The sequence below is a fragment of the Neofelis nebulosa genome, chromosome 14 (assembly GCF_028018385.1).
Source record: "Neofelis nebulosa isolate mNeoNeb1 chromosome 14, mNeoNeb1.pri, whole genome shotgun sequence".
Lineage (NCBI taxonomy): Eukaryota > Metazoa > Chordata > Mammalia > Carnivora > Felidae > Neofelis > Neofelis nebulosa.
In genome coordinates this window covers 80,977,778-81,115,767 of record NC_080795.1, presented here as the reverse complement: position 1 = coordinate 81,115,767, position 137,990 = coordinate 80,977,778, and the positions used below count along the sequence as shown (strand labels likewise).

The following is a 137,990-nucleotide window of genomic DNA, read 5'->3' as shown; positions in this document are numbered from 1 at the left end:
GGCCACCCCGTGAGGGCCTGGGCGTGACTCCCCTCAGGAAGCCGTGCCGGTGCCCCGGTCCCCCCGGCGCATCCCGGGAAGGGGGCCGCTGCATCCGTCCTGCATCCCGCTTCCTCCAGGGTGGCTACAGCCGAGTGCCGGGAGGACGTGGAGAGACACGGAACTGCCGCGTGGCCCAGCAGCGCCACCGCTCGTGTGCACCGAGACCCAAAGGCACAGGTGTCTCAGCGCTCCTGGCAGGCCCAGCCCCTCGGGGGCAGAGTCCGTCAACTGCCCCACGCGAGGAAAACCCCGGTGGTGCATCCAGGGGCCCGGGGGTTGCTTGACCGTGAGGAACGCAGCCCTGGCACCGGCTGCAGAGAGGTGAGCCTGGGAAGCATCACGCCGAGCGGCACAGACCGGCCACAAAAGGCCACGTTCGCACGAAACGTCCCCAACGGGCCGTCGTTACGGAGGCAGTCAGCCGACTCGGGGTTGCAAAGCGGGTGGGGGCCAGGAACGGCACGAGGGGGTGAGGCTCAGGGAACGGAGCTCCTTTTTGGGGTGATGAAAACGTTCTCCAGTTGCCAAGGCGAGGGCTGCACGGCCCCGGAAATGTACTAAGATCCCCTCCACCGCACCCTCTAAATGGGTGGACCGTCTGGTGTCCGTGAAGCGTATCTCAATAAAGCTATTTTTAAAAATGTTAAACAGCTTTCTTCAGACAAATTTAAGCTGTTTTCTTCGAAGTTAAGCAGCCTGACTCCGAGGGGCCTGCCGAGTGAGCCCTCGCACACGTGAGCACGCCAGCTTTCTCCAGAGCCTGTGCCCGCGCCCCTGTGGACGCGCCTCGGGTTCCACACCGGGGAGGCCTCTAGGGACGTGCGCTGGGGGCTGGGGGGCCCTCACGTTCGGTGTCCAGTGGAACCAGCGTGACAGGAAACAGAAGAACGGGTGCCACCGTTTAATTAAGACCACGTAGGACTGGGATGCCAGGGGGCTGCGCCTCTGGGTGTGGGGCGGTGAGAACCGCGGGCTCGCCAGAGGTGGGCGGGGGCCTCCCAAGGGTGAAGGACGGCGTCCTTGTCGCCTGGGGCAGCAGGCAGAGCGGCAGGTGGGGCGCAGAGAGGAAGGGCCGAGGGGGGACGTTTCCTCTTCATTTGTCCCCTTTCATGGCTGATTTCCGCCTCAATTTGGGTAATTACTTGCCACTCAGCATCATTTCTTTCCCTCATTCAAGGAGGGGAAAAAACACCCCAGAATCTCTGTGGGGGGAGGAAATTCTTTGAGACTCTGCAGCTGTTCTCCGCAAGGGGGGCCGGGCTTCTTCAAAGTTACTCCGACTTTCGTCCCCTGAGAGCAGCCTCGTCCTTCCTCACCCCGTGGGGCGCTCTGGAAGCGGGGCCTCAGGGCACACGGCGAACTTCGGTCCCAGACACCCGAGAGGTGAAAAGGGGTGAAAAGACCGTCAGGGAGGGGGCACTCGGCAGGGACCTCAGCCTGCACCGATCACCCCGCCTCAAGGCACACAGGACGAGGGCGCCTCCTCCGCGTCACAGGTGTGGAAACCGAGGCCCAGAAGGCGGGAGGCCTCCGCGAAGCCTGGTGCCCAGTGCTGGGCAGAGCGGGCCAGCACCTCGGAGAGCTCCACTTCTGCACCTGCTGGGCCGTGCGGCAGGCCACACCCCTGTGCCACGGGGGACAGACTGGGACGCGGCGGGAGGCGGCAGGGAAGACGGCAGTTGGAAATCACAGCGTGGGCACCGGAGGCCAGAGCAGAGCCCCGGGGATACGCAAGGAGAACCCCCCCGCTCACCAGGCCCCTTGCTCGGGGAAGCTTCTCGGAGAAGGTGCATCGGGCCGGCGTCAGCTGGGCTCAGATCACAGTAAGGGGTTCAGTCCTGGGCGGCCAGCTGGAAGGTGTGGCCGAGGAAAAGGTGTGGGGCTGGGAAGGAGTAGGACGGGATTCAGGGCCACACGGGGCAGAGCGCGTCTGCCTGGGGCCCAGTCTCCCTCTTCCGGGAAGCCCTCCCTGACCCTTGGGCTAGGCCGGGCACCCTGAGCTCTGCCCAGGAGGCTCCTCACTTGCGCGTCCGTGCTGTCTCCGTCACCAGGCCTTGCGGTGGTTGCCTGGGGCGGCCTTACGAGGCAGAAACTGGTTCTCTCACAGGTCTGGAGGCTGAAGTCTGAAATCCAGGTGCCAGAAAGGCAGCTCCGTCCAGACACTCTTGCCTCTGGCAGCTTCCGGTGCTGCCGTTCCCGGGCTGTGGACGCTTCCTTCCAGGCTCGGCCTCTGTCCCCACGAGGTGTTCTCCCTGGGTCCCTGTGACTTCACTGGCACCCCCCGCCCCCTGTGTGAGTCCAAATTTGTCTCTTCTTACGAGGACACCAGTCACCCTGATGGGTGTGACCCACTCAGCTCGCTTCTATCTGCAATGACTATTTCCAAATAAGGTCACATTCACACGTACTGGGGCTAGTGCTGGACGCAGGTTTGGGGAGGGGCATGGTTCAAACCACGACGGTCAGGGAGCCGGTGCACGTGACTCGGTGGTGCCCACCGGGGCCCATGGAGCACTGTCCCCCCAGTGTTTGGTGACTGACTAATAGACCAGCTCTACTGATCTCAGCCCAGGGACACAACTCCTGTGCACTCTTGAGGCAAGACCTCCACCAGCAACTGGCAGTTTGTTTGAACAGCTGAGTCTCCAGGCAGAGAGGGATCCCCACCCACAGCCCTGCGGGGAGGAGACCTCGGCTGTCACTTGTTCTCCCAGGAGGCTCCCTGGCACGGACCCTCCAGGGAAGCCACCATCTCCAAACACAATCGAGCCTCCCCGAACCCGTGCCGAATGCCAGAGCGGTTGATGTGATTTATGAATCTGCCAGGAACTTGTCAAGATTTTAATGTGGTATTTAGAGTCTATTTAACAGGGTAACAAAACCCCCAGCACCAGAAACCGTAAATAATCATCACACACATCGGGCCTCTCGTGTGTGGACGCGGTGTCCCCTCCAAGCTGTGCCGCGGCAATTCACCGCTCCCCCCTGCCTTTGGAACAAGCTCCCCGTTCATCAAAGAAGGTGCCAACCCGGGGCTTCAGGAAGCGCCAAAGAGGGACCCCTGCAAGCCTGTGATTAGAATACAAGAGGGAGGATCAAGGTAATTAATTTTCTTTAACTTAAAAAAACTGTGTTCCGTTTCTCCATCAGCTCCCGCAAAGCCGTGTGAATTATATCTGCTTATGTAAATAAAGCTAACGGGCGATTACATTAATTAGCAGCATAAAACTTTTGCTCATCTGGCTGGAGATAGCAGGTAGTTGGGGGAGAGGATTAATTCCTATTTTAATTAGAAATTCACATTTTCGGCAGCTTGGCCTCCAGCAGTAAACAATGTCAGTGCCCAGCAACGGATGCCGGTTCTTTCCAAGAGTGTTGGCTTCCGAAAGGGCACTGGGGGGCATGTGCGCCCCAAACGGACTCCCCGTTCAGCACCCCAGACCACACAGAGCTGGCTGATTAAAAACCTAGTGGCAGGGTGACAAACGTCCAGCGTGAGGCTGGTTCCCTCCGGGCCTGCCCACCCACCTGCTGCCTCTAGCAGACAGGAGCCCACTGGGGTCTGAGCTGTCACGGGAGGGACAGGAGGACAAAGGTGAAGCCCTCAGGGAAGAGGCAGCAGCTGTGGGCCACCTGAGGCAGCCCCCCTCCCAGCGCCCCTCCCCCACTTGTGTCCAAAAACCCCACCGGGAAAAAGGAAGCAAGGTGACACCCTCTGCTCACTGACATGCACCCGCGGGCCAGCCAGGTGAGCCAGACTCGGGTCTCTGCCATCTCAGGGGACGCGTGTGGTCTGTCTGTCCACGCGTGTGTTCTGGGCATGTGTGACAGGCAAAGTGCACATTCTGAATGAGGTGTGCGTGTGTGTGTGTGTGGTGCCTGTGCCACGAGGGATGTGAGTGCGCACGTTGTGCTGGGAATGCGCAGTAGATGTGGAGTTGGCCTGTACGTGCGTGTGCCCGTGTTCGTGTGTGTGAGGAGTGTGGGCGTGTGCGTGGTCGGTGTTAATTTCGCACACGTGTGTCAGCATGTGCGAGGCTGTGAGTGCACATCCGTGTGTGTGTCCACGTGTGTTTGTGGGCCTGTGTGTGTAAGGGGCATAAGCTCAGGGCCCGGCCACCGTGGGTTCACGTTCCCTCTGTCCTTCACGCACAGCTGGGTGACCTTGGGTGGACATCACAGCCCCCAGCCCTCTATCTCTTCACCCAGAAGGTGGATGGATGCAAGGGCACCTGTCTCACCAGACTGTCGCCAAGGAACCGAGATGCGGACCGTGAGCTCCTGACACGTGGGAGGAGGTCCCCAGCCCCTGCTCAGCTCACACACACACTGCTCCCCCAGACAAGGGGACGGTCCCCTCCAGCGGCCTCTGCCCTCTAAGCCTCAGTTTCCCCATCTGACACACAGCCCCACAGCTGGTCAGCCCACTGAATGCTGGCCCCATCCCTGCCCCTGCCCGGAGCACGCAGGCCTGGGGCCCGGTGATTTCTGGGACCTTTCTGGCCTAACGCGCTGGGGACGTCACCCAAGTTCCCCACGGCTTGACCTCCTATGTGGAAATCATGTTTCTAGATGGCTTCTGAGGTCCTAGAAGACCAGTCTGGGGCTGCTTGGGCGAAGGAGGTGTTCTGGTGCCTCCGAGCTCCTCACCCCGTGAGTCAGGACCCGGGCCACCACACCCCCCAGGGTAAAGGTGGGAGGTTTCGCGGGTGTTAGGGGGTGACAGGCTGCGAAGACACTGAGGGTGTTCCTTCAGAGTCCCTGCTGCCACAAGCCTCCTCTGACGGGAGCAACAGATGACACCACTCTCCGCCACCCTCCTAACCCCACTCTGGATGAGGAGGCCACAGAGGGGCCCCCTCTCATGGAGAGCCTTGCCTCCCTCCCTGTGATGTGGCTTCTGGCTTCTCATTAGCAGCTCAGGCCGCAGGGGCCCCCGGAAGAGCCTTTGAAAGGAGGCCCCAGAACGTGCCCCACCCTCCCCAACTCGTAATGAGCTTCCGGAGAGGAGGCAGCAGGTAGAACCTGGGATAGACAGACGGACGGACTTCCCATACCTCCAGGGGTGTTGCAGAGTCGGGGGGACCCCGACTCCAGGGGTGTTGCAGAGTCGGAACACCGGGGGAGCCCCAGCCCGGAGCAGCCCCCCAGCCCTGCCCAGGATTCACCAACACAAACTCCCATTTCTAAATGCTGAGCCCTGCAGGCAGCCTGGGCCAGATGGAGCAGGGTTGGCCCGAGCCGGGTGCCCCTCTGTGGGGCTGCCCACCTGGCCTCCACTCACTAACCACACTGCACGGCTGAAGTCCCCCAGCTTGTCAGGCTCCTAGCTGGACCTGAAATCCCGAAGGTGGGGCGTAATGAGGGTCACTCACCTCTGAATCCCTGGACCCCAGAACTGGGCCCAGCCCTCACTGGGTGCCCAGGAGATGCTGGATGTTAATAACAACAGCCAACATGTGGGCACCGGTGTGAACCAGTTTGCCGTGAGGATGTCAGGTCCATGGGCTCACTGAATCTTCCCAACATCTGCTAAGGTGGGAACTCCCCATTTCACAGACAGGTAAAATGAGGCACGGAGAGATCAATGAACGGAGCCAGAAGGCAAGTCGAGCAGCTTGGCTCCAAGGCCAGCCATGAACCTCTGTGCTAGGAAGACGGAGGGAGGGGTGGAGGAAAAACCTCATTGGCGGGCACTCCAGAGCCCCCCCCCCCCCCCCCCACCAAGGTGAAAGCACACCCTGCAGTTAGAGCGAGCAGAAGCCTGACCGGGGACTGATGGAGAGAAAGGCAGGCAGGGCAGGAGGAGAGAAATGGGCTGAGCCAGGCCACAGGGCTCTGGATCTAAGCTAAGGAGCTGGACCGCCCCCTGTGTAGGGGGCAGGGCACGTGCGGTGACTTTCACTCTCTGCGCCTGAGTGTGCAGAATTCTGCCGGGCTCTGGTGAGTTGCCTGTTGACTTCAACCTCTTCCATTTCATGGATGGGGAAGTTGAGGCCCAGAAAGCCCCCTGGCAGGGCCTAGGGTACACAGTAAGCCAGGCCCATTTGAGGTGAGAATTCAGCTTCTAGGCCAGTGATGGATGGATGGATGGATGGATGGTGGGTGGATTGGTGACGGATGAACAGAGGGGTGATAGGTTGATGATGGATGGGTGGGGGGTGGATGGATGGATGGATGGGTTGTGGATGGATAGATGGATGAGTAGTGGGTATGTGGATGGATGGATGGATGGGTGGATGGATAGATGGATGAATGGTGGGTGGGTTGGTGATGGATGGACAGAGGGGTGATAGGTTGATGATGGATGGGTGGGGGGTGGATGGATGGATGGATGGGTTGTGGATGGATAGATGGATGAGTAGTGGGTATGTGGATGGATGGATGGATGGATGGGTGGATGGATAGATGGATGAATGGTGGGTGGGTTGGTGATGGGTGGACAGAGGGGTGATAAGTAGATGATGGATGGGTGGGGGATGGATGGATGGATGGATGGATAGGTTGTGGATGGATAGATGGATGAGTAGTGGGTAGGTGGATGGATGGATGGATGGATAGATGGGTGGGTGATAGTTGGACAGATGGGTGGTGGGTGGGTGGGTAGGTGAATGAGTGAGCCTGTCTCACCCATGCCAACAGCACACCATCCTCCTTGGGGTCAGGTGGACCAGCCCACCTCTGCCCCTTCCTCTTTGTGACCCAGCAGTACTTGGCCTCCCTCCACTAAGTTTCCCTGCCTGGGGGAGAGGACAACAGCACCTGCCTGGCAGGTCCTTGGGAAGTGACTCACAGCATACGGCAGCATCTGGCACACAGTAGGTGCCTCATAAGCACCAGCTCCTGTCTGCCATCCCCACGTCAGTGCCAGCAACACAGACGCCCTCCCCCCGAGCTTCAAGGCCTCCAGCTCTGAGCCCGTCAACGGGCCTCGGTCCCTCCCGCCACCCCCCCTAGAGGCAGCATATGTTCATTGCCTCCAGGCTGCTATTTTTGTTCAGTCTGTTTCTTCTGAAAGAGAATCTTCCAGCAGCTCTGGCGCCGAGGGATGAGCCAGCCCTGCCCCATCATGGCCGGAAGGAGGGGCAGTTGGACCTCAGGCCCCACAAATGTCCTGAAACCCCAGGAGACAAGGCTGGAAGGGCTGTTCTCTTGCCCTTCACTGGCAGGTTCCCACCTGCTAGGCAGCGAGGGTTCGTGGTCACTCCCAAGGTCACCAGCAGAGCCGACACAGGACCTCTCCCCACACAGGCCGCCTTCCGGACCATGTCCTGAGCCAGTGGCCTCAACTCCACGGCAACGCACAGCCATACACGTGCTGGGTCCAGAGGCAGGAGGGAGAGGAGCCCCATCCCCCAGCGATTCTAGGGCCAGACCCGCTGACTGGCCAACCAACCACCGTGGAGAGCTGGCCGGCCCCCTGTTTTGGTCAAAGGTGCCTGGGGCTCAGAAGGAGCTGGAAATGTCTCCCAAGGGGTTGGGCGGAGGGGCAGGGGAACACCCCTGGGACTTGATGGGGAATCTGGGATCCAGGGCTTCCCCCAGGGGTAACAGGTGCATTTCCCACCTACGGCCCCGCCATGCCCGGTGGGAAGCCCGCCCAGAGGACTGTCCCTTTTCCTCCAGCACCCCCCTCTCATCAACCGTCTGTCTGTGCGAGGGTTCTGACACCTTGGATTGGTATCCTGAATCCATCCTGTCCCTGGTCTGTCCATTCCAGCGGCCCCCGCCTGGTTCCAGGCCACCTTCAGGGCTACTGGGAGAGACCTCCATGACATGGTTGTAGGGAGCCCCCCACTGTTGTTACCGCCCTGGCCGTCCCACGCACTCTGCCGCCTTCCCTCTCCGCAGAGCCTCACCCCAGGCCGGGGCTCCCTGCCCCACTCCTGCTCTCACCCTGCCCTGTGCCCATACCTAGCAGCCAGGTGACCCTTTAGAAACGTCCATCCAGAGCTCCCCATGGCCAACGAGGCCTCCCACAGCCTGGCCCCTCAGCGCCTGTGCACGGGACTGCTCACTGTCCCCTGAGTTCATGCCCACGTCCGCACAGGCTGTCCCTCGTGGGCTTTGTCCTATGGCCACCTGTCCTACAGCTCCCATCTCAGTGGCCTCGGCTCCTGGCTCCCTGACCCACACAAGCCTCCCCACCACATGGGCTCACGTCCCAGCCGCCTGCCCTATGTGGCCTGGCCCAGAGCCTGCCGATCGCATAGATCTTGGGTAGCTGCCACCGAGTGGCCCCGCTGTCCTCACCCTACCTCCATCCGTGTCCAGCCTATGTGATCCCCATGGGGGTAGGGGGGCAGTAATTGGCGGGTGACCTTTGGGGGTTCCCGGACCCCCGGCTGAAATCACACAGCACCGTGACGACCCAGATGTCCCACGCCAACTGCTCATCCCAGCCACTCCCCCTGAGGTCAGCCTGCGCGGCTCCTTACTCCTGGCATGATGACGGGAACGTGCCCCCGAGAGCCTGTCCCTGCCTGTCCCTGACACAGAGACCACTGGCCCCTCCCGGCCCACCCGGAAGCCGCCCCCCTCCCGGCCCCTCAGCCCTGCTCATTCAGCCCGTCTTCCGTCTTCCCTCTGCCGGTCCGACCCAGCCTCCGTCAGCAGCCCGAGCGAGCGAGCGTGTGGGGATGAGAAAGCGGTTCCTATGGCAACGGCCGGGGAGCCAGCACTGAGGGGGAGTCACCGGAGAGAGACAGTTCTGCGGAGGCCTGAGCCGCCGACAGGAGTGGGGTGGGGGGGACCCCACTGAAGACAGCCGGCAGGGAGGGTCACCAGGCACCCTTCAGAAAGGGGTCACAGGCCTGGGCATCGGGCGGGCCTGGCCACAATCCTCATTCCCCGCGGGGCCCTGGGCAGGACAGCTGGCCACTCTGAGCCTCAATTTCTCGAAAACAGACACCAGGGCCTGTTCCATAAGGTTCACAGGAAGGTGTCATTCCCAGTGCAATCGGGGCCATTGTTAGAGCCCCTACGAATGCCGGGTGGAAGGTGGAGTTACCCCATGTTCCAGACACAGAGAGGGGCCCCGGGAAGAGCCCGCCAGGGCCACTGGACTGCTGGCGGTCGGTCTCAGTGCAGGTCCCTTTGATGGCGGGCTTGTCCCCGGCGCCCTCCCGTTGCCCGCCGGCCTGCCTTCCGTGGCCCCTGGACCCAGGCCACAGAGTCAGGGCTGACGACCTGGTTGCCAAGGCCACACCGCACAGCCAGCAGGGCACGGTTTGTCCGGAGGGAGAAAGGCCACTCAGCGGCCGGGACCCCACCCAGAGCCTCACCCAGGACGCTTACACACACGGGCGCTCAGGACCCAGACTCTTGCACTGGCACAGGCAATCTGAAGCAAAGGGACTCCGGTTTGGGGCTGTGCGTGGGTGTGCACGTCTGGGAACGTGGCGTCTGTGAGCCAAGCTTGGTTCCAGGGCTTTGACCTGTGCCCCTGCGTCAGTTCACATCACCGGCCACTCTCTGCACAAATGTCAACTCAAAAGAGGCCAACGTCTCCACGTGAAGCGGGTTCTGACCCCGTGTGTGCCCTGAAAGCATCTTGGGGACCTGCTCGGGGTTCCACAGGCCATACTTTGAGAACCGAAGGATTAAGGGATGCTCCGGGAGGGCAGGGATCTTTGTTCTGGTCCCTCCTGGCACGGCGCCTGGCATGCAGAAGGGGCTGGCTGAGTGAGTCATCACCCCCGCTCACACGTGTGGAATCCAAGCCCAGAGCCTGGCGATGTGGGGCCCAGAGCCACACACCAGCCTGGACCCAGGCCTCCGGGCTCCCCTCGGGCATTCGCCCCGCTCTTCCTGTGCCCGGATGCTGGGTCCCCAGTGCCTCCTTCTGCCCACTGAGGCTCAGCTGCAAGGTGACATCATCAGGTACCCCCTGCAGCCTCCATCCATCCTCCCGGCCATCACCACGGCCCAGGAGCATCGGCAGAGGCGGGTACTGGGGGGGGGGGGGGAATGTGGCATGTAGGGGCTGCATTGCATCCACGGTATGTCACCAGGACCTAAAGCGTGCCAGCTCACAGTAGGTGCTCAGAAAATGCCCACGGAAAGACCGAGTCCACCGTCGCGAAGAACTGAGCCTGAGGGCCCCGGGTGGCTGGTCCTGGGCAGACGCACCCAACACCCTGTTCTAAATTCACCTGCGGTCACTGCTGACCGCACGGAGCACTGCCCGCGTGAGCATGTGGGGACGGAGGACCGGGAAGGGGGGAAGACAGGACGCACCTGTTCCTTCTTGGGGACCCACTGCGTGCCTGACTCTGCTGCAGGAACCAGGGGCAAAACTCCCAGGAACTGCTGCCCTCAAGGAGCCCTGCCAGGTAGATGCTCACAGTAGATGTCGGAGGAAAGGCCTGGGAAGGTATGAAAAAGGTATGAACCATTTTGAAATTCCGCCAACCCCTCAATTCTCCCTAACAAGCCCACCCTCAGGAGAAGCCATTTTACCAGAAGGGAAATACCCACCTGCAGCCCCCTGCAGCCTTTCTGTCACACTTGGGGGCCTGGGGACACTAAGAAGCGTGCATGCGCTCCCAGCCCAGGACACAGGCTCGCCAAGGGTCTGAACCCCTGCAGGGCCGGGCTCTGTTTACGGGTCACCTGTGTGCTTTCCCTGTCACTTACAACCGCCACATGAGGGAGGGGCGTGGTTGTTAACCCTCAAACAGAGGAAACCTTGGCACAGAGAGGTTCTGTAGCCTCCCCAAGCTCACACGGCCAGCAAGAGGAAACATGCGGAAGCCTCTCTACCCAAAGCCCACTATCTTAGAACACACAGGCAGTGTTGGAACAGAGCCCGAGGCCCCTGCCCCCGGCCGCACACTCAGCAGAACTCCCCCAGGAACATGGGGGTGGGGAAGCTTGGTGGCCGTGGGACTGTCCCTGTCTCACCCAGGGACCCTCCCTGCGTCAACTCCTCATCCCTGCCCAGCTCCGTCCCAAGACTGACCGGCCTGGCCTCCTGGGAGCCCCTCGCCTTGGGGCCCCATCTTGGAAGGACCCTGTGCAGGCCTCGGTGAAGTTGAGGGTGGCCGTGCTGACCAGGAGCTCACCTCCCAGAGCTACTGTCTCATCATCTGTGAAAGGAGGGAGGATAATCCCTTGGGGGGGTGGGGGTGGGGGCGGGGAGGTTGGAGGAATCAGCCACGCACTCCCGCACGGGTCAACTAAACACACACACCACAACAGTGACAGTGCTGTCTGCCCCCAGCGATGAGACCGCAGGTTCCTTTCGGGGAAGCAGGAGGGAGTGTCACGGGCAGAGTGTGGGGAGACATTCTGGTGTCTGGAAAGCCAGGGGTCACGTCAGCCATCAGCAAAGGAGCCCATCCCAGCACACCTTCCCGGAGGCCTAGATCACCTCCCTGGGCCCACAGGACTTCCCTGCGTGCTCTGACCCACCACACTTACCTACCCTGGGAGCTGAGGTCAGCAGTGCACGAGGAAGGGCTTAGTCTATGAACATGATCAAGGCTCAGTCCACAGCTGGGATCATAGATCAGAACATGGCCAGGAACAGGGCAGAGTGTGTAACTGTGGTCAAGGCTCAATTAGTCCCCACGGTCAGGGCTCAGTCTATGACCTCGGTCAGAGTTCAGTGTTTGACTGGGACCAGGGCTCAGTACATGACCAGGATTAGACTCAGTGTTCAACCAGGGATCAGGGTGCCTCCTCCATCCAGGAGCAGGGTTCAGCATGTGAGCCAGGTCAGGCCTCAGAGTGTGACTGGGGTCAGAGGTCAGCGTGTCGCCGGGGTCGGGGCTCGGGCCTTACTGAGAACGGGAATGAGCTCAGTGGAGCCATGCCAAATCCCTGCCAGGCTCGGTGTCTATGTGGCCATCCATGGAATGTCTATAAAGGGGAGAACTCGAGAAACTGGCTGTCGCTTCTGACAGAAAACCACACTTGTTTTGCCTGATTTTTTTCTCCCTTCCCCTACCCCCGGCCCAGCCAGGCAGCAGGGGAAGGTGTAATTAAAAATCAGGTTTGTTAACACGAGCACGACGTACATAATATTTAAAACATCCAAGCGCCTTTAACTCGCTCCCGACGTGCGTTTGCTCATTAAGCAGGAATTTTTTTACGGCAGCAACACTGCAAATAGCTCTTATTAAAATGCTCAAAACGCCATCTGGTCCTTCGCTGAGACTCTGAGGCGTCGCGGAGGTGGCCCAGCCTGCCTGGGGACTCGGAGATTCCCGGCAGAGCGGCAGGTCTGGGGTCCCCACCCGGGCCCCCGAGTCCTCTGGGGGTCCTGTCTGCACCCGGGCTTTGTGTAATCCCATCGCACAGATGAGGAGACAGAGGCCGGGGCAGGGAGACACGTGCCCGGATCGGCACGGCTAATAAGAGAAGACGCCTGGCTGTGAGCCTGCGTCTTCCTGCCGCAGAGGCCCAGGCTCTGTCCTGGGAGGACGGGGTTCGATGAGAGGCAAGGATCCAGGGCAGCCTCCCCGACCAACGGGGCTGCAACGGAGGACAGGGGATGGGATGGAAGAAGCTTGGCCGGCACTGTCCGGATGCAGGGGCCCGGCTCTGTGGATGGGGCGGGAGTCTGCTCTCTCTCACCAGGTCACGGCCACGGGGATGTATGGAAAAGGTTCTACAAACTGTCCCCTAGGATGAGGAAGGGCTGCCAGGCCTCCCGAGATGCCCCTGGGGGCTGGGCCGTGTCCAGGGGGCCGGGGCCGAGCGTCTGGACGGGAGGTCCTCTGCTCCTGCCCAAACTGCGGGCACTCAGGCTCCATAACTGCTGGGGGTGTGTCTCCCGCCCCGGAGGAGCGGGGAGCCAGGCTAAACCCGCCCCATGAAGGCCCAGGGGATACACCAGTACCTCCTCGAACGCAGGCCAGTCCTCCACTGTTCCTCCAGCCCCTCCATTCACTGGGCAAGCTCCGCCCCCCTGCCCCTGCTTTGGGACGGACACGCAGAGAGGACTGCCCACCCGGCCCTCAGGGGGTTTACGGGCCCGCACCCACGGCAGACATCTCCAGGGCGCAGGTCCCCTGCACGGACAGGTGGCATCCCGGCCCTTCTCCGCACTTCACTGAATCCCCAGCCAGCATCGGTCACAGTGGGAACCTGTCTGCCATCCCCCAGTGACGTGGAGGGCAGGAAATGGGGCTCCTACCCCAGCCTGGGGTTCTGGAAGGCGGCTTCCCCCCCAACACACGGGCCCGCAGAGCATTTGCTTCTGTGCACTCGCACACAGCCTCAGCCCTGCCAGCAGGAGACGGCACGTGACAGAGTGACAGTCACTCAGAGTGGGAATGTCCCTGGAGAGTGAGCCTTGGGGGATCCCAACCTGGGGTGTGGGAGGACCCAGGGAGGTGGTCTAGAGGAGGTGCGATCGGGACACTACGGCAGCAGGGGGGTGCCCAGGGTATGGGGGTGCGGTGGAGCCAGAGACTCCCCACGTCCACGAGGAGACGGGCCCCCGCGGGGAAGCGGGTCCAGGGAGGACAGCCACCACACCTCGCTTTTGGGCCACGTGTGGGGCTTGCAGCTGTACGCCCAGCATCACAGCCCCGGGGGCTGAGGCAGGGGGCGGAGGGGGGGGGGGAGGCGGCCTCGACAAGGCTCGAAGCCAGGGCAGAGCTGGTGGCACGGGTGTGCCACAGGGAGGGAGAGACACAGGGAGGCACGAGGGGCCCGAGCACACTGTGATGGCTCTGCCCACGCACCCACCCCTCTGCCACTTCTGCCCCTTCCTGTGGCCTTGCAGACACAGCTGTCCCCGAGGAGGCCGTTCCCCGTCAGGAGCCCCAGGCAAGTCTCCCTGAATCCCTCTCGGCCTCAGTTTCCTCATCAGTAAGAGGGTCCTCAAATCACAGAGCAGCAACAGAAAGGGGCTGAGGGGGCGGGGCTTCCAGAATTGCGAAGTGTGTTTGCATACAAAACACACGGCCGGCACAGGTGCCCCGACACACACACACACACACACACACACACATATGCACACACATGCACGCCTGTGTGCCCATACAGACACACGCATCCACCCTAGCAAGCCCACCAGCATTCACAGGCAGGTGCACCGACACAAGCGAGCTCTTGCACACGGCACTCGGAGCGTTACACACTCATCTTTCTCACGCCCCAGTCTCCGCAGGTGTGGCCTCCATCAGGATTAACAGACGTGACACACACACCCCGATGATAAGAAGATAGCGACCCGGTGCTGCACTTAACTGATGGAGGACAGGCTCCAAGAAAAACAAGGCACATGCAGAAACTCCTCTCCACTGTCCCTTTGATGTGTCCTCTGGATTCTGGTGGGTGAGCCTGCCCTGGAGCCCAGCCCGCACCTGCCCGGGACTCGCTCCGCCACCAGCCCTCCGGCACGGGCCTCCAGAAAAGCCAGGGGAGACCCGACCCTGGTGTGCGAGCTCAGATCTGGGCCTGGGGCTTGGCAAGCACCCGCCTCCCCTGCCCCATTCCCAAGCAGTTAAGTGGCAGTTTTTAGAAAGTGTCAACTTATTCCCAGCTGTTGTTGCCAAAAAAAGGAAAAAAAAAAAAAAAAAAGAAAGAAAGAAAGAAAAAACCCTCCTTGGTTTCAAGGAAACTCACAACAACTTCAGAAAAACGCGTGAACATGATGAATGTGCTCATTTCCCTGAAGATTCGGCAAAGGCCAGAGGCCCCACGTTTGTCACATGCGGTTGGAGCCCCTGGCAGGGGGCCGGGGCCGGGCCTTGTCCGGGTCTGGCATTGCTCCTTCCCGGGCAACGCCGAGCTTCCTGAAAGGAGCCATCCTTTATTCCCCTTTATTCCCAGGAATAAGGCTCTTGACATAAACGACTCCCGCTAGCAATTAGCCGTGATTAATGTAGAGCTTCACTGCAGAAGTGGAGGAAGTTCACAGTTCCCGGGAGGAGGTGGGCGACAATCGCATATTCATGGATCTGGAACAAATGTACGTTCAAGGGGAGTGGGGGAGGCTCCTTGGGACTTTTTCCCGCCCTAGCTCGGCCTGGGAACCAGCTGAGACGCGGGCGTGGCCCTGACGACCGACCGGACCGGGGTCAGCGGACTGCGGCTCGCCCGTCCGCACGGGGCACTCCCCGTCGTCGTCGGACACAGCTGCCCAGAGCCCTGTGGCCAAGACCCGGACGAACCAGACCTGGGCTGAGCATGGACACACACCCACGCCTTCGGCCCCCACGGCGGCTCAATACGGCACCATCCCCCAGCTTCACAGCCGAGGACGCCAGAGCTCAGAAGGTCGGCGGGCTTGGCCACCGCGCAGGGCCGGCACCGGGAGCCAGGAACCCGCTGGGTCTCTGTCCTCCCGGTCACCGTGGCATTCCTCAGTTTCCCCAACAGAGCGATGGGGGAACAATGGGGCCCCACCGGTCTGGTGCAGGATGCTCTCCGGCCCCCCTGGCCCCCATCTGTCCCCGAGATTCCTGCCAAGTCTCCCGTGTTGGGGAAAGAAGGGATGCTGGGGCCGGAAGCTCCTCTTCTTAACGTCATTTCGGGGCTCAGTGGTGCTTGGTAATTAAAGGGCCACACAAGAACTCGCCACTCCGGCAACGGCCCAGCCCCGGGGACTGAAACAGACCTCAGCGGGTCCGCCAGGGACAGTCCCCACCCTGCAGAGAAGAACCGGGCTCCGGGACAGGTGTCAGGGGGCCCATTTCTCAGACGAGAAGCCTGAGGGCCCCCCAACCCGAAGGGCTCCACGCACCCCTCTCCAGGGTCGTTGAGCCACTCAGCCTGCCTGTTAGCCTGGAGGCCTTCACCGTGCAGAGAACACCTCTTCAGCGGGCTCCCACCTGGGCTCGTGGAATTCCATGCCTCCCCCCGCCCCAGCCCAAACTTGGACGTCCCGGACTGCTCTCCTCCTCCGCTTCCCGTCCAACCTTCAGGAAACCCTGCGCCCACCCACTCCGCTCCAATCTCCAGCCGGTTCACCCGGATTCTCCTGGCAGCTCGGCCTCCGCTTGTGCCCGCCCCCAAATCTATTTCAACTCACAGCAGACAAACAATCTTTCTAAGCCTTCCAGACCTTTCTTCCCAACCTTTCCTGCATTGTGAGTCCACACACCCAAGGGGCCCTTTCAGACACTTTCCTGATTTGCCGCAAGAAATTTTCACCCACAGATGACGCATGCACCTGTCTGTCCTGTGTGCACGTCTGTGCTGCACACACGAGGAGGAAGCCTCCTTCGTCCCCAAGAGGCAGACTGGCGCCGCCCCCACGAGAAGGCATGTTCTGGGGCTCTTGAGTGGTCCCTCTGCTCCAAACCCACCAGGGGACAAGCCGCTGGGGCCTTGGGACGGTGGGGGAGGCCACCATCCCCAGGACCACCAGTCCCCAGGGCAGAGGGACTCACACTGCCAGGAAACGCTCGAGCCCGGAGGGGATGGATGTCATGGCACCGGGACTCAGGAGCCAGCAACAGTCACCCCGCCATGCGGGGGGGGGGGGGGGGGGGCGGGGGCGGAGGGGACCGGGCCCACCCTGGGGAGTTCTGGAAGGCAGGAACCGGAAGCCTTTGGTGAACTATGTGAGCAACCACAGGGAGTTGCTCTGGCCGGCCCACACCCAATACCCCGGCGCCTTGACCTTGACGGTAAGCCCTTCATCCAGGCAGCTGCCTCCAGCCCCCACCAGCCCAGGGCTCATTGTCATTCCAGGCCAGCGCCTTTCCTGAGGCCGAACAGGGGCGTTATCTAACGGGGGAGGGACACAAGTGGGTCCTCACGGCGACTCAATTAATCCTCCATCGGAAATTCTAACACAATCAATTTGGGGAGCCGGCCGACATCATAACACAGTAATTAGGAACAACTTTCAACTCTCGGCTTCCTTTGAAGATTGTAATTGCAATTAATTAAACATCTTCGCTGCTCCTCAGAGACTGTTCCAGAGGAAACTAGACCAGAGGCGGGGGGTGGGGTGCCCCGACCCCTGTTCTCAGCAGCCCAGGAATCAAGCGGGGAGCTGCCTCCCTTAAATATCAAAGGGTGTGACGCCCCTGTTTCCCTGGGGAAGCCCGAGGTGACTCTGAGGCAGAAGACCCAGCCTGGGGGCTCTGAGCCCCACCTTCCCCCGCAGGCCCCACCTGCACCCAGAACGGGAGGGGGGACCCCGGCCCTCTGCTCAGCAAGGCCGTATTCACACGTTCGGAGGTTACCAGTTGGGCACCCGTTATTGCCAACAGGGCCCCAGAAGCAGGGGCTTCCCCGGTGAACCTGACAGGTCACATCCCTGCCCTCCAGGGGCTGTCACCCCAAAGATGATGCTCACCAACCACAAGGCTGCTGGAAGTCACCCCGAGCAAGGCAGTGGGAGGAAGGTGTGTCCCCGGGGAGGAAGAGCCAGCCATCTCAGCCCCAAGGGCATCAGCAGGACCCTGGACAGAGGAAGGGTGACCACGCTGGGTTAAGACAGGGCACGAGTGACTGTCCACTCTCCCAGTGGACACAGCTGTCCTCTCTCTGTCGGGCTCCCACTGGGCCAGGCGGAGCCCAGGGACCCGACCGAGGAGATCCACACCCCCCCACAGCCCACAAGGAGACCCCATGACCATGCTCCCCCTCCCAGCTGAGGACCCAAGGCCCCGGGGGAAAAGCTGGCCACGGGTCGCGAGTGAGGAGGTGACTCAGTATCCCAGCAAGGTCTGTCGTCCCCAAAGCCTGCCTGTAGCCACTGCCACCCCAGCGAACACCATGCCCCGTGTCACAGCAGTAGGCCGCTGACACAACAGCCACAACATCCCAGCACAGACCGCCCGGCCTGATTCTCAGAAGGGGGCAGTGTCTTCTGGCAAATCAGTGGGAGGAAGGTGGGGTGAAGTGTTGCCGCCTGGATCCAGGATCTGGAACCAAAAAGGCGTTTCCTTCCAATTGACAAAAATGACTACGAGTGTCATTCTTAGAATTCTAGCCCCAGCTGCTAAGACTTGAAAGCCAGCCAACCGAGGAGGACAATAAAGCCACACAGGAGAGGCACACTGACCCACAGGATCGTGCCTAAGGACAGTTAGAGCAATCGGGCCACAAATGTGCTCTGAGCATCCCAGCAGCCAGAGCAAAAAGGGCAAATTGAGGGCTCCATGGCTTTCCCTGTGCAATGAAAAGAGGCAGGAGAAGCTGAGTCCCCAGAGCAGCTCTCATCTAAGGGACAATGGGCAGGGCGTTGTCCTGCTGTCCTCCCAACCCCCAATCCCTGAGCTCCTTGATGCAGGCAGTGTCTTCCCTCCCTGAACACTCAGCCCCAGAACTGGACCCAGCACTGAGCAGGTGCTCAAAAAACAAATTAGATTCTCAACCCTGCTTTACACTAATGGGCAAACATTCATTTTTCTGGCCGTGCTTCTCCATGGGAGCAGCATTTCTAACCGGAAGAGAAAAGGTGTGATTTGGCAGAAAATGTCAGCCCTGGTGCTCACACCTCCTGACTGAGTGGACACGGTGGTTGTTCCCCATCTTCCCTGACATCCTCCCCCTACCTAGGCTACCACAGTGTTCCGGGCCTTAATTCTTACAATCCAGCCAAGGTAACCCCACGTGCTGGCCACGGGGATTGGTTCAGGTAATGCAGGGCTGAGCCACTTAATGCATGAATCAAACCTTGAGACCTTGATCCAACCTTACCTGAAGCTCAGTTTATTTCTGGACCCTCCAGATACATAAGCCAGTTTTGAACCTTTTGTAGTTTTTAAGCCTGTTGGAGCCAGGCCATGGTTTTAACACAGAGTTCTAATAACACATGGGCTTGTGTCCTTGGACAAGCCCTGTCCCCTCTCTAGACCTCAGTGTCCTCATCTGTCTGCTGACCTCAAGGAAGCGCAGAGAGGATGAGGTGACACTGTGCCTGTAAAAGGGACCCGAGAACCCTGCGGCCACGTAAAGACGATGGCTCTTCGTCCGTCCCTGTGGCTCCCTTCCAGCGCACGCGGCTCTGGTCTCGCAGCCCCTTCCTGCAGCCCTTAGACCCTTGAAGCTCTTTTTTCTTGCCCAGCCTTCGCCACGCTGTCCCCTCTTCCTGGATGGCCCTTCCCCAGACTGCACAGGCCTGGCTCCTCCCCCAGAGTCCACGTGCCTGGCTCCTCCCCCAGAGTGCGCATGCCTGGCTCCTCCCCATTCTTCCAACCTCCGATCTCCCTTAAATGCCACCTCCTCCAAGAGGCCCTTCCTGACCACCCTGTTTTAAATACCATGTGTCCTATTCATTTTCATCCCAGTACTTCTTGAACGTTTCACTTTTTTTTCTTTTTCAACATGTTTGTTTCTTCACTAAGGGACTCATTTGGGGGTCTTTGTCCTCTAGGGCAATGCCTCTCACACTAGTGGTGGTAAAGGACCAGCGTTTTTATTCCCAATCTGTCCTTGACTAGTAGTTTCATAAACTACATGGAAAGTACATTTCTAGGAGATTTTTCTACTTGAAACGCTAGATAGAAACCTCGCTTTCTTGTTACTACACTCTATCATCATAAAATTTCTCTGTCGACTTGTTTCAAGAGTTTTTAAATGGTAACTCCATCTCTGCGGTTTAGTGAGAGGGGCAAGCTCACACCCCCCCCCCAGGGCAGGTTGAACCCCCAGAGTTACCGCCCCAGGAGGCAGTGACACATGCCTGGCTTTCTTGCCCCTGGGGCGGGACAGTGCTGATGCCCCAGCGGGATCCCCAGGCGCCCAGAGTGTTCACTTGCTGGGTATCATGCCTCTTAACTGCTTCTTTCCTTTCTCTGTCACCTCCTCACTCCCCTACCTGTGTGTCACCTCTCAAGTAAACTGCACGCAACCCCATGATTCGGGACAGCTTCTGGGTTAACCTAAACAATCAATACATAACATAGGAGATCCAATACCTAATGTCATAATTGCTGTCGCCCTATTGTGAGCCAAATGCATAAATATTACAAAGTAAGTGTTGTGCATCTCAATGAAACGGAAAAGACAAAATCCACAGGCGGATGGAGGCTGGGGGGGGGGGGCGGGGGGGGGCAGGGATCTAAAGGAACCACCAGTGGAGGAGAGTGAAGCTGGACGCCCCTCTTCCAGAGCCCAGAGACCTCCTTCTCCTCCAGAGGTGAGCATTTCCTGCCACCGGTTCTCCAGCAAACCAAGTGAGGCTCTGGAAAAACCATTCCTGCCCACGACTGGGAAGCTAAAAATAACTCCCAGATCAGAAAAAAGGAGAAAAGAACTCTGATTCCATGGCACTGGAGTAAGAACGCACCCTCCCAGCACACCTGGACTATGCCAACCCCCACAGGAAGAGACCCAGGCCGACCGTCCGTCTGGGCCCCCGTGCAGTGGCCCCCCACAGTAGACAGGCCTCTGCCAGGGCTTGTCACCCACACAGGGACATGCCCCTGGGATGGAGGCCGGCTCACCAGTGGTTGCTCTGGCTCCCAAGAGGCACTGGGGGGGCATAGTAAGAGGCACCCTCTCTGCCCAGAGCCAACAGGGGAGGACAACAGGGGTGCAGCAGTGGGAGTGGGGACTGTGCCCCCAACCTTCCTGTTTTGGCATCCCTCGGGCCTCTCCCCCACCCGCTCTGTACTCTCTCCACTGCTGGGGGGGTGGGGGCTTTCTCTCTGCCCTGCTAACCTGCTGCCCTTCCCCTCTCCCAGCTCCCCAGAAGCCGCTCTGTCTTGGAAAACGGAAACACGGCTGAACTGGACGTCGGATATATGGGGAACCAGATCCCAGATGCTACTTGGGACAGCCAGGACCTCGGTGTCCTGATCTGTGGGATGGGCACGCTACTCCCCACCACGGGGCCGGGGCTAGGATCCCAGAGTGTAGGCACTGTGAGTGGAGGCCCGGCCGCCAGCATCGCCATCCCAGGTCCCGTCCCTTAGCCTGCCCGAATGCCATCGCGATCTCACTCCTTCACTCACTCCCCTGGAGACCCCTGTGGCTCCCCAGCAGCGCGGCTGACCAAGCCTGGCCTGGGGGCAGAGCCCAGCCCCTCGCCCTGCTCCGGGGGTCCAGCTGCGACCGTGTGTCCAGCAAAGAGCGTGGGCTGGCGAAGCAGAGAAACTCTTTATTGGCCTGGGGGCGCGGCCTAGCCCAGCCTGGGGGCGCTGCCAGGGGTGCCAGGGGTGCCGGGCTCGGGCCCCGCGGGCCCCGGGAAGGCGGCGCCGGGCCCAGGCGGGAGCAGCATCAGGCCTGGCCCGGGCGCGCCCGCGCTGGCGTAGCTCAGGGCCAGGCGCTCCAGGCGCCGCTTGCGCACCGCAGCCTGGGCGGTGGCGTGCAGGGGCCGCAGCAGCGCAGGGGGCGGCGCGCCCGGGCCTCGCAGCAGGAAGTCGAAGCCCGCGCGGTCGTGCGGGTCGTAGAAGAGCGGCCCGTGGGCCGGGTCGGGCCCCGGAGGCCAGGCGAATGGGAAGGGAAGCGTGAAGTCCTCGGTGAGCACACGGATGGCAAAGTCGTCCTCCTTGCCCAGCGCGCGGTAGGCGCGCCCGATGCCGCGGAAGTGCGCCGCCCAGAGCTGCGCGTCCCCGCCGTAGATGTCCGGGAAGGGGGGCTCCGGGCCCGCGGCGGGACCTGCGGGGCCGCGGCCGCGGGAGCGACAGAGGGCAAGTGGCCACGTGTGCGGGCGAGGAGAGAGCGAGGGACCCCGAGAACCTGCCTGGGGGCGAGGAGGGCCTGGAGGGCAGAGGTGGGGTCCCGAGACTGACGTGGGAGGCATGAGACAAATCCCCGAGGGGACAGCGCCTGGACAGCTAGGAGGGCAGAAAGGCACCGAAGGGTGCAGACAAGAGAAGGCCACTCAATACTGCTTGGGCGGAACCTTCCAGGCAGGGAGGAGCCTGGGGAGTTTGGCAGGGCCTCCTGAACGGGCTCCGGAGGCTGGGCTGGGCTCACAGACTGCAGCGGATGGGGCAGGGGGTGATGTGGTCACTCCCAGTACAGAGTGGACTGTGGGAGCCCAGCCTGGAGGTCGGATCTGGGCCCGGTGAGGACAAAGTAAGGACACTGCCAGCAGAGCACTTAGCTGGGAGGAAACAGAAGGGCAAATGCCAGACCTTGCAGATGGAGGTGGGGAGGAGCTGGGGGTGACAGCCGGTTCCCAGCCTGACACCGTGACCCTGGACCCAGGGGGACGAGCAGCCCTAGGGGATGGAGGGATCAGGTTGGAAGGTGAAATGGTTCTCTGTCTGTTGGAAACCCTCTGCTGGGAGCACAACTTTCCTGGGCTTCAGTTTCCCCTTCTAAAAATTGGGAACAATCAAACCTGTTGTGCCACCCTCACAAATGAGATGGCATTGATGAACCTAGGTGTCACCTAGGTGTCACCGGACACCACCATAGGTGTCACCGGACAGTGACTTCCTAGCTCAGCCCCAGAGATGCCCCAGAGCCACCGGCACCCGGTGATAGTGGGAGTGGGCCTGGGCTGTGGGCGAGGCCAGAGGGGGACCCAAGTGGTCAGCACCACGGACAGCTCCCGGGCCGCCTGGTAGGGGGCCTCCCACCACCTCGCTGAAAGGTAAGTGTCTCAGCCCCCCAGCCGGCCTCCCGGGCAGACTTCTTGGGAGAGCCGCTGGGGCTCAGTGCCAGTGGCTGTGGGGTGTTGCTGTGAGTCGGGGTGAGAGACAGCTGCAGGGGAGGGGGGAGTCGGGACGCAGCCCCTTGGAGAGGAGTGGGGAGGGCCCTGGCACACACAAATGGATGCCACTCTCTGACTGCCGCTTGGCCCGGTGAGCCTGGTTGTTGCGTGTGAACAGGTGAGGTGGTAAGGGCAGCAGCAAGGGGACCATGTGGCAGCCAGGGCAGCCATGCAGGTGAGGGGCTGTGCCCGTCCAGAGCAGTGGTGGGAAGTGCTCAGGCCGCGAATGTGGTTTGAGGAAGGAAGGGCAGGGTTTGCTGATGGAGACATTTTGGTGGGGGGGGGGGAGGGGGAGGGGAGGAGAGAAAGGGAGAACACGCTGGGCCCAAGCAACCAGAGAAAAAGGAGGTGAGGTGGGGTGACTAAGAGAGGAGCAGTTTGGGGCAAGGGGCCCCATTTGGGGCAGCTGGTTGCCTTTGGACAGGCCAGGTAGAAGAGGAGGGGAGGACAGTTGGCTTTGAGTCTGGAGTCGGGCAGGGGCTCCAGGCTGGAGCGAGACCGCTGGGACATGGAGCTGGGGCAGAGCGTGGGAAGGGATAAGGGCCTGGGGCCCCCTCCTGTCAGCAGGGCCAGGGAGAGGAGGAAGGGCAGGCAGTGGTGCGGGAGGAAATGCATGGGGCTCCAGAGGGCAAGGAGGAGGGGAGCTCCTGAGCCCAGAGCTGCCGATGACGGGTCCCATCAGACGAGGCCTCAGAGCTGCCCCCAGAGTCTGGCAGCGTGGAGGTCACGGTTGACCTTGAGCAGAGCTGCTTAATGAAGGGCGGATTCCAGTGGGCTCGTGAGGAAAGACTAGGAAGCAGCAAGTATGAGGAGTCTTGCTATAAACAGGGATCAGAGAAATAGGGCGATAGCTGAAAAGGACATGGGGCCAAGAGATAGGATACGACAGCAAGCTTTTACGTTGCTGGAAAGATCTAGCAAGGAGAGAAGATGTCACGCTACTGGAGAGGAAGGGTGGGGGTGGCCATGAGTGGGCAGGAACGTTGGCCTGGCCGGGAGCAGGGATGGGGCGTCACAGGAGCCTACGGGGCAGACAGAGCCGTGGACACAGGTGCAGGTGGGCAGGTGCCCGTGGTGCTGGGGACCCGTAGGAGTCCTCTTCCCATGGCTTTGGGTTCTTGAAAGAGGGAGCAGGGCCAGCAGCCGAGTGTGAGGAGGAAGGGGGGAGGTGGGGGCCTGGAGCGAGGGAGACATGGACAGAGGGAGGAGTGCAATGTGAAGACCAAGGCCCCTTAGGCTCGCAGTCAGGAATTTGAAGAGCATTAGTGGTTGAGTTTATCCCCAGCTCGGCTCAGCTGTATGGGTGCAGGCGGGGCGGGGGCGGGGAGTTGGGGGTTTGCCAGGCTGGTACAATAAAACAACAGAGGGCCCAGGGAAGGGGGTGTGTGTGCGGGTGTGACAATCACGGCAGAGCTGGATGAGCAGAGGAAGGGAGGAAGGGAGGCAGGGCAGGTGGGAGGAAGAAGAATGTGCTGGAAACAGTGGACAGCGGCTCACCCCTCAGCTCCCGAGATTCCCGGGAAGGGGGTCAGGGCCAGGCTGCAGTTTGGATGCTGGCAAGGCCAAGGGCATGACCAGGGCAAAGGTGGGTGTGGGGGAAAGGGGACAAGTGCTCGAGGGGAGTCTGGGGAACCGAGAGGCCAGGGTGAGGGAAGGAATCACCGAAGCGATGGCCACAGAGATGGAGAGAGGGTCAGGGCCGGAGTTCAGAATTCAAGGGGACAGATGACTGCCCTCTCCAGTAGGGGTAGGAAGTGTGGACTCCTGAGGAGTGGGGGTCCAGCACTGGGGTTTTAAGAAGGCCGTGGGGGGGGTGGGCAGAGAATGATCTGGAAGGGGCCCTGAAGAGTGAGGAGAACCCTGGCCCACCTCCAGGCTCAGGGGTCCAAGGGTGGCAGGACCCCTGGGAGGGCTGCAGGGCAGCGGTCCTAGAGGAAGAAGGGGCTGTTAAGGGTGAGGTCAGTGCCCCCACTCTGGCCTTGTCCTTCTGTGTGACCTTGGCAGAGCCCCCACCCAGGAAGAGGGGGTGGGATGGCTGCTTCCTCTCCCACGTTCTCAGAGCCCCGGATGCCAGGGACACCCCTTCTCCTCCAACCCTCCCCCCGCCACGTGACTCACCTGGAGGAGCTACAGGAGGAGGGGCCAGACCAGCCGGGCTGGGGTCCCCGGAATGAGGGGAAGCCATGCCCGCAACCTGGGGGTTGCCCAGGACACCAGGGGAGGGGCCTTCTGAGGGGGAGAGAACCTTGCATTTAAAGGGGCCCCACCTGAAAGCGGGCTGGGGCTAGGAGGGAGAAGGGTCAAGGAGGGTTGGCGGCCCCCTCCCCCTACACCCCTGCGGCTCACCCCTTCCTGCTCAGGAAAAATCCGACCCCGCCCTGGCACTCAGACACCTCTCAGCCCCTCCCAACCAACCCCCCCGGCTCAGGGCCCCCACGCCCTTTCTACCCCTGTTGCACAGCGCAGCCTGCTGTCCACGGCCCCCACCCTGCACGCTCACGGGGCCACAGAGGCCGTAATCCAGCCGGGACGAGCCTGGCCAGCCCGCAGGCAGCCCGCGAGTATTCCCAGGGTCCAAGGGCTTGTGGATCAGTGGCAGCTGCAGCATCCCCCCTGAAATGGGTCCAACCAGGCCCCTGGCCACCCAAGCACCGGTAGGGGAGTGGGGACATGAGTCATCATAGGGCAGGTAGCCCGTGACACGTGCATGGTGTATGCGGAGGGCCTCGGGCCCGCCTCACAGCCCCCCCCCCCCCCGCTCTTGGAAGGTTCACCCTGGGGATGCGTCACCCCCAGCACTGAGGCCGTTCTCAGGGAGACCGGAAAGCGCCAGACCCCCAGCCTCAGACCGTTACGTGAGCAAGAAATGAACTCTGTCAGCACCGAAGGTTGCACGTGCCGAGGCCCGTGTGTCATAATGCTCAGCCCACTGTTGGAAGAGCACAGCGACAGGGGGAGGAAAGGGGGTCTTCTGGAAGCCTGGCCCCTTGGCCACTCTCAGGTTCACTCCTGCATCTCCACACCTCCGCACCACCCTCCTCTACAATGCAAACCCATCCTTCAGGCCCTCGCTCACGCTGCCTCCTCCAGGAAGCCCTCTCTGCCTGTTCCATACCCCTCAGAGCCCCCCAAGGCCCAGCTGGCCCTCCCTCTGGAAGTCACCGGGGACTCTCCCTTCCTTGCTTAGAGACCTTGGGTCCAGCGCCACCCTCCGGCCCAGGAAGGTGCATGAGTGACAGGTTGGGGAAGCCACGGTTGCCGCGGCGAGCTTCTGTTCCATCTCCTCCATCTCCTCCATCGCCTCCTGGGAGCCCCCCCGCCAGCAGGCCTGGACACCTCCTCTAGCCCAGAGCCCTGGCGAGGTCAGCCCAGCCCCAGCGGGAGGGCCTTGAGCTCCCCTCCCCCAAATGAACTGCTCCTCACTGGTTGCCACCACTCTCAGAAAAGCAGCTGAGGAGGGGGCAGGGCGGGGACGGGGTTCAGGAGCGGAAGCAGGCCTCGCTCACCGCAGGCTGGGCCAACCACATTACCTCCCCGGGCCTCAGTTTCCCCATCTGTAAGACAGGGCTGAAACCGCCTGCCTGCACGTCAGTGAAGAGTTAGGGTGTGGCACAGGAAGGGGTATAATGTGGCAAAGTGGGAACGCGACTGGTCACAAAGAACTGCCCCCTCCCTGAGGACCGGCTTCCTGACCGCCTCGTGACAGGATCGCGGGGTTGAAGCACCTCCAGTCTGCCAGCCGACGGGACTGAGGCTGGAACCCTCTCCAGATCTTTCCTGCGAGCCCTCGTGTGCGTGTGCCACTCGCTAACGTAAAATGACAGAACTGCCCGTACTCCTCCGGCCGGCAGGAGTCGGAATCACGCAGTTCCGCCCCGGGTACCCTCCAGTGTGGGCCCAGAGCACAGCCGTCCCCCCCGACGGTGGCTCAGTGCCAGGACGCCCCATCGCGTGTTTCCGGGGTCTAGGCCCTGAATGCCCCTGCGGGGTCCTGAGGAGCGGCGACCGGGTGCCCGGTCGGCCCCCACACGGCACAGTACCCTCCTCCGGCACACCCTGCCTCCCGCCCGCCAGCGCCTCCTGAGCCCCCCGCCAGGCCGGGCCCCGCTGGGCAGGGCGGCTGAGGGCCTGGCGCTCACGGCACCCGTGGGGCAGGAGCACAGCCGGTCGTAGGCCTCCGAGTCCGCGCTGGGCGAGTGGGTGCCCGGACGTCGCTCGACAGGTCACGTTTCCCGTCATCCCGTGCTCCAGGCACTGGGGCCACTCAACGCCGGCTCTCGGGGCGGACGGCGGCTGTGGTGGCGGCTCAGCCATCCGTCTCACGGGGTAACAAATACAGGAGAAAGAAACATCATTGCTCCTGACGCTCTTATTGTGCGGACCTTCACGGGGCGCCTCTGTGGGCCAGGACCCCACGGTGTACTAGTCAGGGTGACGTGTAAGCCGTGGTAACAAAGAGCCCCCGACACAGCAGTTTCGATGAGACGGAGTGTCGTGTCCCAGGCCTGCAGACAGCTCAGCTCCACAGGGCGCCCCCCCCCCCCGGCCGTGGCTGCGCCCCCTCGGTGCTGTCCCTGGGAGGGACGTCACACCCCATCGTGTCCCAGCCGGGGAGAGGGTGAGGGGCAGTCCAGGGCTCCAGCCTCCTTGTGAGAACAGGAGGGGAAACTGCCCTCGGTTCTCTCGTTCCAGGGTGAGACTTAGTCACGCGGCCCCTCCTGGCCGCAGGAGAGGCTGGGAAATGTCGTCCTCACCTGAGCCGTCGGGTGCCAGCATTTGGAGTGACAGCGTCCAGTTTACCACAATAATTAAGACAAGACCGGGTGTGTCTTAGCTGGGGCTTCCCAGAAGCACCCTGTATTCCTTCCTAGGCCTATTCTATTCTATTCTAACAAGTTGCCCCCAGACAGTGTCACTGGGACGGAATCAATGTGTCCTCAGAGCCGCGCTCCCTCCAAAGGCTCCAGGAGAGAATCTGTTCCTCGCCTCTCCCAGCTTTGCGGGGGGGGGAGGGGGGGGCTTCTGGCATTCCCTGTTTGTGGCCACGTCACCCCAATCTCTGCTCTGTGGTCCCGCGGCTTCCTCTTCTTTCTGTGTATCTAAACTCCCTCTGCCTCTCTCTTAGAAGGATTCGTGCGATTGCACTTAGGGACCACCCAGAAAATCTGGGATAATCTTCCCATCTGAAGATCTCTAACTGGATCACAGCCGCAGAGTCCTGTCCTGCTGTATAAGATAACAATTTCCGGTTCCAGGGATTTGAGCGTTGACATTTTTGGGGAAGGGGTGGGGGGCGTTATTCAGCCTGCCACCGGACGTTAAGGCAAATGATTTGAGGACGCGAGGTCACTTGAGACGCACTCCCAGGGCACACTGGAGGGGATGGAAGGAGGCTGATCGGGCGCGTTATCAGGCAAGTGGTTCTCTCGGGGAGCCGCCAAGGCTCGATCCCACCGGCTGATGACCTGGCACCTGCAGCCAGTGGCCACAGAGCCCCTCAAAGAAGATAGGCTGGGACTGACACACAGAAATAGTGAGTGCCCAGGTGATGTGGGAGGGCCGTGGTAACAAAGAGCCTATTGTACTATTCTGTGGACAGAGAGAGTCTCTTGGGGGAAATAACATTGAAGCTGAGGGTAAGGGCAGTATAGCACGTGAAGGGAGAGGAAAGAGAGTCTGAGAAACCCTTTGCCTATGCAAAGGCCCTGTGGCAGGAAAGACACAATGTTTGAGGAACAAGAAATAGTCCAGGAGGCCATGGGGCTGGTGAGCCGTGAGCTCACCAGAGAAGGGAGAGAACCAAGGAGACTGGCAAGACCAATAGGGACTCTCAGTCCCTTCTCCAGCTGAGAGTCACGGCCCACACGTTCCTTGCCCCACCACCTGGACCACCTCCCTTCTCAGCAGACCCCCCCCCAACTGCTGTCTCCCCATCACTAGAGATGGAGATGCCCGCCTCCTTGAGGAAGGGCCGGCCAGGGGGCCAGGCAGAGAGAGCAGCACGTCGGGAGAGGCCCGGGGTGGGGAGAGCCGAGGGGGAGGGGCGAGCAGGCCTTGCTGACCTGCCCGGTGTGGCTCGAACCCCCACATAATCCCCTCTTGTCTCCGCCACTGCCTCTGAGTTATTTTTAAAATCTCATTTTCAGAAAGTGGAGGAGAAAACCCTTCTCCGTTTTTTTCTGTGGAAGATTCAGAGAGGAGTCTGGAAAGAGGAACGGACCCTAGAGGACGGGGGGGTGGGGGGTGGGGGGGGTCCTGGGTCATGCACCCGCAGGGACCCAGGGTGTCTGCGGACCCTGGGCCGACTCCGCCACATGGACCAGAGACAGGGAGCAGGACCCCTCCTGGGGCAGCCTCCACCAAGTACATCTGGCGCTTTCACCCATGTGATGGGCACCTATCCCGGGCTGGAGCTCGGCAGGGACACAGGGTCCCTGGGGACCCTCCTGGGGCAGAGGGTCTAGCGAGAGACCATGGCTAGGAACCCACAGGGGGATCCCCAGAACTAGGAGGCTGGGGAGAGACACGAGCCCGGCCAGGGCCATCAGCAAAAGGCGTTGGGAGCAGTGACAGGTGATGGGGGACAGGAAGGGTCCCAGCAGGCAGAGGGCTGCATGTGTGGGCAGAGCAGAGTGGGCCTGGTGTGGTGGCAGCACCGACTGACCCCAGGGACCAGGGTCCACAGGGGCCTGTGGGCGGGTCCTCTCACTGGCACCCACAGGAGGCTCAGCGAAGGGGTAACTCCCTGGTCCAAGAAATGCTGGGGCCAGAATTGGAGGCACAGAGTCCAAGGCCCAGAGGAAGGGAAGCCTGGAGTCCCAGCCTGCACTTGAGGCCATTGGAGGCCCGGCTCGCTGGGCTCCCTGGGTTTAAACATCATGGGAGGAGGTCCGAGGCTCAGATGGAGCCATTATGCTCCTGGGGGAGGGTCCTCTGGAGAGAAACTTGTCTGCCTGGCACCTTCTGTCAACACCCCCGCCTCGCAGAGGGGCCCAGCATGAGCTGGCACTCCAAGAGTTGATGTTGAAGCAACCTGAGCAGGGAGGATGAATGCTATGGGAGCCCAGGGAAAGCAGGGGTGGCCTCACAGAGGAGGTGACCTGGGCTGGGGTCTCTGAGGGCAAATAGGAGAGCGCAAGGAGTTTCTTTAGGAAAGCAGGTGTGTGGTGGGGAGGGATTGGGCGTTAAAGAAAAAAATATATTCATGACACTTGTTGAAGACCCTGATTTATTCTAGGGAGCACTATGACAGCAGGTGCAGGGACCCGGGTGCTGGGGTTGCGCGTGGGAGGGGAAGACGGTCTCCATCAGAATGAAGCAGGGGCCGTGGGACGTCCAGGCACCAGCGGCTATGGGTCGGCGGACGGACAGGAGGAGACGTCCGGGGCGGAGGCGTTCAGGCTGAACCCACCCGCCAGGATTCTTGCTGAAGCCAGGCCAGGTGCTCAGACCTCCACTGGAGAGGTGGGGGTGGGGGGCAGGATGAGGAAACCGGTCAGATGTGGAGGGCGGCCAGATGTCGGCAGCGGAGGATGGGAGCTCCCTGCTGAAACTGGAGGGCGCAGGAGGGCGCAGATGGGCCCAGGAGAAGGTTCTGGAGCCTGATCAAGCAGAGAATCTTGTCAAGGGCATTCCAGGGGCCAGGGGAGGGCACTGCACAAAGCCTCAGAGGCGGACCTGGCTGCAGCTGGGAGCAGGGAGGAGGTGGGAGGAGGGGCCTGGGTAGCAGAGCAGGGCCTGGGCTGCTGGCCCCGGGGTGGGCCCAGCAGAAGCGGAGCTGGAGGGAGCCTGTGCAGGGGCGTGGGGGTGGGAGAGAGCTGGCGCTCTCCCACAGCTGCCCGGCCCCCGGTGGGTAGCAGCCCTAGGTTGCCCAGCCGCCTGGAAGGCCGCGGTCCCCTCCCCAGACGCCTTCTGGGCTGGGAGAGCTGCGGGGACGCTGCCTGAGGCCTGCCTGGGCCCGCAGCGCCACCTGCCGGCCGCGTGGGGAGGCACAGGCGGGCGCCCCTTGGGGCCTGCTCCGTACTGTCCACAGGCCTCATCCGCACCCCCAGCTGGAGCTCCGTGGGGGGAGGGGGGGGCCCCGTGGTGGAACCCGGCTTCACCACTGCCTGCTGGGTGACCTCCAGCCAGGTTCTCACCCTCTCTGAGCTTCATCCCAATCCAGGGGCGTGAGCACGCCCAGCAATGAAAAGCAGGCAGCAGTCTGGGAGCCCACATCCGGCGGCGGCGCTGCTCCCTAATTCCTGACAGGTTCCAGGGGACACAGGCACGTGGCACGGCCCAGCCAGCGGCACTGGACCCCTGACATCTTGCCGTGCTCACGGTGAGGGGTGAGGGGAGACGGACAAGGGTCAGATCTCAGCAGGGGACCCTCCCTGTGTCCCCTGGGGCCGAGGTCCAGCCACAGAGGCTGAACTTCTGCCATCTGCCCCGATGTGACGCTTGAATTCCCCAGACATCCAGCCTCCCCCAAACCCTGCCGAGGCGGGAGTGCGCAACCTCTGAAGCAGCTCCTTCAGCTTACCTGGGCCGGACTTGCCGGAAAGTTCTCCCTCGGAAACGAGTTTGCAGAAAACCTGCCTCAGCAGGGTGGCCGGGGGCAACTTAGTCTACAGTGTTGCAGGGACCCCAAAGGCCCACTGGGGCCTTGGGAAGGTCAAGGCCAGAACGTGCAAAGCCCCCAGGGCTCGTGCCCTCCTCTGTCCCTGCCCTTCTGCCAGGACCCCTGAGCGGGGGATGGGCGGCCTTAAGGGGGCCCCACTCCCAGCCCCGAGGTCTCACTCTCGGCCCCAATTCCAAGTTCCCGAGTGGAGGGGAGACTGGTCGGGCCATCTTGCCCGGTCAGCCTGGCAAGTGTCTAAAAAGGAGCTCTCCAAAGGGCCCTGCCCGTGGCGTCGTTGGTGTCCATGGAGAAAGTATCCCCCCACCCCGCGGCTGATGGTGGCAGTGTTCAGGGAGTCGCTCAGGTGCTTGGTGGCTCACGGTAGCTAGGCCCGTAGCTGTAGATCACCCCTAGGGCACAGTGAGATCTGGTCCAGGGACCAGGAAGTGATGAGTTTGGGGTATTTATCACCTGTTGTTAATAAAATGCATTTAATTGTGAGCTGCTGTGGCTGTATTCAACAACCAACTCTCGAAATGGCTGCGTATTTAGGAACAGTCATGCAAGCCGTTTTGGGGGTGGTTGGGGCACATCCCCGGCCAAGGCCACCAGCCACAAAGGTGCCCGGGACACAGCCCCGGGGCCCGTGGAGGACAATTCTCCCAGACGGGGCTCTTACAGACACCCAGTCTGGCAGCTTCGCAGAATCGGGCTCAGCAGGGCCCCTCGGTCACGAAGGAGTTTACGGGCCTGGTTCTCAGCGGTCCGCTTCAGGGTGCTGGGGGGGAGGAACTCGAGCTCAGGGCTCCAGGTAAACCCGGATACGTGCCGACCTTTTCCATTTCAGAGCGACTCGAGGCGCAGTTTCCTGTCTGGGCCTCGGAGGGAACCCCAGCTCCCAGCTCCTGGGCCTGCGGGAAGGTTTAAGGCTCCAGGTGACATAGTCAGAAGGGTGCCAGGGACCCGGTGAGGCCCCGATAAACGTAGCACGCTCCCTCCTCACCTGGCCCCTGCCGGCCAGTTTCCTCCCTCCACCTGGTGGGGACCCAAACACCCGGCCCACAGGACCCCAGTTAGACCTGGGGATGCCTCCCCCAAAGCCCAGCCTCCGTGCCGCGGGGGCACCTGTCCCGCACCAAGCACCTCTCACGGAAAAGCAGTCTGAACGTCAGAACCAGCTGGGGGAGGGTGGGCATTGTCGCCCTGTTTGAAAGCAGTCACGGCCTCAGAGAAGTCATCCAGCCGGCAGTACCAGAGCTGGAGTTTGAACCCCAGGGGCCAGTGCTGAGGCCCCCGTGGCCTCAGGGGTGAGCCCTGGCTGGCTGTCGTCTCTGAGACTCCCCAGCAGGGCCCTGGTCCCGGGCACAGACTGTTCCCAGAACGCAGGGGCTGAGTGCACAGTGTGGCTTCAAGGACCCCTTGAGGGAGACGGTTATGGGGGTGCAGTTCGCTGGCCCAGCAGCAGGTCCTGGCCCACAAGAGCCCCTTATCCCTGCAGCGTCCTGGCTCTTAGCCCTCCACTCACCAGCCCCACCCGCAGGGCCTCCAACAGCCGGATATGGTGACAAGGGGCCATGCTGGGTGTCCCCGGCCAGCCTTCTGGACCACGCTTGCCCTGCAGCCTTGCGACTGGACTGTGGCCCAGTGCGATGGGCGGTCACGAAGAACCCTAATTCTGCCACGTTTCCCCAGTGCAGAGCATGGGTGACTTATCTATTGCTGTGTAACTAATGACCCCAAAACTTAGGGGCTTACAACACACATTCACTATCTCACCAGTGTCTCGGGTCAGGAATCCAGGATTAGCTGGGTCTTCGGTCTCAGGGTTCCTCACAAGCCGAGGTGTCAGCCGGGGCGGGCTCCGTGGATCTCACAGGGGACAGTTCAGGACCAGAGACAGAAGGGCTGAGCCCAAGGCCACACCAGGAGCACAGACGCACACACATGCACGTGCCGTGCCCAAGCGCTGGCCCTGGGAAGGTGCCTTGAGCGCTGGCGCCATTGTGACCTCAGGGGTGAGGTCAGGGCTGGCTGGGGTGGGGAGGGGGTACCCAGAGATAAGGCTGCCCCGCTGGGCATGAGGACAGAGCTGGAAGCTGGGGCCTGTGGGTTCTCCGAACTGCACCCCAACATGGACGAGCAGAATTCGGAAAGGTCACACAGCCACGCCTCGGCCGATAGGACGTCATCAGCCGTGTCCCAGAACCCCAGGTCAGCGCAGCACCACGCTGGGACATGTAGGAGGGGACGTGTCCCCAGAAGGGACACTCTATGTCCTGCTTTCCCGCAGGTGCCCCGGCCCCTCCATCTTTCGGGACAGTGCTTCCCTGCGGGGCAGCAAGGGGCACCCTGGGGGGCATCTGGCGCTGAGCCCCAGGCCTTGAGCCAAGAAAAGAGGGGTCCCTACAGCCAGGAGCAGCCGGGGAGAGGGTAGGATTGGGACTGAGCCCCCCTGGCAGCTCCTGACTTGGTGGAGAGGAGGATGGGAGGGGGGATATCGGATCCAAGTGCTGGCTTTGCCATCGCCCTGCGGGGTGGTGGTTGACAGCTTGTGGGGACCAGAGGTGTGGCTGGAAGCGTGTCACTGTCCCCGTCCACACGTGCCTGCTGCATGAGTGAACGCAGGGACCGACGGACTGTCCGCCTGCTTCCCTGAGCCTCGGCTTCTTACCCACACAGTGGACGGTGGTACAACGGCCAGCCTCCCGGCAAAGACAAGGCGCGTCCTAGGGAAGGCTCCTCCCGGCCTCCAGGCGGGTGCTCCGGGGCAGCTCCACCGCCCGTGCCCGGGGCCCGGCGGGCTCCCTCCCCTGCCTCCCCAGACCCCGGGGTGCCCTCCTTGGGCGCCCTGGGCGCCCAGACCATCCCTGGGCGGGTTCCCGAGCAGGAGTCCTGCGTGCGATGCCCGTGGTGGGGAGCTGTTCCAGGAGGAGCAGCTTTGTGCTTGTTTGGAACTCACTTACTTTTGTGTGCGTGCAGTCGTTTCCACGTGTGTGTTGTCAGGCCTGTCTTCTCCTCTGCCGCATCTTGGATCTCTTCTAAGGCGAGAAAACGCTCCCCTCTGCAGCTGTTTGCCTGACTACGCTTCTGTCGCGTTCTGTATTTAAAAATATATTCCACTTTGGCCGTCACAGGGCGAGGATGCCGTTTCAGGGCAAGATACGGGCCAAGTGCTTGTGGGTGACACGAGCCGTCCGGGTGCGGAGGGGCGCTGGGGACTCCAGCCCTTCATGAGACGCCCCCAGAGGTGGCACCAGCCGGCCTCGGTCTGAAAGGCCGCACTTTCTGGGAGTGGCAGGGAAGCGGCTGTTTTTTCTGGCCGGTGGTAGGAAGAAGGGGTCGTCCAGGAAGGTTCAAGTGTGCGCTGAGCTCTGCTGGCCACGGTCCCCAGGCTGCAGGCTTCAGGCTCGGGCTGGGTCTGAACCAGTGTCGTTCTGCAGAGGCTGCGTGTGCGGGGACAGGTCACTGAACCTCTCTGTGTCTCGGCACCTCGTGGGGTTGGCGTATGCGGCCGGCACGGATGTGATGGGGGTGGGGGGGCGGAGGGGCGGAGGTGAGGTGACCAGGGGGCGCCCACCCCTCCCCAGCAGGACGTCACGTGCAGCGGGGCGGGTGGTCGTCCCCCCAGAGTGTCTCACTTATCCGCCGCTCCGTCCTTCGGCTACCCCACACCCTCGCACCAGGCACCTGTCAGACACCGGCACCCCAGCGGTCTCCCTGTCCCCAGCCGGCACGGCACCCGGCTTCCTGTCCGCCCGTCGCCTCTCCCCCAGGACACAAGCTCTCCAAGGGAAGGGGTTTCCGTGTGTCCTGTTCAGACGAACCCCCAGGCCCTGCATCATCTCCTGGTATGCAGTCAGCACGTAATAGATCCTCCCTGAAGGAACAAGGCCGCCCCCGGGGAGGGCTTGGGAACCGTGAAGGTGGCCAGCCACTGCAGGCCGAGGGCCTCACCCCATCTCTGTCCCCGGCACCTCGGAAAATGCTTTCATCCTGAGGATGGGCTGGCTGCGTCCCGTGTCCCCCACACTCCGACGTGCAGAAATGCAACACCTCTGGCAGCCCCAGGAGTGTCCCCTGAGTGGCCACCTGGCTCCCAGAGGCAGATGGCGGGGAGCGGGCATGGCTATGGGCTGGAGTGACCATGAATGCCCTCTGGGAAGGCGGCTGGAGGAGGCCGGGCTGCCGGGAGCAGCCCCAGGAGGACGGGAGGAGGAGGAAGCCACTGTGTGGGGAAGGCCCTCCCGGCAGCCCGCCCTCGGACTCAGCCTCTCATTCATTCGTTCAGTGGACCTTCAAGGACAGCCTTCCCTGGGACATGCTGGGGACCCAAGAATGGCCAGTGCGTCCCCAGGGACACTGGGGAAGGGGAAGGGCCAGGGGTTAGTCGGCAGTAAGGGAGGCACCCCCACCCCGGGATGTTCTCCGCAAGCCAAGAAGGCTGAAGGGGGGCATCTGTGCCTTGCCCTGAAGGGGACGGGAGAGAGGAGGAGGAGGAAGGAGGCAGGAAGGACACATGCTCCGGGCAATGGGCCCAGGGTCCTGGGGAGCTGGGGGCTGTCACAGGGCTTCTCCAGAAATCAGGGTGGGCCTGACCACAAATGTTACTGACAACCTGGTGAGGTACCAGGCCCTGCTCCACGCATTAGGGGATAGACTTGGAGACAAGACGTAAAGATCCCTGCCCTGGTGGCTACATTCCCGTGGGGGAAACAGTCAATATACCACCCGTGTAATACAGTAAATTATATAATGTTACAAGGTTAAAAGTGACTGGAAGAAAGTTGAGAGGGTAGGGGGTAGAGAGGGCAGGGTGAAGGGTACATTGCAATTTTAAATAAGTTCTTCAAGGGGGTAACAACTGAGCTGGGACTCAAGGGAGGTGAGAAACTGACCCAAGCAGCTACCTGGAGGAAGGATGTTCCCCAGACTGAAGGGACGGCCAGTGTAAAGGTCCTGGGGTAGAAACGTGCCTGGTGGTTTAAGGAGCAGCGGGAGCTCACTGTGACCGGGGTGGAGTAAAGCAGAAAGAAATGAGATGGGAGAGGGGGCGAAATCATTTTTGTTCTTAGAGATCTTGCTTTCTTTTTTATTGCGCTATAATTCATGCACAGTAAGATTCACCGTCCTCAGTGGGTCGCTTTGCAAGTTTTGACAAAGTCACACAGACGTGAAACCACCACCACACGCAAGAGAGGAAACAGCTTTGCCTCCCCAGAATCCACCATGACCCTTAGGCAGCCAAGCCTCCTCCAGCTTCCCATCCCCGGAAACCACTAAGCTGTTTTCTGTTTAGTTGGACCTTCTTCAGGAAGTCATAAGAAGGGGACAATACAGTGCGCAGCTCTCAGGGGCTGGTCCCTGTCACATGGCAGGATGCAGTCAAGACCCACCCGTGCTGTTTCTCAGCAGTTCATTCCTTTCTGTGGCTGGTGAGTTTTTCCGCGGATGTAATACAGTTTCTTTAGGCTCTCACCAGGCAGAGGACGTGCATTTCTTCTGGCTGGGGCTGTGACAGGTAGCGCCGTGAGAAACATTCGTGTACAGCTTTTGTGTGAAAGGGAGTTGTTATTTTATCGGAGTGAATGCCTGGGAGTGAGGCAGCAGAGTGCGCGGGGAACCTCCTAAGAAAACACCAAGCTCCCCTCTCCACGCGGCCGTGCAGTTTTCGTCCTCACCAGCACTGCACGAAAGGGCCAGTTACCCCCCAACCTCACCAGCACTTGGAATTTTCAGGCCTTTTTCCCCCAGTCTTAGCCATTCGAGTAGACGTGTAGCAATATTCCCCTTTGACTTGTTTCCCTCATGAGGAATGACGTCGAGCACCTGTCATGTGGATCTCCTTGGGTGGGGTGTCTATTCAGATCTTTTGTCTGTATCTCATCAGATGGCTTGCGCTGGGGTCTGAGTTTTTGTTTCGTGAGTTACGTGTATGTAGTCCGGATATGGATCTTTATCGGATACGTGATTTGCAAATCTTCCCCCCAAATCCACGGCTTCCCTTTTTGGTTTTTTCTAGATGTCTTTCAAAACGAAGTTCTTACTTTGGACGACATCCAATTTAACGTTCATTTTTTTTTTTTCTTCTATGGATGGTGCTTTTGGAGGCACACCTAAGAAATCTTTGTCTAGCCCAAGATCACAAAGCTTTTCTCCTGTATTTTCTGCTAGAAGTTTGGAACTCCGGGTTTTAATGTTAGGTCCACGATCTAGAGTTCATTTTCGTACACAGTGTGAAGTATAGGGTGGGGCCCATTTTTTGCATGTGTATATCCAATCATTGCACGCCATGTGTCGAATACACTTCTTAATTGAATTACTTTTGCGCCTTTACCAAAAATCAGTTGGCTTTGTACGTGTGAGGCTTTTTCTGGCCTCTGTTTTGCATTGACTATTTAGATAAATTTAGACAAAATTGCATCTTCACAGTATTGAGTCTGCTTTTTGGGTTTTTTTTTTAATGTTTTTATTTATTTTTGAGACAGAGAGAGAGCATGAGCAGGGGAGGGGCAGAGAGAGGGGGAGACACAGAATCCGGAGCGGGCTCCAGGCTCTGAGCTGTCAGCACAGAGCCCGACGCGGGACTCAAACCCATGAACCGCGAGATCATGACCTGAGCCAAAGTCAGTCGCTGGACTGACTGAGCCACCCAGGCTCACCCGCCCCCCCCCCCCATTGAGTCTTCTGATCCATGAATATGGTGTATCTCTCCACTTATTAAAGTCTTCTTGATTTCTTTTATTGCTATTTTATATTTTACAGCCCACAAACCTTGCAATTATTTGTTACCTAAATATCTCATGTCTTTAATGCTACTATATATGGTAACTTTTTTTAACTTTATTTATTTACTTAGAGAGAGAGAGATAATGAGAATGAGTGGGGGAGGGACAGAAAGAGAGAGTGAGAGAGAGAATTCCAAGTAGGCTCCACCCTGCCAGGGAAGAGCCCTATGAGGGCCTCGATCCCATGAACTGTGAGACCCTGACTTGAGCCAAGATCAGGAGTCAGACACTTGACCAACTGAGCTACCTATACAGCACCTTTTTAATTACAATTCCCAACTGCTTATTGCTAGTGTAGAGAAATATGACTGATTTTTGTACACTGACTTTATTTTTGCAAATTTCCTAAAGTCCCGGGTCAGTTTTGGTGGTTTTTTTTATAGAGTCTTTGGAATTTTCTAATTAGGTGATCACATCCTCTATAAGTAGAGATCATTTGTTTCTTCCTCTGCAGTCTGTACACTCTTCGTTTCTTTTCTTACCTGTTTGTATGGACTAAGCCCTCAGTACCCTGTCAAATAGAAGTGGTAAGAACAGACACCCTTTCCTCATTCCCAATTATGTGGGGAAAACATTCAGTCTTTCACCATTAAGTATGACATTAACTATAGGATTCGTGTAGGTATTCTTTTTTGGGTTGAGGAAGTTCCTTTAATTCCTATTTTTATTGGGGATGGATGTTGAATTTTCTCAAACGCTTTCTCTGCGTCTGTCGAGATGACAATATGGTTTTCTCCTTTCATCTACCAATATTGGGAGTTACATTGATTTTCAAATGTTCAACAAGCTTTGCATGCGCAGGATAAGGCCCACTTGGTCATGGTAGATGAATGAGTGTGTCCATATATTTTGGATTTTTACTTGAAGAAAGTTTGCAGGGCCTTTATTCGGTTCAGGTATCGGGATATTAAGGCTCACCTCACTGAATGAGTTAAGAAGTATTCTCTCATCTTTAATTTTCTGAAAGAGTTTTATAGTATTGGTACCATTTCTTCCCTAAATGCTTGGTAGAGTTTAAGAGTAAAGCCATCGGGGCCTAAAGTTTTCCTTGTGGGAAAACGTTCAACTACAAATTCAATGTTTATAATACATGGGCTATTTTGGTTATTTAGTTCTTCTTGATTGAGCTTTGGCATTTAGTCCTTTTATGACGAAGGAATTCATCCATTTCAGCTGGGTTGTCAAATTTATTGGCATGAAGTTGTTCATAATACTCCCTCGTTGTCCTTTTAATGTCTGTAGGATCTTTAATGGTGTATCTGTTCTTAATCTTGATATTAATAATTTGTGTCTTCTTTCTTTTTGCCCTAATAAAGCCTGCTGGAGGTTTATCAAATGTATTCACTCCTCTTTTCAAAGAGCCAGCTTTTGGTTTTACTGATTTTCTCTATTGCTTTTCTGTTTTCTACTTCATTGATTTTTGCTCTTTTATTATTTTCTTTCTTTGGGTTTAATCTTCCCTTTTTTTCCCTAGTTTTTTAGGTGGAAACTTAGGTCACTGATTTCAGACCCCTATTCTTCTCTAATACTATAAATTTTCATGATGTAAGTTTCCCTCAAAGTACTGCTTTAGCTGCACCCCATGCATTTTTATATGTTGTGTTTTCACTTTCATTCAGTTCAAAGTAGTTTTTACTTTGTTTCAGTTTCTTCTTGACCTAAGCAGTATTTACAATTGTTACTTAGTTTCAAAATACTTAGGAATTTCCCATACATCTTTCTGCTATTGATTTCTAATTTAATTTTATTGTGGCCAAAGAGTATGCTTTGTTTGATCTGAATCCTTCTAAACTTATTGAGACTATTTTATGGCCCAGAATATGATCTATCTTGGTAGGTGTTCCACATGCACTCGAAAAGAATACTTGGTCTTCTGCTTTCAGATGGAGAGTTTTGTAAATGCCAATTAGATCACATTAGCTAAGAGTATTGTCCAACTCTTTTATATCTTTAATGATTTTCTGTCTTCTTGCTCTATCAATTATTGACAGAGGGGTGGTGAAATCTTCAACTATGATTCTACGATCCTTCAACTATTTCTCCTTTCAGTTCTATCTCTTTTTGCTTTATGTATTTTGAAGTTCTGTTATTAGGTGCATGAACAATTAAAATTGCCAAGTCATCTTGATGAACAACCCCTTTGTCATTATGAATTGATGCTTTTATTTTCTTTTTTTTTTATTTGAGAGAGGGAGAGAGAGAGAGAGTGAGAGCGAGAGCGCATGTGCATGAGCAGGGTAGGGGCAGAGGGAGAGAGAGAATGTCAAGCAAGTTCCAAGCTCAGCATCCAGCCTGATGTAGGGCTGGATCCCATGACCTTAGAATCATGACCTGAGCTAAAATCAAGAGTTGGATGCTTAACCGACAGAGCCAGGCAGGTGCCCCTGAGGTGATTCTCTTTATCCATGGCTATATTATTATATACTTTAAAATATACTGTGTCTGATACTAATATAGCCACTCCAGTTTTATTCAGATTATTATTAGTGTGGTTTCTCTTTTTCCATCCTTTATTTTTCATTGATTTGTGTCTATTATATTTCAAGTGTATTTCTTTTTTTTTAATTTGTTTTTTAATGTTTATTTATTTTTGAGACAGAGAGAGACAGAGCATGAATGGAGGAGGGGCAGAGAGAGAGGGAGACACAGAATCAGAAGCAGGCTCCAGGCTCTGAGCCATCAGCCCAGAGCCTGACGCAGGGCTCGAACTCACGAACCGTGAGATCGTGACCTGAGCTGAAGTCGGACACTCAACTGACTGAGCCACCCAGGCGCCCCTCAAGTGTATTTCTTATAGGCAGAATATACTTGGGTCTTGATTTTTTATTCAACTTGACAGTCTCCGCTATTTGATTTAGATATTTAAACCATTTGCATTTAATGTGATTATTGATATGATTTCATTTTAATCTACTGTCTTGCAATTTGTTTTTGCTTTGTTTCTTCTCTTCTTTGCTCTATTTTTCCTCTTCTGCCTTCATTTGCATTAACTGAGTATTTTTTATGATTCCATTCTATGTCTTTTGTTGGCTTATTACTACATATATTTTGGTTTACTCTCTCTTTGATTTTTTAGTGATTGCTTTCGTGCTTATAGTTTACAATTTTACAATATCTCAGTCTACCTTTAAGTGATAATGTGCCACTCAGCGTATAAGAATCTTACAACATTTTATTTCCATTTCCCTCTCCTGGCCTTTATGGTATTGTTGACATATATTTTACTTCTACATTTGTTATAGGCCCCACAAGGCGTTATTATTTTTACTTTGAACTTGAACAATAAGAAAGAATATTTTATACTCACTTACATATTTACCCTTTCCACTTTTTTTTTTTTGGTCCATATATCCATCTGGTATTATTTTCCTTCTGTCTGAAAGACATCCTCAAACATTTCTTATGGCACAGGTCTGCTAGTTATAAATTCTTTCAGTTTTAGTGCATATGATAAAGGCTTGGTTTTACCATCCGTTGTTAAAATGTTTTTCTCTGACTAGCTTGCCAGGTTTGTTTCTCTTAGTGTTTTGAAATGTTGTTCCATGTCTCCTGGCTTGTGTTGTTTCTGACTAGAACCACACTCTTGCTCGTATCTTTATACCTTTGCATATAATGCATGCTTTATATCTGGCTTTCTTTCTTAAGATTTTCTCTTAGCATTGGTTTTAGGCAATTATATTTCAATGCCATTTGGTATGGTTTTCTTTATGTTTGTTTCAGTTGAGGTTCATTGTGTTTTCTGGATCTGTGAGATTTTTAGTTTTTATTAATTTGGAAACTTCGGATATTATTTCTTCAAATATTGTTTTCCATCTCCCTTTCTTCTCCTACGAGGACTCACGTTACACACGCACACCATGGCTTTTGAGGTTGTTCTACAACTCACTGAAGCTCTGTTCCATTTTTTCCAGTCTTTTTTTCTATTTCTATTTCATTTTTAGATAGTTGCTGGTGCAGTGTCTTCAAGTTCACTACTCTTTGTTTCTACTGTGTCTAATCTGCTATTAAACTCATCCAGTGTATTCTTAACCTCAAACGTTGTATTCTTCATCTTGCTTATGTTTTCCATATCTCTCCTTAGCATGCTTATGTTTTAATCTACCATGTTGAACATATGTAATATTGTTACAATAACATTTGATGTCCTTGTCTACTAATTCTATCATTTGTGTCATTTCTGTGTTGCTTTTGGTAAGTTAATTTTTTTCTCCTACTTAGGGGTCATACTTTCTTGCTGCCATGCATGCCTGGTAGTTTTTTATTCAATGTCAGGCATTGTGAACTTTACCTTGTTGGGTGCTGGATATTTCTGTGCTTTTCAAATATTCCTGAGTTTTGTTCTAGAACACAATTCATTTAAAAACAATTTGGTCTCTTTGAGGCTTGCTTTTAAGCTTTGTTAGGCAGCACCAAAGCATTCTTGTCTAAGGATGATTGTTTTTTCCTTCATCACCAAGATAATACCACTCGGAGTACCCTGCCCAGTGCCCTATGAATTACGAAGTTTTCCACTGTGGCTGTTAAAAAAAAAAGGAATTATTCTCAGCCTGTGTGAGTTCTGAGGAGTGTTTCCTCTGCTCCTGTTGGGTGGCCCTTTTCCCACATGCACTAACCAGCACTCAGAGGAGGACTTGGGGTGGGGGGGGTGGGAGACTTCAAACCTCCAGTGCTCACTTTCTCTCACTGTGCAGTTGTCTCCTAGTACTCTTCCCTGCAAACACAAGCCACTTTGGCCTCCCCAAACTTCCACCTCCATTTTCTCCACTCGAGTGGCCCACGGAGCTTCCTGGGCTCCCTCATCCTGCAAATTAGAAACTTCCAGACAGCAAGTTGTGACGATATGGGGGCCAACCCTGCAGATTTTCCACCTCTCTGGAATACTTATCTTGCACTTCTTGTTGCCTAATGTCTGATATTAGTGGGTTTGTATATGTTTTTCCAATTTTTTGAGTTGTTCAAGGCAGGAGGGGGCATCTGGTTTCTGTTGCTCTATCTTGAAGGGCAGTACGGGTGTCGTATTTACCATCTTCAGGACTTTGAGTTTTTTTGCTGAGTGCAATGGGGAACCACAAGAGGGTTTTGAGCTACATGATCTGACATACATTTCTCACATAGTAGAATAAATTAATGGGTACATGTTAAGAGATGAACCACCTTCTAATATATCATATAATGTACCCTTTGAATTTGTTGACGGTCTGTTGTCTTGCTCACCGTTACATCCTCAGTGGGTAGAAAGAACGTGACTTGCCTGTGGTCGGTATTTGGGAACCAGGAACTGAGAGTGGAAGAGAAATGGGATCCCAGAGCAGGTGGAGCAGAGACCCACTCCTGCCATGAGGGTCCAAGAGGAAGTCCTGAGACAAACAGCTCGGGCACCACCCCCAAAATGAAGGATACCTCCTTTTTTGGCCCTTCTGGCAATGAGTACAATCTGAGGGAATCCTGTCCCCACATTTGCAAAAGGAGAGAAGGGAAAAAGGAAGTAGGAAGGAACCAGCTTCAAGGGGTCGATGTCCTTCCTTGCCCATGCCACACGTTTTTTTCTCAGTATCTCTGTCATGCAAACATAATTGTTCTCAAGCACCAGGAGGTGGGGGGAGGTCTGGAGCACAGACGGTGTTGTAGTCCAGCACATCTTCATGTCTCCTGTTCCCACCTGCCCTGTAGCCCTTGGACCCCCACGAGAGACCCCCTCGGTGATATCTGGGTTGCCAGGACAGACTTGTGTGTGACCCTGAGAAGACTGGCTCCCCAAGTCAGTGCAAGACCTAGAGTTGGGGATGCCATACCCTGAGCCCTCCAGGTCCTGTCAGCCACATCTGTGCCACCAGCACTTGCTGGGAAGTCAGGCCTCTCCAGACCCACAGTAAGTGCTGCCTACTTAACAGCATCCCTGAGGCTTTCAGACCCTTTCCCTACTCCCAGGGTTTAGCCAATCCATTGAACAGAAGGTAGACACGTGCAAGGATGTTGCCAAGCCTGATCCTGACCAACATGGCTCTCAGTGTCTACTGGGCTTGCATTCATGAATGCACGTGAGGATGCCTACATACATCCTGGACCTCTTTTCCATTTCAGAACGTCCTCCCATGTCTCCAAATCCATGGAGTTGTCTCACCTGAAGGTACCTCAGGACCCTTCCTGCAAAGACAGACAGGGATACCCAACCACCATCATGCTCTGCAAGTCACAGAGCAGCCAGGCTGCCGTGGGGCCCAAGGAGCACAACATGTTCATGGAAGAAGCCTACAGTGCGGGTGATCACCAGCCCTGGGACTCCACCAGGGCAGGAGATGGGGTGGTCAGGTTCCAGCAGACCCTATCATGTCCCTGCACCAAAAATGCTAGGGATGAGGGCCAGAGGGAATCCACCCACCCGGGGACCTTGGGGATGTCAAGGATCTTGTGGACATAGTGAGACCTTCAGGAGAGAGCTCTACACACCCTCCTTGGCCTCTTCATGCCTCCTCAAGCTCCATCCTAAGCCCAAAACTTCCCTCCCTCACACCTCACCTTCCATTTTTCTCCCACACCATTTCACACCTTAGGACCTCAGCTTAGGCCTGATCCTTTCACAAGAATGCTTCTCCCTTCATTCAAAGGGTAACATGACTTCATCGTTCTAGGCAAAGTTAAATTGCCACCTCCTCCAAGTGGCCAGTCCTGAATGTCCCTCCATCTTTTTGGGGATGTATTATCCTTGCCCTCTCTGTGTGCCCAGGGCCTTTTATACAACTACAGAACCAGAGTCCACTGATATTGAGTAGGGTTCCCATGGGCTGGGGGCTCCTTCAGAACTGAGCTGGGTCCTGACTCCTCTTTGAGCCCACACACACAGTCCTAAATCCACACAGAGTGAACAACATTGAATATTGAATGACAACATGGAAGGTGAGGGAGTTAAGGGATGAATAGATGGAGGGGTGGAGGGGTGGAGGGGTGGGTGGGTGGGTGGGTGTATGGGTGATGGGTGGATGGATAAACTTATAAATGGATTAGTGGATAGACAAGTGGATAGATGAATTTGTGATCAGATGGGTGATGGATGGATAGATGGATATATTTACTAATGCATGGACTGGTAAGTGAGTGTAAAGATGGACAGACAGGTGAATGAATTGATGGACAAATAGGTATATGGATGAATGTGTGGGTGGATGGACAGATGAATTGATGGACAGGTAGATGATAGATGAATGAATAAGTGGATGGATGAAAAAGTGGTTGAATCAATGAATAGACGGAAATATGTATAGGTGTATAAGGGTGTGAAAACCTGCCTGTCTTCCTGCTACTTATCCTATCTCAAACTCCAGGAGGACTCTTTGGACAGTCAAGAGGCCCAGGAATTCCCAATATATTCAGTTCTTCAGTCTTCATTTTCAAGTCACTCTTTCCCATTCCCAGCCCTACCACTTCCCTGCCTATGTATTCCAGCTAGCACAGTGTAACCTCCCCACAGCCTATCCACCCTCACACCTTTTTCCATCTCCTTTAGCCGTTTGCTTCAAGATGCTCCAGGACCTGAATGGTTCAGACCCTCGAGGCCTGAAGTACATCATTAAGAAGATCAAGAACATGGCTAACAAGGCCCCCAACCTGGTGCTGGAAACTATCCATGACTACTTTGTGAACAACCCAGAGGTGGGAGCTGCTTGAGCCATTGGAGGGAATGCATGGAAGCAGAGGGAGGGCTGGACCCCAAGGCAGGTTCAAATCTTGGCTCTTTGGTACAGCTGCTTGATTTGGGGCAAGTCAGTCTCCTCATATCTCTAATGGCTTGAGCAGGGAGGGAAGAAGGTGGACCATGTGTTGACCACCCTCAGAATAGTCTCATGATATAGATATTATGACCCCCATAGATGAGGAAACAGGCTTAGGAAAGGAAAGTGATTTGCCTAAAGTCACAGAGAAATTAAGTAGCAGAGATGGATGAATGGATGGATGGATGGATGGATGGTTGGATGGATGGATGGGTGGGTGGATGGATGGGTGGGTGGATGGATGGATGGATGGGTGGATGGATGGGTGGATGGATGGATGGTTGGCTGGATGGATGGGTGGGTGGATGGATGGGTGGATGGATGGATGGATGGATGGATGGATGGATGGATTGATGGATTGGTGGATGGGTAGATGGATGGATGGTTGGATGGATGGTTGGATGGATGGATGGTTGGCTGGATGGATGGGTGGCTGGATGGATGGGTGGATGGATGGATGGGTGGATGGCTGGATGGGTGGATGGATGGATGGATGGATGGATGGGTGGGTGGATGGATGGTTGGCTGGCTGGATGGGTGGATGGATAGATGGATGGATGGGTGGGTTTGTAGTTGGCAGATAGATGGATGGGTAATTAGGGGGAAGATCTGATTGAGTTTTAACAAATGAGTGAATGAATGAATGAACAGACTTTAGAGGTGGAATGCTTTTAAAATCCCATAACTGTTCTTGAGATAGAGACAAACTTTTATTCGTCTGTCTCTGCAGAACCTCGTTCGAGGCCTGCCTATAGTGTGAGTTCACTAAATACTTATCAGATGAATGGCCAAGTGCATCCACTGTGACCCTCTCCCTCTGGCCTCCTCAGCCCCCTCGGCACCCCCGCACCCAGGCTTTCCCTGGTGGCCACTCCCTGTGTGACCAGACCCCACCTGTCCCTGAGCCTCTGCCCACTCTGCCCCCACAGGTGTCCTGCCGGCACAAGTTCTGGCTGTTCCAGGCCCTGGAGGCAGCCATCGAAGCCAGCGACTCCCTGGAGGAGGCCTGGGAGAAGACGTTCATGAAGCTGGCCCTGGAGAACATGACTAAGTCCACGGTGGGCCTCCCTTGCCAGCAGATAGGCCACTTCTGGGAATGCAAGCTGCTGCCCCCAGCCCCCAAATAATAATGGCGATGTCCCGCCCTGTGGTTGACCAAGTGATTTCTGTCCATGTTCATTTTCTTAACACCAGTCCCTTCAGAGGGACAAACTCAGGCACCCATTTTACAGTTGAGAAAAGTGAGATTCGGAGAGCTCATGGCCTGAGTCTAAGGGCCCATAAGTGGAAGAACCAAATGTCAGCTGCCCCTTAGCACCCCTTCCTGGCAGCTCCCACCCTGGGGTGGGCTCTGGGACCACCCCTCCACCACCGGTTTCACGATTCCCATGGCTGCCCACCCCCCCACCAACCTCTGGGAGGCCTCCCGCAAGGAGGCCTACCCGTACTCCAGGCGTAACACAGCCTCCACGACCACCTCCTGAGTCCTGCCTGGCGGACACTTCCGGGTTTGGTTCTGAACCGCGCCTACCCCAGGATGTTGCCCAGGGACCTGGCCCAGGCCTGCCCACCACCTCGGCTGGCTTCGACTCCAGAGACTTGAGGGCCGGTGGCTCTCAGACAGACCAGCCCAGGGTTGCCCACAGTGGACTAGTCAGCAAATTAGTGACTAGTCACCAAGGCCCATCACCATGTTCCAAGCCTCGGCACTCCACGGGGTGGGAAAAGGTATAATTTAACACTCCCACCAGGTATTTATGACCCCCGTTTACGGAAGGAGGGACCGAGGCTCAGGCAGTAATATGAGATGGTAAATGGCCGTCTCCGTGCTCCCAACAAAGAAGTCTTCCTTCCTGGTGTGGGCAGCAGACAGAGGCAGGGAACGAAGTTCAAAGCCACTGTATTCTCTTCCCAAAAGAATTTTAATTCTAAATTCGGACTCTAAATTCTTTATTAAATTTTTTCAATGTTTATTTATTTTTGAGAGAGAGACACAGAGAGACAGAGAGACAGAGTGCAAGCGGGGGAGGGGCAGAGAGCGAGGGAGACACAGAATCTGAAACAGGCTCCAGGCTCTGAGCTGTCAGCACAGAGCCCGACGCGGGGCTCGAACTCACGGACCGTGAGATCATGACCTGAGCTGAAGTTAGACGCTCAACCGACTGAGCCACCCAGGCGCCCCAAAACGTTTATTTATTTTTGAGAGAGAGAGAGAGACAGCGCGTGAACAGGGGAGGGGCAGAGAGAGAGGGAGACGCAGAATCTGAAACAGGCTCCAGGCTCTGAGCTGTCAGCACAGAGCCCCACACGGGGCTCAAACTCACGGCCCGCGAGATCATGACCTGAGCCGAAGCCGGACGCTTAACCCACTGAGCCCAGGGGTCCCTGTGATTTCTTTTTAACCTGAGTCGCCGTGTGAAGTGTGTTACCTGTGTATAGTTTACAAACCAGTAATAATAGAGCGGGGGAGGCAGCGGTGACCCAGGCTTTGGGACACACAGGGCCCACCGGTGTCTGGGTGGTGGCCTGACCCAGCCTCCCTGGGGGTGGACAAGAGCGCCTCTGAGGCAGTTCCGCGGCAGGGCCCTTCGGCACTTCCTGCTTCTACACACACCGCGGCCCACCGCCAGCTCTCCAGCGCGGGCCAGCGCGGGCCCCCCTGTAGGTGCCAGGACGTGGTCCAGGACTCACAGAGGAGCACAAGCACATCATCCCCCGGGTCCCGGCCGGCCGAGCGCGTCTGGGCGTCCAAAGCCCAGTCTGGGACCCCCGCAACCCATCCCCACCGGGGACGGTGTCTCCGGTCCCCCAAGCCTTCCTCCTTCCTGGCTTGATCTCTTGCTTTGGGACACACATCCACCGGCAGCTTCTTGAGAAAGCGTGCGTTTGGGAAGTGCAGTGTTGAGACCACGCGTTTCTGGACATCTCTCCCTTCTGTTTCGCCCCGGACTCTGCATTGGAGACCGTGGACAGAAACATCTGAAATGAAGTCAGGAAGGCCAGGGTGGAACCAGTGGCCACCAGGGAGGTTGGTCTGACACATATGCTCACCTGGATCGGCTTGGACTTCAGGCCACGTTGACCACAAACGGCCACACCGTGTTGCGTTTTTCCCAGAATGAGGCTGATGCTGCTGAGCTCCGACCTGGCGACCGGCACAGCGACCTGTCCTGTGTAGACCAACGTTATTTTTCCTACACCAATCATACTTCTTCCAAAACCCCTGCGGGGTTTGGCCTGGTAAGCTCTTTCTTCCAGCTCCAGGCACATCTCGGTTTCCTCCTGAATCTGTGTCTCCCGGATTGGAATTCCTAAAGGCCCCAAATAAACTGCTGGTTTGCTCTGACGCTCAGTTCCTTCCTGCTCGACAAGGTCATTGTCATGCTGGCAGTGGTGCCCTGTGGTCCCCCCACTGCCTCTGGTGCAACCGTAGAGACTCCAAAGTCATTGTGGACATGAGACCTTTACCCGCACACAGCCTTCTGCAGAGTCCTCCGTGCGTCTGCCCGCCCCGCGGTTCCCCGAGGTGCGCCTGGCTCTGGGTCTCTCCGTGGCCACTGTGCGCTCTGGCCCCGCCCCCCACGGTCTGGCTGGCTGTTTGGGACCTTTGCTTCTGGAAAAGTTCTCACTTATTTCACTGACAGTATTGTCCGTCCCCCGCGTTGCTCTGCCCCAAGGCTTCAGGGACGCACAGGTGCGGGGTGCTCAGTCCTCCCTAATACTTTCATCTGGTGTCTCCTCCACCAGCTCTCTGTCCTCCGTTCGGCTCTCTGAGGACGCGCTGTCTTCCAGACCTTCTGTGGAGTCCCCAGCTCTGCCCCGTGCCTTCGACTGTCCCACGATCTTGATTTTGGGCCCAGAATGTTCACTTTCATATCATGCTGTTTTATTGTGGATACAATACCTGCTTTGATCTCTCGGGATATTAAAGAGACAGCTTTGCTGGAAGTTTTCATCTCTCCGTTTGGCCTGTGTTTCCTCCCGGTAGCAGTTTTCCGGGTTTCGTCGGGTGTGTGGGGATGGTAATCATCTCCAGCGTGGCTGTCTGCCCGTGGTTAGCGGTGATAGGGAGCTCTGAATGCACCGGCGGGTGCCAGGATTTGGGGTCCACTGTAGAGTCACCAGGGAGCCCACGGCTGCCCACCACCCGTGCCAGAACCTCTGTGGCTTTCGTCCTGGGCTGCCCAGATTTCCCAGAGAAGACTCCAGCACCATGCCCGGCCCGGAGGTGTGAGGCCCAGGGGCAGCGCTGTGGAGGGCCCTGGCCTCCCGTCCCAGACCCGCGCCTGCCCCCTCTGGAGACCGAGCCTCTGGAGACAAACTCCTCTGGGTGTGCAGCAGGCACAGCATCTGGGCGCCTGACGCCTTCTTGAATCGCTGCACCCTCCCCCGGCACCCTGTTCGCAGAGGTCTGGTACACATGCCCTGCGGAGTCCCCCCCACCCGTGGGCAGACCTGGCCAGGTGACACTGGGCTTGCCCGATGCTGCCTACTGCTCACCGATTACTGTCATTCATTTGCTCTCCAGCTTCCAGAACGTGGCTGCTGTTGAACTTCTTAGAGCATCTCCTTGGGGCGGGGGGGGGGGGGGGGGGGTGCCTGGGTGTCTCAGTTGGTTAAGCTTCCGACTCTAGATTTCGGCTCAAGTCACGAGCTCATAGTTCATGGGCTCGAGCCCCGTGTCGGGCTCTGGGCTGACGGCCTAGAGCCTGCTTGGGATTCTGTGTCTCTGCCCCTCCCCCACTCGACCTCATGCACTCTCTCTCTCTCAAAACAAATAAGTAAACTTTAAAAAAACTCCTAAATGTGGCTTAGTCAAGGTGTTTTTTTGAAAGGGCAAAAGCAGTTTCAATCCACCCTCTTAATGAGAAGCCCTCATACCCACACTTTGAGTAAATTATAAACGACAGAATGATCTCACATGATGATTGAAACAGCATCGCAGGGCACACAGGGAGGGACCCGAGACCTCCTAGCTTTTAGACGCCACCAAACGCAGGGCAGACCCCTGGCCCCCACCCGGCGGTGGTCCTGTGACAGCACCTCCCATCTCACACCGGCAGCCGCGGACAGCACCTGATGGTTCCCACTAAACCTCGGAGAAAAGAGGAACCCAGATTAAAGCAGCATCAAAAGACATACCAAAATATTGTTGAGAAAAGCCCCAGGTGTGGCGACACAGAGCGGGCTCCCCTGTGCCCGAGGCCACTGCCCCACTAGCCGGTGGTAGGTAGGCAGGACCGCCAGCTGGGCCTCTTCCCCGAGCGGCTGACCCTGAGCCCTCAGGCCCGAGAGGCAGAAACCGTGGCTCTGAATTCACCCGGATGGGTCATCAAAGGAGGTGACATTGTCCGGAGGGGACAGTTGACTGGAGCCTGCAGGACCCACGTCCCACATGGGGGCCTCAGGGCCCACTCTAAAAAGGACTAGATCTGGATGGACAAGGTGGGCAGGAGCGGTGCTCCAGGCTCAGAAGCAGGAAGCACAGCGGGCTTCTGGAACTATCCCAGGACCAGGGGTGCTGAGGGTCCCGGGAAGCTCAGCCCCAGGACAGAAGCTCAGCTGGCGTATGCTGGGCCACCTTGGTCTGTTTTCTATCCAAAATGTGGGCTGACCACAGCGGCCCTGCCAACCGAACCAGACCTCATGCATGAAAAGCCAAAGCTTTGTCCAAGTGCCCACTCCTCCTTCTTGCCCCCCGCCCTCCAGGAGCTGGAAGAGGTGTACCAGGACGCGGCCAGCAACGTGCTGCTGGCCATCTGTAGGCACTCGTGGCAGGTGGTGGCCCAGCACCTGGAGACCGAGGTCCTGACAGGCGTCTTCCCGCACCGCAGCCTGCTCTACGTGATGGGCATCCTGACCTCTAACGGTATGTCCTGCCCTAGAGGCCTGAGGCACCCCCCAGCCCCGCCTTGGCCACCTTCTGCCCCCAGGCCCCAAGGGTGGCATCATAGAGAAGGATCCAGAAGGGGGCTTGGCAACACAGTTGACCTGCGGGGCACATGTAGGGCCAGGCATCAGCTGCACAACGTGTCTGTGCCAGAGGAACGGGATGTGGCCCCAGCCCCCCCCCACAGCCCCCTCCCCATGGCCAGCCAGGGCCGCATCAAGGCCCCCAGGAAAGGAGACCACCAGCCCACCAGCTGGTCCCCATTGGCCCGTGGTCCTGCTGTCAGCATTTCTACAATGGCCTGGACAGAAGCAGGACAGGGCAAGGAAGCTCCAGGAGGTGGCCCAGGATGGGCGTGAGGCCAGCACTGCCATAGGGTCCTGGTCCTCTGTCACCACAACAGGCGGGTGCCCCTGCTCACTAGCAGAAGAGGAACCAAGCTCACAGAGGCAGTGTGGTGGGCCTGAAGGCCTGGAACAGCATGTCACAGGCCTGTGATGTCCAGGTCCCAGGGCTTCAACAGCAGCCACTGGCTCTGAGTTGTGGGAAGGGTCGCCCTGGACAGTGGGGTCTCTGAGGACCCTGGGGGAGGCCCTATAGGGAAGGGTCTTGCCAGGAGAGAGTTTAGCATAATGCAAAGCAACCAACTGAGCACCTGCCCTGTGCCAGGCTCCCTGCCCTCAGGAGCTCACAGCCCCCGGAGGGAGGCAAACACCAGCTGTCACTGAAGCACACTCGTCCACTCACAGTGTGAGTGGAGTATGCTGCTGCCCTGAGACCCCCAGGCCACCCCCAAGGCAGCCCTCCCTCCGAGGTTGAATTTCCAAAGTTCCATAAAAGCTTTCCGTTCTCACAACGCACCCCTCTCCGGGCTTTATTTTCCCACCCTTGAGGGGATTCTGGCACATTCCAAATGGCCACGTCTGGAGGGAACCCTCCATTCACCATTGGTGAGCCGGGGGCCCCAAAAGGCAACAAGGCCAACCTGAGGACACAAGGCCAGGGTGGCAGGACCACAAGTCCAGCCCAGCTCTCCAGACCCTGCACCCAGTTCACTGCCCTCCACGAAGCCAGGACAAGCAGAGGCAGGACAATGTCACCCTGGCTCAGTCCAGTATCTGAGGGATGGGGGAGAAGGAGCCCGAGATCCAGCCCCAGCGTGGACGTCAGACGTGTCCTCCAGCGACGTGGCCCTTCTCTCCCACAGAGTCAATCTTCCAGAAGGGAGAGAAGGCATGCTGGGAAAAGCAGCTGGCCCAGGTAGGGGGGAGCCCGGCCACTGGGGCCTTCTGAGGGATGCTGGGGGCAACAGGGGAGCAGGCACCTGCTCTCCCTGGGAGGTGGGTGGGGGGGTAGGGAGGAGTCCCACTGTCACAGATGAGCAAACAGGCTTAGAGGGGACTACAGGATGTAATGCACAGTGCCCGGTACGCGGGCCGCCCTTGTTCAGTGTAGTTAATAGTTTCCGTCAGTGGTAACAGTAGCAGCTAATGATTAATAGAGAAGTAAGACAGAAAATCACTAAGGATAGAGAAGCCTTGAACGACATAATTAACCAAATTGATCTAATTGACATTTCTTTCAAACATAAATAGAACATTCACCAAGATAGCTCGTTCGCTGGGCCCTATATCAAGTTTCGATAAATTTAAAAGGACTGAAATAAAACAGAGTACATTCTCTGACCAGAATGTAAATCAGAGATCAATAGCAAAGATGTATCTGGAAAAAAATCCCAAATATTTGGAAAGGAGACAACACATTTCTAAGGAACCCATGGTTCAGAGAAGAAGTCACGAGAGAAAGTAGAAAAGATTTTGAATGCAATGATCATAAAACACAACGTATGAAAATTTGTGGGGTTCAACAGAAAGCAACCTCAGAAGGAAATTCGTGTTTTTAATGCCTATGTAAGAAAAGAAAGGTATAAAGTCTATTATCTAAAAAGCTATCGGGGTGCCTGGGTGGCTCAGTAGTTTAGGCGTCCGACTCTTGATTTCAGCTCACATCATGATCTCGCCGTTTGTGAAATCAAGCCCCATCGTAGGGCCCTGCGCTGATGGCGTGGAGCCTGCTTGGGATTCTCTCTCTCCCTCTCTCTCTCTCTCTGCCCCTCTCCAGCTGTGTGCACTCTCTCTCTCTCAAAATAAGTACACTGAAAAAAATTAATGAATGAAAATGAAAATGAAAACTAAAAAGCTATCCAAAAAAAGGACCAATGAGATCTAAAGTAAGGAGAAGGAAAGAAATAATAAAATCTGGAGTACAAGTCAAAGAAATTTCTTAAAGGGACGCAAAGAAAACCCATTTGTTTGCACAACATCCCCAAACATGGACGACCCTGTAGGCGCACCGGCTGCGAGCATGAGAATTACCAGTTTGTCCTTCTGGTAACTGGCCCACTCGGATGATGGCCCAGAGTGGGTGGATTTAGCTTGGGGGAGGCTCCCCCTCCTGAGCAGCTCACCGGCCAGGAACAGCATTTCCAGCTTGAAAATGGCCTTTTCTGAGAGATGGATACAGAAGCTGTGGTTCGTATACACAACGGAATACTACTTGGCCATGAGAAAGAAGGAAATCTTGCCATTTGCAACAACGTGGATGGACCTGGAAGGTATTATGCTGAGTGAAATAAGTCAGGCAGAGAAAGACAGATACCATAGGTTTTCACTCATTTGTGGAACTTGAGAAACTGAACAGAAGACCATGGGGGAGGGGAAGGGAAAAAAGAAAAAGTTACAGAAAGGGAGAGAGGCAAACCATAAGAGCCTCTGGGATACTGAGAACAAACTGAGGGTTGATTGGGGGGGGGGGGGAATGGGAAAGTGGGGGATGGGCAGGGAGGAGGGCACCTGTTGGGATGAGCACTGGGTATTGTATGTACGTGATGAATCATGGGAATCTACCCCCAAAACCAACTGTACACACTGCATGTTAGCCAACTTGACAATAAATTATATTTTTTTTAAAAAAAGAGGGGCGCCTGGGTGGCTCAGTCGGTTCAGCGTCCGACTTTGGCTCAGGTCATGATCTCGTGGTTTGGTTTGTGGGTTCGAGCCCCGCGTCGGGCTCTGTGCTGACGGCTCGGAGCCTGGAGCCTCCTTCGCATTCTGTGTCTCCCTCTCTCTCTGCCTCTCTCTCTCTCTCTGTCTCTCTCAGAAATAAATAAACATTAAAAAAAATTTTTTTTAAGAAAGAAAACATCCCGCAACATGGCGGGATGAACAGCGGTCTGCAAATGAGCGTCATGTCCTGGCACTCAATTTGCTCAGGCTTCTACTCACTTGCCCCAGCGAGAGGCTGTGGGCCGTCGGGGAGGCAGGAGCGCCTGAACCAGGCTGCAAGCAACAGGCCGGTGCTCCCCACCACGTTGTGTGTGAGCATCCCCGGGACTTGGTTGTCTCTTTCTGGCACAAACCGGGGAGAGGTTTGAATAGTTCTATGGGCCTGAGGCAGGTCATTCCTGGGGGGGGGGGGGCTGTTAAAGTCCTCTAAAGCCTGTTCGTGTTTACCACCCCCCCCCCCCGCAAGGAATGGGTCCGGGGACTGGAATTTTAGTAAGTTCGGAGAGTGGGAAAGCCAATGAGGAAATATTAGGAGCCCACGGTCTGTGACAGGCAGCCGGGCCTCGACATACACAAGGCTGTGGCTTCGTCCCGTGCCTACAGGAAATGCTCTGATCAGTTTCATCCTTTCTGGGGACAGCTGGGTTCTGTCAGCGCCTGGATCATGACCTAGGTCAGGAGCCGCGTCTAGAGAGCGTTGCGATTTCTCTCTAGGGGCTTTATGTCCCTCAAGCAAATACATGGAACCCTTCACGAACATCTGGTTGGGAGCTGAGCACGGCAAGGCGTTCTCTCCTCATTGTAGAGGCTCCATTTCCCAGGGACCTGGGGGTGAATCACTCTCCACGGGGCCCTCGGGGGAAATAAGAAGAGGCCTCACGGAACTGTCCAGGTATGTTGTTGACTGACATCGGCTGCCGGGGTCCACAGCGATGCTGGAGATGCTGAGCCAAATCCACCATTTTGAATAGCGAACCCCTGTGAGTCCGCTGTCCGGGTTTGGAACAACTGGGAAACAGGGAACTGTCTCGTTAGCGGCCCTCAATCCTGGACACATCACCACTGTGTCCATTAGGTTTCTGGGTGGGCGGGCAGGATCTCCTGTCCCACGGCTGGGGCGGGACGATCAGTCCCTGGGCGACCAGGGGTCCCTGCCGTCGGTGCGAGGCCTTGTACAGCCTCGGGTTTCATGGGGGTTGAGGCAATTTGGGAAGAAGTGTAGTTATGTCTGTTGGAATCTTTTTTTTTTTTTTCAACATTTATGTGTTTTTTGAGAGACAGAGAAAGAGCAGGAGCAGGGGAGGGGCAGAGAGGGAGGGAGACACAGAACCCAAAGCAGGCTCCAGGCTCCGAGCGGTCAGCACAGAGCCCTACGCGGGGCTCGAACCCACAGACCGCGAGATCATGACCTGAGCCGAAGCCGGACACCCAGTCGGACGCCTAACCGACTGAGCCACCCAGGCGTCCCATGTCTGTTTGGATCTTGACAGACTCTGTCCTTTTTCACTCTCCCAGTGTCAGTCTGAGAGGCAGCCCACAGGCTTGCAGGCACCTCAGTTAAATTAAGGGACTTTTGTTGTAGTTTGTCCTCTTGTATGTCAAGGACAGACTGTAAAGAACATAAAAGGTTCGGGTGGGTCGGGAAATTCCAAGGCGAGGTCTCCAGCAGAGGCAAAACGTGTGAGCTGGCCCTTTGCATTTAGAAAGGAGGTCTCGGTGGACAGGTTGTCAGGGCCTGGGTCACACAACAAAAGAGAGCGTTTTCCAGGGAAAGGCCCCTGGCTGAGACAGAAACTCCCTCTAAACTGGATCAGATGCCCTCACTATGGAAACCTTTCTCCGAGGGATTTGCTGTCCTGGGGGAGCAGGGTTTAAGGAGAGACTGTAGCTCTCGCACATCCCCGAATTTGGCAAGGCTTCCCACTAATTTAATTCTAGGCTATCTCTCGGCTGCTGGAGGGGGTTGCTGAGATCAGAGAACCCTGCCATCCCCGTCAGCCCTGGGAGGCCCACGGGGGGCCCCGGCTCGGGGTTGGGCACGGGGACCCGAGAGGTGGTGTGGGCGAGTCCCGTGGGGCCTGCGGGGACAGCGGAGACGTCAATCCCTGGGGCAGCGCCTCGGGGTGCCCGGGAGGCCCAGGTGCCGCCCCAGGCCCCTGACCTTGAGGCCACTGCAGCCCTCAGGCCAACAGCTTGGCGGACCTTTGTTTACGGTAAAGTCCCCAGCTCCGGTCATGAGTTCAGTCAGGCAGGGGGCCTCCCGTCCCATTTTCTGCCTTTTTATCAACGCTCTAATCTCAGGAGATAATCCACCTACAAATGGAAAAGCTGGAACACGCTGGGTGCCCTCCGTTATTGTCTGGAACCCAGGATGCTGTAGGAAGATCCCTTCCAGACAGACTTCAGAGTCTGCCACAGATCAGTCTTTCGTTTGCACGTTTGAGTAACAGACCAGTGAGTGCGGGCGGGAGGGCTCTGGGCACCGCTTGGGAGCGGTCGTCGCTTCTTTTGTGGCCCATGAGGGGACCATGTCGAAGACTGAGGCTCTGAAATAGCATCCTCGGATGACACCCTCCTGCCTCTGTTTCCCCTTCTGGGCCCCCCGGGCCCACCAGCAGGTGCACACGCTGACGCGGACCTGGCAGCCTGGGTCATAGCCCGTGGTAAGGACTCTAAATTCTTCAGAAAACTTCTGGGGACCCTCTCTGGGCTTAGAAGTTTCTTTAACTATTGCCCTTAGTTTGGCCTTTGACCAAAGAGGAAAAGACTCTGAGAGAGACTCCTGGACCTCCAGGGGTTTTATTTCAAAAGGTAACTGTGTCTGCAGCGTCCACAAAGCATGAGGACTCGGGTCAGGGAGGAAGGAGCCAGCAGGAGGGGTCGCGTCAGGCTCCCTGCCTTTTGTTTTGGGCACCTGTCTTTCATTTGTCATTAGCTTTCTGTAATGAACCTTTGCATGGAGCTTTTCTGGAATCGCGAAGCCTTTCGGAAGCGTGTGCATCATCATTAAACTAAGTAGTCCATTCTGTTCGTGTCATCTTGGGCAACCTTGTTTCCAAGTCCACTTCTGAAATAAACAATCCTAATTTGAACATTCTCCGTAAAGGCCATTGGAATTTTAGGTTGTTTTTGCTAAGATTTTGCCGTTTTTGGAGATATTTATAGCTCTGGGACCGTAGTTCTTAGACATAAAATAAGCGGGTATGACAGAAGATGGCACACTTGAGTTTTCGGGGCTTAAGGAGCTTTTTTTTTTTTTTTTTAGCTAAGCCTTTGGGGTTTCTCAGAGCCAAGTAATACCCAAGAGGGATGTGTTGCTAGGTTGGGGACTGTGCATGTTTTACAGCACACTTCCTTGTACGGAAATTTTCTTGAGGTTGGCAGGTGACCTAGAGTCAACCTAACCCGTCCTGTGACCGACTTGTCCTAACACCATGGCGGGCACTCTACCAGTTTTTAAGGATCCGACCAGACCCACCAATTTTTGTGGCTCTTTGGGTCCCAAGGTCCCCATTAGCAATAGCCTTTATCTATAAAACAAGACACACAACAGGGCACCTAGGGGGCTCAGTTGGTTAAGCGTCTGACTTCGGTTCAGGCCATGATCTCGCGGTCCGTGAGTTCGAGCCCCACGTCGGGCTTTGTGCGGACAGCTCAGAGCCTGGAGCCTGCTTCGGATTCTGTGCCTCCGTCTCTCTCTGCCCTTCTCCCACTCGCACTCTGTCTGTCCGTCTCTCTCTCTCTCAAAATAAACACGGAAAAATTTTTTAAAAAATAAAAAAGCAAGACACACAGCACGTGCAGATTAACACAACAGCAGATTCCCAACCCGGAACGGGGGACGAGGGAACGCACTGATCCGGCAGACCCCAAAAGTGAGGTCAGGGGACAGGACTGGGCTTTCGTCCAGGACTGGACGAAAGGGAAGTGTAGCTAGGACATGAGTGAGACCGGAGCTCGCCGCAGAGGGCAGAGCTCAGGGCCCGTGTGGACCGACCCACGACCCTGGAGATCCTCTGCCCCAAACAGCTGCAGACCGGAGACAGCAGTGCTCTGCGCCAGGCAGAGCAGGACCCCCAGCAAAGACCTAAAGTCCGTAGGTAAGCGTCCACCTGAAGAGCAAGTGAAAGACACCACAGAGGAGAAACAGAACGATAGAAACACGGCGGAGAGGAGTGAACTTCTGACACGTGAGGCAGACACGTGCTGAGAACACCAGATGCACAGAAGTACGAGGTACGCACTTCGCGATTCCCGTCCTATGAAACTCCAGAAGAGGCAAAAACTATCTACGGTGATAGAAATCAAAGCAGTTTTGTAGTGATGGAGATTGACTAGGAAGGACCGTGAGCGAGCTCCCCGGGGGGGCGGAATGTGTTCTCGCTCTTGGTGGGCTGACAGGAGCACGGGTCGGCACATCTGTCAGAGTTCGTTGTGCCGCTCGGGAAAGATCTATGCCTCACACTGTGAGTTAAGCCCCCCTCGGTAAACATACTTAAAACCCAGACTTATCGATGGCCAACAGACACGTGAAAAGATGCTCGACATCACGCATCGTCAGGGAAATACAAATCGAAGCCGCAATGAGATACCGCCTCACACCTGTCAGAATGGCCAGACTCAAAAAAAAAAACAGAAATACCACATGCTGGCGAGGACGCGGAGCCGAGGGGGTCCTCGCGCACTGTTGGTGGGAATGCAAACTGGCGCGGCCGCTGTGGAAAGCAGCCCGGAGGGTCCTCAAAAAAAACAAAACTAAAAGTACCAGATGATCCAGTATTTATCCAAAGGAAAAAGACACTAACCTGAAAATACCTGCACGGCTACATTCGCTGCGGCGTTATTTACAACGGGCAAGATACGAAAGCAGCCCCAGTGCTCGTCCACAGAAGAATGGATAAAGAAGGGGTCTCTATACACAGCGGAGTACTACTCAGCCATGAAAAAGAATGAGGTCCTGCCATTGACAACAACACGGAGGGACCTAGAGAGTATTGTGCTGCGGGAAGGAAGTCAGACAGAGAAAGACAAATACTCTATGATTTCACTCCTATGTGGCATCTAAGAAAACAAACCAAGTGAACAAAGAAACAACAACCAAACCAGACTCCTAAATGCACACAACTACCAAGAGGCCTGCTGGTGGCCAGAGGAGGGGGGGATGGGGGGCGGGGAAAATAGCCAAAGGGGATGTAGAGGTGCAAACCTCCAGTTATAAAATGAGTAAGGCACGGGGATGAGAAGTACAGCAGAGGGAATCCATTTCAGGCCATTTCAGGGCCCCCCGCCCCGCCTCGCCCCACCCTGCCCTACCCTACGCTACCCAGCATCGCCGGAGAGGGCGCTAAAGGTCCCACCTGCAGGGGGCGCTCTCGGCGGGCTTGCATCCAGCCACGCGACAGAATGGATACACTTGTGCTCCAACCAAGGCACCTATGAGTGCTCCTCTAGGATAAATTCCTAGAAAGGGAGTCCCTTGGGGAAATGTACACACGTTTTAAATTTTAATTGATGCCTGCCAAAGGCTTTACCAAAAAAAAAAAAAAAAAAAAAATAGAGATCCCTCACCTTCTCACCGAAGGACACTTCCTTGCTGACATCCAGCAAGTTTATTTTTTGCCAGTCTCATATCATCTTAATTTCCGTTCCTCAGATATTAGCAAGGTTGAGGTGACAGCCTGTCACGTGTGTGTGCTTTCACTATTTCTAAGCGGACCGTTGCCTTTTTCTTACTAGCTTATGAAGTGCTCGTTATCATCGATATTAACCCTTGGCAAGAGGTTGTAGGAAACAAAAACACAAGCCAACACAATTTCAACCGAAATTATGGTGATAATTTCGGTCTTTCAACCGAATTTATGGTGGTTTTGCTGAACAAACTTCGGAAAATGTTTACCTTCACATCCATCAGTCGTTTTTTCTATAAAGATTTGGGGGCTTGGGATCATATCTAGAAGGGGTACCCCCGCCCCGAAGGACCTGGGGATCAAAATCTCGGACTTGAACTGTGGGATCTGGGAACACCGAAATAAAGAAATCTTGTAGTCGTCATATGTTAGAGCAAAACTTCTAGGACTTTATATTTAGAAGCCACACTCCTTCGTTTCTCTGATCCCACATTCATTCAAAACAATTTTACTGGAGCATCGACTACATGCCAGGCACAGTTCCAGGTGCCGGGAGACGGCCTCACTGGATCTGTGACGTCTGGGCCCCTGCCCGGTGCCGGGGACATGGGCAGGCTCCCGGTTTCAGCCTCTCCTTGGACACCTCCAGGGAAGGGAATCTCAGGGAAATCAGAGGGCGGGCCCCGGAGACTCAGGAAGAAAGGCAACAGAATGACGGAGTCAGGGCTCTGAGTGACCAGGACGGGCCGGGGCTGGTGGAGGCCTCAGCCCCAGCCCGCGGGGTGGAGGGAGTGACCACCCCGGCCCTGCCCACTCCTATCTGCTCACAGATGGCGGAAAAGTCCGTCCAGTTCCTGAACACGGACAAGTGGTCCAGGGAGCTGTTGTCGGCCCTCACCAAGCCTGACCAGACGCATCAGGAACAGCCCCCGGAGAAGGTGGATCGCCCCCTGTGTCCCCCCACCCCCCGCAGGCAGCCCCTGTGCCCACCACACAGTCCCAGGGACTCTGTCCACAGGATGCCCACCTAAGCAAGGCCGAGGCCCCAGAAGGACACTGAGACCCGAAAGAAACAGAGGGCCAGGGGCCTGTGCAGCCGGATTTGATGTGGCACCGTTAAAACCCGTCAAAACTAGGCAGGGGCATGAGGGTCCTAGAGCAGGGGCATGAGGACGGCTACAGGAGCCCAGGGAGGCCATCGGGGGTGGACAGAGGTGGGTCAGACCCAGGACAAGAAGCCAAACCTCCCCCCAGGCCTTTCTGTTCATCTACTACGGGCTGATCCTTCAAACTGAGGACAATGCCACCACTGTGAGGACACACCTGAGAACACTCCTGGACACGTCCCACCAGTGGCCCAAGCAGCGGGAGGTGAGGACCCGGCCCCCAGCCTAGTCCACAGCCGCCTGACCCTGACCGCAAGCTTAGCCTGATCCCTGCTCGTACCCTGAGCCCTGGTCGGGCCAGACAAAGACACCTGATCCTTTTCCCACCCTGAGTCCTGACCCTGGTCACACACTGAGCCTACCATAACTTGGGTCCTCTCCTCTGTCACGCATCTATTTCCTGGACCCTCCTTCCCTCCTCTGGCCCAGGCTCAGAGCTAGTGGGGGCAGGGGGAGGTTACAGGCCTCCAGAGAGTCACCGCTCCCCCCTGCCTCCCACACCACCTACCCGCCCCCATAAGAGATGCCCTTACAGGGTTGGGCCAGAGCTGCATGTCCTGAAGAGCAGGGGCGGGGGGGTGGGGAGGGGGTCCCCGTGACCTTGGACGAGTCCCCTCCCTTTCTGGGCCTCAGTTTCCACACCCCCAGGCAAGAGTCCAGGCGTGGTCCTGTGACCGGCACCGGTGACCCTGCTCCCCCGCACCTGTAGGGTATCGCGCTCACCGTCGGGCTGGCCGCGACCCGCCACCTGGACCACGTCTGGGCACCCGTTAAATGGAGCCTCCACAGCTTCTGCCTGAAGGTTCTGGCTCTGGGGCGGTTGGGGGCCTCAACGAGGGGCTGGGCATCAGGACCCCCACCCTCTACACGGGTCTGGGCGTCCGAGAGGGTCTCTGGGGATAGTTAGGGGCACAGGCTTTGGACCAAGCCTCCTGGCCTCCAGTGCCACCTGCAGCGTGACCCGCGTGCCTCAGTTTCTCCTCTTGAATAACAATTCCTCCCTTCCCAGCCGTTGGGATGGAAACGTGGCTTTGAAATGTCTGGCACACAGCAGGTGCCCCGGTGACATCTCGCAGTGGCTGTGCTGGCCGCTGTGTTTATTAATGGCCTTTTGACACGTGCCCTGCCTGTAACATGAGACGAGGGCCAGAGGGCGACCTTGTGCCCCTGCTGATGGGCGGCATGCCCCCCCTCCCCCGTCCTCGCTGCACCCCTCGTCACTCCTGCGGGCAGAATCAGTGTCTGGGGCTGCATGAGGGAGCTCAGGACAGACGGGGGAAGAGTCACAGGTAGGACAGACAGCCCAGCGGGGGCCGGCCACCTCCTCGGGCCCCACAGCCGGCAGGTGACAGAGCAGGGACTGGAACCCATATCTCCAGCCCTCAGAAGGGGCCTAGTCACTGACAGGGAATGGAGGCAAGTGGTCCTCAGGTGACCACCTCAGGTCGTCCTCAGGTGTCTCAGATGTCCCCCCACACTCTCTGGGCCTCCCTCGGGTCCGAAGGTCCAGAGCCCCATTACCATCTCCCTAGGTTGAGGCATGGCCTGCCAGGCCCCCAGCAGCCCAAAGGGGAAGTGGGCCCCCAGCTCCAGGGGAGGGGGCTACGCCAAGGCAGGCAGCGTGAGGGGCTAGGACCCTGGCCGGTTCTGGGAGAGCCGAGCGCCTCGCACACGCCTCGGGTGACCCCACAGTCCCGTTCCAACCCCCCAGAGAGACGATTCCACTCTTCCTATTTTCCTCTCACGGTAAACTGAGCCTCGCAACCCCTCAGAACCCTTGCCCGCAGTACCCGCTAGGGTGCAGAGTACTTCCTGTCGCCGCTCCCCCGGGGGCGGGCCAGGGGGACCCTGACGCCCTTTTTCTGTCCCCACCAGGGTCAGAAATCAGAGGACCCAAAGTGGAGGTGGGTCAGCAGCACCATGCTCCTCGCCTACGGTCAGATGGCGGTCAAGGCCAAGGCGCACATCCTCCCATGGGTGGACAACATCTTGTCACGGATGGTCTCCTACTTCCACTACAGTTCCTGGGTATGGCTCCCCTGGGCCACTCCTCTGGAGCCCGGCCTTGACACAGCTCAGGCCCCACCAGAACCTGGGTCAGAGAATGCTAGGACCTTCCAGGGCCTTGGGGCACTCCTCCCCACCCTTACCTGACTCTGAAATCAGGAGGAGCCAAGCCTGGCCTCCTCGTTGTCCCACCTACTCACCCCGTCGTCCCACCCAAAGCTTCGAGGGCTTCCGTGGTGGCCCCACCCCCACATTCTCCTTGGCTTTCACTCTGGGGCGTTGGAAGGCCCGGAGATGCCCCATCCCCTCCCCAGGATGATGGCCTGCTGACTCTGTACTCTGCACCCAGGGCGTCTACCCCAGGGGGCTAAGAGGACCAGGCAGCCCGGTCAGGCCATCGCATCCTTCAGATCTTTGGGCTCTGGGTTGCCACACATCGAGTGAGGCGAGACATTGGCTTCTTACTCCTGACCTTGACATGTTGTCAACATACCCACATTTTTAAACAAAACCACACAGCTCCCCCCTCAAAGTCCTACCTATGTGGCCCAGCTGCAGATCTCTGCCGTACTCCCTCAGCAATGCCCTGCAGCCACATGTGATGGTGGCGCTCTCTCCTGCCTGTCCTGTGCCCCCTCCATCCCCCGCTCCATGGCCTGACCTCCATGCCCCCATGCCAGGACGAGACCTTGAAGCAGAGCTTCCTCACCGCCATCTTCATGCTGGTGGGGGCCATCAGCCGCAATGAGGGGGCCCACAGCTACGAGTTCTCCCAGATCTCAGAGCTTCTTGAGTGTCTGATGGTGAGTCAAGGTCCTGGGGCAGAGGAAGGGGACCCATGAGAAGGAGGAGACTCCTCCCTCGGGCCAGCAGCATCCACAAGAAGCAGGTGTTGGAAAGGGGCAAAGAAGTTGGATTTCTAGGGCATGTCCAAGGCCCTCATAGGCTCTGGCACCTGGGAGCGCTCCATGCCCCCCACTTCTCTTGGTTCTTCAGTGACCCTGAGCCGGCCAGTTGTGTCCACCTCCCAGCTGATGTGGCTGAGGCCCAGAAAGGCCAGCACCATCCATTCTGCTAGCACCATCCCAGCTCAGACCACTGCTCACTAGAGATTTCAGGCTTACAGAACCCCAGGGTAGTGGAGGAAACACACAACCGCTGGACAATTACAACTGTAATAATAAAATAACAGTTTACTGAGCTCCCATTCACTGAGCTCCTGCTGTGACTCAGACACTGTGCTTTGCACACCTTGCTTCACACCTGACATGTGTGCAACAACACTCTGTTATTTAAGTAACAGAGTAAGCAAAGCTTGGGGCAGTGTGGAGACTTGCTCAAGGTCATGCAGCCAGTATGTGGCAGTCAGGGTGCAGACACGACCTGTCTCACTCTAAAGGCTGTGCTCTAGTTCTCTAAGTGCAGCCAGGCCACAGAGGCCCCCGTGGGTGGGTGGGAAGCTGGAGCATGATCCCGTGGGCCATGGGGTGCCAGGCACTGGGTTCTTCAGCCAGGGATGAGACTTGGTGTCAGAAGTGTGATAAGCCCAGGCCTGAGTCACTCAGCCTTCACCTGTGGATCTACAGGTCTTGATGGAGAAGGAACCCCAGGACACACTGTGCACGTCAACTCGCCAGCAGACCATTCACATCATCTCCAGCCTCTGGTACGCTCCCCAGCCCCACCCAGGGTCAGGCCCCAGTTCAGGCCTGTAAGAGGCTCTCAATAAACAGTATAGCTATTGTGATTAATTCACACCCCAAAGAATGAAAGTTTAGCATCATTTGCCCAAAAAGAGCCACTGAAGGTCCCAGTGGTGTAGCCAGGGCTGGGATGAGACCAGTCTGTCCAGTAAAGGGGAGCCTGAGGTACAGGGCTTATGAAGCATCTGCTCCCAACCAGGCCATGCTAGTCCCTTACAAACCCTCCTGGAATTCAACCTGCCCAGGAGGCCCTGTAGGCCAGCGAGGCAGAAGTGTACATTTGAGTCTCTGGTCAAGGACAGAACTGGGTGAGGGGCTGCTGCTCGGGGCTTGTCAAATCTGGTCTACTCTGGCTGGGGGCCCCTTTGCAATCACCGGCCCCCACACCCCTCCCTCACTGCCCTCTACCTCTAAACAGTAAACTGAGGCCGCCCCTGGACTTGAAGAGGAAATCACGGCTTCTGTCCGTCTGCTTCCGCAGTGTGTTCGCCCTGCCACTGATGGACGTCCTGAAGAAACACACCTGCCTCTTCCTGGAGCCACCCAACATACAGGTGTGAAGCTGGCCCATGTACCCCTCCAATGAGAGGGGCCCCTTGGGCAGGCATCCGGCTCTGCCTGCTGTTCGTGGCTTTGGAGGGGGTGCAGGCTAGATGGCAGAGCCTTTGACCCCCCCCCCCATAGGATAGGGCTGGGGACCCTGAGCATGTTTCTTAACTTCTCTGAGCCTCCATTTGCCCAACTGTGACATGGGGGTGGTAAGTGTGGAGCTAACAGTACTTAATTCTCCAGATAAAAGGGGACACTGGTGTCCCATGTCTGGTGCACAGGGCGCTCTACAAATAGGAGTATAAGTGACCTCTCTCCCTGCCCGCCCAGAGAGCAGCCCTGAGCTGTCTCACTACTTAACTGCTCTCGCCCCACCCAGGCCCCAGCAGGCCCATCCTTTACTGGGCCAGATGCCCCCCTCCGCACCTCATGGGCTCTGCAGAGGGCATAAACCCATCCTCCTGGGGCACCACCAACACCTGTGACCCGAGTGTTTACCCTAAAGGGCAGGGAACTGGTGTTAACCGAGCACCTGCTTTGTGCCAGGCCCCGTGTGTATGTTAGCTCACCTTCCCAGCAGCACTTGTCCGCAGGGTGAGGAAACCAGCTCAGAGAAATGGAAGTGTCTGGTGTGGGAGTCGGGGTAGAACCCCACTCCTGCCCCCTGGCCAGGTCCACACTGGACTGGGACAGATAGGCACTCTGGATGGGGAGAGTGCAAGGGGTGCCCTGGGCCCAGGACAACACCACACCTCCAGAAGGCCAGGGCCTGTCCCCACTCCAACCTTGCAGGAGCCTAAAGTGCCCCCATTGCCAGATGACAACGTCATGGCTGGCTCACCTAGGGAGCTTAGCCGGGTCCCAGACGGTAGGCTGGGGGCTCCTGCTCCTTCCCATTCAATGTGCATCAGCACCCAGCAGGTGGGGCTGACCTCACAACCAGTTCTCAGGTGACGAAGGTGGGCTCAGAGAGCTGAAGTGAGTTCCCCAGGGCTCCCAGGGGGTGGACAGCCCGCGCCCAGGGCTCCGCTCTGATGCACCCTGACAGGAGGCAGGCTGGGCACTTTCTCTGGCTGACTCCCTCCATGAGCACGCCCGGTGAGCCGAGCAGCAAACATTGGGGGTCTCGTGTGAGACCCAGAAGGCAGGACAAGCTGCGTAATTTGCCCCAACTAATGCAAAATGAAAATGCGGGCCCTTGTTTGAAGCTTAGGAAGAATTTCAAGATGGGACCGCAAAGCAGGAAACCAAGCACTCGAGGATCCTTCTGGGTGCCAGGTCTCACACAGGTTGCTTGCCCGAGAAGCCAGCCCTGCTGCAAAGGAACTTACCTTGGCCACAGAGAAACCTGTGACCTTGGGCAGGTCTGACCCAGACTGCCCCCCGCCCAATCTCCCAGCTGCCCAAATGGGGCTTGTGCCGGGGCCCTTCCTGGATGTGGTGTGAACGCACGTGGTGTGCAGCCTGGCCACGGGGGTGTGCAGGAAGGGGCACCACTACCATGGAGAGGCCAATGCACTGGGGCCCTGCAGGAGGCCTTGGCCCGCAATCGCAGCCAGGGCCTGGCGGCTGCCCTGACCTGCTCCACCCCCCCTGCACAGACCCTCTACAACAAGACCTTGGAGGCCCTGGACCAGATGCTGCAGAGCCTCATCATGCAGAACCCTACGGCCGACGAGCTGCACTTCCTGCTGTCGGTGAGGGGCGGTGGCTGGCACAGTGCAGGGGCGGGGCCGGCACAGGCCGGGCTGAGGATGGACAAGGGAAGGTGCCCGGAGGAGGCAGGGTCTGAACTCCAGGTGGCGAGTGGCCCATGAACTTGGAGGCTTGAGGGCTGTCCATCTTCAGGGATCACAGCGGCTTGGGGGAACTGGAGGGCAGGACAGCAGGTGCACCTGGTGGGAAGTGGGCCTTGAGCGCCACACTTGAGGGGGGCTGCTGAGGAAGCAGGCTGGGACCTGACCTCCCTCCCCTGAGACCTCGTTCTGCACCTATGTCTCCAGCTGTGAGGAGGGCTCTCACAAGCCCAGCACCCCCACCCTCTCACCTTGACCGGAGGGAGACCAGTCAACAGGCAGGGACAGTCCAGGGGCAGGGGAGGAACCAGAGATAGGACACTGGCTCAGCTGGGAGGGTTGGAAGTCAGGGCCAGGGGACTTCACCTGAATGAGGACCGAGGAGGTCATGGGGTAGAGAAGGGAAGGGAAGGGCCCAGCAGGCAGAGGGCCCCGCCGAGGGGTGAGCAGCCTGTGTGAGCCCAGGATCAGGACAGACAGAGATTCTGCATGGCTGCAGCTTGGGGAGGGCGCTAAGGTGGCGGCTGGGGGTGAGGAGGGGGGTTTGGGTTAGGTTAGGTCCAGCCTGGAGGCCTTGTGGGGGCGAGGGGAGCCACAGAAGCAGGGGCCCCCAAGCTGGGTGCACCGATGGAAGTCAGGTGTGTGCCTGGCGGGGGTGAGGGAAATGTCTGCATTTTCACTCACCCCCTTCCCCCCCACCGGGAAAGTAGTGTGTCCCCTCCCCCTGGCAATGTTGGCGACAAACCACAGCAGTGCCGGGAGTGGCTGTGTTTGCCACCGATGGAAGTCACAGATGTGGTCATAGGACATTGCTGGGTCACAGAATCTCCAAATACCGTTTCCTGCATCCGACGTCAGAATCACTGACTATAAGCATCCGTCGCTTTAACAAAGAGGCTCAGATTTGGCTTAAAACTGTTCAGTGCAACTGCTTCAATATGTGTTTGTATCCCTTTGTGGCTCCGTGCAATCATGTTGTGCACAGAAAAGCACTGTTCTGTACAGGGGTGCGTGTCGCCAAAGGGGTTCAAACCCAGGGGCCTCCAGGGGCTTTGAGCAGGAAACGACCTCTCCTCTCTGGCAGAGCTGTCTGGAGCAGAGGGGTCAGGAGAGGCTGAGCAGAGGGACAGGGGAGGGCAAGACCTGGGGAAGCGGTGGACGCGGAAGGGGCGGAGCCATGGACCAGGGTGGGCGAGGCCTGAGTCGGGGGTGGGCAGGGCCCTGCTGAGGAGGCGGGCCGGAGGTGAGGGGCGTGGCTGGACCGGGTGTGGTCTCGGCCAGGGTGGGTGTGGCCTGGGTCTCGGGCGGGGCGGAGCCTTGCTGGCCAGCTAACCGATTGGGGGTCGGGGCCTGAGCTGAGAGGTGAGCCCAGGGCTGAGCAGGGGGTGGCCCCCTCGGAGCCGGAGGACGCGGGGGGGGGCGCGGCTGCAGCACCCCCTCTCTGCCCCTGCCCACCCGCAGCACATGTACACCTGGCTGGCGTCGGAGAAGACACACGAGCGGCAGCGGGCTGTGCACAGCTGCGTGGCCCTCCTCGGATTCCTGAGCCACGACCTCTACCTGGATGTGAGTATCCAGCTCGCAGGCCCCGCGCCCCACGGCCCCTCTGCGGCCCCAACCAGGCCACCCTCCTCGGGCTCGTGGGGTTCCAGGCCCCCTGGAACTCTGCCACCAGGACAGCACCAGGACAGTGCCCTACAACACGGCCATGCAATCCCCCTTTCTACGCACACCAGGGAACAGGCTGGGGGCGGAGATTGGGGCCCCCTGCTCAGGTCCTCCCAGCTGGGCTCTGAACCCAGATGCCTGGACCCCTGACCCAGCAGGCTGGGCTCCTGTCAACACGCCTTGAAGCCTCGGGCAGGTTCCTCTACGCCCTGAGCCTCAGGGTCTCCCCCATGAAATGGGAGGAAATGAGTCCTCAGAGGGGTGCGGCCCTGCCCCAGTCCAGGTCAGTGGTGACTGCGGCAACAGTCGCCATCCACCGCGACCCCCAGCGAGTCATGCCTCACAGTCTAACTGCCATCTGTCGCTGGAGCCCTTGGGCTGAATGAAGTTGGCACCATCAGGGAATGAGCGCTTCTGCGTTTATCAGCCAAAATCAGCACTAATTCCTTAGGTAGATTCGTGGGACGTTGAGAAAATTAGTTTCTCCGCACGTTGCCCGGCCGGCGTGTGTTTCCAACGAAGGCGGAGAGGTGGGCATGGGGGGCAGGGTGACGGGAGGGAGCGCTCCCTGCAGAGATGCCTCCTGCATTCTCAGGGTGAGGGGGACCCCTCTAGAGGGGCTCAAGGGGCCTGCAGTTCATTCAAAATCGATTTCCGCAACCCAGGACCCGGACTGCGACAGGGGCAAGTGAGGCGCTGACCTGGGGTGCAAAATTTACCCAGACACCAAGACACCCCACAATCAAGATAAATAAGGTGGTGTTTTAAAGCAATCTACTCAGCAAATGGCGGCAGCTGTGGGCTGGCTGCCTGTTGTTATAAATAAAGTTTTATTGAAACCAGGGCGGGGGTTAGGGCCAGGAGAGTGAAGCACCATGAGGTAAGGTGGTGGTAATGCAGGGCCAGACCGTCTCTAGGTACAGTTTTTGAAACTGTGTGCATCAGGAATTGTTACATTCATTTTGACTTTTCTACATATTGCATTAAAGTATTCTTTCTCTTCGTTTCTGAGTTTGGGGTCAGCCCCTTAAGTTGTGCCCTGAGCTGTTGACTATAGCAGCCTGACTGGGTGGGCAGAGCCTGGGCCTGGGGTCCCGAGAGCTGAGTCCCAGCCCTGCCACATGGTTGGAGGGGATGCATTCTGATGCTGGCCGAGCTGGGGTGAGTGCACAGCAGAGGGGAGACCCCACGGTAGGGTCTGGATTCTGTGGTTCCCATACTTTCGCTGCAGGCCAAGGAGGACTTCAGGAGGACTGGGCAGCTGGTGGGCATGCTGGGGATTTTGTGCCAGGACCCTGACAAGGCCACCCGGCACTCCAGCCTGGAAGGGATGGGCCACCTCTTCCAGCTCCTGACGCTCCAGAGAGGTGAGCCTCCGAGGGCCACCACGGTGGACCCACGGCCACCCTGACCACAGCCTCAGCTGAGACCACACCCACACTGCTGAACACAGCCCATCCCAGATATGCCCCCAAACCCACCTCTAACCCCAGCCACGGCCCTGGAACACCCCCCGCCCCCAGGCCCACTCACACTCCCGTCCCCATAAGGGCACAGGCCTGACCCTGGCTACACGAGACCCCACCCTAACTCTTGCCTGTCCCAACCTAGACCCCAGCCCACCTCTGCCCCGCCCTCACCCTCACCCAATCCCGCCCCTGGCCAGCGAGGGAACTTCCAAACGTGGAGGCGCAGGCCCCCAAGCAGCTCTCCCAGGCCAGCGAGGATGGGGCCCCCATCTGGAGCAGCGGAGACCAGCAGACAGCTCCCCCCACCCCCCGTGAGATGGCATTCCCGAAGGATCACATCTTCCAGCTTGGCAGCTCCCAAGTCATCAAGGTCAAAGCCCTTAGAATGGTGGGTAGGTCCGGGTGGGGGGAGGCCTGGCCGTGCTCTGCTCCGACCCCCCACCACAGGGCTTCCAGCTGTTGGGGTGGCCCTACTGCACCCCTGGGGGGATCAGACCCCGAGCCAGGAGTAAGTATTAAAAAAACCAAGGCCGGGATCTCACCCGTGTCTCTGGTGGTTAACTGAGAGTGTTTGGAGAAGTCCGCGGCCCCTGGCCTGGGACCTGGGAGTTGGGGGAGGGGGGATTGGAGGGAGAGACCAGGGACAGACCCTGGGGTCAGCAGCCCAGGCCTGAGTCCCAGCTCTGTCCCCCACGGCTGTGCAGCCTAGACAAGCCCTCGCCCCTCTCTGAGCTCCCAGCTTTCTCCGTAAAATGAGCAGGCTGGCATTGTAAAGTCCTGGCCACCACGAGCACCCGGTAAATGGTGGTGTCGGGACGGCTCCCAGGGTAGACACCCTTCCCTGTAAGTCTGGCTTTTGCGGGATGAGAATTCTGCAGAAATATCCCTGAATTCCTCATTTTCCCGGGGGGCCTCTCAACCCTCCGAAAGCCAGACCCTCCTCCTATGAAGGCAGAGCACGTCTCCTCTTGCACGGTCACCTGGTCTACCTCAATCAGCATCTCGGTCAGCAGCCTGGGGGAGCCCAGCAGTTCCCCCAAGGCCCCTCTCATCACCCCAGGGAGGTCCCGTAACTTTGTGACATCCTGTGCCTGATCTGTGTTCTCTTCTGAACATGAGCGAGTCTGAGGCACTGAGTGTGGGCTGGATGCTGGTGTTAACTGGACAAGCCATGTTTCCTGGAGCCTCATGTTCGGAGTGGGCAGTCCGTGATGTCTCCACCTGGTGACTTTGCTCGTCCCTTCCTGGTGTTGAGCCCATGACTGACAAAGACCCCTGTCCTTGGCGTACTGATCGGTCTCCCCCTGTTAGACCTTGGGCACTCCAGGCCAGAGGCAGGGTCTTGCCAGGGCTCAGTGCGAGGTCTGGTGGTAGAGCCAGCCTTTGATAGATACCCATCAAGTTGAACCAAATGAAGAAGCGTTTGCACGCAGCTGGTAAGGGCTACAAATATTCCATTAAAATTATTAAAATTATTTTAACATTCTAACCAGCAGCTAATCCTAATATTCTCACAGACATTTTACCAAAATCTTAGAATAATGATTCTAATGAATATTCTAACATCTGGTATTTAACACTTATTTTTATATCCAATAAAAATACAAACATCCTAACAGACTTTCAAACATTTCACCAAATAGGCTAGCATGCAAAGAAACATGTTACCTCCTTCAACATCCTTTCAGACTTCAAACCTTTCTGTCAGCCCCTGTCACCAGCATTCTATCTTCCTCTATCAGACGCTCCAGTCGGAGCCTTCCAGTAGAACTTTCCGAAAGGATACAAGTGTCTCTGTCCACACTGTCCAAGGTACCCAGTACTGAGCACTGGAAATGTGGCTAGTGCTGCTGAGGAACTGAGGTTTTAAACGTTAATTAAGTTTCAGTTTAAATAGGTACGTGTGGCTGGTGGCCACCATATTGAGCAATAGTGCTCGAAGTCTTTCTGGAAGGTTCCACCCAGGCCAGCCTCGGGCTGTCAGAGACTATAGTCTGAGGCTATGGAGCAGGGGTCCCACCCACTACCTTGCATTTCCTCCAGAGCCTCTTTATCACCCCAAGTGGCTCACGGTCTGGACTTAGAGTCACTCTTGGGAGAACACGGGCAGAGGCCAGTTGGGCTCTTGGGGAGGCCCTAGCACAGGACAGGAGCCCTGGGCTCTGGAGCCAGCCTATGCTGTGATAAGGGCATCCACGCGCCTCTCTGGGCCTAGGGGGTGACCCGGGTGACCTTGAAGACCCTTCACAACTCTGAAGTTCAAGTGCTCTTTGTTAAAATCATGGAAGGAGGGCTGGGGCTTGGCCTGGGGAGCAAGCACCCAGCGGGACGGAGGCTGGCAGCTGAGGAAGCCCACGAGGCGAGGACAGGGCAGAGGAGGGGAGGAAAGGAGGCTGGCGGGGCCGTGCAGGTCCCAGGACAAGCACTGGGTCTGAGTGAGGAAGGGAGCCATGCCTCTGCCCTACCGTGGGCATCACTCTCTCCCTTCCTGCCCCCGGGCCGTGGCTGGCTCAGAGACGTGTGCAGGTGATCACGTGTGGTCCTGGAAGAGAGGGGCTCAGAATTACGGGGTGCTCAGAAACCCGAGTGGCCTGAAGCAAAGGAAAAGGGAAAGCAAAGGCAGGAGCAGACACCTGGGCACGCGTGACCCACAGGGACAGCTGCCCCCACTCCTGCCGGTACAGGAGGTCATGAAGCACCTCACGGGGGCAGAGCTGACCGACCTCATCCGGACAGCCATCGACGGACTGGGATCCCCCAGCTCCTTCCACGTGCAGGCGGCCGCCGACATGCTGCTCCTCGCCATCCAGGAGCACGGGGCCGAGCTGGAGACGGTGAGAGGGCCGGGGCACCCGCTGAGGGTGGGCCGGGACGGGTCTGCGGGCAGAGGGACGCCCGGCAGCCAGCACCTGAAGCCAGCGTCTCTGGGCCAAGGCAGCGTCCCCGAGCTCAGCCCCGGTGGGGGAGCCACAGACCCCACCCTGACAAGTCCCACTGAATGAATGAGTGAGTGAATGAATGAACGAATGGACAAACGGCCCAAGCAGGTGTCCTGGGGCCCTGAGTGGCGTTTGCAGGCTCGTGAGGCACACGTGCGCTGATGGAACAACTGCTCCAGGCTCTGGCGTAGCACATGGGGGAGGAGAAGGCACAGACCTTTCCAGAAGTTCCCGGTCCAATGGGCGGGGCAGACACGGACAGATAAGGACTGAACAACAATGGGAGTGCACCCAGTGGGGTGGGGGTGGCCCCCGGGAAAAGGACGATTGATGACGCGTCCTGCAGATGGGGAAGCCCCAGGCGGGTGAACAAGGGCACCGAAAGTGGAAGGCGAGGGGCGTTCCAGGCTCCCAGAACAGCGTGTGCCCAAGTGGCCTGCTCGGGAGGTGACGAGGCCGGTGTGTCTGAGCCTTCCGGTGACTGGGCAATGTTTGGACAGAGTTGGAGGGCCTCTCGTGCCAGGGGAAAAGGTGGTGGGACCTCTCTCCCCTCAGCCTGGGACTCCCCTTCTGACCAGGCATCCGGGGCGGGGACGTGCCTCCCCTCAGACTTCCCCGGGCAGGGCTGGCCTCCCCCATCAGACCAGCTCTCCCCCCTATATCCTCTGCCTCCCCGCACAGGTTGCCAAGCTGGGCCGAGCCATTCACTTGCAGCTCTGCTCTGTCCACATCCCCCAAGCCAAGGAAGTCGCCCTGCACGCCATCACCCTGCTAGCCCGGAACCACACCTCGGAGCTGGTGGCCACCTTCCTGGACCCCTCCATACCCTTGGACAGGTGCCCGGCCCCACCCTCCATCCTCCCCCGGGCGGGGAACAGGGCCCCACCCCCAGCTCTTCCCTCCTGCCTGCCCCCTCACAGCGGCCCACAGGGACCCCCACAGGCCTGGGTGCAGGGAGGGAGCCTGCGTATCTGTTCACTTCCTGCACACCTCCTGAGGCCGGCTCCGGGGGGCCACTGCCCACCATCCCGTGCCACATAGGACACCCCGGCCCAGCCCCTGTCACCTGTCGCCTCGTGGACCCCAGGCGCGCCTGAAAGACCCCAGCCAACACCTCCTCTCCCTCCCCCACCCCGGTGGTCACCGCGGCCCTTTTGGGTGGGGCTGGCTTTCTCTCGAAGCCCTCAGACCCCCCCCACCCTGAGTCTGGAGGCGGGCCAGCCACACTTGGCTGCCAGAAACCCCGCCCTCAACCCTGCACTCCACCTTCACACCTGCCCCTGAGGAAAAAGCACACATTTTTCATTCCCGGCCACCCTCCTGCAGCTCTCCACTCCCCCCCCCCCCAGCCCCCCGCACCTCTGACACCGCACTCAGCTGCCAGCCTTGCTTCCACTCCGCTGAGGAGTCAGAAGGCACCGGAAGAGAGCTCGCTCCAGCTCCCAGCACCCAAGACTTGTTTCCAGAAAGATTTCCGCTTTCCACACTGTTGTTCGTAATTTCGAGGGTTCTGGAGGGTCTGTTTTGTTTTGCTTTGTTTTGTGTGTGTGTGTGTGTTTGTTTGCATTGGGAACAGAGAATGTCACCTGCTTGATGGAATTTGCGGATCTTTTGAACAGCTGTTGCGAATGTTGTCCGGGCCCCCGAGAAGAAGGTGTCTTTTCCATCGTCAGGCGCAGAGCTTGAAGCGTATGCTCAGAGTTGCCCTATTGACTGTGTTGTATATGTATTTAACCGATGTCCATTTGGATCTGTCTCGTTCTGAGAACAGCACGCTGAAGTCATTTCTAATGCACTTCTATCCACGGACCCCTCCGCCTCCCGCAATTTCTACCTCGTAAAGGTGGTTGTCATGGGATCTGTGCAGACACACAGCTTCCTGAGCAGCCGTGACGTTGGGCATGATCGAGTGCACTGCCCTGTCACATGTAATGCTCCGAGGGCCCGCAGCCCACTGCGTCTGTTCTCAGGACAACAGGTGCGCCTGTGCTCGCCTACGTTTCCGCGTCGGCCCCGCGTGTGTCTGTCGTCCCACAGACAGCGTGGAGCCCGGTTTCAATTTGTGATCCAAATTGGAAGTCTGTTTCTTTTAACCAGGGAGCTAAGTCCTTCCTCCACACTGATCGACACGACTGGCTTATGGAGTCTCTACCCCATCCTCATATCCCATCCTGGTGTGTGTTTTATTTTATTTGTTCTATTTCTTTTTCTACGGGAGGTGTGGTCTTTGATCCTTAATCATTTCACACTTTCTTCTATTAAGTCTAATGACAGTAATCTTTTTGCCTTTGTAAATATGTTTGCCTTTGCAAGAGGTCTTTTTTTTTTTTAATGTTTACTTATTTTTGAGAGACAGAGACAGAGCACAAGCAGGGGAGGGGCAGAGAGACAGGGAGACACAGAATCCAAAGCAGGCTCCGGGCTCCGAGCCGTCAGCCCAGAGCCCGACGCAGGGCTCAAACCCACGAACCGCGAGATCATGACCTGAGCCGAAGTCGGAAGCTCGACCTCCTGAGCCCTCTGGGCGCCCCTGCAAGAGGTCCTTCTTCCTGGACACCTTGGAGCGTGTTTCTTTACCTTCGAAATTTAACTGTTTTATTAAGAAATGTCTCAGAGTTGATCACTCTGTGTTAATTCTCGCAGGGACCTGGTAGACTCTTTGACTATGTAGGTTTAGGCCTTCTGCCGTTGCTGTTACTGTTTCCGGAAAGTTCTCTAGGTCATCGCTTCAAATATCAGTTCCGATCCCCTGCTGCGTTTCTCCTTCCAGACTGGGAATCGGAGTGCCGTCCGTCCGTCCCTGGCCCGCCCTCTGTCTGCAGTACTTTGTCCTCTTTGCTCCTCCCCTGGCCATCTTTCGGCTGTTCCTCAATGCCCCTCAGCTTCCGTCTTAGCCCTCTGGGCGTCTTGCGTTTTTTCCACCTGTGAGATGATGTCGTCTCTCCCACCTCTTCCTGGAACTCAGTCCACTCCCTTTTCCTTTCTTCGCTGAGGTTTTTCTTTTCTTTTTTTTTTTTTTTGAAGCAACAATTCGAGGTGGCTTTTCCTATCTGTCGGTGCCGGCTGGAGTCCGTGGGGCTGCAGGGGCAGTGTGGCCTCACGGCCTTGTCTGCCCCGGGCTGCTCTTTAGGGAGGGGTTTCCTCTCTTGTGAACTGACCATCTTTCTCGGTTTGGTTTTGTTGTTGTTGTTGTTGTTGTTGTTGCAATACCTCTGTGGACCTGTTCGTTTTGTTCCCGCTCCTATAAAACCCTAGTAGCGTGTTCTGTAGGATTCCAAGTTCAATGGCACCCTCTTCTGTTTAGTGTAGCAAAGTCCAGATAATTTAGGAGATTCTGTGTCTTCGTGGCAGTGAAAGGGGCCTGTGTCCTCCAGTTGGGGTTTTTCGACTGTCCCCTTGACTCTCCTCTCTACACCCAGACCCATCCTCAAGGATCCCAGCAGCACACCCTCCCCCTCACCCCTGTGTCCCCAGCCCTGTCACCACCCTAGTCAGGACATCGCTGGCTGCCACGGAGTCCCTGGCCATGTCCACCCCTCCCTCCCAGCAGCCAGAACAGGGCTTCACTAGTAAGTCGGACCCCCTCACTCCTGTGCTGCAAGCCCCCCGGTGGCCCCATCTCACTCAAAGTCAAAGCCAAAACCTTGACAGTGGCCAATAAGGTCGTGAGCTGGCCCACTCTCTCCACCCCGACCATGCTGGCCCTGAACATACCAACAACGGCTCTGAGTCGGGGCCAGAGGCCAGGGCCACATGGCTCCCCCCTTACGTCCTCGGGTCTTTGTTTGTGTCCCGTCCTGGGGACGGCTTCCCCGCTGCCCCACTAGAAACCGAGCACAGCAGATGGCCCTCCCGCTGTCTCCTGCAGCCCCCTCCCCTCCCCTGCTCTGTGCTCTTGGTCTGACGTGCCCTTGCTTGCTGGCTGAGCCGCGCTGTAGGGGTCGCTCCCGCACGGGCAGGGATTTTACCCATTCTGTCACTGCTCTGTCCCCAAGTTCACTGCCCACACGTGACCGTGCTGAGCACACATGTGCCGACAGAGCAAAGTAGAAACCGTGGCCTCTGGGTGCCCTCGCTCCTGAGGAAACCTGTCACCTAAGTCCCTCCAGGCAGGCTCTGCCCCCAGAGACTCGCCCTCGGTCACACAGCCGTGAGGGCACAGAGCAGGGACTTGGGCCCACGTCCTTCTGACAGCAAGGGCCGCACTCTTTCTAGGCCCCACCCTATGCTTCAGAGTCTCAGAAAGCCTCGGAGCTGTCGTGCCCGCCCAGCCCAGGGCTGTCTGAACACTGGGGTGGGGGCTCATCCAGGCCCCCGTTCTGGCCTCCGGACCCCACCCCTGCCCCTCCAGGCACTCCTACCCAGCACGCAGGCCCACAGACCCCGTAGCACAGAAAACAGAGGGCTGTCAGGGTCACCGACCTCTCGGGAGCCCCAACACCCTGCCTCCCCAGGTGTCACGGGCCAGTGCCTCGGACCAAGTGGAAAGGTCACAGGACCGGGCAGGCCTGGCCCCCAGCCCCAGCTGCTCCATCACGAGGCAGGGCCCCGATCAGGGCAGTCCTCTCTCTCTCTCTCCAGTCCTCAGTGTCCCCATCTGCAAAATGAACACAAGTTAGCATAAAGCTCTGATGGCCCCCACTCGACCCAGGTCAGGCCCGGGGAGCCGGACCCCAGCAAACCCAGGCCAGGAGGAGCCAGCCGGGGCAGGCCTCCAGGCAGAAGTGCCAACGGCTGAGCGGGTGCAGGCCGGGCGGGGGAGGAGTGCTCACAGCACACGTGGAGGCCCGGAGCGGCAGAGGTCGGAGGGCAGGGGTCAACCGGACTTTGGAGCCACTGAAGGTGACAGGCTCAGAGTCTATAGCTGGGGTGCGAGGAGCCTGGAGGACAGACCCCGAAAGTGAGACCCAGGAGCACGGACCAGGGGCAGCTGGCCCGCTGTCCATGGCACATCCCCCAGGCCGCACACACACACACACACACACACACACACACACACCCGTCCACGCCGCCCTTCGTGGTGAAGGCGGTCACCCTGAGATGCTCTCCTCCACCCCCAGGCCCCCGGATCCAGCCCAGCCTCCTCCCTCCCCCTCCCCTTCCCCCACTACTCCAGGCGCCTGAGACCCTGCTCACCGTGGCCCGTGCTGTGGCCGAGCACAAGCAGGGCTGGCCTCACGGCCCCTCTTTGCCCACAGCCACGCCTTCCAGTTGTGGAGGGCCCTGGGGGCCGAGCGCCCCGTGAGCCGCCTGGTGGTAGCCACGCTGCTCGCCTGGCTGCAGGAGCGGCCGCTGCCCCCCGGGGCCAGAGACGGCAGCCCCCTGCCCGAGGATAAGACCTACCTGCGCTCGCTCACCGTGAGTCTCTGCAGCCACTGCCTCGACGGGCCCCCAGCCGCCACCAGGCCGACCGGCTTCCCGTGTGCAGACGCCGGTGGCATCCAGGGCACCCGCTGTGCTCCAGGCTGGGGGAGGGGGAGCCCCGTCTCCGGGCCGGGGAAGGGGCACGGCCAAGGGCTGAGCACGTCCTGGGGTGGGGGGGCTACGGAGCCCGTTTCTACCCCCTGAAGTGGGACGGCGGTGGTCCTGCAGGGCTGCTGAGGGCCCTGGGTCACACGGGCGTGTCCCCAGGATGCCGGACGCGTTGTGTGGGTGGCCTCACAGCCCGGGGGGGGCTCCAGGAGACAGGTTCCGGCCGAGGAAGAGCGGGGGCGGGGGGGCGATGGAGAACCCCTCTGTCCACACTTGGGCTCTGGGGCTGTAGATCTTGGAGGAACCTTTGAGGCCACCTCCTGCACCCCCCGCCCTCCTGTAGGAATCCCCCCAGCCCAGCTTTCCTCCTTACACAGCCGCAGGAGCGGGGAGCTCACTTCCTAGCACGGCCACACCTGTCCTCCACGGCTGGACTCTGACAAGGCAGCCGCCGTGGCCGACCCTGTTGTCTCCCCGGCTGAGACACCCCCCCCCACCCCTAAAGCCCCCTGAGCAGCAGCCCGGAGCCCGCAGGTGCCCCTCCCCACCCGGAGCCCCCAGGCCAGCGGCCGCCTGAACTCGATTCCGTCTGAACGTGGCCGCAGAGGGGGGGTCCACCCCTTGCCCGTGCGGCCCCCCGCCCTTCCCCTTAATGCCCTTCCCGCCAGAAACCACACAGCAGCACGGGGTCAGCAGGGGGGTCTTGTCTGTGTCCCTCCACACCCCGAGCCCTGGCCTCCCTCTGTCCTGACTGCTCAGTGCTGTCCCCCCACCCTGAGGACCTTCCGGATCGAATGCTCCGGTGGGCACAGGAGGCCTCGGGCCGCCGTCCCCAGGCTCGGGAGCTACAGCGTGTCCCCTGCCCCCTGCCAGGCCATGAACTTGCTCCATGAGCTACAGTTTGCCGGAGAGTTCAAGAAGGCAGTGCAGGAGGCCTACCCAGAGCTCCTCCTGGCCCTCCTCACCCAGACGCACTACATCTCGGAGCTGAACCTGCCCGAGGAGCCCCAGCCCCGCCAGGAGGCCCACCCGCTGGACACGCCCAGTCCGCAGAGGTAGGGGGGCGTTCAGGCTCCGCCTGCAGGGGTGAGGCAAAGACACCGACTTCCCAGGGCTGAGAAAGCAGGGGCACGCCCCACGGCACCAGGCACCTATTGTCCCAGTTCTGGAGGCCAGGGTCCGAGTTCAAGGTGTCGGCAGGGCCGTGCTGCCTCTGAAGCCTGCCGGGGAGGACGCTTTCTCCCTCTTCCTCTCCTAGCTCTGCGGGCAGTCTCCGTGTCCCTGGCCTGTGGACGCGTTGCTCCTGCCTCTGCTTCCCTTGTCACCTGGTGTCCTCGGCCATGTGTCTCTGGCTCAGTTTCCCTCTTCTTGTAAGGACACCAGTCATGATGGATTAGGGCCACCCTAAGGGCCTCATCTTAACTCGATTCCATCTGCAAAGACCCTGTTTCCAAATAAGACCACACTCACAGGTATGGGGTTTAGGACTTGGACATAGCTTTGGGGTGGGCGGGGGGGAGTCGACCCCCGAACACCATCATGGCCAGCACCGCAGTCACGCGGAGGGACTCAGGGCAGGCATGTGGCTGCTTTACTTGCTCCCCGAGGGTCGCTGGGCAGCAGACATCCTCGGTGACAGGACACAGCACCTAACATCTGCCCACACCAGGGCACCGGGTCTTTCCTGAATGTGGTCCTTGTGGGGGTTCGGCGAGATGTTTCTCGTCCTCCCCCATTGTACAGATGAGGAAACCGAGGCTCAGAGAGGGTCAGAGGCTTTCCCAGAGACACACAGAATGCCCTCGAGTTGCTGAGCTAGTGCCCGTGGGATGGCAGGGGTATCCCCCTGGCCACCGCTGAGCCCGTGAGGGCAGACGCCCCTCCGGGTCGCCTTGCGCATTGCTCTGAGCCCCGTACACTTTTGCACCGACGTGGGCGGGTGTGGCCTGAGCGGCGTGGACGGAGCCTGCGTCGGAGGGTCCGCGCCCCCGTGGCGCTCAGCCACGGTTCGGGCCGGCTGCCGCGGCCTCCGTCCACGCCAGGTCGTGTCTTGAGAAACCCAACAAGCAAGTCTTTAAAACCCACGGGGACCGACTCGTTTCATTTGTTTGTATTATGATGTGTTTCACGTAATTTGTCAGTTTTAACAGCTCTCCCCAAGGCGCGTCACTGAGAAAAAAATGCCACTTCTTCTCGTATTGCTTCTGAATTCGAATGTGCATAAAGTTCTTTTTTTATTCACATCAGCCGTGCGAAATGCATGAATCTTCCCTAATAAGCTAATAAAAACGTTCTCCTCCCAGAACGTACGTAGGAGGGCCAGGAGGGGGCTGCAACGAACCAACTCCCTCCGTCTGCTACCCCCCCTCCCAGCCCTGCCCCTGCCCACCCGGGTCCAGCCTCCAGCTCCCCCTGCCCCACCTCCCACCCCACCCCACCCCCCCGCCGCTCTCCTGCCCTCCACGCCACAGCCCAGATCCCAGTCAAAACACATCCAAGGCCTCATGACCCCCAGCCTCTCCCCACTTAATTCAGAAAAAGCCAGATCCTCGCCGTGGCCCCGAGGCCCCTCTCCCTCTGGCTCCCTGTTGCCGCCTCCGGGACCTCATTTCTTGTCACACGCCCCTCACTCGCACCCTCTGCTCCAGCCTCTGAGTCTCCCCGCTGTTCCTTAGACCCCGCGTGTGACTGCCTCGGGGCCTCTCACTCCCTGCTCCCGCTCCCCCCGATACCCTCACTTCTTGCCGGGGTCTCCGACCACCTTCTCTAAAACGGTGGTCCTACTTGTACCGGAAGCCCCCAGAGAGCCGGGGTGTCTGTCTGTCTCGCCGGGGGGAGCAGGGGTGCCTGTCCGTCCGTCTGATTTGGGGCTCCCCCAGGGAGCAGAGTGTCTGTCTGTCTCACCGGGGCTCCCCCAGGGAGTGGGGGTGTCTGTCTGTCCCCCCCAGGGAGCAGAGGTGTCTGTCCGTCTGATTTGGGGCTCCCCCAGGAGCAGAGGGCCTGTCTGTCTCCCCCAAGGAACCAGGGTATCTGTCTGTCTGACTTGGGGTTTCCCCAAGGGGCATATCTGTCTGTCTCCCCCAGGGAGGGGGTATCTGTCCATCTCCCCGGGGCACCTGTCAGCTTCTTACCCAGGCCAGCTGGCTGGAGATGCTCAGGCAGCACTGGCCTCTCCCTCCCGGACCTCAGCCCCACAGCCGCTCTCTGGGCAAGTCCTCTCCAGGGAGGAGGGAGGTGGCCCAAGCAACTGAGGGACAGGCTCTCCGACCCCCCTGCCTGGCATAGTCCACCGGCTCTGATTGGCCGGTCTTGGATCACATGCTCACCCGTGAGCCAGTCGCCTCGGCCACGGGGGCACGTGTGGCTCTGACCGGGTGGGGCTCCCACACCCTCCCTGGGGCTGGGACAGGACCTGAGCCCCCCTTGCCTGGAGGAAAACCCGAAGGGCCCAAAGGAAGGGCAGGCCAACCAGCAGCAGGGCCAGCAAATAGTCCGGGACGGTGGGGACACGGGCAGCCACTGTTACCCAGCGACCGCTGCAGTCCAGGGTCTGACGCCCGGCGGATGTGGCACCATGAAGGGGGACACAGGCCAAGGAGGGGATCGGGGCACCCGCTGCTGAGAGGCCTCCTGTCTGTGGTGCCCCCAGCAGCATGGGGGTGGCACCAGATACCAGGGAGCACCCCAGTGAGGCAGGATCAAGCCTCTGAAGTCTCTGACACCCTGCTAAGCTGGGCCAGCCTCTGGGACCAGCAAGTGGGGGGTGGGCATGGCACCCCTTCCCCAGCAGGGCTGCAAAGACACCACCGCCCTCCCTCTGGGTCCCTTTCCTTTGTATCTCTGACAAACAAAGCCTCTTTCTTTAGAGAGTTAACTGCTTTGGTCAGTTCTCGGCTGGGTTCTCCTCTGGGACCCGTCTTGCCCCATGAAGGACTTCTCATCCCTTTAATTTCTCCATCATGGACCAACTCTCTCATTCTCATGGGGCATCTGATTTCTCTTCATTTCAAAGACACTCTCTTGGACCACTTCTAAGTACAGCCAACATATTTTCCTTTTTGCCCTGGCTTCCAGGAAGCTCATATGTAAAGTTAACATTCGGAACCTCCCTATAGTACTTGGTGCTTCCTTTTTGTTTCTCACCTCCTTCCAATTTGTTGTCTTTTAAACTTTAAGCTTTCAAGGTAAAGCTCTTTATTTAAAACACTGTTCACAGTCCTGGTTTTTGGCAGTTGACAAGGAGCAAACGAGGAATTCATAACGATATGCTCTTCGGTCCCGGATCTGAGATCGAAGACCTCATCCTAACCTCCCCTGTGAGCACTCGGCCCTGGACGAGTGGTCAACACTCCAGGCCTCGGTCAAGGCGAAGGTGAAGGGTTCGATGGCATGACCCCAGGCCCAGCATCTTCTTGTCCGTTTGCCCGGCGGGCAGGGGCCCTGGGATCTGCAGGGAGATGTGACTTCCCAGGGATTGAGCAGGGAGGGGCCGACAGAAGGCACGGGACTCGGTCCCGCCTGTCCTCTCCTTACCACCCCGGGGCCCCCACAGCCCTGCCCAGACCCGCCTCCATTCCTGGCCAAGCCCGGCCCCTGGCCCCTGGCTCGGCAGTGCCCCTGCCTCCCGCTCCATGCTCCCTGCGGCTCTTGGAGGAAAAGAGAGGTAGAAGGGCTACCTCGTCAGCACTCGCAGGGGGACCACTGTGTGCCCCACTGGCAGCACTTAAATATCGACGGGTGCTTGCTGTGTCCCAGACCACGCTCATCACCAGAGGCGGGACCCGCTGCTAGGGAGCTCACAGCCCCATGGAAACGCACATGGGGGTCAGGGGACAACCCGGTGACAGTTGGGTGCTTGACACACTGTGCAGAGTGCCCTGAGGGAGAGTCATCACCTCCACAGAGGATGACCACCTGTCGTGTAGTCCCTGAGGACCCAGCACCTGGGCTGAGACCTCGCTGATGGTTGAGGTCCCTGGGTGGGGGCTGGGAGGGCACAGAGGCTTGGGGGGAGGGGACAAGCGGGGTGGGAACAGGAAGGAGGCCTTGAAAGCGGCCTCCACACCGAACAGTGGGCAGCCACGGAGGGCTCTATGCAGAGGGAGTGGCAGGGTCCAACTGGCACTGGGGATGGGTGGTCAGAGTGGGCAATGTCCAGGTGAGGGAGACCCAGAGCTGCCCTCCTGCAGCTAACATGTGACCAGGGGACTCCCGAGAGGGCGTCTGGACTCCAGGTCGGAAAGAGGAGGCCGGGCCTCATTTCCGCGTCATGTTACTGGGAACAGCAGCAGTCGGGGCCTGAGGCATCGGCAGGTCAGACACACGAATCCAGCCCAGTGTCCAGGGCAGGCTTTACCCCTGCACCCTCCCTGCTGGCCTCGGCCCATCTGCACGCACGGCCAAGGTGGCGGAGGCCGGGGACACAGGCCACCTCGAGAAAACAACCGCCGTGGTGGGAACATACAGGGGTGCAGCCGCTCAGAAAACTGCGGCGCTTCCTGAAAACGCGGAATCAAACAGGGTCCCCATGGGCTCCAGCAGGCCCACTTCCGGGGTTTGGGTTGGGGCCCCTGGAAATTCCACCCCGGGACACTCGGTTTGGCAAATCTGCTCAGAATCGTGCTTGGTCCTCGCCGATAGCCTCATTCCGGGAGCCGGCTCACACATCCAGGCCGATGCGAACCTGTCGCGTGGGGCCAGGACGGACGTGACGAGGCGCAGGGTGGCGGGGTGGGGGGAGCCGGGCCTGCCCTCCTGGGCCCTCGCCCTGTGTCCTGCCTGCAGTGCCTGGACAGCCCTAGGCCCGTGACCGAGGTGTCACGGTGCAGGTGTGGAGCCAGGGGCCTCGCTGCTCTTCTCCTCTGCTGCCCCCGGCCAGGCGTGTGACCGGGACAGACAGGGATCTGTCTGGATCTCGAGCTCGCCATCCCGCCCTGCCGTGTGTCCGGCAAACTTTCTTGAGTTCGCGTGTGCATGCGGCCAGCGGAACCTGGTTTCTCTGCGTCCTCTGAAAGCAGAGGGGTGTCAGGAGTGCCGAATGGACATCTGTCTGGGCTTCTGTGACGCCACACCCCCCAGCTCTCCTCCTCCCTCCCTGCAGCGCCCTCTTTGTATTCTTGGCCCCACATTCAAAGGGCACCATCCCTTTAAGGCTCAGCCGGGACCCTCTGTACCTGTGACTTGGGAGACCGCCGATCTCCGAAGCACCCTCCAGCCCCGCCCCCTGAGCTGCAGCCTTGGAGAGCCAGCCACGGACGCGATGCGTGTCCTCTGAGGCTCTCCAAGCACACCTCACCCTGACTGTGCACCAATCTCATCTCAGACCCTCCCTCCTAGAGGGGGCACCCTCCAGGCCCTGGCCCCGGCAACTGACCATAGAGCACAGGCGCGGGCCCGAGTGTCCTCACGCTGCCCCCTCCCCCAGCACAGCTCACCCCCAGGGAGGCCTCCAGGCCACTGGGGCCCTGAGCCCAGACAGGAGCCGGAATGTCCCTTTCCATCCAGGGCGGCGGGGCACCCTCGCCGGGGGCAGGGCTGGCTCAGTGACCCCCTCTGCTCCCCGGCAGGACGTCGCTGGAGGCCCTGAAGGGTCTGCTGTCCACCACGGGGCACTGGCAGGACTTCGCCCACCTGGAGCTGCGGGGCGCCTGGGAGCTCTTTGCCACCACCCGCACCTACCCGCAGGGCGTGGGTCTCCTCGCCAGGTAGGAGCGGGGCCCGGGCAGGGGCCAGGGCCTGAGCCGGGCCACTGCTTGTCCGGGAAGCTGGGTGCATCGACCACAGTGATGCCTTGGGTCCGCCTGTGAGCACGGCCCCGCGAACTCACACGTGCACGCACGCGGCCCTCTGGCACAGAAGTTGGTGCCCCGGTGCCTGGCCACGTGCACGCCCACCAGGGGCCTGTGGACACGGGTGTCTTCTCCCAGCCCCACCCCTGTGGAGGCCGCCTAGGGGCCTGCTCCTCGTGTCCCTTAGGCCCCGTCCGGGCCTGGAACCCAGTGGGCGGCCAGCGGGTACAGAGGGACGTAAGGGAGTGGGTGCCCACCCGCCCGCAGGGACAGCTCTGGCCGCTCAGCCCCGGCTGGGTCAGGTGATGGTGGGAGGGTGGGCGCCCGGTCGAGCCTGCCACGCTGCCCTCCCCCTGCCCTCCCCCTGCCCTCCCCCCCCTCCTCCCTTCGCCCCAGGGCCATGGTTCAGAACCACTGCAGGCAGATCACGGCGGTGACCAGCCAGCTGCTGTCCAGCCTGCAGAGCAAAGAGAAACGGGAGCGGAAGACGGCCATCCTTGTTCTCGTCGAGGTGGCAGCCTGGACGGGGCGGGGGGGGGGAGTCCCTCAGACCCAGCCCCCTCCTCCAGCCACCTCGGTGCCCCATCAGGACCTTTCGTGGGCGGAGGCCCCGCCAGATGGACCCCTCACACCTGTTCCTTCCCGCTCCCGTCTCCAGGGCGGTCCACGGTCTGGGGCTGGGTCCCCCACTTAGCAGCCCCCCCCCCCGTCAGTGGCCCCGGGCGAACCCATCGCTCCACCTGTCCCTGCCCCCACCCCTGCAGAGCTGGTCGGTCAGGCAGAGCGGGGCTCAGGTCGCCCTGAGCCAAGAGGGCACAGGTTAGAGCAAGACAGGCGCTGGGCGTGGCAGACTTTGCCACTGAGGCAGGGGCCACGGCAGGGCTTGGGCTGGGGGGGCGGGGGGGGGCGGGTGCCGTGTGGCATGTCCCTAACTGACCTCAGTGGGGAGAAACCCAAGTCAAAGCCTGCTGCCACTCGCCACCCCACCCGCCACCAGCAGGGAGGTCCAAGCCACCCTCCCCGGGGCTCTGTCCCCACAGGTGTCCCGTGAGCCAGGCCATCGGCCCCAGTCTTGCCGTGCGACATTAGGCAAGACCCCTTCCCCCTCTGGGCCTCAGTTTCCGCAGCGAGACATCAAAGAGTTGATCCAGCTGGGAAAGAGGATCCAACTACTTGTTAACCAAGATACCCCCGGGGGTGCTGGTGGCTGCCCTCCCCAACACCCCTGCCAGACCCCGGGCCCGGAGCCCTGCTCCCGGACACACGCGGAGGCTCCCTACGAGAGCCTGACCCGCCCGCCCTCGGGGACTGCCCCAGTTCCTCTACAGCCCCACGCTGCTGGAGGTGCTCCCCAGACGGGCCGTCCTGACTGTGCTGGCCCGAAGCCTCAGGGATCCCAGCCCCGAGGTCCGTGTGTTGAGCCTACAGGGCCTCGGAAACATCCTTTTCCACCCGGAGAAGGTAAGGGCCCGAGGGGCCTCAGAGCTGGCACGCACACACACGTGCCCACCAGGCCTACCGGGTTGGCATCCTGGCTCTGTCCCTCACGGCAGTGTGGCTGGGGACACATGACTTTACCTCCCTGAGCCTCGGTGTCCTTATCGGTGGACTGCAGTTGAGGATGACTCCTTGGCAGGGTTGGGGAAGGGGTAGAGTGGCTGCTCCCTGGGGACGTTGTATCGTCCACACCCGGAGAGGGACAGTGCTATTGCCGATGACAGGTGCCTAGGGGGAGCCCACAGGTGGCACCCAGGCCAGTCCACAGAGGGGAACGCCCCCAAGAATCTCAGAGACGGGGGTCCTCCTACCCACTGCTCACCTGTCTTCTCCATCCCCTTCTGACCCCCCCACCAGCACCCACCATCACTGGAACAGCCCACTCCCATAGTGAATGGTGGGGGGCATCATCAAAGAGGCAAAAATCGTTCTGGCCCTGGATGCCCAACGTTGCCCCCACGGTGGGTTCCCAGGGTCCCGTGCAGTGGTTAAGCGCCCAGGTGATACACCAGGACGCCGGGGCCACCCTGTCCTCCAGCACTTGCTAGCTGGCGAGTTTCTTCAGCTCTCTGGGCCTGGGTCAGTGTCCACATCTGTGAAATGGGAGGCGTAAGAGTGTCTGCCCATGAGTGCCGGGCTGAGAACACACGTCTGGGCACAGGGTTCCCCTCCGGCCATCCATCCCCCCATCCATCCCCCCACCCATCCACCCACCATTTGCTCCTTGGGCCCTTCGTCGATGACTCATTATTTCATTATTTCTTTTGTTCACTCTTTATATGTTATTCACTTACTCCATTATCCCCATTTGCTCTATCATTCATTCATTCACGCTGTCAGTCGGTCAGTGGATCAGTGGGTCAGTGGGTCAGTGGGTCAGTGGTCCGTCATCCACACACCCGTCTCCAGCCGTTCCTGCAGGCCCGTCATAGGACGCTTCCGTGTGCCTCCTCTATGCCCCACACCAGGTGGGACCCGCGGGGAGTGGATAAGACAGGAGGAGGGCTGCCAGACCAGGACGGCCAGGGCCAGGGAGGGGACATGGTTCCCAAGTGGGGTGGGAGCCGGTGGCCACAGCGGGGCTGGGGGAACAAGGCAGATCCAGAGCACTGCCAGCCAAGGGGGCCTGCTGGTGTGGGGACGGCAGAGGCTGAACCGGGCAGGGATGGGGCAGGGCCCAGGGCTGAGGGTCTTCAGCGGTCACTGCCCCCACACCAGAGGAGCGCCCTCTGCAGGACCCACAGGACCACTCCCACTCACCGGTGCCCGCCTTCGTGGCCACCTCCGCCTACCGCCAAACACAAACTGCACCGGCAAGGTAGCGGCACGTGTACTAGGAGGCCAGAATGTAGCACGTGCCCAAAACCCACGTGAGCTGCGGCGTAAACAGGGTGGACGTGCGTTTCTCTCCAGGGGTGCGGCCGTCCTGATCTGCTCCTCCTCGTTCGCTGTGCGCCCCTGCCCCTGGGCGCTGCCCTCCCGGGAGGGTCTGTGCAGCCACCACCCTACTCCAGCCAGCGGGCACACCCCACCCTTTGAGGGCACGACCCACAGGTGCTCCAGTCCGACTGGCCAAGCGGTCGCCCCGGGCTGCAAGGAGGCATGGAGACAACACGTGGCCAGCTGTGGCAGGAGCCCTCCTGGCAGCAGCCCTTTGGTGCTCGTTGGAGGTTGTGTGACAATGTCACGAACACAATGCTTAATGAAATACTCAGCTGCCGTGGAGTAAAGCAGGGAGCCCTCCAGGCAGCGTCCCCCGCCCCCACTGCCAGCCTGCGAGCACTCTCGTGCAGGTGCCCTGTGACCTCCCACCGGGGGACCCCTTATCGGGCCCCTCAGCACACAGACCGAGTGACTTTTCCATCCCCTTGGCCCAGGACACCTCGCTCGCTTGGTTTCCCTCCCACATCCTGGGCGGCCTCTTCCTTGGTCTCTCCTGTCCCTGGCCGGGCACCGGATGGCGCCCCGGGACTCCTGTCCATTCCTCCTCCCCGTCTTTGCCGCTCCCTTGCTGGCCTTCTCCGATCTTTAAGTACCATCTACTGGCCCACTGCCCACCAGATCCACATCCCAACCCCAGACCTGAACGCCAGCCTTGACTCACTGCTCAGATCCTAGCTGGCATCTCCAACTCAGCACATCCACGGCAAACTCTGTCACCCCCACAAATAGGCACCTCCTGCAACCTTCATCTCAGCTGATGGGGACCCCAAACCTGGGGGCCGTGCAGGCGATCAAGAAATCCCAGGCAAACCCAGAATCCGACTGTTCTCCCACTCCACTGCTGCCCTCACTGAAGTCACCAGCATCTGCCCCAGACCACTGCACCCCTCTCCCTGGTCCCAATGGCTGCCCCTTCTCCTTTCCAGTGTAGGCTCACCCAGCAGCCAGCAGCCTCCTGTGAGGATGTGAATCAGTCTCTCCTCTGCTCACAAACAGGGTAGGCATGCTCCTGCCTCAGGACCTTTGCACATGCTGCTCCCTTTGCTGGACTGCCTTTCCAGCACATCTGTAAGAATTTCCTCAGTCGTCACCTTCTCAGTGACAGCTTCTCTGATCCTACTTAAATTTTGTAACAACCCCAGCCTCCACCACGGCCTCCACCACGGCTCACTCTATCCCCTGCTTTATCTTCTCTCACACTGCTCGTCACCCTCTGACACTCATTGTGTTATGCGTGCTTTGTTTGTTTTCTGGTCCTTCCCATTACAGTCCCATTCTGCCCATTCACTGCCAGAACCCGAGTCCCATCCCAGCACCCTGGCTGTACCCTGTAGGTGTGCAGGAAGTGTTTTTACTGTGAAATGAGTCATTTGCTAAAAAGTTAATATTGTAAAACCCAACAGAGCTCAGGAAGCCAATGAGGTGGCTGAAAACTTGTTTTAAAGTTGTAAAAACCACCCTGGTTTTCACACTATCACTGATAAGGGGCCCAACGGCAGGAAACATCCTTTTGCCGACAGGCTGCTCTCCAACCGTTCATCTGGACAATTCACGAGCACCAGGCCAACAAGAGGCACAGAGAACTGTGCTGAGAATGAATTCAGTCTTGTTTAAAGTAGTGTGCAAGTGGGAAGTGGTCGTTGTAACGTAGGAGGTCCGGAACCACCTCCTGTGTACCCGAGTTCCCTGTGACTAGAGAACCAGTGACCTCAGTCTGTGCACAGCTGACCAACCCTGTCTCGTCCTGTCCCCAGGCCCTCCCTGGCTGGCCCACTGGGAGGCCGGGAACAGGGGTGAAGGCAGGGTGAGGCGGAGGAAGGGAAGAGTGGTCTCCAGTGGGGGGCCTTCTGACCAGCATGGGGACTGGAAAAAGAAGGAGCTGGGAGCCACCTAACACAGGGCTAATATCCCTTAACCCCAGGAGGACTCCCTCAGAGAGGAAAGCCCTGTCCATGACCACAGTGCTCCTGGGGGGCAGACCAGGGCAGGAGCACAGCTGCCCTGTGTGCAGAGCCAGGGCGGGATCCCAGCGGAGTTAGGGGGACTATGCCGGGCAGACACCCAGGCCGGGATGGGGGCTGGGGAGGGGCATCGGAGGGAGGGCCTGAGATTGTTCCACAGGGCCGGGGTAGGGCGCAGGAGCCCCCACTCCTGGCACCCGCGGCTCACCGGCGCCCCTGCCCCCCAGGGAAGCCTGCTCCAAAGACAGATGCCGGCCTTTCTCAACGGCTTCTTCCAGAACAGCGAGCAGGTGGTTGTGCGGGTCATGGGCACCGTGTCGGACGTGCTGCACCGCCTGGGCGCCAACGGCGCAGCCGCGCAAAGCCTCCAGGTGGCCATCAACGCCCGCTCCTTTTTCGACGACGTGAGTGTGCCCGGGCGAAGGCGGGCACGTGCCCTGCTTATGCCCCTCTCCTGTGCCTACCCCAGGTCCTCAAAGGCAGAGGGACCCCCCCCCAACTCCCCTTCTGCCCTCTGGCCTGGGGGCTGGGGAGAGGAGCCCCAAAGGCGGACACCTGGATGTGCACCCGGCGCACCTGGGCCGCACTGGGCCCACTGGCCGCCAGGTGGCGCTCGGCCCCCTTCTCCACGAGGCTGGAAGAGCATCGCCCTTCAGGCCCTCCAGCCCCACCCGCTGCACCTTCCCGAAGCGCCCCGCAAGCTGGCGGTGACTGTCTCCCTTCACTGGGGAACTAGAGGGGATACGCCCCGCCCCCACACACACCACCCTCGTGACACTTGGGTGGTCGGGGTGAGATTGCGAGGGAGAGAGAAGTGATTTCAGGTCCTGGTGGAGGGTCTGGGACCCGCGAAGGGCCCTGAGAGGGAGGCACGGCCCTGCCCAGGGGCCCCAGACCTGGTGAGAGGGCTCGGCTGAGGGACCTGAGCCCATCCCCTCCACAGGGTGGGGGCCCCAGGCAAGTTTGGCTGCGGCTCTGAGCCCCCCGTCTTGCAGGAGCGGGACGGGATCCGGGCGGCGGCCATGGCGTTGTTCGGGGACCTGGTGGCAGCAGCGGCAGGCAGGGAGCTGATCGGCCTGCGAACCCAGGTGCACCAGAGCCTGGTGCCCCTGCTCCTGCACCTGAAGGACCGCTGTCCGGCCGTCGTCAAGGTGAGTGCCCGCTGCCGGGCTTTCCCCCTGGCGGGGCTGAGGGTGTGCAGATGGCGGCAGGGAGCAGCCTTGCTCTCGGGCAGCAGGTGTGGCCACCGGCATTGGTGTCCGTGACCGAGGTCCGCCCCGTGCGCCTGCACGCGCACGCACACACGTGCATACGAGCGCTTACGCACGTGCACGCGTGCCGCCGCCGCGCGCTCTGTGTGGGCAGGACCCGGCCTGTTCCAGTCTCTGCCGTGTCCGCAGCACCTGCCACGTGGCGGGGGCTCGGGTTGCTCGCTGAACTTGGTGCAATGGTCAGGTTTTCCCATGTGCCAGCCGTGCCCCGTGCTGAGGCCAACGAGACACAGCGCGGCCGAAGAGAGGCATCGAGCGGCAGCTTCCAAAATGAATGGGAGACTTGCCTTGGGAGCAGCCGGGAGCCAGGCACTGAGGCCGGAGCCGGGGCTGCCCCAGAGGCCCAGGGTGGGCTGAGACTACAGCGGGGGAGGACGGCATCGGGCCCCAGACCCACCGGAAGCTCGTGGTCTGAGGGGGGCGGGGGGGACACACCTCCAGCCCAGACAGCCCAGGCGGCAGGTGACCCCTCCCGCGGCTGTCCCCGCAGCATGCCAAGTTCGCCCTGTACCGCTGCGCGGTGCTGCTCCGCTGGCGGCCTCGGCACACCCTCTTCTGCACGCTGGCCTGGGAGAGGGGCCTCAGCGCCCGCCACTTCCTCTGGACCTGCCTGGTGAGGAGGGGCCTGGGGCGCGCGGGACCGGCCGCTGGGAGGGAGGCGGGGACTGGGGCGGGGGGCGGGGCCTGGAGGCGGAGCCGGGGCGGGGCCTGGGAGAGGTCTGGGGCGGGGCGGGGCTGAGGCGGGGCCCCGGCGAGGGCGGGAGGCGGGGCCTGCCGGATAGGGCCTGGGGCGAGAGGCGGGGCCGGGAGGCGGGGCCGGGAGGCGGGGCCAGGAGCCAGGCTCCAGGCTTGGCGCGCCGCTGTGTCCCTCACCGCACCCGCAGCTCCCGGGGCTGGCAGGGGCGGGGCTGGGCTGGGGCTCTGGACTAGTCCCTGCTCCAGCAAGCAGGGCACGTTGTCCTCCGGCCAGATGACCCACAGCCAGGAGGAGTTCAGCATCCACTTGGCGCAGGCCCTCAGCTACCTGCACAGCCGCCACCACCACATCAAGACCTGGGCTGCGCTCTTCATAGGTGAGCAGGGGTGGCCGGGCTCCGGGACCCTCCTGCCTGCCCTGCCTGAGCATCCTGACCCTCTCCTGCCCTGGTCCGGCCCGCCAGCACCTGCCAGGCTACTGCAAGCGCAGCTCGAGGTCTGCTGGCAGGAGAGGAGAGGTGGTGGGTGAGGGGCCCCGGAAGGCCTGGAGAGGGTCTGACGGCGCTCACCCGCCAGCAAGCCCTCTTCCACTGGCGGGCTCCTCTATCTGTCCCGCAGGGTACAACATCTGCTACCACCCCCAGGCCGTGTCCCAGGTGGTGAACAGCATGGACACAAACCTGTTGCTCTGCAGTAAGCAGCTCCGTGTCCCCCCGCGCAGGACCCCCAGCCCACACCTCCCACCCCACCTCTGGAGGTTCCCCCCGCCCTGGACCCCCAGCCCACACCTCCAGAGGTAGAGATGGGCACCTGTGGGATGGGGCTCACACCCACTCACTCCACCTGAGGCTCCAATAAAGTAAGGCTGTGGGTGGGCGCCCAAAAGTGAGGGGCGAGGAATAGGTGGGGTTGGGGAGGCAGAGGAGTTGGGGTCCGGGTGTGGTCCTGCCACGCCCCCACCCCTGCTGGAAGGAGGGGATGCTCTCCGGGAGCATGGGCCCTCAGACTCCCTCCACCAGGGTGGGGCTGCGGGCAGACGGGACCCCGGGGCACCTCTGACTTGTCTCTCCTCCCCTGGAGCTTTTGAAGATCTCAAAAAAGACCCAGAGCCCGGCATCCGGGAATTTGCCAGCAGGCAGCTGTCTTTCCTTCAGGAGATGGCCGCCAGACCGCAGTGACCTCCATCCGTCCTCCCTCACCCTCCTCCTCCCCTGTGCCCACCGAATTGGTCAACCCTGCCCCGTCCACACGGAGCTTGGATGCATAAGATTTTTCCATTTGAAAAAAAGATGTAGATTCAACAAAGAACCTTCACACCTGCCAGCTCCCTGCCCGCCATCTCGTGACCCCAGAGGACCGAGGCAAGCCCACGGGACACCGGCAGGACTAGGGAACAGGGACAGGCCTAGAGTAGAGGGGGCAGACCAGGTATCCCAGAGGCAAACTGTGAAGTCTGTGCAGGGTCCTGCAAATGACAGCTAGTGGAAATCAGGTGGAGTCCACGTCAGGTGGAGCCATGGTCCGCCAGGGTCTGAGTACTGAGGAGGTTGTCCAAGGGCAGCCACCGTGGAATGGAGCCGTTTACCAAGGCCCCCCCACCCCCACCCCTGAGTCCTCAGTTTGTCTCTGGTTTGGAGCTTAATAGTCACTGAGGAGCGGGCCGTGGGGAAACGGTCCTTTGGCTGGTCTCCCTCAGTCCAGGTGACTCAAGGTCTCCCTCCACCATGACCCCTTGCCTCCGGAGTCCAGTCAGGGCTGGGCCAGAGCCAGACCTTCCCAGCGGGGCCTGGGTGAGCTGTGTATGGCCCGAAGCAAGGGTCTCAGCTCTCTGAGCCTCAACTATTCCATCTGTAAAATGGGTAGAAAAACCTTCCTCCCCGGACCCCTCACAGGACTGAGTCCAAAGACGGTCCTTCTGGCAAGCACCCCCACCTCCCATGCAGCCACCTGGAGACCAGCCTGACCTTCAGCCAGGCCCTCCCTTCTCAGCCTTGGTTTTCCCACATGTGAAATGGGCAGATGGGCCTTTCCCCGGTCTGTCAAAGTTCCTCCTAGGGCCTGAGTCCCAGGCAGGCTCTCAGGACCCCCCACTCGACCAGCCGGCCACCCACCTACCCTGTCTCTCAAGTGCGCACACAGCCCCTCCACACCTTTGCTCAGGAAGCTCCTTCCATCTGGAGCACCTCCCCCACTCCTCCCCCAAGGGCCTCCACGCTGCCCCATCCTTCGAGGACCAGCCTGCATGTCCCCTCCAGAGGGAGCCCCCTTCTCAGCCCCTCCTCAGCACACCTTGTGCCTGAACTGCCCCCCCCCAACCCTTACACCAAACTCCCAGGCTGTCTCACCCCGCCCCCCCCCAGACTGTGAGCGCCCTGGGGCAGGGATGCGGGTGCACAGGGCTGGCACAGAGGGGGCCCCAAAACTTGGATGGTGCGTCGAAAAAATACAGCGACCTTCCTGGAGCACGCATTTACTAGCCTTCTCAGGTGTGTTCCATTTGATAGAGCCGGGGGCCCCTCTCCACCCAGGAGCCCAGAGAGGGCTGGGGTCTGCGGCCCCCATCCTACCCATCGGTCCGTCTCTGAATAAAGCCCCCTGAGGAGCGACTTTGGGGTGGTTCTCCCTTTCACAACTCCCATCCTGTGCACGGGTCTCCCTGGGTGCTCCAACCCCCTGGCTGGGCGTGGGGGATGTGCTCCTTAGGGACCACGGAGCGGGTTACAGGGTCCCCTAGTTCCAGCCTGGTGGGCGTGGTCTCTGGGCACGGGTATGATCTCCCCTAAAAGGGGGACCTTCCCTGGGTTCACCCACCCGCTTCACCACCTGGCCCCTGCACACCCTCCTCCGGGAAGTCTGCTTCAGGGAAAGAAAGCTTGGAGCTGGGTGGGCCTGGACCCGGTGGGTTCCTGGAGCCAACAGTGCCAGGCAAGCCTTGAGTCTGGGACCGGGGAGGGTCCCAACTCCTACCTAGCAGGGCAGCTGGGCTCTACAGAGCCGGGCACACAGGCGGTGCCCTATTAATGACACCAGTGTCAACCGTTCACTGCCAGGCCAGTGGGGAGACTGAGGGACTGGGCCTGTGTCCCTGCTGGCCACACCCCTGGTCCCCCAGAAGGGAGCAGCCCCCAGAGACCGCCCCCCTCACCAGGGCCTGTTGTTCGAGTACTAGTGAGATGGCCCCTAGCAGGGGACGCCCGCCTCCAAGGATACGAATCTGTGCCAAGGCCCTGACGTTGCCCTTCCTGGGTGTGCCTCCAACCTGGGAAGGAGACAAGGGGTGACATCCGGACAGCTAGGTAAGCCCTCCCCCACGGACCCATCCCAGAGTGGGATGGAGGGAGTCTCAGGCCAGGCAGACGCAAGGACGGGGTGGCCTGGATGTGACCCCTAAAATGGGCACTGGGTCCCAGCAACTGGGAGAAATGCCATCCGTGAAGGCCTCTGGGTGGTATCCACAGGTGGCTCCCAGCACCTGCCGGGCACAGACCACCCCCAGACGCTCCACACCAGCCAGCCGGGCCAGCCCTGGGCCCCTCCTCTGGCCGTGCCCCTTTCCTCAGCCAGGCAGGGTCCCCCAGCTCTGGGAGACCTGAGCACGGCAATCCCAGGCAGGCCCCGGCCTCCGCCTCTTGTACACTCAGACTCACTCACCCCGTGTCCCTGTGGCCTCCTCTCCCCACCCTGCGCTGATGGCATGGGGCGTCCCTCCACCTCAGCCAAGTGGCCACCACCGCCTGTACCCTTCTCCCGGCCTCTGAGGCTGAAACGAGGGCACCTGGTAGGGGCAGGAGCAGCCGCCCCACCGGACACGAGGCCCTGAGGAATTACCGAGTGAGTCCCCGTCTGTCCTGCAGAGGAGCAGCCCTGGTGACCCGGCCTTGCCACCCCCCCCCCCAAAATGTCAAGGCAACTGGGCAGGGCCCCACACAGGCCACATCAGAGAGGTGCTCACTCTGCTGGATCAGGGACGCGTCCCGGGCCCCTAATCCAGGGAGCGCAGGGACCCAGCACAGACACCAGGGGGAGCCCCAGTGCCGCCAGCAGGAAGGCGTCAGGGTCAGGGGGTGGGCAGGGGCCTCCAGGGGCCCCACCCAGTCTCCCAAGGCGCCCGCCCGTCCACCCCGCCCGGCCCCGCACCCCACTCTCAACACACACACAGCCACAGAGTCCTATTTTATTGCCTTCGGTGTCCAGGACATCTGACAGTCTCCAGACCCAGTAACTGAAAGTGCCAAGAACAGGTCAGGATGGAGGAGGGGTCAGGCCCAGTGGCTAAAAAATACACCTGCCCCCTAACAAATGAGCCTGAGAGGAAAGCTGCCCAGGGGACAGTGTGGGAGGGCTGGGCCGGGGCGCCCCAGCTAAGCCTCAGACAGAGAGAGAGCTGCAGGCACAGAGCCAGGAAGAGAGAGACATCAGACTCGGGGAGAGGCAGAGACACCCAGAGACGCAGAGAGAGACGGGGCTCCGGGACCCAGACGCAGAGACGCAGGGCACAGAGACACAGGGAAGGGCAGGTCCGCAAAGTGGTAGACACGGGCAGACGGAGACACAGGGATGACCAGACGGGAAGAGACGGCAGAGGGCACGCAGGGCGAGCTGGGCCCAGGGGACACAGGGGTGCCGAGGTGCCGGGAGAGGAGGTGAGGCGGCAGCGGGCGCGGAGCCCCTGCTCGGAGGCCCTGGGCTACATGACGCAGCACTTGGTCTTGTGTGTGTGAGGTTCTTTGAACCGCAGTCTCTGCTTTGGCCGGTATTTTTCCAAGTAGGTGAGCTGCTTGCTGTTGATGGCTCCACGCCGCTTTCTGGGGAGACAGGACAGGGGTGGGGTCATTGGGGGGTGGGGGGGGCACTCAGCACCTGCCCAGCCAGCCCCAGGGTCCTGGGGAGACGGGATGGGGTGGGGTCAGGGGGCACGCTCAGCACCTGCCCAGCCCCGGGGAGCTCCAGGCAGAGCTCGCCTCACCTCCAGGCCCTTCCCGGGCCCTTCCCAGTGCTGATGTCACCCTTCCCGTATCTGCTGTCGCTGCTACCAGTATTCACCTGGCCTGGGGTCACCTCCTGCAGGCTAGCTCCCGAGCCCTGTCCCCCCATGGTACCCGCCCTCCTCGTTTACCTGGTACCACCCCACCCCCAGGCCACGGGCTCCTACAGGGTCACGGGGTGACGCCCGGGCAGCCCTGCAGCCAGGAAGGGAGTGAGGGCCTCAGATGACAGGACATGGGGCACCCCTAAGGCTGCCCACCAAGCACTTCAGGAAGTCAACCGTCCCCACCCACCCACGACCTCAGGCGTCACCACGCGCCTGCTGGGGCCCACAAAATGGGAGTGCAGGAGACTCTGCAGGCAAAGCTTCCAGAGCCCCTCCGGCCCCGAGACAGGCATCGCTGGAGAAGGGCTGCCCCCCTGGGGGCCCAGGCTCCCTGAGCAGAGCCCCCTGTAACCACGTCCAAGGGCCATATGCGTGAAGGATGAGTCTAAGCTGTGCTGAGTCGCTGGGCTTTGGACCTGCCGGGTGCCACAGCCTGTCCGCATTCACATGGCCATGGACCACAGGGCCTGGGGCCCCTCCTCACCCCACACCCCCAGCTCCAGGGGCCGCACACAGGGACCGGTCCCCACTGGGGCACGTGGCCTGGCTGCAGGGCCCTCACAAATGAGTCGATACTACAGAATGAGGCTGCGTGGGACTGGGGGCATCTCGGAGGTCACCCTGTGGCCAAGGGCTGGGAGTGCCTGCCGGCAAGGGTGGGGAGTCCAGGATAAGGACCCCCTAAACCCAGACCCCCAAATGCACACCAACTGGCCTGCACCCCGACCCCCACCCCCGGCCACTCACTGTCGGATGAACTGGATGGCGTCTTCGTACTTCATTCCGCTCTCGATGAGAGCCAGTGCCACGAGGACCGGAGCCCTGGGGACAGACCCGGGGCTGGGTCAAGCCTCAGCACCCCACCCCTCCCCCGACGGGCCGCCTGCCGAGGGCGCAGAGCGATGCCTTCACCCTCACATCCACCAAAAAGCTGTCCAGCACCTCCCCTCTGTGGAGGGCACAGGCAGCAGCTCAGCCCCACCACCTGCTGTGCAGCCCCAGGTGGGCCAGTCACCCTCTCTGAGCCTCAGGCTCCCCACGTGTAAACATGCAGGAGAGCCAGAGGGTGAGCAAAGCGCAGGGCGTGCATCTGGCCTGGGATGAGGGCTTGATACTTGCCATCAACCCCGCTTGCCAGCCCTCGCCCTGAAACCGGGGGGCCGCTGCCCGGGTCACTACAGTCATACGTGGCTGTTGGGGGGATGGGTTTTTGGGTCGGGGAGGGGGGCGGGTGGCAGCTCCTTCCGGCTCGAGTACAGGGACAAAGTTGCAACCCAGCAGCAGGGAGAGGGATCAGACTTGGGGAGGGACTCCCACCCCATGGTCACGTGTGATGTGGGCCCAGCACCCACGTCCGAGATCAAGGTGGACCTCGGGATTCCCACGTCCCCGTGAGCCCCACCCTGCGCCCGCTGGCTCACCGTCCCAGGCCGGCTACGCAGTGAACGGCCACACAGCTGCCAGGGTCATCACAGAACTTGGCCTTCAGTAGGCTCAGCCAGTCCTCCACCACTTTGCCAGGTGGGGGCGCCCCGTCGTCAAACGGCCAGTCCTGCAGAGGGCAGCAGCCGGTGAGGCTGGAGGCCCCCGGGCCAGCCAGCCCGTGGCTCAGACAAGGTCGTCTCTCTGAGAAGCACAGAGGGACCCCACGAAGGGGAGGGACAGCAGGCCCCAGAGGGCAGGAAGCTGGCCAGGCAGGCAGTCCCCACGGAGGGGTTCCTCATCCTGTCTGCTCCAAGAAGATGTCCCCTTCTCCAGGAAGCCTTCCCTGAACACCCCATCCTTCCCTTTCCGGAGCACGGTGACCATGTCCCCTCCCTGTCAGCCCACGCTCTCATTCCAGGGTCACAGCCTGAGCGACTCTGGGTGGGCAGGCCCAAGGGGCGTAGACTACAAATGTGCCTGACAGGTGCCTCTCTGTGTCCCCAGCTCCCAGCCCAGCCGCACAGAGCAGGCCCAGCCCAGCTACCAGGAAGGAGTGAAGAGAGGGCAGAGGGGTGAGACCCATTGTTCTGGGAGCTGGATTCCAGAACAGTGACAGCTGGGCCCTCTCCAGATGTTCAGGGATTAATTTGGTTTTGAAAAATTAGCTGTGCTGCCCACCTCCCCGAGCGCTCTAGAAGAGGTGGGGAGCCTCCGGAGTAAGGGCCCAGCCCAGGGCACTGCCGTGAAGACAGAGATGCTTAGGTCCCAGTGAAGGAGATTCACGTGGGGCAGAGGGGAACCGCTCCTCGGGCACCAAAGGTGAATCCGCATGGGCCCCCCGAGGTGGACCGGGAGGCGGCTCGCTGAGGGGAAGCTAGTAACTAAGGGATCCTCTGGCGAGGATCCAGGCCGAGGCCACCGGACCCAGAGCTGCCCCCACCCCGCCACCCCATGCCTTGGGCAGCCCTGCGCTAGGGGACGCACCATATACATGTGGCCTGACCCACAGGCGTGTGGCAGCACGGTCGTCCCTTCCTGCGCCTGGACTCGGGTCCCCGGGACCAAGGGACCAGAGAAACAGCCCCAAGGCTCCCTCCCCTGGGCCTCCGTGGATGGCTTCCCCACGGGCCACACAGGAGTGCCCGCCCTACCCTCCTCACCATACGGTTCCCACACCGACAAGCCTGAGATGAGCTCCCAGGCGGCCCGGACACGGAGGAGCCGGCACGGAGCCCGTGGGACCCCCGGGTGTCCCACCCTGCTCGGACCCCTGCAGGGTGAGGCCTCGTTCCCGCCCGCCCGCCCACCACCTGATGGGGGTGGGGTGCTATCCTGAAGGTGCCCCCCCACGTGGTCCCAGCTCTGGCACCTTCTGGCTGAGCCTCAGACGGTGACTGACCCGAGCCTCAGTTTCTCCATGACAGAGCCCCACGCGGGGGCTGCTGTGCAGTGACGGTGGCGGGGGCGGGGGGTGCCCGGCAGCCCAGGCAGACCCAGGAGGGTCTGGCAACATGAGCTATGCCTGTGGACGTGCACAGGGCGTGTGCTCCTGCCTCGAGGGCCCCACTGGCCAGGGCCTCTCTGGACATGTGCCCAAACACCACGTGGCCCAGGCGCCAGCACGCCTGGGTAGGGGGGGCGGGTGGCCCTAGCGAGGCCCCGCAGGCCCACCTCATGGCAAGCTCAGTGCAGGCTGGCCCCATCCACCCACCTCCCCCCCAGGGCAGCAGCAGCACCACCGGGGCCCCAAGACCCTCACCACCACGGTGATGCCGTCCTTCTCCAGAGGGGCCTTGTCGTAGGTCACTTCGCACACCCGCACCACGGTGGTGGCCCCGTACTTCTTCAGGTCCTGGCAGGGAGGGAGGACGAAGGCAGGCCGGGCTGGGGCTGAGGGGTCCGGGGTGGGTACCCCCTGTCTGGGGCCCCCAGGGCAGGGCCGCGGCCCCCCCGCAACAAAACAGAAAGGCCGATGCCAAGAGTAACCACTAGGGTGGCCTTTCAGGCCCAACGACTTGCTGTGGGTAGAAGAGGCTTTCCTGATGCTTCTGGGCGAGGGTCCCCGAGCCACCCGGTGAGGGCAGGGTGTCCCCGCCTACCCTCGTTGCAATCGCAGCTAACCAGCCATGAGCCTGGCCTCCCAGCACATCTCTGCCATCATCCTGGGTGCTCAGAAACCCCCCTCGCCCCCACCCCGTACCAGCATTTTCCAGACAAAGCTCCTGGGTCCCCAAGCAGGGACAGGACACTGTGGTCCGCGTGTGGCCCTGCATGGTCCCCACTCTGAGTTGCCCTCCTGGCCAGGCTCTCGTGGACGGGTCCAGTTGAGGGCACAGCCGGACCCCACATGAGGGCCTTCGGACTCTTGAGGGGCAGGCCTCAGCGGGCGGGGGACCTCACGGTGCACAGGGCCGGCACCTGCTCGGATGGCGGCCGGGAGGCAAGACCCCGGGCACCAGCGGCGGGGAAGCCCCAGGCTACCAGAGGAAAGGTCAAGGCAGTTCACAGCCAGGCTGTTTATATTTATCCTCTACGCGGGGGGTCCGCTCCACGGGGGCCACGAGCAGGGGCTACTCCCACCACACCTGCTCCAGAGCTATTCTGGGAGCAGTGACGAGTCATCCATCTGCTAGACCTTGCTCATCGTACGGTAGGGACACTGGACACAATGAGGCAGGACAGCGATTCTGAGGATGGGGGGCACAGGAAGGTGGACAGGGCCCGGAGGCCATAGGGCCACCTCCGAATTCCTCTGTGCGTGTGGCAAAGGGGCTGCCACACAACCCAGGGTTGAGCCCTGACCCTCACCGCAGACGACCTTGCCCCGGTCACACTCTAGGCCCTGACCCCGGTCACACACAGACCCTGACCCCAGGCTGGGCCCTGTGCCGAGTCCCGGGCTGAGTCTTTCCCCACGTCCTGCTATTACCTCAAGGGTGTCAGCTGTGAAGAGGGGCAGCCCTCGTCTGCAGGGCCCCTGGCAGTGTCCAGGCCCAGGCCCCTGATGGCAGGGCGCCCACTGCCTCCCTCTATACAGTGTTTCGGGTCCTCTCCTGCCCAGGCCCCTGTTTCATTATGACAAGCACCATGAGGTGGGGGTGGCTCTCACAGAGGGAAGGGAGGAGGGTCTGAGACCCATGCACAGCTCTGCAAACACCTCTGGTCACGCCAACATGTGGCCTGACCCCCTCCTCCTGTGGTCAGCTCAGACCCTTACCCAGCCCCTTCTCCCACAGATCTTCACCCTGAAGCCTCCGGCCCCGCCGGTCCTAACCCAAGGGCTCCCTAAGACCCAGCAGGCTTCCTGCAGCCTGGGCTGGCCATGGAACTTCACTCCGCCTGCCGCCGTGGGCCTCGCTGCCTGCCTCGAGCTGTTTCCACAGCCACTTCCCACGTCGGGACCCCTCCCTCCTCCTTCCCGTGAAGCCTCTGCTCCAGGGCAGGTGCTGTCCTGAGGGCGTGATGCCCGCTTCTCCTACCTCTGGGCCTGCCTCTATTTACACAGCACGGAGCGCCTACCCCTGCCCTACACCGTCCTGCCCTGCAGGCCTCCAGGGAGCTGCTGACCCCAGGACTGCCCTCCCACCGAGCTCCCCAGGACACTCGGGGCTCCCGCCTTGGGGCCCTATAACCGGGGCCACAGTTTTGCTCCCCAAGGCAGTGCGTGGGTTGACGGCTCGAAGTCCACCGCTCCCCACCCCCCGCCAGCTCTCGGGAGGCGTGTGGACACCCCACCGGGCCCCACCTACCTCAATGAAGGTGCTGAGCGTGGCATTGGTGGGGTTGTGCGTGATCAGGAAACGCATCCTCTTGTAACTCACCTCCACGGGGGCCGGCCGGTTCATCCGGGCCATGCTCCTCCGAGGACCGGGCGGGGCCCAGGGAGGGGCCGCACGGGGCTGGGGTCTGCAGTGGAGAAGCCCCCGCCTGCCCCCCCCCCCCACAGCCCGAGGAGACCGAGATCCCTGGGCTTGATCGAGACACAGAAACCCCTTGCAAACCCGCCCCAGCCGCACAGGTGCTTTGCAAACACCTCGGAGGCGGAAGGGCTGAGTAGCAGAGTCCGGCTCCTTACAAAGCAAAGGAAAGACACGGGCCCCAGAGAAGCAAAAGTAAAAATAAGGGCAACCAAAAGCCCAGCGAAGAAAACTTTAAAAAGCCCGGAGCAAATGGGCCGCCGTGGCTCCGTCCAGCACTGCCTGCCTCTGGGGACGCCCCCTCTGCATCGGTGGACAGGCAAGCGGCCCCCTGCGCTCAAAGGCGGGCCCCAGACCCTCAAGGGCCGAAGGAAAACCGAACTTGAACTGGACCGGCGGTGGGGGCGGGCGGCGGCCGCGGGGGCGGGCGGCTCTGACACACAGGGCCTCTGTCACGTTACCCCATCGGGGTACTGCGAGTCCTGGAGGGCGCCCGGGGGCTCAGGCGGCACAGCCGGCCCTGGGCCGGACAGCAGGGAACATCGGCGGGCGAGGGCAATGGTGAGGGCCAGAGGCGCGCAGGCCCCCTCGGCAGCAGGCGTCGCGGCGATGTTGGGCCCGGGCAGAATTCAGAGCTGCCCCCCCGAGGTCCTCTCCATAAATCCCAGGCCGCTCAGCAGCAGGCTAACGTCTGCAGAAGAGGAAACGAACAGAAAAGGGCGTCACCGGGAGCCCCCGTCTCCTTGAGACGTGCAAGTCTGCCCACCCCCGCGAGGGAGACAATGCTTCCCTGGGGCCCTGCCGCAGGACCGTGCTGAGCGAGTGACCCTCCTTCACCCTCAGTTTCCCCCACCTGGGATCACAAGGACGGACAGCTCCCACCAGGTCTGGCGCACAGCCCCGACCGCCACCGGCGTAGAGTGAAAAGGGACGGAGGGAGGGATCCCAGGGACACACGCCGCACGAGTGGGCTCTAACCCCGTGTGCAGATTTCAGGGCCGTCTGCATAGCAACAGAGGCTGCCCCCCCTCCAGCCTGGGTCCCCCTCTGCTGACCAGCAGACACCCCACCCCCACCCCAGCCACACTGCTCTGTGGAATCCCGGGCCTCTGTGGAATTTCTGAGCCCAGATCATTCCGGGGCGGCCAGTCCTCAGGGAAAGGGGCTCAGGCGTGGGTGCCAAAGTGACCGGGAAAACAGCGGGGAGAGAGGACTGCGGCCCGGCTCACAGCTGCAAACCACCTTAAACATGTCTCACGGGTGCCCCATGGGAACCTCCACCCCTCCACTGTCTCCACCGCTCACCCACAGGGCCGGCCGGGCACGGGAGTAAACAAACCGGGCTCTGCCCGCGGGGAGCTGGAGAAGCAGAGGCAGACCGCAGCGGCCAAAGGGCCAGCTGGCTACAAGACGCTTGCCAAGGTGTGACCGCGCAGGTGGCCAGGAGTGGGTCACACTGCGATGGCCGCAGGGAGGGAAGCGGCTGGGCCACAGAGACCACCATCGAGAACCACCACCCACCCCTCTCTCCCTCCCTGGGCCCCAAAGTTCTTGGGCTGGGGTCCCAGCAGGAGCACCCAACCCCACCCCCACCCCCACCCCCCCACACGGACTGGGACACCGCGGGCACACCAATGACCTCAGTTTCCCCATCTGCACAATGAGGGGTTATACAAGATGACCCCCGAAGCCCCTCAGGCTGTGACCCAGTGGTCATCGGACCCCTCCGGCCACTGGGAGTGGCTCCAGCCCCACCGGCCGCACCTTATCTGCTCACTTGGGCAGGCCCTCCATTCCCCAACCCAGCACCTCTTACCTTTGCCCCCGTCCCAGCACCCCCTTCTCCAGCCGTCCGCCAGGTAAGCTGAGCCCATGGGGGCTCGGCCTAGGTGCGGCAAGGGCCCAAGGCCTGGGCCCCCGGACAGGAAAGGTGTCCCCAGGCTTAGGGCAGGTGCCACACCTCACACTCAGTCCTATGCCATGGCCCTAGGAGGGCCGAATGGGGAGTGTCCCCGGAGGGGGAGAAAGGCAGAGGGAAGGAAGCCGCGGCCCCAAACCTGAGCTGTCCCAGCACAAGCCTCCGCTTGGAGTGCAGGTGAGAAAGGAGAGAGCCGCGGGCACCCTGAACACACAAACACCTGTTCCTCCTGGGGCAGCAGGATGTTCCCGAGTGTGTGTGTGTGTGTGTGTGTGTGTGTGTGTGTGTGTGTGTTTACCAGAAAGAAAGAAGAAAAAAGGCCCGAAGAACCACAGGGTTACAAGCCTCTCCCTGAGGGGCTGACCTGCCCCCTCACTGCCCCCAGCCTCTGGGCACCCGGGGAGACCCCAGCATAGGGCCCAACCCTGCTGCCCAGGATCCCCGAACAGGTCCTCAGGGCTGAAGGCTGCTGGGCAGGGAAAGGCCACACTACCATCCACCTGAGCCTGAAGTTGTCCCCGACTGGCAGAGCTGAGGGGTTAGACTGGCTGGGAACAGGGAGCAGCATATAGGCTAGAACGGGGTCACGGGTCTGGGCTGAGGTCGGACGAAGATCACTGCCCAGGCTGGGGTGGGGTCTGTGCAGAGTCTGGGTCCCCCACTCCCAGCGGGGAGCAGGCAGCGATGCCTCACCCCTGCTGCCCCAGGTGCTCCCACAAAGCTCAACCAGGCCTTGTGGGCATCCCCCCAGGGAGAGGCCCTTCCTCCCAGCCACACCCCCTCAGTGAGGCCCCAGGGCCCCTAGGCAGGGGCGACCAAGTTCTCCAGCATCCATTCCCCACGCCCACCACCATGAGGCAAGAGCCCTGCTGGTAGCTGGGTGTCTCTCCATGGGCCTTCCTGCCAGTGGCCCCACACCCGAGCTCGTGGGACCCAGCCGGACTCCCCCCACCTGCCGGCACTGAACCCTCTGAGCGTTCACAGCTGTCGTCCACTGGAGACCAGTTAGGGGACCATGTGGTCGTCCCTGTTTGCAGATGAGTAACCGGGCCAGGGAGAGAAGGCAGGATGGTCTCTGGGCCCTGACCAGACAGGCTCTGTGGGTTTTCTCAGTCAGTCTAGGAGGCAAGAACCAACCTCCACCACGGTTTCTAAGAGATTCAGGGAGGCTACAACCCTCATTCCTGGTCACAGCCTGCCCAGTTTGCATCCGCTTCGGTGAGGGCCAGCCCCTCTGGACCCAGGCCCCTGCCCAATGTGGGGCAATTCGAGAGGATTAGAGCTCAGCCGAGGTCCCAGAAGTAAAGCAGAAGTGTGGGAGCAGGGCTGGGACCCGGCAGATCCTGTAGGGTCTTGGGTGGGGGCCACCACGTCCGGTGCTGCGTGAGCCCCGAGGCGCGGGGGGAGGGGGGAGCTGGTTCCAGGGGTGCGGGCCCCCTCCCCGGGGTGCCGCTGAGGTCCTCCCGGCACGCCCCCCGCCAGCACCGGCTCACCCCGGCTCAAGCGCGCGCGCGCAGGCGTCCCGCCGCCGCCTCCATCCGTGCGCGGGCCGGGCAGGGCGCGGAGGCCGAGACCCGGAGCTGGGAGCTCGGAGCTCGGGGCTCGTCGGCCTCCCCGGGATGCTGGGCGCCCCGCGGCCCGGAGCTATTTATAGCTCCCGGGCATCACGTGGGCGCGACGGCTGGTGCCCAGGAGGGCCACCCGACTTGCTGTGGCTCCCACACCTGCCGCCTAAATATAACGGTGGGCCGGCCAGCGTGCCCGCGCGAACAAAGGGGCTGCGGAGGGCCGAGCAGGGGAGAGGAAGCGGCAGGAGGAAGGGGAAATGCAAGCAGAGGGGAGGGCGGCTGACCATTGCGAGGCGGGGCCCCTGCCGAGGCGCCTGCCTTCTGCCGTGCGCGGGAGCCCAAGCCCGTCACCCCCGCGCCGGCCCTCTGCGGCACCCTCTGGGGCTCCCCAGGGCCCCATCTCGCGGGAGGGATTCCCACGGCGGAAGGGGACTACACAGGCTGGCGCCGGAGGGGACCTGGGCACCGGCCAAGGCCTGCAGTGGGGCACTCCGTGGGCCTGCAGGTGGGGCGCTCCGTGGGGCAGGGACGCCCACAAGGTGAGGGCCGAGCCCCTCGCCTGACCTGCTCAGACCCCTGCCCAGCGCCCGGACCGCACCCCGAGGGCTTTCCCACTTCCTGAGGGCCTGGCTGTGTGCGGGACACTGCTGTTCCTCCCAGAGTCCTCACCACTGCTGGGGGTGGGGGGGGCCTGTCATCCAGCCCACCCCCTTGGTGTGTGCAGGTGAGGAAACTGAGGCACGGGGGCTAGGAGCCCACGCAAGGCCACACGGAGAGCTGTCTCCACGTCCCCCTCATCCTCCAACGCTCAGTGCAGACCTCCCCTCAGGAGAGCCCCTCCGTGACGCTCCCAGGTGAGACCGTACGGGTGTCCCGGCCTACCCCCACCAGCAGGGTCCTGGCTTCGCCTCCTGGGAGCACCACGTAAGGAAGGCAAGTGCTCCCCAGACCTCGAGCCTCAAGAGTGGAGGCTGGCCTCACATCAAGGCCGTACCTGCCCCAGCCAGCCCAGAGGCCCCCAGAAGAGATGGGCGGCCCTGGCACACCAGGTCCCAGGAGGCCTTGCCTCACTGGGAACCCAGCTGAGCAGCCAGCCTGGCCTCTGCAGTCAGCAGTCAGAGCCTCGGGGCCGGGCAGGGGCGGGAGGGGGGTTGCCCAGAACACAGCCCCCCCCCCCCACTCCCGCAGGCTGTCCCCACACTGGGGACAAGAGCACCAGCCATGCCCGTGACCCTGGCCTCCTCACACCCCTGAGCCAGGCAAGCAGGCAGGAAGACTGTGTACCGGGTGCAAAGGCCCCACAGGAGCCCCCACACACAGGTACACACACACACACACACCCACCCCCGAGCCCGGGGCCTGCCCAACAGCTCGAGGACCCCAGGCCAAGGGCTCCTGTCCTCCTGCCTCCGTCCGGCACCAACGTGCTTTAGCACCTCACTTCCAGCAGCACCTTCCAGAAGGCCATCTCTGGGCGCCCAGTGACACCCCCACCACCACCGGTATCCCAGCTTGGCCACTTCCGGAAGGTCTGCTCCCTCCGATGCTGTGCCGGACGCTGCATCCCATGGGCAAGACGCGTGGGCCTCGCTGTACTGATACAACACGGCAGGTCAGAGAGGTTGAGTAACTCGCCAAGTCACACAGCCAGCAAGCGGAAGAACCATGGTTGGGGCCGCGTTTTGCTGAGCCGCAAAGACCCTGCTGACGCCGACTCTGGCCCTCGGGCAGAAAGGCCCCCCGGGCAGGCTGTTTCTACCACCCTGTCCGCTTCCTTGTCCTTACAAGTTCCCATCGCGCTCTCGATACCTCACCCAAGACGCAGAGAGCCCCGTGCCGTGCGGGAGGCAAACCCAGGCCCAGCAGCACGGTTCCCCCCTTGTCTGGGGCACCCGCTCTTGCCAGGCCGGGGGGCGGGGGGGGGGGGGGGCACCTGCGGCAGCTGGCACAACACCAAGCCCTTCGGAGAAGTCTATTTTTATCAGAGCAGGAGCCGTTCCTGGAAGGCTCCCAGAGCCAGCCCAAGTCCACATGCTGCTGGGGGGCCAGCAGGGGGGTCCCGAGAGGCCAAGCCCACCCTGATCCCCCCGGAAACCTTCCCCGAGCCCTCCCGCCCCTGCACCCAGCAGCACGGAGGGGCCAGCTGCCCTCACTGACCAAGCACTGCTACCCTCTTCCCCCTCCCCCGCCGTCCCTGTCCGGCCCACTCTCCCTTCGGCCACATGCCCTTCAGAGCAGAGTGTCCCAGGCCCAGCCTGCCTCCCGCACGGCGTCTGGCACCAAGAGGGCTCCCCACTTGTTTACGGAAGGAGCAAATGACCCAGCGTTCTGGGCGGAGGTCCAGATGTGAGAAATGTCCAGAACCCATCACGGGATCTCAGCCCCCTGAGGTCCAGAGGAAACTCAAAGGTCATGCACGCCACCTAATGCTCAGCTTGCACACCTCCAGCGACAGGGAGCTTACTACTCCCTGGCAGTGCCTCTTTGCCTTCAGGCAGCAACCCCAACAACCGGTTCCTGCCTCCAGTGCCTGCCGAGTGCCCACAGCCGGGATGGGGACCAACAGGAGGAGAGCTTCTGAGCAGAGTAAGCCAGCACAGTGGGCCTTGCCGAGGGCAGAGCCGGAGGCTCAGGTGACCGGGGAAGGCTTTCCTGGAGCAGCCGGCCAGCGGCAGGGGCACCGGCACGCTCCTGATGCCTGGAGCCTCATCAGGGCTTGACCCGCTGCCCTGACCGCCCCCCCCCCCCCCGCGTGCGACCCGGAGCCAGGGCCTGCCCTCTGTGGGGCGCGCGGCCTCCTCTACAAACAGAGACACTGCCAGGGAGGAAAGCCACCTTCCGAGCTGGTGCCAGCTCCAAGCCGGTCACCGCGGGGCACCCAGGCGACGACCTGGAGGCAGAGCCGTGGAGAGCAGGCTTTGGTTTCCACAGGGGCGGCCACCTGTCCCACCCGCCAGGATCGCGAGGTGGAGGAGAGCCCAGCAAGAAGGTTCCCCAGAGCTGGCCCGCTGCCCCTCAGCCTTGCTGGGCCCCCCTCATCACACCAGAGGCTTTGATGGTGCCCCGGGGGGTGTGGTGCTGGCTCAGCAAACCAAGCGGCTGGCCCCAAGGCCGCCCTCGAGGACCGTCGGCCACCAGCACTGGGTGGGCAGGCCACAGCTCCACCAGGGACCCACGTGCAGGCAGGTGGGCACCCCAAGAGCTCGGGTGAGCCTGCTGGGCTCCACCCCAGCTGTCAGGAATGGCGGGCACAGAGTGGCTGGGTGGGCAGGCAGCCGGGTGAGCCAGACTGGGCATCCTGGGACTCCTCGACCCTGTGGCTATCCGGAGCCTGGCAGGCCCACCGTAGGCCTCCGTCGCCTAGACGGGACTCACCCAGCAGGTGCCAGAAGAACCTCCCTGGTAATCGCCAGCCCGGTCCACGCCCCCACCCCTGGGCATTCCCAGCAGGGGACAAGGATGGGGGAGTTCTGTGGCTTGGAAGGTGTGGCCACCGCTGACGGGCTGCCTGTGACATCACACGGCGCCACACCGGCCACCGTGTATCCAGCACGCGAGGGACTGCCCACTTCTGTCTGGAGCCCCACCCCCCACCCCCACTGCCCATCCCCCACCTCAGTGCGGGCTCTGAGTGTGTTCAGCCACCTGCATGCCCCTGAAGCTCCCCTGCTCTGACTCCAGACCTCAGGACTCCCTGAGGGGGAAGGGACACGGTCATGCATTCATTCATTCATCCCATGTACGAATATTTATTGAGCATCTCCCAGTGCCAGGCACGGAGCTGATCGGAAATACAGGGGAAGCACCCACCGGAACAGGCAGCCTGCCCACCCTCTCCCGCCCCCCACATGGGGCTGCCGGCCACCCCTCCGTCCCCCTGTCCTGAGAAGCCTGACCCCATGGGCACCCCGCATGCAGGCAGCACTACTGAGCCAGGGGCCACCCCATTCCTGGAGCTAAGCCCCTTGGGTTCCTCGCAGAGACCTCCCTCCATCCTGTGCCTCAGTTTCCTAAGCTGTCGCACACGGGGTTCAGATGTGGCATTTCCCAGCACCGCCCATCACTGAGCTGCCTGAGTCACACCTGGCCCACCCTCAAAGCTGGCCACTGGGGTTCCGGGGACCTCAACCTTCCCAGCCTCCCCTCCCCTGGCTCCTGCCTTGGGGCTCCGGCCTGATCCTCACGGAGCGGGGGCCACCTGAGGGACCCTCCTACCCCCGTGCCTTGACCGAGCCTTGACTGCCTGTCCCTGTACCCACAGCAGCCCAGCTCCTCAGCAAGATTGCTACTGACCAGGTGACCACGGGCACTTATTCTCTGTGCCTGTCCCCTCATCTGCAAGGAGGAAGGACCACAGAAGCTGCCTCACAAGGACACTGTCAGGAATCGTGAACTCAGTCACGAAAAGCGCACAGGACAGGGCCGGGGGCAGCCACAGCCCCAGCTGTCAGTGCCCACGGGATCCCACGCAGCCGGGCACAGTCCCTCCACAGTTTCAGGCCTGGCCGTCCCCCGAGGTCCCTGACCCTGTCCCCATGCAGGCCTGAGAGGCAGGCCCAGGCCACTAGCCGCTGCGACCCCAGCACCGCTCAGGACCCCACCTGAGACACAGACTCAGGGACACCCACGTGCCCTGCTCCCCCATCCGAGGACGGAGACCTTGAGGGTCTCCAGACCCTAATCCCCCTCTCTCTTTCCTCCAACCAGCCAGCCCCCTCTCCCCACCAGGATGGACATGACACGCCATCGCTTTTCAAAGGGCAGCTCGTTGTGGGTGTCAATGAAGACAACGCCACCTCCAGCCCCAGATTCAACCTGGGATCAAGGGCCCATGTCACCCACCCACCCGAGCACCCCAGCCCGCTACAGTGAGACCAGCAGATAGAATAGCGGCCCCCTGCTGCTGCTGCTGCTGTTGCTGCTGCTGCTGCTCACACACTATCTGTGGCTCCCTACGGCCCCAAGCCAAGTTCTGACTTTCCAGCCTGGCCCACTGGCCCCTGTCCCTCCCACGCTCAGCTCACAGGTAGGAGGAGGTAGAGAGGGGCCTGTAGGATTCGTGCCTCCAGTCACCCTTTCTCTCTGTCCAGAATGCCCCCAGATACTCCTCACCCTCCAGACCAGGTGAGGGCCTTCTCTTCCTCCCCCCCTCCTCCTCCAGGAAGCCCTGGATGCCTTCACTGCTGGGGTTTTCCCCACTGAGTTTTCATTCCTACGTGCACACACCCAGCACCCTCTCTGTTCCAGGCCCCGGGCTGAGAGCACTGGGGCGGGGGGGCGGGAATCAGGGGTGAATGAACCCCCATGACCCCACCCTCTGGGGGTCCACTGTCTGGGTTTGAGATCAGTGGGGGTGATGAGGAAGCGTGGGGCAGGCAGAGGGAAAAATACAGGCTGGCACCCCCTAGGTGGGATCTGTGGGATATTCCTCAGACACTCCTAGCTGCCCAAGAACAAAGGAAAGGGGCTTAAGTGCTTGCCATCGAGATGTGGGAAACTAAGACAAATGAAAAACTAAGTTCCCTTACTGCCTACAGCCCATTGACAAGTCCTTAAAACAGGCAGGGTGACCTCCCTCTGGGAGCTCAGCTGCCTCGATGATGACACTTTGCTCGGGACAAAAGGGAACCTTGGCTTAACATTGCCCCAACCTCGAGGACCCTGTAAGTCAACTTCCTTTATCTCAACTGCCCCAAGATATATGCTGGCAATCATACTCCAGGTTTATGGCCCCCGATATGCATCTGAAGGGTCTCATGACTGAGGTTTTATCCTAGCCCCTCAAGGTCCTGGAAACCTTGCTTCCAAAATTCTTTAGAGACTTACCCTATCCCCCACCCCTCCCAACCTGAGAGTATATAACGAGTCACCTGTCACAACCCCAGGGCAACTCTTCCTGCCCACAGGTCCCGTCCCATGCTTTCGTAAAACCACCTTTTTGCACCAAAGACGTCTCAAGAGTTCTTTCTTGGCCGTCAGCCCTGAACCCCCCCCCATCACCCTAAAACCCCATCAGGGGGACACACAATAAGCAGGCAATAGACGGCATCAGACAGAAACAAGACTGGGGGGAGGCTCTCCGAAAAGGTGAGCAGAGCCGAGCATCTCTGGGAGAAACGCAGGACGACCCCATGCGCATCACAGCAGCCCCCCTCCAGGAGCCCCAGAGAAGAGTGCCCACCACCATTGTTGCCGGCTCTGGAACCCATTTTACGCCCCAAGTCTCCACCACCCCCACCTCTCCACACACACACACATACACACACACTCCCACCTGAGGCCAAAGACCGTGGGCCCCATTATACACGGAAGCCAGGCAGAGGAGGAGCAGAGCAACCTGGAACCGGGTTCCTTCTTCCCTCCCCCAGGATGAATCCTGCAAACTTCACCTGTGCCGAGCGGGGCCCAGGGTACTGGGTACACGAGGCCTTCAGAGCAGCCAAAGAAGATGCCAGGAGGCCCAGCCACGAAAAGAGCCACCAGGTCCTCAACTTAGGGCCCAGAGACTCGTGCTTTGCTCACAATTACGACCAACCTGGAAAGCTCTGGATACTTCCAAAACCCTCGAGGCGAGGCGGTCACTCAAACCCAAGATAACAACCAGTGACCATCCAAGCTGCCGCTTACTGACAACGAATGATAAGGCTCGCTAGTGGAAGCCTGCTTTCTGACGGAGCCCAGGGACTCTCAGGGCCGAATAGACCATAAACTCCTCCGTTTAGTCGCTGGGGAGGGGTTCCTGCATCCCTGAAGCTCCACGGACCCCTTCTGTACAAGGGCGTTTAAAATGGCCCCACAAGTCGCTGGAAGGGTCAAGGAGAACGTGGCACCTGCTGGAGAGGGTCTGGTCAGATCAGCCTCTCAGTTAGGGCCGAACCAACCACAGGTCCCACCTGCTGGCAGGAGGGCCCGGCGGGCCGGCCCCACAACACCTCCTTTCACTGCCCTGCTAACAATAAATGATCACCAATGATGTGGCCCCTACCTCTAACAAGAGAGGACACGGGCACAGAGAGGCTCGGCATATCCCCACCCCACGGGCAGAAGAGCCAGGCTGGACCCCACCGCCCATCAACAGTGCAGCTGGCCAGGAGGGTAGGCCACCCTCCCCTGTGCCACTGGCTGGGGGTCACTGAACTATCAAAGAGCTTGGAAGGACAGTGTCCATTCTGGCACGGTCTGGAAGGAGAAGGTTCCATCACCAGGGCCACCCCGGCCCCATTTGACGGAGGAAACCACTGAGGCTCAGGCGAGCTGAGCAAGCAAAGGCCCGGGAACCCCCGGCCACCCCCCCCCCCCGCACCCTCTCTGAGGTCTGTCCCACGGGCAGCCACACCCAGGCCTCCCGCCAGCCCCACCTTCCACACCTCCCACCCCCACGAGACCCAGAGCCAGGGAGCGCACGGACACTCACCCGCCTTCCTGGTCCTGGAGTCCCGGGGCGCCGGGCCCCCGCCCAGCTTTATCCCCGCCTGGCTGCCCGCCCTCCCGCGTCAAAGGCCCCAGATCATGGGCCGGTAAACTGTGTTGGGAGGCGGGGGCAGGCCGGGGCAGCCCCAGAAGGATCCCAGCCTTTGGCCCCTGCTATACTTCCTCCCGCCTCCCAGGGCTGCCGGGCAGCAGGGGAGTGGGGCTGGGACGAGGGTCTGAGGTTGAGGCGAGCACCCTGTTCCCGGGAAACGGGCAGGAGAGCCCCCCTCCCCCGCTGAGCCTGACTCTGGGGCCTGCAGGAGGCAGAACGGTCCCCAGGGCCCTGTATCCAAAGGCAGCCAGAGCAGGGAGGGGGCAGGAGGGGCGGGCACAGAGCCAGCCGAGAGGAGAGTCCCAGGCCGGGCAGCTGGCGGAGTGAAGGGTCAGAGGGACAGCCTGGGGCTTCCCAGGTCTCTGGCCTGTCTCCCCCACTGCCTGCTGCAGGCTGGGAAGGGGGTTCCAGGTCGCTTCCCTTGCCTGACGGGGTGCTCACTGTACCCCTGCCACCCCAACACCCCCACACAGAAACGGCCTGGCCCTCTACGGGCTGCCCCCAACCTAAGCAGCCCCCCAGTGCCCTCCCCAGATTGCTCTGGGGCTCCAGAAAGCTGCCCAGCTTACCCAGAGCCCCTGTGAGCCCCCCACCCCCCTCGCGAGCTCAGTGCTCAGTTCTTCCTGTTGTCCTAGTCTCCTCCACGAGGAAGTGAGGAAGCCAGCTAACTGGTGGGTTAGCTCATCCCACCCAGGCCTGGGCCCCCCCTCGAGGCCCTGCACAAGCACTGAGGAAGCAGGAATCCCACCAGAGGGGGAGGGGCTGTCCCCGCCCCTGACGGCCAGAGTCACTTGTGCCTGCTCCCACCAGGGCTCTGCCCCCTCTCCCCAGACCCTGGATAGGGGTGGGAGGGGCATCTCAGGCTAACTCCTGTTCCCTGCCGTGAGCGGTGGGGGTAATTCCTGGCTGTAGGAGGGGCCGCTACCCCCGGCCACCCCGATGGCCCAGAGCCATCACCACCCCCTGCCCAGGTATCCCCCCATCCACGTGCCCCGGATTCCCACCAGGCACCTGCCCAGCAGTCATCCCACCCCAGATGGAGGCCCTCTCCAGGCTCGGTCAGACCCATCGAGGTTCCCCAGGGCCTTGGCCAGGCCCCAAAGCCCCCCGTAGCCTCCCAGCCCGTCCGCCTCTACTGCCCCTCACTGTGCCTCCTGCAGCCTCGGCCGGGTGCTGTGACTCACACGCCCGACACCCGGCCTGCGTCCTTTGTCCCTCCACCTGGCTGCCCTTCTCCCTCTGGCCTCTCCCAACCTCACTGCACCAACCTCTCCTGCACCCACAGCCCTTTCTCCACCTCCCGGCCCCTCCCCTCCGTCTGGACCAGTCCCACAGGCCAGGTCCCAGCACTCTGGGCCCCCGGAGGGCAGGGCCACGACTGGTCCCCTTTGGACCTGCCCAAGGTGGGGTACGAGCCCGAGGATCAGTGCACACAAGTGGGCCACGCGGCCCGCCAAGCAGACAGGACAGCAGACAGGACTGCTCAAACTCACCTCCCACCGCCCAGTGTAACCGAGAGCCCGGCGGCAGCTCTGTCCACGCGGACACTCACTTGTGCCACGAGGGCCCCCCCCCCCCCCGCCCCGTGGCCCTCCACACCCTCCATGCTCTCTGGTCCACGCTCCATCCTCCTCTGGGCCTCGGAGGACTCTGCCCAGGCTGGAAGTCAGACCACGAGGGTCTCCCTGCCCGGGGCCTCCACACAGAGGTAGGGGGGTCCACCCTCCTGAGACCCGGTGTCCTGCCTTTGTACTCGCAGGGCTGGAGCCCCCACCGTGGGCCCTGGGCCATCACTGCCCCTCCCCAGGTCCCAGCCCACCTGTCCTGGAATGGACACGGCTGGACTCATCCGTGTTTCCAAAATTTCCAGGCTCCGCCTCCCCCTCCGGGGCCCCGCCGTCTGCATCGGCAAACAAGGCCGGGCTGACCCTGGGAGGCGGGAAGCAGTGTGTGCGGGCCCGGCTGCACCCCCTGCCCCCAGCACCCCTGCCCTCGGTCCCAGAGGCCTGGTTGCCCGCCAGCCCACGGCCCACTATTCTGGAGCACAGGGTGTCCGCTTGGGAATTATTAAGCCTCAGGATTCTAACAGGAGGAAAAGCTCGGAAAGCCCGCCCTAGCTGCACCCACAGTCCCCATTGCCCTCCCCCTGGGCTGGCGCTGACTCCCGGCACCATGCCACCAAGTCCCCAAGATCCCCAAGGGCCGGTGCCCAGAACGGGCATGGCGTCCCAGAGGGGCATGGTGCTTCATGGGTCCACTTGGAGCTAATGGTCCCTGAGAGGCCCCTGCGCCCTCCAGGCCCCAGGTCAAGCCCCTGCCAGGAATGCGGAGGTCCCCAACCCTGCCGTCCTGAGAGCTCAGGGCCTCCCCAGTCCACCAGGTAGACCCCAGCTCCTCCCGTGCCACACACACACACAGGACCCTCAGCAGGCAAAAGGGAACTGGGGTCCTCTGAGAACTGGGGTGGGTGTCATGGCCCTCAAGGTCAATGTGACCTCACACAGGAGGCTGCTGGGCAAGTCCCTACCCGCCAGAATCAGCTGGAGGTCCCCCGGGGGTCCTCAGCTGGTAGGAGGCTAAGACACCCCTGGCAACTGAGGAATCCCTCCCTGTGGCTGCTGTGTGCCCCTGGGCCCATCTCCTCCCCTCTCTGGGCCTTTTGAGTCATCAGCACAAAGTGGAAATAACAGACCTTCACAAGGTAGGGGAACAAGAACTGCCCCCTGAGGGGCCCACCCTCTGGGTGCCATCCCCCCCGGTGCCCGTGGAGTTGTCACACGGCCTGGAGGGCAGGGCCCGGGGCTGCCCGCCTGAATCAAGCAGGGCCATGGGCCCCGGCCCCTCTCCACGGAGGAGCCGCGCTGGGTTCCCCTCGGGCCCAGGACCGGCGGTGCGAGGACAGGGCCCCCGAGGGTGGTGAGGAGACCGGGGGAGGGGCCCCTCAGCATGCAGCCAGCACCAGGCAGACGGTGCGCCCCTCCCTGCTGCACCCGGCGCACCCCAATCCCAACTGGGAAGCAGGATCAGACGCCAGCCCAGCACCCGCAGGGGAGGGGCTCTGCCCACCGAGCAGCCGATCCCCCGTGCCCATCCAGCACCGTGTGCCCGTGGCAGGACACTGTCTGCAGTGGTGACCCGGCGTGACCGGACCTCGGGGCAGCACGGCGTGGTGGCCGTTTCTCACCCCCGCTCACAGCAGCCTGGCCAGAAGCAGCCATCACACTCGGCCCGTGTCACAGAAGAGGAGACTGTGGCCCAGCTGGAACCCAGGTCCGCGGGCCATCACCACTCCTGGCACATCCCAGGGATAAGCCCAGTATCTGCCAGGGCAACATGGGGAAGGCCCAGGGACTCTGCCATGTCATAGCCTCACACGACGCTCTCAGCACGGGCCCTGGCCCACGTTCATCCTCAGAGCAGTCCTGGAGGCACCCATCGCCCCGTTTCACGGATAAGTGCATTGAGGCCCCGTTTTATGGATAAGTACGCTGGCCACGCAGTCAGTGACTTGCCTGAAGCCACACAACCACGAGGGGGCTGAGCCAGGGTTCAGAGCCAGCCCTGGGTGGACACTTTCTATGTGTTTTCTCCTCAAAACAACCCCTGATGGGGAAACCGAGGCCCAGCCCTCCAACTGAGGCCAGGGCTCCAGGAAGCCTCGTCACCCAGCGCCTGCTCCATCCCTGGGATCCCCGCCCTGCCCCCACCCAGCACCCGGGGTCGCCGGGGGGTCAGGCGGGCAGGAAGGGGGCGCCAGATCTTGGAGGTAGCCAGGGCTGCCGGCCAAGGCCCTGGTTGACGCGCGTCAGAGGGGCCTTCGGGAGCCACGGGAAAGAGCTCTGACCTGGCCTCGGGAGGCCACGTCCAAAATAACCGGCCCCACCGCCCTGTGAGGACTCAGCCGGGCGCACGTAGGCCCCTCGGCCCCGGGCGTTGCCAAGCTGGGTGCGGAAGGTCACGGCTATTTCTGGGCCGGCCTGGCAGCGAGACACGGGCCCCCCCGCCCACCGGTGCCCCCCAAGGACCGGAGAGGGGCGGGCCGCTGCACCCAGGACACACAGCAGAGGGACCCCCAGGTCCCCCCTGAGCTGCCACCTTCCCTCTCTGAGCCCTCTCTCCCTCTCCAGGAGCCCGTCCGGCATCATTAGCATGTCAGCTGGCTCCATTGGCATTTCCAGGCCATCGCCGCCACCCCAAGCCCCGGGCTGGACAGAGAACCGTGTCCCATCTCTGAAACAGCAGGAGGGGCACTGCTTCCTGCGCGTCAGCGGCTGGAACCCCACGCGGTGCAGCCCACACCCCAGAGATGCCAGCACTACGCCCGGCCTCCAACCCGAGCCTCCGTCTACCCTCTACAGGTCACGGCCTTGCGGGTGCCAGTGACCATCCAACCACCGGGAACCTGAGGCCCAGAGAGGCCGTGAGACTCTGAAGTGGAGCTCCCCCTCAAACCCAGGCCAGGCAGGGCCTCCAGGGGCCCAGGGGAGGGGACAGCTCCCTCCCATCAGCCCGACCCAGGTGAGGTTCTGCCCACGTTCTTGCTCAGGCTGTGACCACTATTCCCAGAGGGTCAACGGCTTGGGGGTCTGGCCTGGTTCCCATCCTGGCTCCCCCGTGGCAAGCTGTGTGACCCTGAGCACATCCCTCAACCTCTCTGTGCTTCCATCTGATCATCTGTAAAATGGGTTCGCTGGAGCTGCAGACGGCTGTCCTCCTGGGGTCTGGAAGGACACCTCCCTTCCAAGCAGCCTCGTCTGGATCCCTTGAATGTTTCTGCTGTGCCAGACACCCCCACGGGCTCTGACGGGACTCTGAGCCCCGCAGGAGAACCCGCGTTCAAGATGGCGATTCTGGGGACACCGAGGGCTTCTTCCCCGCAGAATGTCCCGGAGCCCGTATTCCTCTAGAGACGTAGTGATCTGGAGGGGCGCAGCCAGTGGCACGCTTCCGGAACGTTTCTGACACCACGCACTAGCAGCGAGGGCACCTCATAGAACCCCACCTCGGCCCAGGCCCAGGCTCCAGCCTCCCAGCCGTGAAAGTAGGAGAGCTTCCTGGCCTGGCCTCCCTGCCTCCTGCTCATCTTATGTGGCTTGGACCATCTCTAGCCTGGCTGGTTGTCAGTGGAGGGACCACCACGCAGGGACGGAGGCAGAGCCCGGGCCGGGCCACACCGGCCACCACCCCCTAGTCTCCTGCCCCGGCGTCCCCGTGTTGGTCATGCGTGGCGACCTGAGGGTGGCGGGATCGGCTCCTGGCTGCAGACATCGGCCGCCGTGAGGGCAGCGAGGCGGGATGCCCAGCCTGAGAGGGCAGCGAGGAGGTGCCGGCCACGGGAGGGGAGGCACCCTACAGGCACCCACTAGGCACTCAGCCATGCCGCCCCCACCGCTGCCCCTGCCGCCCCCCGCCCCCCCCCCCTGCAGCCCCACCCACGCCATCCGAGCTGCCTTCCCAGAGAGAAGGCACGTCCCGGGGCGCTGGGCATCAGGACCCGGTCACCTGCACTGTCCAGCTCCCAGAGGACGCAGTGGGGAACCGTCACAGCAGAACGACCCAAGGGAAACCCCTCTTCTCCGGGGCTTCGAGAGCCCCCCACGGGGAGCCAGAAGCCCCACCCCGCCCCCCAGCAACGAATGAGAGGCTAACGCAACTTCCGGCCCAGGGTCCTCACCAGGCCCTGGCTCCCTCAGGCAGCTCTGGGCACCGCTGCGGGCACAGCAGGGGCAGCAGGAGGTCGGGCCGCATCACCAGGCCAGCAGGCAGACCCGTACTTGGCACGGCACTGCCGGCTCTCCCCCCACCGCCGCCCCCCGCTTTCCCCAGGGCTGCCCCTTCTTCACATCAGGCGGGAGTGCCCAGAGGCGGCTGAGTGAACAGGCACGGCAGCCCCCTCCTCGCTGGACCCAGCCAAGCGTACAGGGACAGAAGGGGGCAAGGGACGCACTTCCGAGGTGACAAAGCCCGTGCCCACTCGGCTTCGCCTGACCCCTCAGCAGCTCTGTGAGCCCCCGTACAGGGCACGGGCCCGAGGTGCTGGGCCGACTGGCCCCGCAGCCCCACCCCCCTGTGCCCGGCCGCGCGGGGTTTTGCGGACCCGCAGCGGTAGGAGACGGAGGAGGGAGGGCAGGAGACCGCACGACGGCACAGACCTGTCCGCGAGCCGCCTACTTCGCGCTCTCAGCCAGACTCACCGATGCCGGGCACCGTGCTCAGGCAGGAGGAGGGCGGCTCGACCCTGCTTCCCCAAACTCGTTGAGCCCCACCACGGCCCAGCACCCGCGGGCGTCCCGTCGTCACTCTCCCCTCCAAGCGCTAATGAAGTCCCTGCACGCTGGCCGCCCTGGGGCCGAGCCGGGCTAATCCTATTTTGCAGACTTTAGCTGAGAACCCGCTCAGGCCAGACTCTGCGGGGCAGGGAGCTGGTTACATTTGTTTTCCGAGATAAAATTCACGGAACGCGACACGCGCCGTTTCGCTACTTGTCTACTCGGCATTTTCTAACATCTCCACGGTGCCGCGTAGCCACCACGGCCGCCTGACTCCAGGGCATTTCCGTCCCAACAGGCGGCCCCACACCCGTCGCAGCCCGGCCCCAATCTCCTGCCGCCCGCCCCTGGCAGCCAGTCCGGTGCCCGGGATTGCACGCCCGCGGATTTGCCCCGGCACACGTTTCACATAAGCGGCATCAGGCACCACGTGGCCTCCGGCGTCTGGCCCCGTTCGCTCAGCACGATGCTTTCTAGGGGCGTGCGTGCTGTCATCGGTCAGGACTTCACCCTCTTCGTGGCTGAGAATCTCTACGCCATGTGGAGACCGCGCTCTGCTTTTCTGTGCTCAGCGGACGGGCCTCCGGGTCACCTCCAGTTCTGTTCTCATTTCGCCCGCAGGGACGGCGCACAGCAGGAGCGGTGCGGGACACGACACGGGGGCCGGTCGACAAACACCCACAGGCATCCTTTCTTCCGAGATCCCACACTGGAGCGGGACTGTGGGCGTCGCCACACGGGGTGGGAGCACCTGGTCAGCCCCTTCCCGGGCTCCTCGGGTGCACCAGGCTGCTGAGGGCACCGGGCAGGCCAGGGAGGGACAGAGGTCCCGGCAGCCGGGCAGGTAAGCGGCGGGGGGGGGGGGGGGGGGGGGGGGGGTGCGGTGTGCACCTCCAGGGTCCCAGGCCAGGCGGGGCTGGCCTTCAAGGATGGGAAAGAGGGCCGCCTGGGTGGCTCACTCAGTCGAGCCTCTGACTCTTGATTTCAGCTCGGGTCACGATCTCACGGCTCGTGAAGTTGAGCCCCAAATCGGGTTCCATGCGCTGACAGCGCGGAGCCTGCTTGGGATTCTCTCTCTCTCTCTCTCTCTCTCTCTCTGCCCCTCCCCTGTCTGCTTGCACGCCCTGTCTCTCCTTCAAAAATAAATAATCTTTAAAACAAATAAAATAAAAAGGACAGTTGTCAAAGCAACTTTAGAAGTTCCAAACACAACCAGCACACGTAGAGTGAGCACAGGTCAAGGATTTATTCGTTTGCCAGGGAGCCGGCAGGGGGCAAAGCCGGTTCCGAGAACGGTCCAGGGCACCGAGTGCTCCCAGCCCGTGGTGACGGAGCACCGGAACAGGGCAGGAGGGCAAGACGAGTGATGCTGTAAGGGGTGACACCACAGGGGCCACCTTCTCTGTCAGACACAAATCTGCACGTGCACCTGTGACTGCCCAGAGTCCAGGCCACATGCGGGCACCAGCAGCGGGTGCAGGCATCCCTGGAGACCCGGACCAGGTGGCCTGCAGGACACGGAAGGACACGCTGTCCCTCTTTTGTCTCAAGAGATCCCCCTGAGAAGGGCAAAGGGCTGGGTGTCCAGGCACAGCTTGAGTAAAGGCCAGGAGGCAGGAAAAGTCAGGGGTTAGGGGAGCCAGGCTTCAGGGGAGACCGCAGGGAACTGCTCCCCAGGGAAGGCAGGCTCGGGGGACCCCGGTTCTCAGAATCGCTGCAGGGCACGGGCAGGTCTCTGCAAGCCCAGATCGAGGTGTGTCACAGAATCAAGCACCGGGTGAGGAAACAGAAAGTCCCCAGAATCCCCAATGTGGGGCAGGAGAGTCCCCATGGATGGTGACAGGTGAGACAGCAGTGCCCGGGCCACCTGAGGTCACTGAGAGTTTGGGGAGTATGTGCCCAGAGCTAGTCCCCACCGTGGCGTCGTGGGTACCCCCGCCCCACCCCCTCCTCCCTACCTGGCAGCACCCAGGCTGACCCCATCCTCCAGGGCCGAAGCCCTCAGTGGCAGGCACACCACTTGGAAGGAAAAAGCCAAGCCTCCCGCCCTGAAGGCCCTACCGCTGGGCTGCCCTCCCCCACTCTCCAGCCCCACCTGCCTTCCTGCCCTTCTGGAGACACACCGCCTCCGTGCGTGGTCCTGCTTCCGGCCCTGTGCCCTCACTGTGCCCCGTGCCGGGAGCACTCTCTGCCCCCACACCACCACTGCTGTCTCTCCAGGCCTTTGCCAGCTACCTAGGACTCCTCCCTGGTTCCATCTGTCCAAACCCCCTTCCTTGGAGGCCCACTCACCAGCTCATGGACCCTTAGGAGCACCTAGCAGATGCCATGGCCGGGCTCTGGGTCCAGGGGCACTCATGGGGAGAAGAGCTCGATCCCCGGCATGACAGTAAAGTTGGCCACAGCGACCAGGCGATGACCCCAGTGGCGGGGAGCGCACCAGTCACGACCCCAGCAACAGTAAGAGAGGAAGGGGGCTCTCAGCTGCCAAGGAGCCGCTGCCCAACCGGACCCCCCAACACACTGAGAATCTCCTCTCCTCCATCCAGCCGCCACGCAGACCCCCTCGCCGCAGGGGAGGCGGGTGGAGGGCCCCGCCTTGTCCCGCACCATCTACAGAGCGCGCCGCACCCAGGAGAAAGCGGACTGGGGAGCTGAGGCTAGCCACTGTCCCGAGGCCGGCCTCCCCAGGCTCTGGACTCCTGGCCCAGAGCCCCCGGCGCCCCTCCAGGCTTCTCCCACCATCTCAGCCTCTCCAGGAGGCCCAGGGAACCAGCCACCGCCTCCCTCACACCTGCTCACGCACGCGGCAACCATCTTTTACAGACTGCACCCTTCCTCCCTTCCTGTCCTGATGGTCTTGGTGTCTCGTGACAAGGCAGGGGGCAAGGCCACCGCCGCTCAGACCTGGGGTCGGCCCAGGCTCTGCAAACGGGGTACCCACACCTGAGGGGCAGCTGTGTGCCGGGTTACAGACGAGTCGGCCTGGCACGCAGCGGGCACTCGGCAGCAGCCGGTGACCCTCCTGGGACAGGCCCACGGCTGCCCGTCCTCAGCCCAGGGACGCCTCTGGAACATCCAGTCTCACCCAGGACTGGCTGGTGGACACACACCCCCGGCAGCGTGCTCCTCGGTCCCGGATCCCGCCCAAAGCCCTGGTTCTCACGCTCGCTTCCGCACGGGAAGGGTGGGGGAGACACTCACCCTGCCCCCAAAACCCCAGCACACTCTCGGGGAGGGCTCTGCCCATAAGGACCCTGCGACAGAGCCTTCCAAAGTGGGGGAGGTGGGGACAGGGCAGGGAAAGCAGTGAGAACTCGGAGGGAGGGGAGGAGAAAGTGGAGGGAGGACAGGAAGAAGCCAGGCGGGGGTGCTCCTTGGCTCCCCACGGCTGGCCAGGCAGGGCCGTCTGACCCCCGGGCCCACCAGGCTCCTTCTGAAGGCGGGAGGCCGGGCAGGCACAAAGCAGCCAAGGCCCTGCTGGGGTCAGCGTCCTTCCTCGGGTCGGGCGAGCCCAGCTGGCAGCGTCCGTGGGAACTGTCTCCGGGCCCAGCCAGCCACGCTCAGGCCGGTCGGTGGGCACCGGGGCTGCAAATGCCAGGGCAGCTGGGCACGTCCCGAGGGGCAGAGGCCCAGGCCCTGACCCTGCTGCAGGCTGAGCTGAGGGTGGTGTAGGGGAGGGGGGTGGAGGGACGAGGGTCTCGGGGCCACGACCACCCCTCGTCACTATCCGTGCCCCCAGGCCCCGCCTACCTCTCTACGTCACCCCAACGCCCTCGCCCTCAGCAGTCCCGTCAGAGGCCACAGCCTCCACCTGCACCGTCTCCCGGCCCCCTTCCCCTACACACCTCCTCCTGGACCCTCAGCTGCCTCGAGGGCTCGCCCTCTGGCCCCTGCCCCCTGCGTTAGGGGCCCCTCCTCCGGCTCCCTGGACCCCACCCCTCCCGGACCATCACGCAGGCCACCCGGGGCTGAGGCTGTGACTTCACGGGGCCACAGCCACACCGGGGAAGGGGTAGCCACCAGGCTGGACGTACAGATGCACACACTCGATGAACATCTCCATCCACACTCCAGCCCGCGCGCCACAGGGGGCCCCGGAGCACCCAGCTCCTCCCCGTCAGTCCTCTGTGCCCCGCTGGGGACCCCCGGCCACCGGCTGTCCTCACAGGCCTGGGGGCCCCTCGGGACAGCCCTTCCGGTGACTTCCTGCCAGGGCGGCCGGGGGAGGGTAAACAAGGCCTCCAGATGGCTTCCTGTGGCTGCCCGGCCGTGGGAACGTCCCAGTCGCCGAGGTCACGGAAGAGCCGGTGGGGGATCCGCATCACTCATCGGCGGGGCACCCGCTACACGCGGCTCAGGCTGCCCGCACCCACTGCCCCTCTTTCGGTTCCCGACATCCCCACAAAAGGGCTTCCCGCCCCCATTTACAGAGGGGGAAGCTGAGGCACAGACGGACAAGTCAGGCCAAAGGCCAGAAGCAGGACCTCCTCTCTGCTCACCAGATGCCCTTTCTTTATCAGGCTCCCCCCCCACCAACCCCACGGCTGGGGCAGGTCGTTCAGCCTCACTCCAGAGACGGGGAAAACTGAGGCCAGAGAGGGGAGGGCGTGCCAGGCAGGACGGGCTGGTGGCTGTGCTGCGATGGGGTCTGCTCCCCCCTCCCCACGCACACCTGTAAAGGAGGGGCCGACAGTCCTGGCTCCAGGCCACTCGGCGAGGACCACACAAGCCCGGCCGACGGAGCGCTGGGCACGACGCACCTGCCTTCCATTCCTGCCCGTTCCCCGACCCACCGCCCCGAGCGGGCTGACCCAGGAGCTGCCGCAGTGACACTGTTAACTCGGGCCCTAAGCCTCGTGAGCCCCTCCCTCTACTGTGGTGCCCACAACCCTCAAGCCCAGGCCAGGCGCCTCCTCCTTCCAGAAGGCCGCCCTGACTTCCTCAAAGTCTGAGGGCCACACACTCTAGGAAAGAGATTGCCGTCTCCTAGGGGTCTTGCTCACCCCTGGTCTCTCCCTCTCCGCACCACCTCTCTCTAACTCCCCCCAGCCCCCAGCAGGGGCCAGTGCAGGCCTGGGAGGCCCCTTGAGAGGCACGGGGAGGCAGAGGCCGGGCCAAGCCAGTAAGCTGTGCTGCTCATCCGACTACCCAGCAGCCAAGATGGAGATCATGGGGCGGGTACTGATCAATCAACAGGGGTCCGTCCAGACCCAGGGGCCGGGGTCCACGGCTGCCTCCGGAGAGATCCACGGTCGACAGTAAGGGAAATTTCCAGTGAAATGCGGAATGCGTGCGGGCAGCCTGTTCCCCGGAAGCCAGCACACCCAGCGCCCACAGCGGTTATAATTGCCTGGGCTGTTTGAAGTTTTCTAAGAACCACCACTAAATCTGGATTAAACCGGAACGACCTACGAGAGCCCCGTTTGAGAGTCGCCCCCCCCCCCCCCAGCAACGTGAGCCCCTGGGGCAGTAGATGCGGCCTCTGCCCCCCCAGGCCTAAGAGCACCACAGGACACATAAAGAAGCCAAGCCACCTGGGCTTCGCCTCCCGAGGTCACGGGGCCCCGGCGAGGGTAGACGAGAGCCTGGTGACACGGAGCAGACGCAGGGCTGGAGGCAGCAGCCTGGCCCGCCGGCCGAAGCTTCACCACCGAGGCTGCCGTCTTTGGTCTGACCTCCCACCCAGTCTGCCGCCAGGTCCATGGTGCGTCCCCATTCTCGAGACAAGAAAACTGAGGCCCAGGAAGCACAGGGGCAGGCCCAGGGTGACCCAGAGAGACCTGGCAGAGCCGGGACCGTGGCTCTGGGCTCCCGAGGGCCATGCGGAAGGGACAGTGAGGTTACTGTGGGGAGCCCCAGGCACCCCCTGAATCCCACATGGCAATTCCCAGGCCCCAGTCCAGGCAGGAGAGTGAGGGGCCCGGGAATTGCCTGGGGGGGCCAGTGTGCCCACACCAGCAGGTGACGGGGGAGGGGCGCCAGCAGAAAGGAGCACCCTCTGGGGGAGGGAGGAAAGTAGACCAGGTGGAGCCCACGGCGGGCAGCCACGGGGGCGGTGACGGGACAGGCGGGCCGGCAGGGGGGAGCCCCGGGTGGGGTGGCGGGGAATCCTCCGTGCGCTCCCGCGCCTCTTCCAGGAAGCCTGAGTCACAAGAGGGGCCCCAGGGCCAGGAGAGTGGCTGGAGCACCAGTCCCATGGGAAGCGGACGGGGCAGGGCCGCCTGCCTGTCCGCCCGCCCCCACTGACCGGGCCAGCCCTGGCTTCGGGGTCTCTGTGACCAGGGAGGCCGTGGGAACGAGCGACTGCAGCTCCCGGGGGGGGGGGGGGGGGGCTATGGGGACAGAAGAGCTGGAGACGGCAGGTCAGAGCCCCCCCGTCTGCAGAGGGGGAAACCGAGACCCCAAAGGAGAAGAGTTGGCCCAAAGCCATGCAGCCAATGACCTGTCCTCGTCTGTGCCCTGGCAGCCAGCACATCGGCCCCCAGCCGTGCACCCGAGCCCCCCAGACTCCCTACAGTGGGAGCCGTCCCCCTGAGGTTCCCCCTTCTAGGACCATACCTCAGGGAAGCCACACCCCTGCAGGCTCTGCTCCGCCCCTTCACTGATCTGGTCCAGCCCTCATTTGCTGATGGAGAACAGAGACTCTGGCAATGACCCACCCCCAGGGTCACCCAGCAGGAGAGCAAGACCTTGAAGCCACCTTCCAGGCACGGCCCCTCACCAGCAGACAGGTCCTGAGCACAGGACACAGGGCCCTCCTCCCTGCTGGCCTGCAAGAGTCTCCAGGGTCCTGCACACTGAGTTCATCCCATGTAGGACACCGCCGAGCTCGGGCTGGGCACATGGGAGGAACACAGTGACGGTGGCAGCCGGGAGGCCCAGGACACAGAGGGGTCAGTGTCTCTGGAAGCCCGAGAACCCACGGCTGTAGGACGAGCGTAAGGGCACAGCGCTGACGGCTGATAAGCTGCACAGCAACTCCAGCCGTCCCCATGGACGGTGGCCTCAGAGAGGAGAGGCTCCAGCCGCCTCCGTGCCCACTGAGCCCCCATATCCAAGAGGACCCATCACACCTGCCTGGCTCGAGACGCGCACTCAGCTTCTCAGCTTCTCGCCTTCCCGTTTCCTGGGCGGCCGGCTGAGGCCTGGGCAGAGGCGGGGATGGGCCCCAGGCCAGGGCAGGACAGCCAGGCAGCAGAGAGGTCACTGCGGCGGGAGCTGGGCCTGGCCGGGCACCGCCCACCAACCCTGACCTGGGCCGGCCCTCCAGCCCACCCACAGGAACACCTCCCAGCCCACCGAGGGTCTGGGGTCACCGGGCTAGACGCAGGGTCAGACAGAGGGGCCTCCCTCCTTCAGCCACCACCACCTGAAGGCCACGTGACCTCAGAAAGCGAGGAGCCTTGTTGAGCCTCGGCCTTTTGCTGTAGGACAGGTGGACACTGCTTCCCATAGCCACGGGTGTAGATCAGGACAGGGTCCTGGCACCCAGCAGGCACCCAGCACGCCCCGGCAACTGCCTTCTCTGAGCCTCGGTTTCCCCACCTATAAGCTGGGCTATTACACCTGCCTCCCAGAGTGGCGGTGGAGGAAGACACTCTGGTCCGTGGGGACGTGGACAGAGCCACGTTCTGCACAAAGGAATCTGTGCTCACTCCCTCTGGCCTTCAGAGTCCCCCACGGGCCCAGCTTCCTGGTCAGGAAAACAGCAGGTGGAGATGCTGAGCCGTGGGCCCCCAGCGGGCCCCGCGGCCCTCCCCCCAACCCACCTGAACACCCGACACTGAGGGCAGGGGCCCCAAGAGCAGGGCCGCCTCTGTTCCAAGCCCCGCCCTCGGTACCTGGCAGAGTAGCTCCTGGACACACGTCCGGCAGCACCCACAGCCCCATCGGCTACACCGCATCGCCGTCCCAAGCGAGGAAGGGTATGATGAGGCCCGGCACAGCCACACCAGCCCTGCCTGGGGCCGCCCTCCCCGCCACCTGCTAGCCCCCAACTCTATCCCATTTCTCCCCAGCGCGTTTGTCACCAGAAGTGATCTGCACCCGGCGTGTGTGCGAGCTCTTGGTGCATCTCCCTCCTCCTGACTCACTGCTGGCCCTAGGGCAGTCCCAGCACAGCTCACCAGGGCCTGGCACACAGTAGGCTCTCAAGTTTGCTGGCACAGTGAGAAAGGAATGCCTGACTGGCTGCTTGGAGCCAGATTCCAAACCACCTTACGACCCGGAAGGTGCCGGCCCCACTGAGGACCACCGCCCACATGCTAGGAACCCTCCCTGCCCCCAACAAGGAGCCACAGTGCCACGGTGACGGCCCAGGCTGGAAGGAGGGAAGTTGCATTTTCTGCACACCTTCTGAGCACCAGGGTGGCGTCCGCCCATGTGACTGACCTCACACCTCGCTGTTCCCATTTTACAGGCGCAGAAACTGAGGGGTGAGGCATTAGGTATCTGGCGAGAAACTCGAAACCTCGCCAGACCTTCCTGACTGAGGAAAGGCCCCGGGGGCGGCAAGGGGTGCCAGGGACTAAACAGAGTGGGCGACGGCGAGGGGGGCCGGGTGGAGGTGTGACAGCCAGGCACCTGGTGGGGAGGCCGTCCCGGACGGAGGGCACAGGGCAGGGCCGGCCAGAGGTGAGAAACCCCAGCGCATCACCTGCTTACAGCCTACCGTGAGGTTTGGAGCCTCTGGGTAACAAAGGCAGGGCAAGGTCTTGGGGGACATGCCCACCGGTCCCTGGCCACCACAGCCCCACCAGCTCCAGCCAAATGCTGCCTGGAGAGGCCAGTGCCCTGTCTACTGGCCCCCCCTCTTTTGCTAGGGTCTGCCAGCCGGCGAGGCAGCAGGGGCCCCATCTGGATGTGAGCCCCCAGGAAGACCGCTAGCACAGACGCTGTGTGTGTGCGGACCCCCACCCACCCCAGTGGGGGGCAGGGTGGGCTCACACCAGCTCGGGGCCGACAGTGTCCTCCTCTTCCCAACAAGGGCACGAAGTCAAGCTGGCTAATGCTTCAAGGCAGCGCTTTGATGAGCATTTCCCAGCACACCCCGCCCGGCGCCCTGAGGTCATCCTGAGGCCCCCCCACCCGTGGCACCTCCAGGACCCCCTCGCCTCCCAAACCGTCCGCTTGTCTAAGAAAGGGGCCCGCCCACCCGGCTTTCCTGCTGTCCACCATGCCCACGCTGCGGACGACATCGGCCGCCCCCCCCCCCCCCCGCCAGGGCCTAAGCTGGCACTGAGGAGACAGGGGTGACTAGCTGGGGCCCCAGCCTCATCCTGGCGGTCAGGGAAGATGTCCTGGAGGAGAGCAAGGGCAAGGAGGAGCCAGTAAGCCTAGGAGACGGTCTGGAGGTTCCACCTGATCACCACCCGCACCTTCTCCCACCACACTGGCCACCTGGGGCAAGGGGGCGGCCCACGACCCACCCGGCCCCCCCACGACCCCATCACCCGCCTCTGATTCCAGCAGGGGGCCCGGCACAGGGGAAGCGCTTGGCAGACGCCGTGGGGAGCACTGAGGGCTGACCAGCTCCGCACAGGGGCCTTTGAGGAGCAGCCTGGGACCGCCACGTGGTCAAGGCAGCCTCCGTCCCTTAAGAGCTGCAGCGGGGGTGGCCTGGGGAGCAGCGGAGAGACCCCCGTGCCTGCCTCAGGTTAGGCCCCGGGCTCACGGCCTCTCCCATTTACTCCTCACGGCAGCCTGCAGGGTGAGCCCCACGGCACCCACTTCACAGACGGGAAAACCAAGGCTCCGGTTAGATCTGCAGGTGAGGTGGGCCCGACTCCACCTGGCTGGGCCTCAGCCTCCTCATCTGAGAAATGGGGTGAAGAACCTCCCTCACAGGAGGGTTTGAGGTCAGTGAAGCGGCAGGGCAAGCACAGAGCTTTGAAGAGGCCTCTGGGCAAGACCGCAGACACCCTCCGTTGACCCCGACTGGTCCGCACCCCCACGCTGCTGCAGCGCAGGTGCGGGACCCCCCCGGAGCCCACACGCCACGCTGACGCCCACAACCCACAGAGCGTGCGGGCCAGGGCAGGAGGTGCAGCACATGTCTAACCGCCAGGGTCGGGGTGCCCATGTGGGCTGTGACCTGCTGGTCTGGACCCCACGCCGCCCTCGGACCTGCTAGCACGGCCCAGATGGGCAGCCTCACCTCAGCCGCCGGGCGCCAGCCGCAGAGGTCACCGGACCGCACACCGGAAGCGCTCTGACGGCTTGGAGCTGAGCGTGTGCCACCCATCCCAACCGCCAGCTGTCCAGCAGAGCCCAGGGGCCACGTGGAGAGCCACCTGTTTAATCCCTGTGGCACCTGGGATAAGGCAGCCGACCTGGTTCTGCAGCTGGACCGCTGCCGGGAGAGGGAGGCGCCGCCAGGCTACCAGCCCCCGTAAGGGTCTGAGCGGGGCCGCAGACCGGGTATCGGGCCCCGGAGCTCAGCCTCCCGCGACATCCGCTGCCATCCCGGTCCTACCCGAGGACAGGGAGGCCCATGGGCTTCTGGTGACAAGAGCGTTAGAGACCAAGTGCCCCCAGACTATGCAGATGAAGAAACTGGGCAGAGAGTGGGGCAGAACCAGATCCTGGGCCGGAACTTGGGGGAGGATGAACTCGGAACAGGGGTCACCCGCCCCCCAGAGACGGGAGCGGGGTCAGCGCTTCCAGCCAGGCCGGGGGCGCCCCGGGAGCCCCTGCACGTGGCCGCGCCCAGGCCCGCGTTCCCGCCGCAGCAGCCGCCAGGCCAGGCCGAGGGGCCCCAGGACGCGCCCGGCGCAGGAGGCGGCCGCCCTCCGCCTGCGCGCCCACGGCCCCACGCGCCCGCGCCGCGCGCCCCCGCCCGAGCGCGCGCCGAGGAGACTGACCTGGCGGTCCCGGCGCCGGCTCGACGGGCGGAGGGAGGGGCGCGCGCGCGCGCACGCGGGGCCGGCGCGCGCAGGCGCGGCCCCGGCTCCGGGCGCGCGGGCGGGGGCGTCAGGTCACGTGCTTGGCACGGCCCAATGAGAGTGCTCCCCACGCCTCGGCCCCGCGCGCGCGCGCGCGCGCCCCGCAGGCCCCGCCCGGGTGGGAAGGGGCGTGGCCATGGGGAGCGAGCCGGGGAGTGGGGCGGGGTCTGATCTTGGCTCCTAGCAGGGCCCGCCCGCTGAGGCAAGGACTGCCCGGCCGCCTGGAGTGGTCACGGCCCGTGGGATCCCGAGTGAGGATGGAGAGGGCGAGGTGCACGGGGGGGGGGGGGGGGGGGGGGGGCCGAGAAGGGGTCTGGAGGCCAAGGGTTTTACGAAACTTCCGGATGCCTCGACGTCTCCATTTGTCCATAGGTGCTGAGCACCAGACGCGCGGGCGGGGTTGATGGGAGGATGGGGCCTAGATAGCAGTCACCCAGCGGCGGCATTGGGGTCAGACCAGGGGGGCCCTGAAGGTGGGCTCCTGGAGGGGGGTCATCAGGCCCCCCCCCCCCCCCCCCGGGACCTCGCGCCCCGAGGGCAGGCCCACACACAGAGGTGCTCAGAAAGCGGCAGCTGCCTCTGTAAGGGCTGCTGGAGATCCTGGTAGAAGGGAGGCCCGACCCTCCTCCGTTTCTCTGTGCCACGTGCGCCGGCCAGGTGCCTGTGCCCTTTCGGCCACCAGCCAGCCTCTGGGGAGATTTGTAAGGTGCCCCCCTGGGGACTGGTGAGGGAGTCCCCTTCCGGATCAGTACTAACTAGGGAGCTCCTGGCCAGGCCAGTGGTGGCATGTGGAGAGGGCCCAGGACACAGGGCACCAGAGACGTAGATGTAGAAACGCCAGGGTCCCCTGAGGCCGGTCCATGCACCATCCCTACCCTCAGCCCAGCCTCTCCTCCCAGGAGGCTTGCTCTGGTACTATCTCCGCGTCCTGGGGAGGATGCCCCTCCGACCACCCACCCCAGCAGCCACAGTGACCCCTGGAAGGCAAGAGTGAGAGCCCTCCCTTCTCCATGCAGAATCCTTCATGGTGGCACCTTGGTCCCAAGGCCATCTGACTAGGCCAGGGCTTGCTCCTCTAGGCTCCCTCCTCTCGCCACCAAGCTGCCACAGCATGGAACACCTACACGCTGTTCCTCCAACAGTCAGGGTCCATCCCACCCCAGGGCCTTTGCACTTGCTACTCCTGCTGCATGGAAACTCTTGCCCCAGGCCACCCCTGTGGTGCTGCCCTTCACATCTTGTCCCTTTCAGCTGTCATCTCCTCTGAGAGCTCAGTCTCTACTGGCCATCCCCTCACTCGGCTCTGCCAGAGATCCCCCCCCCCCCACCCAAGCAGTTACACACAACACTGATCATGGTCTGGGTGAGGACCTCACCTGTGTCCCCAGCTGTGTCCCCAGGATTCACACCAGCGTCCGGCACAGATGTGTGCTCACTCATAGATGGGGTGATCAGATGGTGCCCAGAGGCCCCCAATGCCTCCTTAAGAGTCAGCAGGGGACAAAGGACAGAGCCTTGCAGACCTGAGTTCGAATCTCAGTTCACCAGCTTATCCCCACACAGCCCCACAAGGCAGGGACCGTTGTTCCCCTATTTTGTAGATGAGGCACAGAGGGGTTAAGCAACTTCCAAAGATCACACAGCAAGTCAGAAGTAGACTTAGTCCCGACCTCCCCTTGTTTAACCACAAAGCTGGGGTTCCCTGTCCTCAGTGCCTTCACGCAGAGAACAATGGGAAACAGCTAGGGTACGCTCCAGGTTTGAGGTCCTGGGAAAAAGGAACCGTCCACTGAAATGGGGGTCTCAGCAACCACCAAGGCAGCCCATTGTCCATGGGGCCTCAGGTCCGTTTCAGTTGTTAGTCTGTTTCTAATGCTTGGCTTGACCTGCCACCTGCACCCCTCCCCTCGTTTCAGACTCTTTCTCCTCCCCTGCCCAAAATCTCAGGGAGTTTCTATCCCGGCCCCCTTCGCTGTGGGGTGGGGGGCGTGGCCTTCCCCATGGGCTTACAGGCCGGGGTCCCTTTCATCTCCCCCCGTGTGGCCTCAGTGTGGCCTCAGTGCGGGCAGGGAGGAGGCTCTGTCCCCCGCCAACCTTGTGCCGGGGACTCTCCCAGCGAGCACACACCATGCCCTGCGGAAGAAGGACTACTGCGCAGGTTAGGAAACCGAAGCTCCCTTCAGGCAGAGCCAGGGTTCTAACCCAGGTCTGGGGGGGCCAGAGCCCGCACACTGCGGGGGACAGGCGGGCAAGAGGGAGAGAGGGAAAGAATCCTGACTTCACAGTGGGGAAGGTGCTCAGAACTGAGCTCCTCTCATGCAGGAGAACACGCGGCCCGAAGAGGTGATGACCATGCACCGGAAAGGCAGGGGCAGAACCCAGGCCCGAACGCCAGCCGCCAGAATCCTCCCGGGGATTGAGGAGTGGTGCCCGGAACAGATCCCATCCGCACCAGCTCCTGGTCACTGGACCTGCCACCACCCTCCCCCCGAGCAGAGCAGAGAGGACCCCCCCTCCCCCGGCCAGGGAGGGGGCGGGCAGAGGAGAAGGTATTAGGAACATCCAGACAGTGCAGGGGCCGCTGGGGGCGGGCAGGATTAGCAGATTAGCTCCGAGGAGGACAGAGATGAGGTCAGTGGTAAGTGGATTTCCAGAAAGCGGCCTCCAGTCCAACAGCCCCGGCCCCAGAAGCAGCAGGGCCACGAGGAGGGGCCGAGAGCCAGTCACGGGGGCAACAGGTGCGCCACTGGCCCCGGCCTCCACTTCTGAGCCTCTGCCAGCGGGCTGTGTGCTTTAACCCTCCTCGCCTCAGTTTCCTCATCCAGAGAGTGGGGCCGTGGTGATCGTGTCGACCTCAGAGGATAAGAGTGCTCGTTAGTGCTAGGTTCGTGCGTCCGGCACCGAGCAGGTGCTCAGTGAACGTTCTTAGGACTGTCCTCTAAAGGTCATCCTCAAGCCCCAGGGTCAAACGCGAGCAAAGAAAGAACTTGTTGGTCAATGTGAAGTCAGGCAAAAGCAGGAGATCCATGCAGGAGCACGGTGTACGTACAGAAGAAGCGTGCCCCCCGCCGCCGACGCCCTGGTGGCCACGTCACGCCCCCGACCCCCGCCGTTTCGGCCACAGTGGCACACGTGGCCCCTCCCCACCCTGACGGTGCCCGAGCCCGGTGTGCCCCGAGCCCCGAAGGCGTTAACGCCCCAGGACGGGCCTCACCAGCGGGCACACGCCCCAGCCTCCCGTCTGCAGACAAACCGTCGTGGGGGCATCCAGAAGCACAGAGCCCCTGTGTGGTGGCTCCCCCGTGCCGCCCCCTCACCTGGCGTCACCCCGAATACGCCTCCCGTGCCCCAGGCCGTGCCGCCGGGGCAAGCGGACAAGCACCACGTTCCAAACGGGAAGCGGAGCGGACTCTGGGAAGCACAGGCTTGTTGTGTGAAGGAGCAGTGGCTGTGGCGTTTCGTTTCTGTCCCTCCCGAACATCCAGGAATACAATCGTGTGACTCAAATGATGACGACTTTTGTAGCGTATCACCCGTGCGTCGGTCAACGACGCTGTGGAACAAGTCGTCCCGGACTCGGCAGCCTGAAATGCCAATCATCGCCGCGCCTTTCTCGGTGTCGGTGGGGCAGGAGCTCTGAGTGGCCGGGCCGGGCCGTCCGGTGAGCCGCGGTCACGGCTGGGCTGCATGGTGGGAGGCCCGCCCGAGGTGAGGGGACCTGCATCCAGGCTGGCTCGCCCGCTGTGCGGCCCATGGGCGTGGCTCCTGTCCCTCACTGTGCGGGGAGGTGCTCCCAACACAGTGGCTGGCTCCCCCAGGTCGAGGGATCCCAGGGGGCAAGGTGGTGGCTTATAATCGAGGCACTTATAATCGAGCCTCAGGAGCCACACGTGGCCATCGCCCATGGGTCACAGGGGCCTGCCCCAAGTCAGTGTGGGAAGGACGGGGCTGCCGACCAGGGGGCTCAGGTCCCTGCGGGGGAGGCAGGTGGTCCCCCCTCCCAGTGCCAGGGTGGAGCGGGGTGTGGGAGCTCTGGGGGCATGTGACCTGGAGCCCCTGCTTGGGGGAGGAGGGTCCCCAGCTAAGCCCGGGCTTCCAGCCGTTGTGCCCTTCGCTGGCTTGAGACCCTGGCTCTGACAAGCACTGTTGAGTGCTCGCTCCCGGCTGCCCTGGGGGCTGCGGGGGGGGGGGGGGGGGGCCAGGAGCCCACCCGGACAGCCCTCCAGTCACAGCAGTCAGGAGCACCCGGGGAGGCCCTCCAGGTCTGGGAATCGGGATGCGTTGCTGGGGAGGCTGCACAGCAAGCCAATGTCAGAGGAGTGCTCCAATGCATGCAAAGTCCTCCCTGAGGACAGCCACAGCCAGGTATGTCCCCCACCCAACCCCGTGGCCTGGGCCCGCCTGCACCTGCTGCTGCGCCAGCTCCCCACCTAGAGCCCCCCCGCGCGCCAGCCCAAAACCACCTCCTGGACGTTGCACAAGCCGTGCCCTCCAGAGGCTGGAGGACCCCCTGGGCGCGGCTCCCACCAGCAAATAGGCCCAGACACCCACAATGCCCGCGTTCGCAAGACCCCCCACACCCACCGCAATAGCCGGAGCTGTAAGGGCGGGGGGCGGGGGAGGGGGGCGGGGAAACACTTCTGGGATCCAGCGCGCCTCGCGGACGCCCTCTCGTGGTGTCTGTGGGAAGAGCGGGGCCCCGCGATCTGAGACCTGGGCGGTCATTAACAACACTTCCCGGAAACAGTGGGTCCAGGCCAGGGAACCCTGACGGAACCGGGGGTCCCGGACCCCCCGCATCCACGGGACAGGGCCCGCCCGAGCCCGGGGACTGTGAGAGGCCCCCACCAGGCCTCCCCGAGCCTGAAGACGCCCATCCTCCACATTTGTGTGTCTGTTTGTCTGTCTTCTCCACGCGGCCCGCGACGCACTCCCTGCCCGGAGCCCCTGCATCGCTGGCGGGGACGGGAGCAGAGTGACTGAGCCGCAGACGCAGAGACCGGGAGAGCTTCGGCATCTGCAGGTGGCGGCCACCAGGGGGCAGCATGGCCTGCCAGAGCACCAGCTGGCGGTGGCCCCTTAGCAGAAGTGGGGACCCCAGGCCCCTCACACTCAGGATCTCGCACCGCCTTGGGTTGCTGACCCCCTCTCCGCGGTAGAGTTTGTAGGGAGGCTGAGCCCTCATTCCCAGGAAGCTGCCATGACTTAAAATACGGCCTCACGGTGTAGTGAGTTCCCTGTCACAGGAAGGGTGCCCACCCACTGCCGGACACACACCCCGAGTGGCCCCAGGCCCCCCAGTCACCATCTGTAGGCTGTGGAGGTGATGGCAGGGCCCCAGGGGAGGCCGACACTCGGGTCCGGGTGACGAGGTGGGCAGGGCAGCCCAGACAGGGGATTAACACCGGCACAGGTCCAGGGGTGCAGGGATATGTGACACTCCCAGGACCGGGGCATGCTGTGAGGTGCTGGGTGTCCTTCGAAGGCTCAGGTTGGGGCTTTTAGGTGCGGTGACGGAGTTGCAGCCGGCATCTACTAAGTACTCAGCCAGGCCCTGAGCCGAGCACATTTCCTGCTTCATCTTCCTTCTTCCTGTCCCCATTCAACAGAGGAGAAAACTGAGCCTCAGAAGGCAGAACGCGTCCAAAGTGAGCAGCAAAGAAACGGGGGACCCAGTGCAAACCCAAAACCCCCCAGCACCGATGCTTTAGCCACGCCTGCCTGGGTGTTGAAGACACATTCAGGGGGCACCCCACGAGAGGGGGGTCAGTCCGGGGCAATGGCCCAAGGTAACGAAGAACTGAGCGAGTTCAGAATGGGATGGGCGTGGGGGGCTCCCACACTTCCCTAGAGCTCTCAGGAGGAAGTCAAAAGTGGAGCCCACTCTTGGCAAGGTGGTGAGCACCCTGTTCTTGGAGGTAAGCGAGCCCTGCTAGGGGCTTTTCCAGCTTCAATGGCGGGGAGATGCCCCCGCCAGAGAGGAGGCCAGCCAACCACCCTGGGCACCGCAGCATCGAAACTCCTCTTGGGGAATTTTCTTCAGAGTCGGTTTACAAGGAGCAGGAGGGACCAGGCGCTGCCCAGCCCCACTCACCTGTGCCCAAACCCAGCGTTTTTACAGTGGGTGCCCTCACCTGGCTCCAAGCCCAGGGGGAGGGATTGCCCCCCAGCGCAGACGGATGCCCCCTTACACACACACACACACACACACACACACACACACCTGGGCCCCAGGGGGTGGGGGTGGAACAGAATAGCACAGAGTTGTGTTCATCACATTTCTCAAATTCCTCAGCAGCCGATTTCCTTTTGCAAACAAAAGGCTTCAGGGAAGCCCAGGTTATCGCTCCGACTTTATTCGTGATTCAGTGAGCTTCAGGTGAGCACCTGCTGTGTGCCAGGCCTGTACCTGTCCCGTCCTCCGGCTGCGTCAGGGAGGAGACGGCGACACAGGGCTGCCAGGGAGCTCGGTGGACATAAGCGTCTGTCCCTCCGTGCAAAACACACTTCATCCTCTGACACAGCCTGTTTACATCCTCGGTT

At 60.9% G+C, this 137,990-nt stretch overlaps 3 protein-coding genes and 1 long non-coding RNA gene across 10 annotated transcripts; 1 reads left to right on the top strand and 3 right to left on the bottom strand.

Moving 5' to 3' along the window:
- Window positions 1-21,049: 21,049 nt before the first annotated feature.
- C14H8orf90 (chromosome 14 C8orf90 homolog) lies at window positions 21,050-24,826 on the bottom strand. Its single transcript, XM_058699959.1, has 2 exons — window positions 24,749-24,826; window positions 21,050-21,564 (listed from the first exon to the last, which is right to left on the bottom strand). Exons 1-2 carry the CDS (start codon window positions 24,813-24,815, stop codon window positions 21,086-21,088), a joined length of 546 nt encoding a protein of 181 aa, XP_058555942.1. The 5' UTR covers window positions 24,816-24,826; the 3' UTR covers window positions 21,050-21,085.
- A 6,856-nt stretch (window positions 24,827-31,682) lies between these two features.
- LOC131495150 (uncharacterized) lies at window positions 31,683-33,217 on the bottom strand. The gene is made up of 2 exons (XR_009253797.1): window positions 33,009-33,217; window positions 31,683-32,143 (listed from the first exon to the last, which is right to left on the bottom strand). It is a non-coding gene; the product is annotated as an uncharacterized LOC131495150 (long non-coding RNA).
- A 61-nt stretch (window positions 33,218-33,278) lies between these two features.
- On the top strand, window positions 33,279-95,396 carry LOC131494713 (maestro heat-like repeat family member 5). 5 transcript variants are annotated; one of them, XM_058699237.1, is made up of 31 exons: window positions 33,355-33,443; window positions 36,529-36,664; window positions 44,099-44,277; window positions 45,519-45,664; window positions 46,713-46,841; window positions 51,493-51,652; window positions 52,881-52,933; window positions 61,196-61,303; window positions 61,620-61,736; window positions 62,241-62,333; window positions 63,407-63,559; window positions 64,219-64,341; window positions 65,125-65,204; window positions 65,660-65,795; window positions 67,392-67,487; window positions 69,048-69,152; window positions 70,486-70,621; window positions 70,921-71,093; window positions 73,408-73,557; window positions 74,344-74,498; window positions 78,861-79,020; window positions 80,008-80,189; window positions 85,701-85,838; window positions 86,319-86,433; window positions 87,240-87,383; window positions 91,051-91,227; window positions 91,819-91,974; window positions 92,585-92,707; window positions 93,076-93,167; window positions 93,409-93,483; window positions 93,945-95,396. In XM_058699237.1, exons 3-31 carry the CDS (start codon window positions 44,124-44,126, stop codon window positions 94,270-94,272), a joined length of 3,957 nt encoding a protein of 1,318 aa, XP_058555220.1. In that variant the 5' UTR covers window positions 33,355-33,443; window positions 36,529-36,664; window positions 44,099-44,123; the 3' UTR covers window positions 94,273-95,396. The 5 variants fall into 5 exon arrangements, with proteins under 5 accessions (XP_058555219.1, XP_058555221.1, XP_058555222.1 ...); XM_058699236.1 differs by lacking the exon at window positions 36,529-36,664 and having other exon boundaries at window positions 33,279-33,443; XM_058699238.1 differs by lacking the exon at window positions 36,529-36,664 and having other exon boundaries at window positions 33,279-33,443; window positions 93,065-93,167; window positions 93,945-94,113.
- Window positions 95,397-96,950: 1,554 nt separating this feature from the next.
- Window positions 96,951-131,465, bottom strand: PTP4A3 (protein tyrosine phosphatase 4A3). Of its 3 annotated transcripts, none has more exons than XM_058699235.1 (6): window positions 131,367-131,465; window positions 103,057-103,915; window positions 101,067-101,159; window positions 99,304-99,434; window positions 98,630-98,704; window positions 96,951-97,595 (listed from the first exon to the last, which is right to left on the bottom strand). In XM_058699235.1, exons 2-6 carry the CDS (start codon window positions 103,159-103,161, stop codon window positions 97,478-97,480), a joined length of 522 nt encoding a protein of 173 aa, XP_058555218.1. In that variant the 5' UTR covers window positions 103,162-103,915; window positions 131,367-131,465; the 3' UTR covers window positions 96,951-97,477. The 3 variants fall into 3 exon arrangements, with proteins under 3 accessions (XP_058555218.1, XP_058555217.1, XP_058555216.1); XM_058699234.1 differs by lacking the exon at window positions 131,367-131,465 and adding an exon at window positions 114,125-114,338; XM_058699233.1 differs by lacking the exon at window positions 131,367-131,465 and adding an exon at window positions 106,636-106,892.
- Between the last annotated feature and the right edge of the window lie 6,525 nt (window positions 131,466-137,990).

Coding starts and splice junctions, on each gene's coding strand:
- C14H8orf90 (XM_058699959.1), bottom strand. CDS start 24,815: ATGGCTTCCCCTCATTCCGGGGACCCCAGCCCGGCTGGTCTGGCCCCT. Junction 21,565..24,748: donor TCCTCCTGTAGCTCCTCCAG/GTGAGTCACGTG, acceptor GCGGCCCCGCAG/GTCCCGCCGCGGGCCCGGAG.
- LOC131494713 (XM_058699236.1), top strand. CDS start 33,310: ATGAGGACAGAGCTGGAAGCTGGGGCCTGTGGGTTCTCCGAACTGCAC. Junction 80,190..85,700: donor GACACGCCCAGTCCGCAGAG/GTAGGGGGGCGT, acceptor GCTCCCCGGCAG/GACGTCGCTGGAGGCCCTGA. Junction 93,484..93,944: donor CACAAACCTGTTGCTCTGCA/GTAAGCAGCTCC, acceptor TCTTTCCTTCAG/GAGATGGCCGCCAGACCGCA.
- PTP4A3 (XM_058699235.1), bottom strand. CDS start 103,161: ATGGCCCGGATGAACCGGCCGGCCCCCGTGGAGGTGAGTTACAAGAGG. Junction 99,435..101,066: donor AGGACGGCATCACCGTGGTG/GTGAGGGTCTTG, acceptor TGCCCTCTGCAG/GACTGGCCGTTTGACGACGG. Junction 98,705..99,303: donor TGCGTAGCCGGCCTGGGACG/GTGAGCCAGCGG, acceptor GTCTGTCCCCAG/GGCTCCGGTCCTCGTGGCAC.